This window comes from Perna viridis, chromosome 8, assembly GCF_037379345.1.
Source record: "Perna viridis isolate PV_CMFRI_1.1 ecotype Kerala chromosome 8, ASM3737934v1, whole genome shotgun sequence".
NCBI lineage: Eukaryota > Metazoa > Mollusca > Bivalvia > Mytilida > Mytilidae > Perna > Perna viridis.
In genome coordinates, this window is record NC_142452.1 from 18604819 (window position 1) to 18748997 (window position 144179).

The 144179-nt window shown below is 32.2% G+C and overlaps 7 protein-coding genes, 2 long non-coding RNA genes and 1 pseudogene across 34 annotated transcripts in view; 5 read left to right on the forward strand and 5 right to left on the reverse strand.

The window, feature by feature from the left end:
- Nucleotides 1-12268: 12268 nt before the first annotated feature.
- LOC148609631 (heat shock 70 kDa protein 12A-like) lies at nt 12269-21965 on the forward strand. Of its 2 annotated transcripts, XM_088540588.1 has the most exons (7): nt 12269-12410; nt 13091-13346; nt 17146-17247; nt 17515-17799; nt 19067-19318; nt 19836-19995; nt 20842-21965. In XM_088540588.1, the coding sequence occupies exons 2-7, from the start codon at nt 13110-13112 to the stop codon at nt 21888-21890; spliced, it is 2085 nt and encodes a 694-aa protein (XP_088396714.1). In that variant the 5' UTR covers nt 12269-12410; nt 13091-13109; the 3' UTR covers nt 21891-21965. The 2 variants fall into 2 exon arrangements, with proteins under 2 accessions (XP_088396714.1, XP_088396715.1); XM_088540589.1 differs by lacking the exon at nt 17515-17799.
- LOC148609632 (uncharacterized) lies at nt 21961-25589 on the reverse strand. Its single transcript, XR_015914445.1, has 3 exons — nt 25454-25589; nt 24122-24195; nt 21961-23720 (listed from the first exon to the last, which is right to left on the reverse strand). It is a non-coding gene; the product is annotated as an uncharacterized LOC148609632 (long non-coding RNA).
- On the forward strand, nt 25115-39350 carry LOC148609633 (heat shock 70 kDa protein 12A-like). 10 transcript variants are annotated; one of them, XM_088540578.1, is made up of 9 exons: nt 25115-25262; nt 32051-32091; nt 32609-32821; nt 33665-33757; nt 34816-34875; nt 36192-36479; nt 36918-37160; nt 37551-37710; nt 38235-39350. In XM_088540578.1, the coding sequence occupies exons 2-9, from the start codon at nt 32068-32070 to the stop codon at nt 39281-39283; spliced, it is 2130 nt and encodes a 709-aa protein (XP_088396704.1). In that variant the 5' UTR covers nt 25115-25262; nt 32051-32067; the 3' UTR covers nt 39284-39350. The 10 variants fall into 10 exon arrangements, with proteins under 10 accessions (XP_088396704.1, XP_088396709.1, XP_088396703.1 ...); XM_088540577.1 differs by lacking the exon at nt 25115-25262 and adding an exon at nt 25405-25557; XM_088540579.1 differs by lacking the exon at nt 25115-25262 and adding an exon at nt 25405-25557 and having other exon boundaries at nt 33665-33745.
- Nucleotides 39351-42209: 2859 nt separating this feature from the next.
- On the forward strand, nt 42210-55358 carry LOC148609634 (uncharacterized). Its single transcript, XR_015914486.1, has 3 exons — nt 42210-42254; nt 44884-45008; nt 53520-55358. It is a non-coding gene; the product is annotated as an uncharacterized LOC148609634 (long non-coding RNA).
- An 11-nt stretch (nt 55359-55369) lies between these two features.
- Nucleotides 55370-59453, reverse strand: LOC148609635 (17-beta-hydroxysteroid dehydrogenase type 6-like). Of its 2 annotated transcripts, XM_088540793.1 has the most exons (5): nt 59119-59453; nt 58370-58697; nt 57751-58009; nt 56768-56931; nt 55370-56344 (listed from the first exon to the last, which is right to left on the reverse strand). In XM_088540793.1, exons 2-5 carry the CDS (start codon nt 58683-58685, stop codon nt 56124-56126), a joined length of 960 nt encoding a protein of 319 aa, XP_088396919.1. In that variant the 5' UTR covers nt 58686-58697; nt 59119-59453; the 3' UTR covers nt 55370-56123. The 2 variants fall into 2 exon arrangements, with proteins under 2 accessions (XP_088396919.1, XP_088396920.1); XM_088540794.1 differs by having other exon boundaries at nt 58370-59216.
- Nucleotides 59454-64090: 4637 nt separating this feature from the next.
- On the reverse strand, nt 64091-81546 carry LOC148609636 (CCR4-NOT transcription complex subunit 4-like). 6 transcript variants are annotated; one of them, XM_088540597.1, is made up of 21 exons: nt 81495-81546; nt 80330-80377; nt 79985-80053; nt 78332-78397; nt 77739-77785; nt 77306-77395; nt 76834-76981; nt 76256-76420; nt 75773-75840; nt 75029-75133; nt 74391-74609; nt 73797-74065; nt 73140-73259; nt 72100-72240; nt 71504-71572; nt 70970-71058; nt 70284-70407; nt 67115-67207; nt 65907-66014; nt 65379-65471; nt 64091-64981 (listed from the first exon to the last, which is right to left on the reverse strand). In XM_088540597.1, exons 2-21 carry the CDS (start codon nt 80351-80353, stop codon nt 64971-64973), a joined length of 2118 nt encoding a protein of 705 aa, XP_088396723.1. In that variant the 5' UTR covers nt 80354-80377; nt 81495-81546; the 3' UTR covers nt 64091-64970. The 6 variants fall into 6 exon arrangements, with proteins under 6 accessions (XP_088396723.1, XP_088396722.1, XP_088396725.1 ...); XM_088540596.1 differs by having other exon boundaries at nt 73140-73262; XM_088540599.1 differs by lacking the exon at nt 71504-71572.
- Nucleotides 81547-85544: 3998 nt separating this feature from the next.
- On the forward strand, nt 85545-94508 carry LOC148609637 (uncharacterized). 8 transcript variants are annotated; one of them, XM_088540610.1, is made up of 7 exons: nt 85545-85679; nt 87311-87362; nt 89166-89279; nt 90551-90639; nt 92209-92309; nt 92759-93561; nt 94351-94508. In XM_088540610.1, exons 4-7 carry the CDS (start codon nt 90600-90602, stop codon nt 94439-94441), a joined length of 1035 nt encoding a protein of 344 aa, XP_088396736.1. In that variant the 5' UTR covers nt 85545-85679; nt 87311-87362; nt 89166-89279; nt 90551-90599; the 3' UTR covers nt 94442-94508. The 8 variants fall into 8 exon arrangements, with proteins under 8 accessions (XP_088396736.1, XP_088396733.1, XP_088396731.1 ...); XM_088540607.1 differs by having other exon boundaries at nt 89166-89236; XM_088540605.1 differs by lacking the exon at nt 87311-87362 and adding an exon at nt 87488-87571 and having other exon boundaries at nt 89166-89236.
- Nucleotides 94509-96309: 1801 nt separating this feature from the next.
- Nucleotides 96310-118847, reverse strand: LOC148609638 (uncharacterized). 2 transcript variants are annotated; one of them, XM_088540602.1, is made up of 16 exons: nt 118749-118847; nt 115015-115128; nt 113015-113229; nt 111693-111755; nt 111340-111399; nt 110804-110855; nt 110135-110249; nt 108839-108964; nt 107910-107967; nt 106717-106789; nt 105397-105445; nt 102247-102350; nt 101264-101712; nt 100357-100551; nt 99285-99362; nt 96310-98820 (listed from the first exon to the last, which is right to left on the reverse strand). In XM_088540602.1, exons 2-16 carry the CDS (start codon nt 115100-115102, stop codon nt 98620-98622), a joined length of 1926 nt encoding a protein of 641 aa, XP_088396728.1. In that variant the 5' UTR covers nt 115103-115128; nt 118749-118847; the 3' UTR covers nt 96310-98619. The 2 variants fall into 2 exon arrangements, with proteins under 2 accessions (XP_088396728.1, XP_088396730.1); XM_088540604.1 differs by having other exon boundaries at nt 118773-118824.
- Nucleotides 118848-119013: 166 nt separating this feature from the next.
- On the forward strand, nt 119014-127050 carry LOC148609639 (radial spoke head 14 homolog). The gene is made up of 10 exons (XM_088541353.1): nt 119014-119200; nt 121020-121125; nt 121598-121684; nt 122029-122163; nt 122405-122481; nt 123099-123247; nt 124699-124815; nt 125260-125374; nt 125867-125929; nt 126469-127050. The coding sequence occupies exons 1-10, from the start codon at nt 119108-119110 to the stop codon at nt 126550-126552; spliced, it is 1026 nt and encodes a 341-aa protein (XP_088397479.1). The 5' UTR covers nt 119014-119107; the 3' UTR covers nt 126553-127050.
- Nucleotides 127051-140493: 13443 nt separating this feature from the next.
- Nucleotides 140494-144179, reverse strand: part of LOC148609640 (glutamate receptor ionotropic, kainate 2-like) — a 12257-nt pseudogene continuing 8571 nt past the window's right edge. Inside the window, exons 6-10 of the transcript XR_015914435.1 lie at nt 144101-144179; nt 143474-143801; nt 142701-142918; nt 141441-141706; nt 140494-141015 (exon numbers count right to left, since the gene is read on the reverse strand). The exon at nt 144101-144179 is cut by the window's right edge and continues 18 nt beyond it. The product of XR_015914435.1 is annotated as a glutamate receptor ionotropic, kainate 2-like (transcript). The remainder of the gene's footprint in view (nt 141016-141440; nt 141707-142700; nt 142919-143473; nt 143802-144100) is intronic.

Below are 144179 nucleotides of genomic sequence, written 5' to 3' on the forward strand. Positions count from 1 at the left end.
ATATAAAGAAGCTAATTCACTACGCTGTACACTTTATTCAGTGCGAAACCTATCATCAGCAGCATTAAAGCTTGATATAAAGGAAGATCTAAAAAAGTGTTCAAGAAGTACTCAAACCCAAAAATATATCACACTATACTAATAGGGTCAGACATGTCTGCTTAATGACTAGTGAAATTAGTCGGGAACATTGTTGCTCCAGTAGTCGCATCGACCCAGTGGTTTCTTAATACAAAAATATCACTTATATAAACATCGAAAATTTTTGTATGCTTTATATGCGTCTCTTCAGCAGCTTATAAAAACCAAATTAATCCAAAGATAGAAAGCAATTACGCAATACTCAAAACCAGTCATATTGAAATAAGATGCCAAATCCAGCACCGAGAAGTTAAATCATATGCGATACAAAGAACGAAGTCTCAGCGTTTTGTTTGTTTGTTTGTTTTTTGTTTGTTTGTTTCTTGTTTGTTTTGTTTGGTTTTTGTTTGGGGAGGGCTTCTGTATTAAATCTAAATGACATTTGCCGAAACTTTCAAACGCGTTTTTCAACAAATGGTCGGCATCCCAACGGAAACAAATTGTGCTCCTAATTGCTGACCTATTCCTACACTCTTATGAGGCTGGTTTTATAGCTGATCTGATCCGAAAGAAAGAACATCGTTTTGCTAGATCCTTAAATCTCAGTTTCTGCTATATAGATGACGTACTATCGTTAGCCTCATATCTTGACCTACACTTAGAGGTCGATGGTACAGGAAACTATGGACCAAATTTCACGACAAACGTGATGACTTTTCATTCAGAATGCTCCCAGTTTTAAGTAGAATCCAAGTTGTTTATTTGCTTTTATTACTTTGTATGTATTATTTGTTGCGTATGTCTGTTTTCCATGTTTGGTCTTTGTCCCTGGATTGCGATCTTTTGATTACCGCTATAACTATGGTTTTCTTGATTACTCTTTCAGATTTTTATCTATGTGAGCTACCACAATCACTGGGCGTCCGTCGTCATCGGTCGTTGTAAACAATTTTTCAAAACTCATCTCCTCTGACACTACTTGACCAATTGGAAACAAACTTGATTTGAATAGCCCATGGTGTATCCTCCATAAAACTGATGTGGGGATTTTGATTTGTCAAAACGTGGCTGCCTTTACTTAAACAAACATAGGGTCCAGACAGTAATTAGTCCCATGAATCTCCAAAACCGTTAGGTTTAGCGAAAATCTGAAAATGGGTAAAAGTGATCGGCCTAATGAAATCTATCTGAGGTGAAATTCTCGTTTTTGTCTGCGAAGCCATGTTGGAGTTATTGCCCCTTTTCGATGCTTTTTTTCTAATTTTAATGTTATACTTAATCTTCTCTTCTGACACTATTTGCCCAAATTAAACCAAATTTGATATGAATGTTTTCCTTTTTTTGTAGTTTTCATAGAACTTTTGTAGAGAGTTTTGATCTGTGGGAAAACATGGCTGTTCTTACTGAAAATAGGGTCAGACAGTAGTTTGTCGCATATATATATATATATATCCGAAACCGTTCGGTTTAGCAAAATTCTTTGAAATTGCTGAAATGATCCTTACTATAAGGCCCACAAAAGTCTTCCAAAATAAATGTTGTCAGACAACTCCATGTAAGAGTAATTGCCCTTAAAGGATAAAAAATGATTTTTTTCTCTCAGTTTTCAGCCAATATCTAGAAATATATGATAGACAGAATGGAACGTTTAATTGCTGAAATGATCTTAATGATAAGGCCTACAAAGGTTTGTCGGGATCAAAGTTTTCGAACTACTTCTTGTTAGAGTTATTGCCCCTTAAAGGCAAATAATTATTTTTTTAAACAGTTTTCACCCAATATTTTGAAAGTATAAAGAGAATATTGATGTAACATGAACTTTTTATTAACTTGATTATTAAATACTTCAAATATCTTATTACGAATAAAAATCTGTGTTTATCAGAACTATATTGTATTATTTATCTTCGCAAAATGATACCTAGGATTTGATTGATAAATCTAATAAACTTTATCGAAGTGTGCAAACAAAAGGGGAAATATGACATTAAATAAAATAAAATGAAATAAAACATACTCCGGTCCATTTAAAGATAAATATATCAGAGTGTTATATATAACATTGTTATCCTTATATCATGACATGGAAAAGTAAGGCAAATTCTATATAGCTATGGTTGATCTTTGCACGATCAACAAATCTCGTACATGTAAAAATACCATCAAAGATTTAGGCTTTTAATTTACAATGGCATGAGTCATTTGTGTCATCGACGTATCTTAATACAAATTGACACAAATCTAAACTTCACAAGAATCCATACAAACAACGTTTCATAGCTGGATCTGCAAAATGTACCACCAAACCTCTTTCAAAACTTTTAACTTCTATACCCATAACTGTCAAAGAGGGTCTGCAGTCCTACCACAACACTTGTTACTCCCGTAGTGGTATCAATTCAATGTGGATCCTGAAAAATTCGAAAGATCTTTTGGAGACAATCAGTTCAAGACTATTATCTGAATATAATAGCATTAAAAACCTATGATTTTTTCAACACTGTATACTTCTATTCCCCATACTCAGTTAAAATCCCGACTTAAAAACATTAGACATCGTTGTTTTTCCAACCAAGATGGCACACCTAGATACAAATATATAGTTCTTGGTAGAGATTCCTCATACTTTGTAAGAAATAATTCCAAATCATCTTCCAAATATACAGAGGAAGATGTTTACAAAATGCTGGAATATTTAACCAACAACATATTTGTCCAGTGTGGTGGACGTGTTTTTCAACAAACGGTCGGCATTCCAATTGGAACAAATTGTGCTCCTTTACTTGCTGACCTATTTCTTCACTCTTATGAGGCTGACTATATAGCTGATTTGATCAGAAAGAAAGAATATCATTTGGCTAGATTCTTCAATCTCAGTTTCCGCTATATAAATGACGTATTATCTTTAAATAATCCTAATTTCGGGGATTTGATACATCGCATCTACCCAAAAGAACTTGAGATAAAAGATACTACAGACACTGTAAAATCAGCCTCATATCTTGACCTACACTTAGAAATCGATGGTAAAGGAAAACTATTGACCAAACTTTACGACAAACATGATGAGATTTCATTCAGAATTGTCAACTTTCCTTTCATCTGTGGCAACATCCCTTCGGCTCCTGCGTATGGAGTGTTCATATCACAACTCATACGTTATGCCAGAGCTTGCCGAAACTACGCAGACTTTTTGTATCGCGCTAGAACTCTAACAAGTAAGCTTCTGGAACAGGGTTATGTTGCTACAAGATTGAAGTCATCACTACAGAAGTTTTATGGTCGTCATCATGAACTCGTGGATCGTTATGGTGTATCCATCAGCATCATGAAAACTGATTTATTCAACGGGTCATAGTTTACCTTTCCTTGTTTGTCTACCCCGGACTTGACTTTTTATGAGCACCTCGGCGGGTGTTTCTAGAAAAACAGAGGACGCTTACCCTACCGGTGCACCTGGTCCATGCTCCCAGTTTTTAGTGGAGTCCGAGTTGCTCATTTACTTTTATTACTTTGTATGTATGAGTTTAGTTACTTTGTTGTGTGTGTCTGTTTTCCATGTCTGGTCTTTGTCCCTGGATTATATTCTTTTGATTACCGCTATAACCTTGGTTCCCTTGATTACTTCTTAATACAATTCAAACATGAGGTCAGATGTTAAATTGCAATAATCTATATTGTCTGCATTATTTTTGTGCTTCTTTTAATTTGTTTACAGCTTAAAAATGTCTCACTTCTCTTATGTATCTATATTTTTTTTAAAGTTCAACTCTTTAAGTGCAGAGTTTCTATTTTTTAGAACATTTACATAATAATTTTGTCATCTGCACAAAATTTAAATACAATGATCATAATATTAATCTATTTTCTAAATGTAATATGCAATGAGAAGGGTCAATCCTAAAGACTTACTTATCGTTAGGTACAAATTGATTTTGACAAATTCAATGTATTAAGCTTACATGCATGTTAACCACTGAAACACTAACACATTGCATTCTAAATGATTTCAGATGGGAAGTAAAATTTGTTCTTTTTACCTACAATTTTCTACATTTCATTCAGGAAATAACACATGGCACACAATGTCAATTTTCTAAACAGTGTTTTTTTTTCAAACATCACTAAGTTATTAGTATTTGGCCAATCGGGGAAACAGAATTGTGATCAGGTGACTTCCATTCTCATGGAAGAGGGCATTAAGTTCAAAGAGTAAAAAGCGAAGCTATACTGGCTGCGTCAGAACAACACCATGTTGATTTTTGTTCTATTGTGTTTATTTTCCCCTATGTCTCTGTTTTTATTTAATTTCTTATAATGTTTTATTTTAAATCCCAACTGAATAGACCAGAGACCGATATGTGAAATCTACAAAGATAGCGATTTGAATATGTAAATTTTCACATCGAGAGAAATAAATTTCATAGAAACGGAGAAATTTCATAATTGACGATCTAAAGATGTAGACTGTCTCTCTTAATTTTTCAAAACGTAATTGTTGGCGTCATTCGGCATCTCTGCCAAAACTAAAATTCTAACTTTCGTCTGTGTATGACGTCAATAATGTTTACAGGAGAACAATGTCAGAAAAATCACAACGTCGCCTTTGACTATTGTAATTAATAGTTAACCAATCACTCCTGTCTATTTCGGCCAATGAGCGCCTGATAACTGGAATGGCTCATACAATGTCACGTTCGGGGTAGGCGAAAGTGGAAAGGATAACTATGACAAGGTGAACTAATCGGTTCTCATGGTAAAAATGGTTACACCATAATGATCCGCGAATTCATGATGACAATCATGACAATTTTGTAGGGAAGACTTTGAAACATAATCCTGTTCCAGAAAGTCTAGCACGGTAAAAAAAAAAAAAAAGATTTGTTCCTGCAAGCTGTGGCATAAACTTGAATTTTATACGCAGGTGCTGAAATATTTTTTTTATATTTCACATCATACATTTGTTTATCGGTTATTGTTTAGATCTTTTAATTCATTTTATCATTAGAGTTGCATACCTCGTGGGGTTCAAAATATGTTTATACTGAAATATAGTTCAATGATATTCTTTGGCAATGAATTGAATAGTAACGGGAGGTAAAAAGGTACTTGAAAGCTCTCATGAAATTCATGTGCTTAGGTGGACGAACTATCTTCCAAGCCTATAAAGTACTAAATTTTTGTTCTGTTCATAACTACCTAAAAAACAAAGTTTTAAAATTGCCAGCAACAACAAAAATCAGGCATTGTAGTATTGTTCAAAGCACAACATAAGTGTAGATATCTACTTATTTGTTCATGGTATTGAATACCAAAGTTAGTTAAAATGTAAGACAACTCATTCAGAAATGAGAATTCATCCCACCGTTGAAATGCGCCTATCGGCACTGTTCAAGGTTGCACTAAATAGGTCAAAGCAGATAATAGATATTCTCCTACGTTTTCCCATGTAAATGTGTACCTATGGTAACTAATAAAATCCGTTGCTTTCTCCATAAACGTAAAATTCGTACCGTGTATGTTTATTTGTGCATTTCAGAAAAGAGAAGAAAGTCTGTCATTCTGGGACCTTTTATACTGATAACCAAAAATATTTCTTTTTTTTTACATAATTATTTCATCGTTTACTAAATTCGAACTTGGTTGATTTTGTGCAGCCATGACACAGAGCAGCGCAATTGCATATGTATAATGCTAAAATACTGAGTAGGAATGTTCTGAATTCGAAAATATTTTTGTATTTGCTTAAGATTCAGTGTATTAGAATTTCAAAAATAAAAAAAAATAAAAATTGTAGAAATGATGTTAACTCTAGAGGCAATTGAATTCTCTTTCACCTTCATCAGATTCAGGCAGTTTTACCTTACTTTAGCAATATAAGTTTTTTTTTAAGAAATTAAAGACTGTATTATTAACTAAATTGGTAGTGATTTCTCCAAACTTTTTGGCACCCCTTATTGTAGAATTTATTTCGTATTGCAAGCAAACAACAAATGTACCTAAAATACGAGAACGGATATGATGAATTTGTCAAAGAGACAACAATCCCATTGGGATGAAAAATGTCAGCACAAGACCACATGGGGGTCTTTGATGAATAATAAGGAACACCGTAACACCACAGGGCAGTCTGCAGCTAGCCAAAACCAATATTATACACAGTTGCCTCCATATTCTCCTACAACAACAAGTGAAAAATAACGCTTCATAGTTTATCAATATAGAATAGATTTGAGGTGGAATGATAACAGATTTCTTTATTTCTTAGTAAATGAATATTTTTGAATTGTGCATAAACGTTTTATGGTTGACTCAATCATGTTAACGAGTAATCAAGGGAACCAAGGTTATAACGGTAATCATAAGAATGTAATCCAGGGACAAAGACCAGACATGGAAAACAGACATACACAACAAAGAACATAAAGTAACTAAAATCATACATACAAAGTAACAAAGGCAAATGAGCAACTCGGACTCCACTAAAAACTGGGAGCATGGACCAGGTGCACCGGTAGGGTAAGCGTCCTCTGTTTTTCTAGAAACACCCGCCGAGTTGCTCATAAAAAGTCAAGTCCGGGGTAGACAAACGAGGAAAGGAAAACTATGACCCGTTGAATAAATCAATTTTTATGGTGCTGATGGATACACCATAACGATCCACGAGTTCATGTTGACGACCATAGAACTTTTGTAGTGATGACTTTAATCTTGTTGCAACATGACCCTGTTCCAGAAGCCTATTTGTTAGAGTTCTAGTGCGATACAAAAAGTCTGCGTAGTTTCGGCAAGCTCTGGCATAACGTATGAGTTGTGATATGAACACTCCATACGCAGGTGCGTATTGAAAGATCGGCGATCAGATGAGTGATTGGGTTGTATGTGGATTTCGAAACAAGGAACTTATAACTATGATAATTTAAAAAAACAATATATTTTAAGACTTAATAACACCATACCAAGGTGCGTCAGTGCTTTAATTTTACCAGTTTTTTTCTGTTGTTTCGATACATTTGGGTTTCAGTATGCAATTTCTTTTGAAGTTAGATCGTCCTATATTCGAACTCTAGTGCTGAGGGGATTATTCTTTGAAACACGTGTACGACATACAGTAATTTTAATTTCTAAACCATACAGAGCAGGAGAAAGTCTGGGACTCGTGTAGGCCCGGGTTAGCTTCCCTTGCGATAGCACAAGAAAGTCTGGGACTTGTGCAGGGAGGCAGCCCACGTCACAATCAATTATGCATAGCCAATCTAGAGTCTACTGCCCTTTAGCACCCCAAAATATATCAATTAGGCAAGAAGCAATCTTCATGTGAATTCATGATCGTATATTATATCTGATTAAAATTCTTGTACACTTATATTGAAAATAAAGGGTGACAGGAGACACCCTTGGCGTATTTCTTGTATGTTCATTGAAGGATGGTGAGAGCGTTAAATTGTGGATGACTTGGCATTTGGTGTTTTTGTAGAGTCCTTGGATAATCGTTATAATTTGACAGGGATTCCACAGTGTCAGTACCTTCCAAAGTGCATTTCTATGCTAAAGTCTTCTTGAAGTCCACGAAGTTTATGGCTGATTGCCATTCTATTTACTCCTCGATAATGACCCCTAATGTGGCAATTTGGTCAAAACATGATCGACCGCATCGGAATCTGGAGAGTAGCTGAATTCCTCTCCAGTTTTTGGCAGTTGCTCAGGTCGTCCTTCTTTGGAAGCATAATAATGATGAAGCTTAATCTCCACTCCACAGGGATTTTCACTGTTTCCAAGATGTTTTCATCTAACCTATTTATGAAATCTTGGAGTATTCCACATTTTAAAAACCGTAAAACACTGAGGCTTCATTCCTTGCATTGCATATGGTAGAACCTCTCGGTGATGGATTTGGCTTTCTCTTTCGATAGATTTGGTTATGAGTACTTCTTGTATACAACTAATATTTTGATTATGATCTTCCTACATATTTGATTTTAATGCTGCTGATGAGAGGTTGTTCCTTGAAACACGTGTACAGCATATCAAAATTTACAATATATAAAACTGTAATTTTTGTATTCAAACAGCTCTTCCAAGGTGCTGTAGGGCCCCCTGCAGGTCCGAGTGTCAAAGGAATAGGTGAAATATTGCTGCTCGGGCGTTTAACCCCAACAATCAATTCCAGATGTTGTGAGTGTCAACATCAAGGTCTTCTCCAGGAGGTAGATAGGAGCGTCTGATATATCTTCTCCATTTAAAAGTGGTCGGTCTAGGTTTGTTATCACATTACCATCTTTGTCTTTCACTGGTTTTGATGTGTTGGTCTTTCTATCTGCCAGTTAGCGTGTGATGTTATACGCAGTTTTCGCGTCATTTCTGCCCCTTGCATTCTTTGCTTTTGAAGCCAGTTTGTTGATGTAGGTTCTTTTATCCTGTCTATTCCTTTTTCTTTACTTCTTACCTAATGCTTATATGTTCGCTCGTCAACCATTCTTTCTGCAATCGTATCTTGACCTGGTCAAGTTATATCTTGACAGACCTACGCTTCTCAGTTGTCTCGAATGTATCGTCAGATAACCATGGCCTGTATTCCTTCTTTGAGAATCCAAATTCTTCTTGGCATGTGACGTTATATGTGGATTTTACTCTTTCCCATTGTTTGTCAACTGCGCCTCTTCCTTATGTTAAACTTTTGCTTTCTAATCTGATCCTGTCTAGTTGTCATGGCTATCTTGATCTTAAATTTAGCCACCACACGCTCTAATGGTGTCATGCTCTTTCTTCTTCTCCTGGCGACTGTAATGTGGTCTATCTGGTTTCTAGATTTCATCTTTGGAGATAGATTCCCGAGTTGTTTTGTATATATCTATGTGAGGGAGTTGGAATATCGTACCTCCTATGACCAGATCGTTCTGTGAGCAAAAATCTGTATTCTGAGTTCTCCATTTTCGTTGATATTACCCATTCATTCCTTCCTCGTGATGAGTTCTCTCCCTGTGTTATCTTTCCAAAGTTTGGCATTCATGTCACCCATTACAATCAAGATGTCCCAAGTGTTGTTAAATCTAGGGTTGCTTGGAGCTGGTTTTACAGCTCTTCTTTGTCTTCTTCCTCTGCTACATTGGTAGGAGCGTAGCATTGAATGAGTGTTACTTTTTGTATCTTTGACATAATTCTTGCCACGATAATTTTTTCACACTAAGGATTCCATTCTATGAATGATAATTTAGCCTTCATGTTGAGTGAGAGTTTTACTCCATATTGATGGTTGCCATCCTCGTTGTGTGGTCCAGAGTACAGTAGAATTTGCTCTAAAGTTAACATGACTGCTCCAGATGATGTCCATCTAACTTCGTCCCAAAATATCAAGGTTGTACCGCTCCATTTCTATTGCAGCCTGGGCAACTGTTTTGGTTTCGTATAATATCTCCAACGTTCCAACTTGCAATCATTGAGGCCGTCTTTAGGGAGAAAAGTTTCATCGGCGAATGAAAAATTATAGTTAAGTGAAATAGAATGTATTTTGTAATATATATACACATATCACAAGTATATTTCACGAATGATGCATTGGCTTCAGATCATATAGTGAAAATATTAATTAGTTTCGTAATAAAATGTATTATATAAAGGATGCATGTATAAAGAACGGTATATGCATGTGATGATTTTATCTTCCACAGATAAAAAAGTGCTATGGAGTAATATTTATAGTTTAATTGTTCATGAAAAACGTGCATTATAAAGGTTTGACCAGGGTCTGCTTTAGTGGTAGTTCTAATAATTGAGAGCATTCAGGATGGGTCATTAATTATACAAGACCAGTGTTTTCGTAACAAATACGAGTATTATTGGATGTATGTTGTTACAAATGTTAATAAATTTTTGTTATTTTTTTATTGACTTTAAGTCTGAGAGTACACGCTCTGCTATATTTTGCAGTCGAGTAACTTTTTAATGAATTAAAACTTTTGAGATTGTGCATTAAGCACATTGGACTACTATAAAGTCTCAAGTGGCGTAAGGTTTCACTTGGATTTAATTGCACATTCTCTAAGAAATTTACTGAGGACTTAGATAACGTGTAAGTAAATTTGAGTAGTTCAGGTTCTTATTAGCAATGTTAAATAACATTTGAAGTTTATCAAAAGACCCATTAAAGACTATTAAGCCATCATCTCGGAGCTAATTATGTTGTGTTTATTTGGGAACTTTTCAACCATAAAGTTAATAAGTTATTACGATTGTATGTCGCATATGTCAGGGCTGGAGACTGCCCTTATTGCACATCGCATTAAGAACTAATTCTAATATTAGATGTAAGTTCTCATTGGTTAAAAGTATAGCATAGACTAGTCATGGCATAAGTACATAGGCAATTTGTTGTCATTTAGAAACTGTAAAAGTTTCGAGCTGTCTCGTACACAAGTCCCTTGGTCTTTAACTATAGGTGGCTGTTTGTTTGTTTGTTGGGGTTTAATGTCCGAGCAGCAATATTTCAGCTATATTCAGACAATGAACATGAAGTGGATGATAAAATGAACATGAAATGAAAAAAAAAGATGGGTCACAAGGATAATAGGGTCGACAAATTTTGATTGCCACTGGAAAATAGGGAAATGGGTAAGATGTCAATTTAGCCTCCTGTGGCGGAGTGCAAAGGTTCGAATACCACAGCAGGGTTCTTTAACGTGCGAGGAACGTGGCATATTTCCCAACACGGTGCACGACTATGGTTTGCGGTCAGATTTTCCGTATTATAGCCTGACAACCCCAGCAAGTAACACGCCAGGGGTACCCCATTCCACCACTTGAGGCACACATCCCAGTTGCTCTGTGGGCAGAGCGCCTAGCCCCCGGCTAGGTTTCTGAGCACTATTTAGTCGCCTTATACGACAAGCTTAGCGCTGCTGCAGGCCCATTCTTTTGACACCCGGACCTGCACGGGTCAACTATAGGTAGCAAAAAATAGTCAAGAAGTCTACGCAATTTCAACAATGGGAAATAATCGGACGTCATAGTATTCTTATCTTCTATCTATTATGGAGATAAAATCTAAATTTGTTATATTAAATGTTTAGTGGTAGTTCGTGTATTTTTTGCATCTTACTAATAGTTTGTTTAACACACTGGATCAATATGTCACAAAATATCTCTGGATATTGATATCCATTTAGTTGCTCATTATAACATTATGAATTTTTCGACTATACACTGTAAAATATTAAAGACATTTGTTACATACTTCTTCATACATAATTTAACATGTTGATGCTTTATGATACATTCACCATATGTACATGAGATTCCTTTCCTTTCCTTTCTTTTTCTTTTTTTTTTTCTTTTTTTTTTTTTTTGTTTTTTGTTTTTTGTTTTTTGTTTTTTGTTTTTGTTTTTTGGAAAAACAGAATACAACATTATTTTTTATTCACCATTAGGAGACTTAATCTATTTTTTCTTCTTGCCACAGCAAAAATATTTTTTTTATTTTTCTTCAAAGTGAAATTAATATTTTTTTTTTTTTTTTAAATCCCACCCCACCCCCCTTAATATAAAAATGATCGTTGCCTTAGTAGTTATTCGACGCTCGTCTCTTGGACATTAAACTTCCCACCCACCCTATTATATGTTTTGAGAATAATTGATGTCAATAGAGTTACGTTATAAGTTGTATTCAGTCTATGTTTTTGTATCGTTTTGATTGTTGACTTGACGTTGATATTGGTTCATATTGTAATATGAATTTCTTTTGTAGAATGTGATTTAAGATTCCTGTAGCGGCTTGCGACATACTGATTTTTGTATGTAAAATAAATAAGCTCTACTCTACTGTGCAGGCGAGCTGTTATCCCTATACAAGTGTTTGTGTTTTAATTATAAATGATTTATGTTCGATTTGAGGTCATATTAGAATATAATAGAGTTTAGTTTTGAATATTACTATTTATTATGCATGTTTGTCTTCTTGGCACATTTATAATTTCCACTAGATCTGTTTACATTTTCATGGCGTCCTTCTTCGCTATAGATGTTATTTATAAAATAGCGTGATGATGTATAAACAAAAATTATTTTATGAAAATAGTTAAATTGTTATTATCAATAAATGTGTCATTGGCGATAAAAATGCGGCTAATAATAATAATTGTTTGGTTCTGGCTGTGTATTGTTTGTATTATATCTATATGTTATCAATTGGTAGTTATTTATCTGTCAATTTATCTATCTACGACTTGGTTAAGACACAACATGAATATAAGTAAATGTCAGGAAGTATTGTCATGCCCATGAGCTACTTTGAATAAAGTTTAGACAAGCTCGAAGAAACAGTACAACCTAATTTGGTAAGTTTGATCTATTCGAAAAGCTAGTCAATTTTAAGTTTTATCAAGATGTTTTTTTTATGTAACTGTTGTATTGTTTTCATGACGAAAGAGAGGTACTATTATAGGTCGCTATAAACATTTGATTAAAAATATAAAAAGCGTTCCTCTGAGGAGGTTAGTTAAAGTAATGCTTATAGTTCTAGTGCACTAAGACGATATATATAACACAATAACATAAACAACATATGAAAGACAGAGGCCAAATAACAGCATACAGAAAATGATAGATGAAAACGTGGCACAGACTGAAAATAAAACTATGTATTACTTGGGAGACCGATAGAAAATGTATCTTCTGTCTTTCTAAAACAATATCCAAAGAGTCCTATTTCGGCAGCTCAAAAGAATAACAATTACAAGTTTCTTGATATCATTGCCCTCCACATTTCACATATATGTTGTTGACTTAAATTCGGATATCTTATGTACATGTATACATATAATGTACGAGTGTAATTGAATTAAAACAAAGCTGATCTCCATTATTTTGTCGACACCTGGTTCCCCTGTTGTCCCTTAAAAAAAACTACAGTTTTATTTTTTTTAAATTCACTAATAATGACTGTGTGAACGTTGTGTTAAAAGGGTTTGTCACTCGAAACAACTGTAAATATTTTACACAGCTTCAAATATTTTAGATCAGTGGAGTTTAATAAAATGGGTAATTCGGAGAGTCAAAAAAGACAACAAGACAACCCAAAACTCGAAAATAGGCAAAACTTTGTGAGTAGAAAAGAAACGGTGCCAAATAGCAACTCAACTATTAAAAGTAATTTAAACTCACCCTCATCTATAGACGATTCACTACTGAAGAAAAAACCAGGACAGCAGATGAGCCCTATCCTTAAACGAAATGATCGAACTGCAAACATTTTCTGCGACAACAAAAATGAGGTAGTAATACATATTAATGACATTTACACATTTCGTCTCCTTTTGCTGAAATAATGCTGTTCTCAGGCAATAAAAAAATAAGGTCCAAGTGTTGTGTTCTCAAGTTTTTTTATCCTTAATTTTTGGAGGTGTAACAAATTAATTATTGCATTTGTAAATATTTTCCTAATTTCAGAAGTCATTGTACATTTAGTATAATGAAAGGAAACCGTTATTATTAATAAAAAGCAGACAACTGCAGCTAAATACTACGTTTCATAAACTTAAAATCTACCACACGAGAAAACGTGCATGGAGGAGGATGGAAAAGAAAAATAATGATATCGTTTTATTTTATTTTCCCGGAAGTCCTTACAAAAAAAAGTAATTTGTAAAAACAGCTGGATGAGAGAATCCAATACGTTAAAGAGTTCAAACATTCTTGATACGTTTATGCTTTAAAATAACAATTGTGTACCATAACTTGTCAAAAATAACAAAATATCCGTAATTCTAAGTCTTACAAAAACAAACGGATCTGTCTGTCTGTTTTGTGCGAGAAACTTTCCGTCCGAATGTAACTGTAGTGCACTCTGATTTTTGTTATGAAATCGACATCGTAAGATATAAAACTACGTAGGCTAAAGAATGAATACGCACAATATTGCTAAAGAGTAACTTTGCTTTTGAGAGACATTACAAACCATAGTTACATGTAAGTTCCAATGATAGGAACATACAAACTAAACCGATGTCGGTTAAAAAAGGACCGGACCGAGATATAAATGAATCGTTACGTCTATATGTAACATCTAAATGTATATACTATTTAAAAGCAAATTAAAGGGAAATTATTAACAATGATTAATTGTAGTTTGATAGAAACAATGATGATAGGATATATGTAAATCATATACATCAATTTTATGCACACTTTTGACTTGAATAACTACTAAATATTACGAGACAATGTTTTCAGATGATATTTACAGCTACATTTCCCTTGATTTCTAATTAAAGAGTAATCAAGGGAACCAAGGTTATAGCGGTAATCAAAAGAATGTAATCCAGGGAAAAAGACCAGACATGGAAAACAGACACACACAACAAAGAACATAAAGTAACTAAAATCATACATACAAAGTAACAAAAGTAAATGAGCAACTCGGACTCCACTAAAAACATGGGAGCATGGACCAGGTGCACCGGTAGGGTAAGCGTCCTCTGCTTTTCTAGAAACACCCGCCGAGTTGCTCATAAAAAGTCAAGTCCGGGGTAGACAAACGAGGAAAAGCAAACTATGACCCGTTGAATAAATCAGTTTTCATGGTGCTGATGGATACACCATAACGATCCACTAGTTCATGTTGACGACCATAGAACTTCTGTAGTGATGACTTCAATCTTATAGCAACATAACCATGTTCCAGAAGCCTATTTGTTAGACTTCTAGCGCAATACAAAAAGTCTGCGTAGTTTCGGCAAGCTCTGGCATCATAACGTATGAGTTGTGATATGAACACTCCATACGCAGGAACCGAAGGGATGTTGCTACAGATGAAAGGAAAGTTGACAATTTTGAATGAAAACTCATCACGTTTGTTCTAAAGTTTGGTCAATAGTTTTCCTTTACCATCGATTTCTAAGTGTAGGTCAAGATATGAGACTGACTTCACAGTGTCTGTAGTATCCTTTATCTCAAGATGCGATGTATCAAATCCCCGAAATTAGGATTATTTAAAGATAATACGTCATCTATATAGCGGAAACTGAGATTGAAGGATCTAGCCAAACGATATTCTTTCTTTCTGATCAAATCAGCTATAAAGTCAGCCTCATAAGAGTGAAAAAATAGGTCAGCAAATAAAGGAGCACAATTTGTTCCCATTGGAATGCCGACCGTTTTTAAAAAAAACACGTCCATCACACTGGACAAATATATTGTCGATTAAAAATTCCAGCATTTTGTAAACATCTTAGATAGCAGTGGAAAATTCCGCGTTAAAGTTTTTTTCACCATTTAAACCGTTTTCCTCAATAACCAGTTATGTATCTTATTTAAAAAAAAGTATTCCCAAGGAAACAAATCTTAGCGGGATATCGAAAAAATGGTTTTAAATAGTTCTAAACAGCTTCAGTTTAAATATTTAACAGGTAAGAAATTCCATTCTGCATGGTTCTGAGGCAGAATCATGCTTCAAAAATACAAAATATTTTTTTCTTTAATTTAATACAACAAATAATATGGAATAAACACAAGAAAAAAGAAAAAAATCAATTAAAGTAACATTAAACCATTAAAACATGAAAATTATGGTATTGTGATATGAAGTGACTTTTTGAATTTGGGTTTTAAGGTAAAACGCAGTGTTGTCGAGTTTCCATTATTTTTTCTTTAATTCTGACATTGGTTTAAATTTAAATACATGTAGTTTTATACAATTGTATATTAGGGAATGAGGTAGGTATAAATGTCATAGGACATTCTATTATTGCATGTCGGAAGCGAAAAAAATGTTTCTGAATTTTGAAAGAATAATATTGAATACCATATTGTAAAGGTATCTTAATGGATTTGAAATACACTTGTTTATCATCACATATCTGTCATTGTATAAATGTTTCACTTCATTTAACCAATATGTCTGCAAATGAACATTATGTGAAACTGTTACTTCAGCTTTAAGCCATTACATGTACAAGTCATGTATAAAAATTTAGTTTCCCCTTTATATGTTGAAAATATCTAATATTTAGTTTCGAGTTTGACGGGAGTATTCGATGGTTGGACGCCATTCGTTTTGTTAGAAAAAATATTTTTTTGTGCAACATTTTGGCAAAATAAAGCAACGATAGTCTGAATTACACCCTCGCTAACATTTAGAACATTTGGCGAGAACTATCTCCCTCTTTGAACCGGTCAGTGTGTGGCCACAATTATAGTTTTTTTGTTTTTATTTTTTTGTAGCTTTATCTGCGTACTTGATATAAAGCTCACCATTCAAAGGTTTTATTTATATTAACATTATACTAATTGATTCAACGGAACAGTTCTTTAGAATTAAAACAGCATTTTCTGCACATGTATCAAAAATAGTACTATATGTGCATTCTATGCCTGACATGAGAGAGAACAAAAACAAAAAACAAAAAAAAGAGACAAAACAAATATTGCTAAATTTTATTACAAATCAGTAAAGGGGCTAATCTAAAACTAACATCTAAATACTAAGTTTATATTTTTTAATACCAACATTGAGGAGTAAAACATAAAAATACCTTTTTTGATTCATTTTATTGCAATTTAAGTACATTTGCCTTAACATCGCACAAAAGAAGACACCATAGAAAATTCACCAGTGATGTTTACCGGAGAATTCAAAACTGCAAGGAACTCAAACCTAGATACCTTTATGCATTTATATTTCACTTACAAAAATGCTTTCCACAATCAGTCAGTATGTCCCCAACAAATATCATCCGTTAAATTTGTATTTAACAATAATCAGTTGCGTCAGTTTTATATTCGAAACATCGTGTCTAAATGTAGTACACAGGTACCCCGATGTTCAAACGTCGACATCAAGTAGTATGAAATTAAGAAGGTAAACTAATTCGAACCTACAGAAAACAATGTTGCTCAAATGCAGCTTTGTCTTTGGAAGAGTTTATCAAACCTTTTAAAAATGTTGTGAAAAGAGCAAACAAGCTAAATCGATGTCGGTTGGTGAAGACCTGTACGGAGGTATATATACCTCTATATCTAACAGCACCAGAACGTATAAATACATTTATCAATGATTTTAATGATTCATTACAGAATGTCAAAGACCATGAGGATAGATCCCAGTACAAAGATAGTCAGTTCAATGAAAATATCGACCAATTCAGGGCAAGTTACGAAGGCAAGACAGAAAGGAAGGTAAAGTCAATTCTACTGATGAAAGAGTAGTGGAAAATTTCCTAATAATATCTCATAAAATAGTACTTCAAAGATTACACAGCTTGGCGGGATAAAAAAATTCTAGACTACTTATTCCATTGATCCATTTTCAATAACTTTCTTAACAATACAATTTATCTTAAACATTTACTTTATATTCTACATATATATCTATATATTATAAGATAAAGGATCCTGGCACATCACACGATCTTTGAATAAACAGTACATTTACTGTGGTTTTAGATTTTCAAACACAATAAGTTGATCATCGCAGCAATAGACTTTGGTACGACATTTTCTGGACTTGCATATTGTACAAAGGACGATAAAACTAAAATATATTCAATTCTCAACTCGTATGGAAAACGTACTTACAAGATTCCTACATGTATGTTGTTGCAACCGGACAAGTCTTTGTATAGTTTTGGCTACGAAGCAGAGGAAGATTTTGCCAATAAGCAAAACGAAACAGATTTCCGTAGTTGGTATTTTTTCAAGAATTTTAAAATGCTGCTGTATGAATGTAGGGTAAGAACTTACAAATTGATAGCAAAAATGACGAAACTAGCGAATTAAACTGATACAATGTAAGAAAACAGATATGATAAAAAAAAAAGACCAATAAATGGATACACAAAAGTTACAAGTTGGAATTACTTTTATGGTTTTGATTATCATCATCATACTCAACAAAATGGGAGATGTATAGTGACTATGCCGTCCGTACACCTGTTCGTCCGTTCACATGTCCAAATTCTAATTCACAATTATTTTTTGAAAATTGTGAATTGATTTTTGTATGAGACTTCTCATCACATGCGAATTTTATGCACCTTATTATTTGTTTTTTCCATCCGAATGATTTTTAGCAGGGTTTCACAATGCAAAACATTTTCCTTGTCTTTATGGAGGAAAGAGGATATACCTGCACTGAATCTACTGAATGAAAATAAAGAAACGTTCACGAATTTTATATCACATAATACCAGTGTGCACCCCTCATTTTGTTTGTCAATTAAAATGACTTTTTGGGGTTTCTGGTGAAAAACGTGGACTTCGACTTTCGTTGACAAAAGGCAACCATCTTCTGATTTGCAACTCTTCCGAAACCGCTGAATGGTATTTTATGAAAATTTCACACTTTCAATCACACTTTTAATCAGATGATTTAATTTTAATTTTATTCTTCGTTTCTCATTTGAATTACTTTTTGAGTTTCCTCATGCGACTTTGTCATGCGTCGGTTAAAATGGGTCTATCTTCTTTTTAGCAAATTCTTTAAAACCACTGAATATATTACGACAAAACTTTCACAATTCCTTAACACTCGGTGTCATTGTGCACCGGCTGACTTGTTTTTCAATCAGAGAGTTTAATGTATTGTTTAAAAGGAGGGGAGCTTAAGACATTACACAATGGGCTTTTGTCTAGTATTTACAGATAAAATGATTATTTCCATTTAGGTACGCACAACTGCAATCTCTGGTAGTTACGTATTTAACAAATTAAGCTACACGAAATAAATATGTCTTCATTATTTAAATATCCAACTTTTTCATGAACAGGTTTCATAAAGGCCAGTAACTTTACTTTGATTTTGTTATTATTTTCCAGACACCAATTAGGAATTAGATTTTAAATATAGTGTCATTACGAGTTAATATATTTTTATTAGCATGGCACATTAAAGTGAAACATGATTTGGTCCCCTTTCTGACAAATTATAATGAAAAATAATAAATCTTTTTATTTTTATTTTTTATTTTATTTTTTTTTTTTTTTTTTTTTGGTGAAGGATATAATAAATTCAGAAACAGTATTAGAAGATGAAATGGCACAATCTGGGAAGGAAAAAATGAAAGCTGTAGACGTATTTGCCATCGGCATTGAATATTTTCAGAGGAAATTGCTACAAGAAGCTAATAAAGCATTCAGAGCAAATTCAGACAGTGCAAACTTATTGTGTATCGATGTTTTTTGGATATTGACAGTTCCCGGGATATGGAACATAAAAGCAAAGCAGTTTATGAGAGATGCAGCATTAAAGGTATATCGTAATTACCTTAGTCAAAACTAAAATTCAAAACATGATACATGTAAATTTTTGGTGTATTTTTTAATGAGGATATTTTTTATTGTATGAACAGTGTCGAGGGTTTCCAAGAAAAAATGCTTTCTATAAATTTAACTACGAATTTTGACCTACTGATCTTTAAAAATATATTTCTTGTCCTATAGGATTCTTTTAGATTCACCTAAGGTACATGTAATATAAGTTTTTTTTGCCACCACAAACTACGGACTGAAGAAAAGACGAAAAGCGCCGTTAATGCATAATAATGAAATAACAGAATAAAATTGTTAAGAAATACAAGGAAAAGCACATGATAACATTTCTGCATGAAAATTTAACGATATATCATAAAACATCAGAACTAAATTTTATCAGAAGGAAGTGTTAATTAATTCAAAACAGTGTCTATTTTATTAGATATTTGAATGAATTAAACACAATGAGAGAACCCAGAAAATTAAGTTGAATGATCTTGATTTTTATTTTCAAGGCAGGTATAGCCAACGATCAATTGTGTTTGGCTTTAGAACCTGAGGCAGCTTCGCTGTACTGTAGAAGTTTGCCTATGTTTATTGAAGAAACCCAAGGCAGAGAGAAAGTTATTTCTGAACTTCCAATAGGCGAAAAATATATAGTTTTAGATCAAGGTGGTATGTGTTTTTGAAAAAGTATGAAAGACTTTACTTTACATGAGATATCGGTTATGAGGTCCGCGGGGTAGTTTTCTCAAAACAAAGCTTTCCCCAAATTTTCCTTACTGAAATGATATTGACAGACGATCCTGATTTTGTCCATCACAAACTAAATATATTAAATTTCAACAGTTAAGCTTGTATTCTCTCTCTCTCTCTCACTCACTTCAGCCAGGCAAAAAACTTGAAATCTTAATAAACATTTGAGGCAAAATGTGTAAGAGAGTAATCAAGGACAAAGGTTATAGCGGTAATCATAAGAATGTAATCCAGAGACAAAGACAACACATGGAAAACAGACATACACAACAAAGAACATAAAGTAACTAAAATCATACATACAAAGTAATAAAAGGAAATGAGCAACTCGGACTCCACTAAAAACTGGGAGCATGGACCAGGTACACCGGTAAGGTAAGCGTCCTCTGTTTTTCTAGAAACACCCGCCGAGTTGCTCATAAAAAATCAAGTCAGGTGTAGACAAACGAGGAAAGGAAAACTATGACTCGTTGAATAAATCAGTTTTCATGGCGCAGATTGATACACCATAACAATCCACGAGTTCATGATGACGATCATAAAACTTCTGTAGTGATGACTTCAATCTTGTAGCAACATAACCCTGTTCCAGAAGCCTACTTGTTACAGTTCTTGTAAGTTATGTTAAACAAACTTGATTTTATTACAGTACTAGATTTTGGCCACTTTTTACAACTCACTTAACAATTTATTACGCGAAATTAACATATTTACAATTATATATAGTGAAAACATAATTAGTTGATACTTGATTTTTATTTTTAGGTGGGACAATCGATCTTACCGTACATGAAGTAGCTTCAGAAAACACATTAAAAGAAATTCACCAAGCTTGTGGTGGTGGATGGGGATCTAACATGATAAATAAAAAGTTTGAAGCACTTCTTGTGGACGTATTTGGTAGGAATGTAGTCGACCAAGCACGATTAGAAGATCCATCTGAGTATCAGGAATTCCTTAATTCTTTTGAAACAAAAAAGATAAGTTTTTCTTTGAAACCAGACTTGAAGACGGTTGTACTTAAAGTTCCGTTTACATTTTTTTCACAATACAAAAGCATTCACCATTGCGAGTTCCAAAATGGAGAATGGACAAACCGATATGGTGATAAAATTTCTGTTTCTAAGGACAAACTCGAAATTTCAAAGAAACTTTTTCAAGAATGGTACGAAGATGTTATTACCAGAATAGTTAATTTTATGACGGGAATACTCGAAAAGCAAAATTTTAAGGATATAACAACAGTTCTTGCAGTTGGTGGATTTTCCAAATCTAATGTATTGATGGAAAAGCTGAAGACAAAATTCCCTCATCTAAATATCATCATTCCATATGATGCTGAATGGTCTGTCTTAAAAGGTGCTGTTTTGTACGCATTTGATCCAAACTGCATTACTTGTCGCGTTGCGCAATGCACTTACGGCATTTCAATGCAAATGCCATATGACCCAATAAAATACCCTGACAGAAAAGGAATTATCGGTGCGTGCAAGAGGTCAATGATTGACGATGTCTTTGATATACATGTCGAAGTAGGTCAAGTTCTTTATCAAGAAGATGTTCCCGCAGAACATGAATACTTTCCAACTATCGAAAATCATACTTCAATTACTTTAGAATTTTTTGCTTCTTCAGATAAATCACCTAAGTATACTAATGAGGAATCTTGTTCTTTCCTTGGCGTACTTCACTTTGATTTAGAAACTAGAAGTAGAATATTTGTACGCATAAATGCAAGTGGAACAGAATTGGTTGCCATAGCAAGGGATGAAAAGACGAATAAAGAGTACAAAGGATATTTCAGTTTAATTTGAGTTTAATTAGTTTAACTTTTTTGTATATAATGGATATGGTGTATTCATTCCAGAAGTATTGTGAAATTATTTATAAAAAGGACTTTATTAACTAATATATGTTTCATTTCAAATTTGATCTACATAGGTGATTATATCTTGTAAATCATAGCAATTATTATATATTTAATTAATTATGATTGTGTTCGTATTATTAGTTGTTTCATTTAATATTAATATTAATTTGTTTTTGTTTTATTATTATTATTATTATTACTATTATTATTTTGTTTTAGTTTGTTGTTTGGTGTTTTTTTGGGTTTTTTTCTTAGTTTTTTGTTTTCTTTTGTTTTTTGGTTTTGTTTTTTGTTTTTTTTTTTGTTTGTGTGTGTGGTTGTTTTTTATTATTTTTGTTTTTGTTTTTTGTTTTGTTTTGTTTTTTTTGTTTTTTGTTTTTTGTTTCTTTCTGTTTTTTTTGTTTTGTTGTTTTGGTCATATGCTTATTGTATTTTCAATGATAATAGGTCAAATTTAAATGTGCATCGCATTGTTTTTATTATACTTATATTATCATTTGTATTTGTATACTTCGCACTTATTCACTTTGTGTGAATACATTGTGTTGATTATTTGTTGAAATCTTACATATGACACTACGATAAAAATATATCATTATTCATATTAATTAAAAAAACTTTAGATATACAAACAGTGTCGATCCGTTATCTTTAAATTTGGGACACTTTTATTTAAAATTCATTACCTTTTTGCTTTTGTTTGTTTTTGTGTGGTTGTTACTTCTATTTTATGGTTTATATTTTTGTCACGTACTTATTTTTAAATATGCATTGTAAATACGGAATAATTGAAGTTTTTTGCTTCTTCAATTCCAAGTTTTGCCTTAGGAATTCCTCTCGTTTTTAATCTTCATAATAGGTTCTTCGTATTCAAAAGAATAATAAAGGAAACCAGGATTCGGATGAAAATCAAAATAATATGCCCAAAGATAAAGACAAGACAGTGAAAACGATTTGATTTCCCAAACGCAGGGGAATCTTATCAAAAATACTTATAACTTCAAACTATCGACAAAACATTTATGATTAGTAATGTAAAATAAATGTGTAAAAAACAATGCGTTCGTTTTTCTTCCAATTTTTAGAAAAGGGAGCAGTTATTTTTTACGAGCCCAGGATAGTTTTTGAAAAAGACTAAGTACCAGTCAATATTAAATTCAGACACTGGCCATATTAAAATGATTTATGGTGAAGAAAATCCCACCAAACAAACAATGCTTTTACAATCTATATATGCTGTATTTTGACAAAACAATTGTCCTTTTTGCATCCAGATCAGTACATTTGAGAAAATCATAAATTTATCTCCCATAAAAATCAACAAAATCAAGAACATTAACTCTTGCAAAGAGCTAATTTCATATACAATCCATATAAATTTTATCTCAAAAGTGCAACACCCAAATAAAATAGTATGACTGGTTATGTGGTCTGTACCTAAATCTGAATAAGAAATAAAAGTAAAGTTGATGGGTTTTTGACATGCATGAATCACTTAATGTCTGATTTTATAAAGACTGCTAGTTAAGTACCAGTTCATACAAAATTCATACGCTGCCTATGATACAGGTGATGCATGGTCTACAAAATCCAACTGAATAAACAACTTGTTCGGTCTTAAGATGCTATATTTTTATGTTACAATAGTCTTTTCTGCATTCAAATCTGTACTTCTGAGAAAAAGTTATGTCACAACCTCTATTTCTAGGGTGTTGATAGAAGTAAACTCTAATCTCTAGGGTTCTATGCTTTATTGCCAATAAATGTTAATGCCCTATAAAATACAGTTATATTCAATACACAGCACAAGATAAATAATAGCATCTTGCACATAAAGATAACATAAAAATTAACCATGTGTGTGAATGTATATTTTAGTACATTTACATATCATAGGAAAAATGTAACATTTGAGTAAATTTAATTTACGGCTTCATCAATCTGCTTGTGAAGCATAAACCAACTAGCTAAATATGTAGTTTGACTCCATTTGACTCCATATTTAAATGTAGCAAATTATAAGAAAATGGTAAATTATCTAATCAAACATATTAAAGAGCAAAACAACAGCATTAGAGTATAAGCGATTTAGTGCATACAATAAGCGTAAAAAAACAGATCAAAGCAAATACATAAGCAAAGCAAAAACTCAAAAATACAAAACACTTAGCTTACCTCACATATCGTGCAAGAGGCACATTTGTAAATGGTCACAGGAATAGTAAGTCCCCAGTACTACTGTATTGTACCTGAAGTATCAAAAATCACTTATTGTATTTATAATTTAAAACAATTACTTCATGACCACAGTGTGTGATCGATTTAAAGACTTACACTTTTACTTTCGAACGGTCCACTCGAACTGTTAAATGAATCAATCATTAATCTTCATTATTTAATCATAGAAAAATAGCATTACAGATTTGTGTGTTTAGGTAAATTATTATGAAAGTTACACAATCAATCAATCATTCATACCGGACTTTCATACGAGGTAAAAATGTTAATTTCAAGAGCATTAACATGCACAATTAATCTAGGAATGTTAAAGAAACTAACCTTAGTAATAGTTCAGTTGAAATCAGATGCGTATATAAGTTGAGTTAATAAGAATATAGGTTGCTAGATTCGGATGAACATAAAAACCAACATGTCCGTTCAGATACTTAGGTAAGAGTGTTCAAATGAAAAAGGAATTAACCCGCGACAATTGCCAACCAATAGATGACGAGAAAAGAAGTGCGTACTAATCAAGCATGAACAAGAATATAGAAAATTACGACTAGATTGCAATACAATCACAAGTTTCCGAAAGCTCGTCTGTCAATCGGTCCAAGTCAAATAGGAAAACATAATACACATTCATACAAGTCAAATATTTTATTACACAATACATAAAATACTCATATAAAACAACATTGCAGACTATTACATATACATTCATCTCACGCTAAACTCCTGCAAAGTGCTAATTTCATGTAGAATCTTTATAAATTTTATCACAAAAGTACAGCATCTAAATAAAAGGTAAGACTGGTTATTTAATCAGGAACTGTTTCGAAACAACAAAAAATAGAATTTGACATGCATAAACCACATCCGGTCTGATTTTGATCAAGACTCCTATTGAAGTAGATACTACCCTTTAACTTCCGGTTACCACTTTCCGGTATTACTTCTCCTTTAGATAAATTGAAAACTATTAAGAAGTTAGAATTTTCAAACGACAGGAAACTTTGCGCAAAAGAAGAATGGTACAACCAGAAACTCTGCACAAAATGAAAGTTACACAGATGAAAACAATCAAGTCTTAAATGTATCTAGATTAATTGACTGACTGACATTTGTTCATTGAATGAAAATGTAACATTCATAAAATAGAAACCAAAACCATTTTTTTGCTCAATTAACATAGACCAATGTAAAATTAAATAAAAGAGGCTATTTGAAATTGATATATCACTGAACCTAGATGCGCAATTCAATATACGGAAGTTAAATACTCACAGGGAAAATACCTCATTTTCACTTGTTGTGTGTTCACCTGTTTATCTTTACGACAATAAGAGCAATGGGATTGACACAAGATAGAATACATTAACGCACAATAGGTATCGTACAGTTTTACTTTCTGTAGTTATTTAGAATATTGAAACGAAAAGAAACTATATCATCTATTTATATCTGGATAAATTTAGTCATTTCATTAAACATGTTTAAATGCTCCTGTATTACTAAATGGAAAGATATGGTGAAACATTTCAATTATGGTTGGGCGTGGCTTTGTCACCAAATCTAGTAACTAATTTAGTACAATTTAGACTTCTACTTGATTTGAAAGACGTTAAAGTTTGATAAAAATTCAAGTACAATACAAGTACGTAGAATGATATGAAATTGAACGTCTTAATTCTTTTAATGGCTTTCAACTATATCATTGTCTCATCTTGTTCTCGTGTAGTATTTGTCTTGGAGTTTTAAATATTTACAAGTCATTCAATTTTCTACTTTTGAATAAGTTGTAAATCACCTCTTATCTGTGATTTTGCACTATCAATGCAATAGACATTAATACTATTTTCCAATTTTACCTTATTTCATGCATTTGACATCGTTCTCTTGTTAAGTGTAACAGAGATATGTTCAAAGATAGCTAGATGTACTAGTTAATGGGCTGCATTACATTTCATAAAAATATTTTTATTTGTCATGCTTCTGTGTTAATTTTGCTATAATTTTTATTGTTTTGTTTTGTTTGTTTTCAAATTTATAAAAACGATTTTGTTCTGGGGAAGTGCATTTAAAGAGATGTCAATTATAAAAAAGGGCGCTATCAAGTCGCACAAAAATGCATACATGCACATAAACTCTGAAAAAAAAACGAAACTACAAGTAAACCACATGTTCGTGCGTCCTTTTCACAAAATATCGTAAGTGTAAAATTAGTCGTAAAATATGATGTCATAATAGAGTTAAGTATTGTGACGTCACAACTTACGACTAATTTTACTCTTACGATTTTTTGTGAAAAGGGCTGCTGATTTTTATGTTATAAATGATGAACACTATATCAACAGTTATAAATACAATAATTATCTGTCATCGAAACATGTTTCAATTCTATATTAATGTCTTTGTCTATACAACTCAAAACAACATATCTTGAAGATATTTGATATGTTTTATAACTCCGCAAAAGAGATACCAAGGCAATAGTTTGGTGTCCATTATACCAAATTTAATAAGGAAAACGTTAGTACACAACATTCAATGGATCAATCTACATTGACAATTTTGTGATCTAGACTGTTTGGCAATAATAAAAGTGTTCCTGTGTATTAAGTTCTAGTCCAAATCAATTGCGTCTAAAACTCGCCTCCATTTTTCTTATACTTTTAGAGGACTTTCCTTTCGACTGTCTGCGTACAGTTAGTACACGTATTTGCATGGTTTCTTCTGGCTTTATGCAATAGCTTCCTCTATAATTTGTTTTATTCCATTCAATAGACGAGTTCAGCCATATGGGTTGTTTCAAGATAAATTCTAAATTACATGTATGTCCGTTATCATAGATTCTTGGTCGTGTTGAAAAAAGTTAGCAAGACATCTCTCCAAAATGAGTTGAGCCCTGCAACAAGTACTCCAAGGGTCTCTATTAAGATATAATATCTTGTTCCTGCCGTATTTCTCAATAGAGTTGATAAGTAGTGCTTTCCTGGGGAAATATTCAGGGTTCTATCAGTTTTCGGAGTTTCGACATCTCGAAAGATTTACAAAAGAAGGAAATATGCAGAAAATTTAATCCACCCTCCCCTAGTGTATAAATAATAATATCTCTTTTAACTTTTTTTCTCATCCCAGGGTAACTTATGAAAGGTGTTCTAAATCTCTATCAGAATATCTAAAGGGGATTGAGTAAAACAGGAAGTGTTTATATTAGGATAGGGAAAGCTAATGCTTTATAACAGATGTCTTTCAAATCAGTGTAAAGACATGTTTAACCTTCTTCAGCTTATTACTATAACTACTTGCCGTTTTATCAACAGCAAAGATATCAAAATATATTCCTAAGATATTAAATGTTTCTGATGTACTCCATGAAAGTTTCTCAGGAAGTAATCTTTTACTACTTCCTTTTCATGATCCAACCATTATTGCCTCAGTCTTGTCTAAATCAACCCTCAGCACAAACAGAGAATGAATCAAAAATAAACAGAGTCTGTGTCGAAGAATAAGCATTGTCACGCATTGTTAGCGTGGAGTCATCAACATATTGGCTGAATAAGTACTAAGTTTAATCTATCTTTTCTTCAGTGACATTTGGATTATTTTAGTGATGCCCCCAGGCTCTGTAGCACAAGAATGAATTTGTAGAGTAATAAAGGGTCTCCCTGCCTGCCTCTTTCTAAATACAAAAAATCAGACATATGGCCATTGTTTGTTACAGCACTTCTAATTTCAGGATAAAAAAGCATTGTCTCAATTACATAATGAATGGCAAAAACCATACAATTTGAGATTATTTTTTACAAAAGATCATTCAACCACATCAAAAGCTTTCTCAAAATCAATTAGAAGCAAAGCCTGGTGTATCATCTTCTTCTAGCTTCTCAAATTGATCAGAGACTAGTCAGTCATATTTACCAACATACTTACCTTATTGAAATCCTTATTGTGTTTGACTCATTATATTTTGTAATGCTGGCTTCATTCTATTTGCTATACATGTGGAGCTATACTGTAGTCAATATATAGTAAAGTAATGTGTTGGGGGTTTCTTATGAGATGTTTTTCTTTTCCATCCTTCGGTAGGCAGGTAAATATACCATGTCTTTAACTAACTGAAAACTTACCTGTTACCAGACCTCTACTCAGACTCCTAAAGAGTAATTACTTAATATCCGTCCAGAAAAACGTATAGAATTCTAATGTAAAGCCATTTATACCGAGTGACTTGATAATTGTAATATTTTTTAATGAAGTCAAACATTCTTGCAGACAAAGCTACTCTTCCCAAGATTCAATTTCGTGAGGGGTTGGTTTTATGCCATAGGGGTTGTCGTCATTAAAAAGTTGCTTGTAAATATAATTAAATTCAGTGTAAGAACTGTTGTATAATTGTTTTTAGAAATGTTTTTGCTGATCCAAAATTAGCTCAGGGCCTTGAATAACCTGATCATTGTCAGTGACCAATTTGGAGATACTCTGCTGGGAAACTTTTTCTTTTCCAAGTTACAAAAGTATCTTATTTTTTCTCCTTCTAACTGCCGTTTGGCTTTTACACTAGTAATAATTCTCGAACGAAGATCCAAAAGTTCTATCTACAGCTATTCTATTTATAACTGACACTGTCTGACTCCTTAGTTTCTAGAAATTCATCTAGATTTTTTAACTTCAACACTTTCTATTTTATCAGATTCTCTCTTAACATAAGATGGGAAGCATTGTATCTCTAATTTTCATTTTCAGCATTTCCCATGAAAGCTGGTCATCAATGGTAAACTTCAGGGTTTTCAACCTCTTCATATGAGTCATACTCATACTCAATTATAACATCTTTTATTACTTGTTTCGCCATCTTAATTTAAGAACATCTTTTGATTAACCTATTAAATTTCCATGTTACTCCCAAAGTTTTTCGATTTATAAAATTAAATTCAATAAGGGCATTGAAATGGTTTTAAGGGTAAGAGATGCCAATGTTTGATGTCAAAGCAAATAGTTTCAAGTCTGAAGAAACATTAAAATAATCAAGACGACTCTGTATTTTTGTCATGGCCTCTCCATATATACCTCCTAACTATTGTGTGTTGCAACCTCCAAATATCTAACAAATCCAATTCATTCATCAACTATTGTATGTATGTTTTATTATTATTGGTTATTTACAGTCTGGTAGTTTATAGTATAAATCTTACTATTGTTTACGGTAGTTTTGGACCACAGTCCAGTCCCCAAATATTATATACATTATCTGTTATCATAAAATTGAAAATTATTATGCATTTTCTTAAAAACATCAGGGTGATCCTCATTTGGTCCATAAAGAGCATCTAATGTAAGCTTACAATCCTTGATAGAAACATCTAAAATGAAAAAGTTACTTTTGCAGTCGATGAAAAGAATTGCAACTCCCCAGCTCCTGCTTGACTGGTTGTTAAATTTACTGATTTATCCCCATTCACTGTACCAGTGCTTCTAATTTTCATTACAAACATGGATATCAGTCATAATTGTAACATAATATTATTCTGTGCAGAATAGAGAATAGTGAGAATATATCGTTTTTTAAATACTACGCAGACTTTTTGTATCGCGCTAGAACTCTAACAAATAGGCTTCTGGAACAGGGTTATGTTGCTATAAGATTGAAGTCATCACTACAGAAGTTTTATGGTCGTCAAAATGAACTCGGGGATCGTTATGGTGTATCCATCAGCACCATGAAAACTGATTTATTCAACGGGTCATAGTTTTCCTTTCCTCGTTTGTCTACCCCGCACTTGACTTTTTTATGAGCAACTCGGCGGGTGTTTCAAGAAAAGCCGAGGACGCTTACCCTACCGGTGCACCTGGTCCTTGCTCCCAGTTTTTTAGTGGAGTCCGAGTTGCTCATTTACTTTTGTTACTTTGTATGTATAATTTTAGTTACTTTATGTTCTTTGTTGTGTATGTCTGTTTTCCATGTCTGGTCTTTGTCCCTGGATTACATTCTTTTGATTACCACTATAACCTTGCTTCCCTTGATTACTCTTTAATCTTATTCACACTCTCTTTAAAATTAAAAAAAAAGTAAACAGCAACAGTAAGGTCAGTCTTGGATATTATTTTATATGAAATTGATGTAACGTTCTCATCTCTAGCGCATGCTATGCCGTACGAATTTTCTAGATACACAGGTTTGTCTGTAGTCAGAGTCAGTATTTCGGTAAAATGGAGGCCATATTTGTCGAAAAGTTATGATGAACCTTAAAAGTAAAAAAGAAAGATTGAAATCAGTCTTGAAAATGAAATTTCAAAAGTTAAAACCTGAGTGCTAAAGATATAACGGAATTTATCTGCACTGCTCTAAAAACTTCTGTGTTTATAAAAATTGTTTTATTCGCATGACTTTAATTTTTGTTCAGGTTTAAAACTAACAATTACAAAGTACAGATAATCACTTATTGTGAATCAAAAATGACTTTGGTGACACATGACTTTTGCTATAATTCTAGCGGACATAAAAAACTGTACAAAGACCAGACATGGAAATCAGACATACTCAACCAAGAACATAACAAAAACCAAAAAAAACTACAAACAAAGTAACAAAAGTAAATGAAAACCTGAACCGGTAGGATAGGCGTCCTCTGCCTTTCTAGAAACACCCGCGAGTTCCTCATAAAAAGTCAAGTCCAGGGTAGACGAAAGATGAAAGGAAAACTATGATACGTCGAACTTATCAATTTTCATTGCGCACATTGACACACAACCCATCAACGAGTTCATTTTGACGACCATAAAACTTCTGTAGTGATGACTTCAATCTTGTGGCAACATAGCCCTGTTCCAGAAGCCTGTTTGTTAGAGTTCTACTGCGATACAAAGTCTGCATAGTTACGGCAAGCTCTAGCATAACACATGAGTTGTGATATGAAAACTCCAAACGCCGAAGGGACGTTGCCACAGATGAAAGGAAGGTTTACAATACGAAAGGAATCGAATTCATTGTATAGTTAGGTCAATTGTGTTCCTTCACTAACGATCTCAAAGTATAGGTCAAGATGATATGAGGCTGACTTCACAGTGTATGTAGTGTCCTTTATATTTAGTTCTTTGCGGTAAATGCGATATATCAAATCTCCAAAACTAGGATTGTTTTACGATAATACATCATATATATAGCGGAAACTGAGATTAAATAATTTAGCTAAACGCCGTTCCTTCTTTTGGATCAGATGAGCTATAAAGTCAGCCTTATAAGAGTGAAGGAAAAGTTCAACAATTAGATAAGCACAATTTGTTCCCACTGGAATAATGACCGTTTGTTGAACACTGGACAAATATATTGTCCACAAAATTTCGAGCACACGAAAATATATTCTTCTATATAATTAGAAGATGATTTGGAATTGTTTTTTACAAAGTATGAGGAATATTTACCAAGAATTACATATTTGTATCTAGGTCTTTTTTTTTCGTAACAATGATGTATAATGTTTTTCAAATCGGGATTTTAACAGAATATGGGGTATAAAAGTAAAAAGTGTTGAAAAATCAAAGGTTTTAATGTTATATGAATTCTGATAATAATCTTGAATTGGGAGTTTCGCGAATATCTTTTAAATGATTCTACTATACAGAGTATGTGCTCAAGTTATTATTTGAGCGAGAATTCCTATCAAAATATCCACAATTATGTTGATTATTATGGTATTCATACGTGTGGAAGTCAATGAAATAATACGTAAATGACATTCTAACCTTTGCTGATGTACATAATGGTTCTAAATTGAATGTTTTTATTCCTGACAATAGTAATATAAAAAAACAAACGCTTGAACCGTCTCTCTTGAACCTTGACCTTAACATTGACCATAACATGTTTATAATTTATTTCAGTTAAGAAAGTTTAGAAGATGGGTAACTCCGGGAGTAGAAAGGTACTTAAGGAAAAAAATATATATATTTGTCTTAAAATTGATTACCTTTATAATGCAACCGTTCTATTTGAGTAGTCCAAATGCATTGACCATATATTAACAAGTAATATATGGTCAGTGACTGAATATAACTTTCTGCTGTGACGTCGCAAACGTTACACTGTTTTGAAGTTGCCAGGATGTCGTCTGCTTCTCTTGTTTAAAATTATGTTACAGTATAAAGACAACATCAGTGTACTGACTTGTCAAAATATTTGATAAAGGAATTTCCTCGCTGTTTTCAGTGTTCTTACACTGTTATATTCTATTTATTTAATTGTTCATTCCTCATTCCGTCAGAAAACTTTTCAATAAGTAAGAACTAAGTACCAATGATGTCAAACAACTTGCAAAAAGACAAGAACTACGACTTTTTGGCGTAGTGAAGTCCGAAATCGAGATAATAATGAAATGTGAAATTATTTTGTCTATTTTGTTTATCAATCTTATATCTGAATATATATTTTATCTTGTTAAGAAAAACAAAGATAAGAAGAGAAAAACAAAGAAAAGTTCAAGGAATGAAGTAGATATAGTAAACATACAGTCTCAAAATATAGATAACACGAGAAGAGAGATAAATGATGATAAATTAAACACTAGTATGATGGGTGATGATTCGATTACTGCGGGTAGAAGAATTAATGATCTGATAACCAGTAGTAATCAAAAAGGAAATGCTTCACCGGAGGTAAAAAGTTGAATTTTTAATTTTATTTCTCGAATACTGAGTATGTTTATTCGCGGTTTTTTTTTTTTTTTTTTTGCTTGTTATTTGTATGGTTTGATTCACCAAATAAATTACGAATATAGACACCGCGCAAAAAGATCCCGTTCACTTTAATACTTCGCAATTCATCTTTTATGGCCTGCTGCATCTTCAGCAAACTAACTCAAGTTCACGATGATACGCTCCTACAACTCATATCACTGCATTGAGATATGATTTTACCGATTATTTATTTGAATGTTTTTACATGCTTAATAGTTCAATGTTATTGGGTAAAATTGTCCATTTTGCATTTGAGCCAAACCCCTTAGTAAAAAACTACTTTTAATGGTATCCAATACACAAAAGCATGTATGTAAATTACAAATGGCGTTAATAATCAATTGATGACGTCGGGTGTATGGCAGTATTGATCCGTGTTAATGAAACATCGATTAAATATTATTAATTATAAGAAAAAAACATCATTAGTACGAGGGGAACAATAACTAATATAACTTTTACAGAGACAGAAGTATGTAAACTCGTAGAAACATTTAAAACAAATTATTCAGCTTATATTAATTATATGCAACGGAAAACTTAAAAGATAAGAGCATAGACCATGACCCCTGAGATATCTGACGTTCTCTTTTTTACAGAAAATCCAATAGAGTTGAACATGTCTTTGATTTAACCATAATTGCCAAAATTAATCTGTATTTCAGTTTGAGTCAAACATGACATCTGTCATTAACTTCTTGAAAGAAAAACTGTTTTTTTTATGTTAAACTTAGCGTTCAAATTTTCTTACCTTATTTTCAGGATATCACACTAGAAGTAAGATGTGAATCAGATGGAAATTCGATTGTCAATTCATTGGAAGGATCTGGCAATGCACCTCCTGTATGTTCAAAAGTAGGCTATATGATATGGCAATGCAAAAAGCTGCACTGCTGCTTATAAAGTAATACATTACAACGTCAAGCAAAACAACCATTTTCATGTGAACACTAAAAATCGTTTTTTGAATAGTTATTTAAAACAATATTTATGTAGCACTCCACATAAGAATCATGAAAAATTGGAAAACCTACATATTTTAAGTTTTGATATTTTGTTTAAAAGTAGCATGGGGTTTTTCATATAACCATTGTTCATAGGAGATGAAAATTATATGGTGTGTACTGTAGAATTCAAAATTAAGGAAGTTATCTCTGTAAATGACACTATAATACAAAAGACACTATTGGATTTTCCATGTGGATTATCTCCTAAGACCGGACAGATTTGAATGAATAATTTCATATTGCATCATATAGACATAATCAAGCAACTTAATGACAAAAATAAAGACATGAAGCCTTTTTTCAGGTGTATCATATTTTACAGAATTCTGCTACTTAATACTCGATTTCTTAGTTCTGCCAAACGGTTTAAATCAATGCCAACTATAATAACATTATATCTTTCGGTATACTGTTGACATGTTTCTATAAGTAACATTTCATCACCTGAATAATAACCATGTACATAGGAATATCTCAACAATAAATATCGAAAAGGAACCCAAATCCAGCTGCCGAGATGTTTTACTGTGTACAATACACGGATTAAAGCTTCATTGTTTGAGGGGTTTTGAATTTTATTATGTTGCTAAATTCGGTAAATAAGATATAATTTAGGTCGAGACAATGAGACCATGATGAAGGTAAAAACTTCGTCAACTTTAATTCTATGTATAGCTAAATCATGGTTTTGAGATCCTTTGAAAAATTTTGATATAAAGTTAAACAATTCAAAAATGGTTATTATTTGTTCAATTAAAGATTTTTCAAAATAGGGATGCGTAAGATGTTTGGTGATTGTTTTTGATCTAGGTTGACAGTATTGATTTTTCATGGCTCTTATCGGCAACGGTTGACAATTATAATAATATGAAGTTGATACATCATTATGTTTGCTTTTTCTGAAAGGCGGAAATACCTGCTTGTTCTGGATCTAATATTGCAGACCACAAAAGTCCAGTAGTCATGGTAATCTTGATTTTGTTTCAAAGATTTTTCTAATTAAGTACCAGTCCATATAAAATTCAGACACAGCCAATGGAAAAGTGATTCGTGGTGTAGAAAAACCCACCAAACAAACGATGCTTTTTCAGTCTACATGTGCTATACTTTCACATAACGATAATCTTTTCTGCATTTAAATCTGCATTTTTTAGAAAATCATACATTAATCTACCATTAACCTCAGCCAAATGAAGCCAAATCAAGAACAATAACTCTTGCCAAGTGGAAATTTCATATACAATCTATATAATTTTTATCTCAAAAGTGCAACAACCAAATGAAAAACTAAGACTGATTATGTGATCAGTAACTGTCTCTGAACAAGAAATAAAACTGAATTCAGTGGGTTTTTGACATGCATGAATCACGTTCTGTCTGATTTTTCGAAAGACTGCTACTTAATATAACCACATACTTGAACAAAAGATAACAAAATATACGATTATGTATGTATGCTGTCAAGTGTTCCAATATATCAAATGAGAAACAAAACGCCATGAAAAATATTTCACTTCCATATAAATTTGTACATAAATCTTTAAAATATTGAGCAAAATCAGAAAGTGATGTAATACAAACATTTATATAAAACTTGAAATCGTCATCATGGGCTGATGCATCTTCAGCAAACTAACTTAAGTCCATGATGATACTAAACCCAACTCATATGACTGCAATAAGATATGATTTTGTCGATTATTTATTTGAATTGCTTTTATATGCTAAATAGTTCAGTGTAATTTGGCAACAATGTCCATTTTGTATTAAAGCCAAATCCCTTAGTAAAAAACTACTTTTAATGGTATTCAATACACAAAAACATGCACGTAAAATACAAATGGTGTTACCAATCGATTGATGACGTTGAGAGTATGGTATGACAATAATGATCCGCTTTAATAAAACCTTCATTTCATATTATTAATAATATTAGTCTAAAAAACCCTTGTGTTTCTGTGAAAACGCTTTTATTCGCGGGTACCAATTTTCGTGGTTTGGGGGGGGGGGGATTTTGTAGTTTCTTGAATTCTTGGATTTAAAAACTATATCATACAAATAAATCAGTAATTTTCTTTTCGTTGGGAACTACATTTCGTGGTTTACCGAACCACGAAAATCACGAAAAGTGGTACCCCACGAACAATGATACTTTCACAGTATTTATTCATTTTTGTTTCGCGGTTTATTAAGCGTTCATTAATAAACAATATTCTGACCAACAATTGAAAACAATCTTCAGATGAACTATTTAAAATCACTAAAAATCCTTTGCTTTGTAGACAGTCAAACATGATAAGATATTTGTTGCTGCCATAGACTTTGGAACGACATATTCCGGATATGCTTATTGTTCTAGGGACAATCAAAGTAAAATATTTTGTCCTGGCTGGTACTCATCAGGACATCGAACTTACAAAGCTCCCACTAGTGTGCTGCTAATGCCAGATAGGTCGTTCTATAGCTTTGGTTATGATGCAGAGAATGATTTCCATGACATGCAAAACGAGGATAATTTTCAAAATTGGTATTTTTTCAAGAATTTTAAGATGCTATTGTACACGAACAAGGTAATAAAAAGTAATGATAACACCAACGTTTAGATGTAACAATTTGGCGACAAGAAATTGCATATAACATTACAATAGTTTTTCAAGGGTGAGTCCATACGTTAAATAGAAAGCATTTAGATTCATTGAAAAAGGAGAGATAAATTTTAATATGAGCAAAACTTGGTTGCATTGTTAGTGAATATTAAGTTTCATTTCTGAGCCATCCATTGTCGATATAAAACAAACTTTTTACTATTTGACATATATTTTATTGGAACAAAAAAGTCAGTGGGACAAAATTTACATTGTGCCACCTATATCATAGGATTTTTACAAGGACAGCCTCATAATATCTAAACAACTTACTCATTTTAAAATGTTTATCACTTTAATTGTGACCAAATTGTATAGTGTAAATATAAAAATAGACATGACATGTTTTCTGTATGATTATAGGATGAATTAAATGCGGGAACAGAAATAGAAGACGCAATGACATCATCAAACAAAACTAAAATGAAAGCTATCGACGTCTTTGCTATCGTTATCAGTTATATCCGAAACGAATTTTTACAAAAGGTGAAACAATCATATGGTGCAAGTTCTATCATAAAGGAAAGAGATATCCATTGGGTATTGACAGTTCCAGGAATCTGGGACATAAAGGCAAAACAGTTTATGAGAGATGCAGCGTTAAAGGTAAATCGTTATTAATGTGATCAGAGGTCTTTGAAATATAAAAGCATCTCACCGTTCGTTTTCCTGAGGAAAAATGTTTTACAACACATTTGGCCACTAATTTCCTGTATGCATTCGAAACTATCATTCCACGACGACACCACCGCAGCTATGGTTATAATACGTGGAACATGAAACGTTTGGAATATGATAATATAAAACCGTAATCATCATCATTCGATACTTTCCACGGATACATTATAAGTTGTTTATTTGTTGATTGCAATTAATGTTTACTTTCTTATTCGATTAGTTTACAGAGGTTTGTAGCAAACTACAATTCATTCTTGCAATAACAGTTTCATAAGGGTAATTTCAATTTTTAAGATGATTAGAAAGGTATTTTTATAGGCAGGCATTGACAACGAACAGTTGAGTTTGGCTTTAGAACCAGAAGCCGCCTCGTTGTACTGCAGAAATTTGCCAATGTTTGTTGAGGAAAGCCAAGACAAAGTGAAAGTTATTTCTCAATTGAGAATCGGTGAAAAGTATATAGTTCTTGACCAAGGTGGTAAGTCTGGCGATAGTTATAGGGTAAAATATGCATAAAAATCACTCAACTGGTACGAGCTAGATTTTCACTAGGAATATAAAAGACATATAAATTTGACCAACTCATGACAATTGTCTAACCTGATCCTCTTCTGAACTGAGGGGTTTATTTTGTTAAGGCAAGTGATCGGTTCACACAGCTTAAAAATTTCAAACCGAGATAAATGGACAAAAGTTTGGTTTGCACAGGTTCCTTTTTTCTTTTTTGTTTTTTGTTGTAATGTAAAAAAGAAATTATTCAAAAGACTAAATTTCAAGTTATTTACCAAGCTTCATCATAACAACTGGATAAAAAACAGGCCTATATTGTAAAATAACAGCGCATTATTAAACTGTACAATTCATGAATATACTACTTTTTCAAATGCAGTAAAAAGTAACATCCTCGTAGCCACTAAAGTGAGTGAGTGTCAAACGGTATCATAACTTAAGGTATTTTGTATTACTTATTTTGAATCTAATATCGCAGTGTCATGTTTGCAGGGGGTACTATTGACTTGACCGTACATGAAGTAGCATCAGAAACCACACTTAAGGAAATTCATCAAGCAAGTGGGGGTAGCTGGGGTTCTAACATGATAAACGAAAAGTTCGAGTCCTTTTTGGTAGACATATTTGGAAGTGATGTGATCGGTCAAGTGAGAAAAGATGATCCAACAGATTACCATGAGCTTCTTTGTACATTTGAATTAAAAAAAGTTAGTTTCATGCCGAAAAGTGTTAGCACTGATGTTATATTCAAAATTCCATATAGCTTTCTCCAGTGTTATGAAACAATTAACAATGTCAAGTTTCAGCATGGAGAGTGGACAAGAAAATATGCTAACAACGTTACATTCTCCAAAGACAAACTGACAATCAAAAGTACATTATTTGTATCTTGGATGAACGAGGCAGTTTCAAATATTGTCGTTTTTATGCAGGATATATTTGCAAAAGAACACTTGAGAGATATCCATACAGTCCTTGCTGTTGGTGGGTTTTCTAAATCTAAAGTGTTAATGGACAAATTGAGAGAAGAACACCCCGATGTTACTTTCATTATTCCAGAGGATACTGACCTCGCTGTTTTAAAAGGTGCTATTTTATACGCATTTGATCCACGATGCATTACCTGTCGTGTTGCGCAGTGTACGTACGGTTGCCCAATACAAATGCCGTATGATCCAATAAAATATGCAGGGAGGAAAAAGATTATTGGAGTGAATAACCGGTACATGGTTGATCATATATTTCATAAACATGTTGAAATAGGACAAGTTCTATATCAAGATGATATTCCTATAGAACACGAATACTTTCCTACTATTGAAGATCACACTTCAATTTCTTTGGAGTTTTATGCTTCATCCGATGAAAACCCTAAGTATACGGATGATGCTTCCTGTTCATTCCTAGGGGTTCTCCATTTTGAATTAGTACAGAGGGGAAGAGTATTTGTGCGCATAAATGCAAGTGGAACAGAACTGGTTGCTATAGTAAGGGAAGAAAAGACTAATGATGAATTCAAAGGTTACTTCAGTCTTATCTAATTTCATATGGATTAATGATGATGTCAAATAATATTTGCATTACAATAAACAGCTAACAAGTTCAGAAGTTTACTGTCCTTGATCAGTCTGCATTTTTGTATTGCACTAAAATTCTAACAAATAGGCTTCTGGAACAGGGTTTTGTTTGCTACAAGATTGAAGTCATCACTACAAAAGTTTTATGGTCGTCATCATGAACTCGTGGATCGTTATGGTGTATCCATCTGCGCCATGAAAACTGATTTGTTCAACGTGTCATAGTTTTCCTTTCCTCTTCCGTCTACCCCGGACTTGACTTTTTATGAGCAACTCGGAAGGTGTTACTAGAAAAACAAAGGACGCTAACCCTACCGGTGCACCGAGTCCATGCTCCCAGTTTTTAGTGGAGTCCGAGTTGCTCATTTGCTTGTGTTACTTTGTATGTATGGTTTTAGTTACTGTATGTTCGTTGTTGTATATGTCTGTTTTCCATGTCTGGTCTTTGTCCCTGGATTACATTCTTTTGATTGCATCTATAACCTTGGTTCCCTTGATTACTCTTTAAATGAACAATAATTCCGTTGCGTTATTATATAAAAAGATTGGTATGCGTCGATTTGATTAAATTGAAATACGAAGTTTCAAACAAAGTAAACGTTCGTTAAGAAAACATTTTAATAAGGTAAATCAAAAATACAAATACAAGACAAAGTATCTAAAATTGTACACAGAAACAAACAGTGCCAATTATACGAAAAAAAACATGTGATCAGTTACTCCAAAACGTGCAGTTTCTGTTATTGGAAAGACACCCGTCAGACTTTCCATTTGGGCCTCATACTTTACTGAGAATGGTCTTATGATCAATGCTTATTTTAAATACATTTTTATATTTTATGTATTTATTTATTTAAATACATTTCACTTCTATTATGAAAACTGTTAGTACATATTGCATTATCCTAAGGGTGTAAGCTTAGGTTATGTAAGCAGAAACCGACAACCGTATTAATATGCCTTTCGAATATATTCGATGCCATGTTGGGAATTTTGAATATTTTTTATATTGAAGTACACAATAAAATAAGCATTTTTCTTCTTTTTGTCTATTTCCAAATGGCTTCCACAAATCTGTGTACATTTACGATAAGGAAATGACGAAAAAAATAAATATTTTCCATTATCGGGTTATTTGCTTATATATCGGTACCAGTTCTTAAATGGTAAATGGTCCTTGAGTTCGTACAATGTTCGTATTAAATATTCCTAATTTTTTTCCAAAAATGCTTAGATTTATACGTTAGATATTAAAACGACTATAATGCACGTATGAAGATTGGGTGTATGTTCGAAAGAAAACCAGATTAGCGATAGCTCTTACTATTCTAAATGCTTATCTGTATTGTATCCTTCATAGGGGTTATTAATACATAGAAAAATAACTATTTATGTGTTATAACAAAAACAAATTATCAAGTTACTTTTTCAAAATGTTTGTTTGACTATTTGATTCAACTATAGGCCTGAACTTTATTTTTTTTATGTTATCGAAGAGTAATCAAGGGAACCAAAGTTAACATTGATAATAAGAGCACATACAGAAACCAAAAAAAAAAAAAAACAAAGAAAAATACTTTTAACAGTTTTCTGTGTATCATCAATGAATCTGCGTACATTTGTTTTCTTAAACAGTATTTAAAATGCCGTTGTTGTCATCTCTTCATGCATTATCAAATTATCTGATTTTTCAAAATATCATCGGAATCATATTGTTAATTTTATACTTTCTTTACACGTATTGACTTTGATTTTATTTTATCAATGTTGTCGAGTTGAGAAGGTAAGGAACGAAAAAAGGTGTATGCATGCAAGGTGATATTAATGAACAAAACAATATGAGATCTAAATACAATAATACAGAGATATGGAAAGCAAAGAGGAATACAATGATATACGTTTAAGTAGATAGATCTAGCCTATGGGACCTAACCCTTGAAATCAGCGATATTCATTTTTCTTAAACTCTGACAAGCACTAATTTGATATTGAATGTAAAACGTAACTTTGACGCTTATATCATATTTTTATTACGTTTATTTTCAATGATTTTACACAAACACAGCATAATTTGTAAGTGTTATTGCATATGTACATATGTACAGCATTACCAAGTTTCTAATTTTGATACGAGTTTAATAACTGTCTTATTCAAACTGTTTTCCTTGATAATCCAAATTAACAGAAAATAATGAACAGAACATAAACTAAGCGTTTAGATTTACATGGCATAGGAAAGCAGTTTTATATTCCTAAAACATTCTGACCAAGAAAAGTTCTAGCACATTTTAAAATCATATCTGTTAAACTAACTCAACTAAGTAGAGATTTCTTAAGAAAGAAACTACCGTGGCATAAACATGAGTTCAAGGCCCTAATTTATTTTTTTCTTTATTTTTGTTTGCCATTTTCTCACCGGTATGCATCCGAATCGCATTCAAAAATAAAATGTACGAAGAAAAGATTTCATCATTAAAGAAAGTTCGGATGATATATTATAAAATATCAATGTTGATTGAGTGTCAAACATACACAACCACACGCAACTTAATTTTTGGCAATAAATATGCACATTTTAAAATCAAACCATTATCTGTATTTAATAGAGGAAGTCCATGGTTATGCATGTGTCAATACCATGATATAAACATTCACTTTTTCGTTTTGTCATACACACAATATCATCGGTCTGTGACATTTATTGATTTTGTTGAAGATGCCTTAACACCACGTTTATGTCATGTTTGTGTATGTACATTTATAAATGTTTTATAATTGCAATGAACACATCCAACCCCCTTTTACAGAATACTGTCTACTTAATCGATTACACACTAATAAACTTCATTTTGTTTAAACTGTTTTTTATTTATCGAGCTTTTATAAACTACGCGTACTACGCATATAACGAAAATAATGGGTGAATAAAAACAAGGTAAGGATTTCTTTGTTATATTTTCCTGTTCTATATATTTACTACGCCCGTGTAACAGACATTACATGACAACCACTCATTATATCGTATCGAATATTGTTTGTCTTTTGGTTTCCGAACTTTTCTCAAAGGAGATGTTAGACTATCATGCTTAAGTATTTTAGGAAACATCTCACAGCTGTTTCACCATTCACTTCAATATTCACCATTTCTGTTCGAATAGAAGTGGGAAAGGTCGTGATCGACTCGAGAGGGGTCAGAGGTCATATTTCAACATTTTTGTTTTGTATTTGTTTGTTTGTTTTGTTTTGTTTTGTTTTTCAAATCGTTATTCTAGGTTGCTCGGTGTATTGAACAGTTTCTATCGACTCTGGAGGTGTCTTGTCGCCTCAATTTCAAGATGACCAACGTTTCTATAGCAAAATTGTAAAAGGAGAAAAAGAACAAATTACAGTTATACCTGCTTATTTCCACAGAAGTGGTCCGAAATGCATCTCTTAAGGGTTCTAAAAAGAGTTACAATGAATTTATTTCGACTTTACTCACTTCTTTACCAGTTTTAAGACTTACTTTCTGACCGACCATTCAATACGTTTATTTATGTTCAATCTGAACTTTGACTCAACCGACAATGGCATGCTTGTTTCTGTTTTTCAAGTGCTTTATAAACAAACGAGCGCAAAAGACGAGGTGCTAATTTTGTAATGATTTCAAACTGATAAACTTTAATTGTAATATGAAACCATTTATTAACCCCAAACCAGAAAAACAAATAAAAACCAAAGTGTTAAATTATCGAGTAAAGGAATACTGACTTCATAAATGAAATTCTAAATTAAGCTTTATGGATCCTTTGATTTGAAAAAAAATTCATAACTCACAAAAACATAACGATTTCAGTTACTGAAACAATCATTTAATTATTTTAAGTATGTTTAAAATTAAAGGGAAATAGGCTAAATTCATAGTAATTTGTTTTCCTTTTACCGGGTATATGCTGCGCTGATTTTTTTTTATTTATAACCTAGCACCAAAACCGGGATTTAAACCTGCAGAGGAGTTTAAAAGAAATAATATCTTATTAGAGCGAGGCTCAACAAATTATAGATAAATTAAGATTTCATGCAAAACATTTCCTTTTTAAATAGGATGGGCAGACCTCAAACTTGTTGCAACTGGACCGTCGAAGCGATTAAGCTTCGTATAAAGTAAACAAAAAATGTACCTAAGTCTAGCAAGCAATGACAACATTAGGATTATTTTAAGTGTCAATAATACTGCTATAACGCGATTGACTATGTAAATGCTTTAGATCATAACAGATTTTGACAAGATTTCAAACTCTAGACTCATTACCTTGTGCAGCTTTAAACAACTTCATAAATATCGGTATTTAGTGTAAACTTGTAATTAAGGATTTTTAGTGACAGAGAAATGTATAATGCTGTGCGAAATGAATAGAGTGGAATTTATTTGTAGAAAAAGTAGATAGTTCCAGTTCCTGACGGAAGGGGCGAGAAATATTCATTGTAACTGATATTTTCGTATACAGGACAGAAAACAATGGTTATGTAAAGAATTGAAGAGTTGTGTATAGGGTCTTGAGTAAACCCTGTCCCAGAAGCCATACCCCTAAGCAACACATTGCAAAAGGATGTCAAAGTGGCTTCCCTCTCCGAACTTTTCACATACATAGGCTTTTTTGTGGTTAATGACTAATATTGAATAGTATGTTTAAAAAGGGAATATATATCTAAACATGAGATCTGTAGCCCCTCCTATCGCGTCCACTCTAAATCATATGCGTCATAAAATGGCATTTATTGAAATGAATGTTGAAAATGGAAAGAAATGTTTAAATGAGACCATTGATTCCTCCCAAGTCGTTTGCAACCATTCCTAACTCTGTGTGACCTAAAATGGCAATTGTTGAAATGAACGTTGACATGAGACCGCTGACTTCTCCCGAGGAATCAATTGTGACTACCCTCAACTCTGCGCGACATAATATAGCTAAATATGGAATGAATGGTTGGAATTGTATCCTGGTCCCTTCTGCTCTTCTCTCATTTGATTCTTCCCTCAAAAGATTTTTCTGGGTTTGTTAGAACGAATTTTTTTTTTTTTTTTTGTTTTTTTTTTTTTTTTGGTAAAAAAACATCTTTAAGATTCTCTCTCTAAAGTTTTCGATTTTTTATTCGAACATTTAGAAATTCAAGCTTGTAAGGATATCTGAAATATTGCATTTATTTTCGTGAATCGCTCGCAGATTATGATATAACAGTCGAAAGCTTGTGCAATATATAATATCTACTCGGGACGATATTCACCAATATCCTCATACAATAAGGTTATTTGTAAGTACATATTTCTCATGAATTTGTTAGTTGACCGAAAATGATTCTCACTGTATCGGTAATAGCTATGATCTACACCAGATTTATTTTGGATTTGACTTGATTATGAATCGGACTAGTGTTCGGTAATTTCGTTGTTACCCTCATCAGGTAGTATAACAATTAAAAAACCGTGATTGAAGGTAATGAAATATATGTAATGATTTCAAATATGTGCATTAATTCAAGAGTACGTAGATAAGACTGACTTTGATCCATTACAATCTATGAAGGAAAATAAAGATTCCTTACAACATGAGACAACCAAGGAAATCCAACTCCTCAGGGATATCGTCAACTAGAGACGAACCAACCTGTATCACAGGGCAATACCCAGTATCAAACTAATGATAAGCACGTACGTTTATTTTAATCGAAATTACATGAGGCATGTTGAGACCAAATGTTTGACGGTCTAATAATGTTATTTAGATGCTAAAGTATCTTAGATAAATATTGTACATTTCGATATACTATATGCTTGTTTCAAGCAGTAGCTTTGTCAATGAGTGCCAAGGCTACATCAGTTTTCAAAGACCCCGATGTAGCAAAAACATTGTCTACTATACATGACAAATATGTTGTCGTACCAGCAGACAAAGCCCAAAACAACATTGTTTTTGTCTGCCAAACGTTTTATATCCAATGTTTATTATCAGAGGTAGACGTAGAAAATAATAGCAGTGATAAGACCTACACTGCTACCACTCTCTCCAAAGAAGAGATTGTGGAAAACCATAAATCTCTTTTGGTCTCTGTGTGGATCCTGAAGAATTCAAAAGATCTTTTGGAGACAATCAGTTCAAGACTATTATCTGAATATAATAGCATTAAAACCTATGATTTTTCAACACTGTATACTTCTATTCCCCATACTCAGTTAAAATCCCGACTTAAAAACATTATACATCGTTGTTTTTCCAAAAAAGATGGTACACCTAGATACAAATATATAGTTCATGGTAGAGATTCCTCATACTTTGTAAGAAATAATTCCAAATCATCTTCCAAATATACAGAGGAAGATGTTTACAAAATGCTGGAATTTTTAATGGACAACATATTTGTCCAGTGTGGTGGACGTGTTTTTCAACAAACGGTCGGCATTCCAATGGGAACAAATTGTGCTCCTTTAGTAGCTGACCTATTCCTCCACTCTTATGAGGCTGACTTTATAGCTGATCTGATCAGAAAGTAAGAATATTGTTTGGCTAGATCCTTCAATCTCTGTTTCTGCTATATAGATGACGTGTTATCTTCAAACAATCCTAATTTCGGGGATTTGATACATCGCATCTACCCAAAAGAACTTGAGATAAAAGATACTACAGACACTGTGAAGCCAGCCTCATATCTTGACCTACACTTAGAAATCGATGGTAAAGGAAAACTATTGACCAAACTTTACGACAAACGTGATGACTTTTCATTCAGAATTGTCAACTTTCCTTTTATCTGTGACAACATCCCTTCGGCTCCTGCGTATGGAGTGTTCATATCACAACTCATACGTTATGCCAGAGCTTGCCGAAACTACGCAGACTTTTTGTATCGCGCTAGAACTCTAACAAATAGGCTTCTGGAACAGGGTTATGTTGCTACAAGATTGAAGTCATCACTACAGAAGTTTTATGGTCGTCATCATGAACTCGGGGATCGTTATGGTGTATCCATCAGCACCATGAAAACTGATTTATTCAACGGGTCATAGTTTTCCTTTCCTCGTTTGTCTACCCCGGACTTGACTTTTTATGAGCAACTCGGCGGGTGTTTCTAGAAAAGCAGAGGACGCTTACCCTACCGGTGCACCTGGTCCATGCTCCCAGTTTTTAGTGGAGTCCGAGTTGCTCATTTACTTTTGTTACTTTGTATGTATGATTTTAGTTACTTTATGTTCTTTGTTGTGAATGTCTGTTTTCCATGTCTGGTCTTTGTCCCTGGATTACATTCTTTTGATTACCGCTATAACCTTAGTTCCCTTGATTACTCTTTAAAATTAGATATCTTTAATGGTCAAGATCCAAAAATTGCTTGTATAAAAAAGTACTCAAAACCAAAAAACGATATCGAAATATGAGCTTATTAGTTTCACAACGAATAAATAAGATGTTCAGAAGATAGAGTTTGTCTTTCTTTAAAGAATATTATCTAATAAATTGTCTTAAGTATAAACAAAACGATTGACAAAGAGATTCAAACTTTCTGCTATATATTCAAAAGAGTTTGTGAGCCGAGTTAGATTGTCTTGTTTATTGTTAACTTACAGGTAAAGAATCAACCAACATTAATGGAGGTAATGACATCAGGACCTCGAAGACCACCTTATCAAAATGATACATACATTTTGTTCTTCCTCTGTTGCCTTCTGTGTTTCCCAGCAATGAACATTGTTTTGTTCACGGATTTCTCCTCATTTGTAACCTAGATATTGCTACTTCTAATACTATAAACGTATTATTTTTTGTGGCGTATTAGTTTTGCTATTTTGTGGTGAACGGAAAACCACGAAAACATTACCAGTCAAATTGGTTTTTATCACCATATAACGTTATCAGTTTTTGAAACCGCGACGATTGATCCAAATAAATATATCTGCGAAAAATGTGATCATCTCAAATATGAGTAATTACATCATCAGTTTAAGGCATAAGATTCTTCAGGTTTATGTTTGGGGTCGTACAATGGTAAGGCCTTATCGTCGTCTCTTGCATACTAGTTGATTGATCTTAAGTTAATGATATTTACAAAAAAATCAAGGGTTTGTTATGATTTAGAGGATTATGGCCAAGTGACTAAAATGGATTTATAAAATTAAACTATATGAAGTAAGAGTAACAATAAAATTACCAAACACTTATCAGATAGTGGTTACTATTACAGTACATGTATATGAAGACAAACCCTTAAAATTGAGAACCAAAACTACCATAGCAAACAAAAGATCTTGTCAATTGTGCAAAATATTTTTAATACCTCGAAAAGGAAAGTTTTGATCGACTTTAAGGTCGATAGCCCATATTGTTTAGGTTACGACTTAGAGTCAAAATAGACTTTTGCAATTTATACAAGACTTATAATTAAGTTTTTTGTGTTCATACATAAAGGAATTTTTTGTGTATGAACCAGACTAAGTCAGTTGTAACCTACGTGGCATAAACAAACATAAATCAAAGAATAAAAAGGTATTTTCGTAAACACTCTAGTAATTGCTTATTTATTATGTCTAATTGAAAAAAATAAAAATTGTGTGACTTTTTTCCCATTTCATGCAGAAACACATGATATGTGAAACATTTAGTAACATTTAATTGCAATCAAAATCGTAGTTTCTTTTTCATGCTAAAATGTTGAGTGAGCAATCTCCCAGTACGCTCTATGCCAGATCTCTGTGTACGTACCTGTGTCCTGTAAAGCATCGTGTTTTGTTGTTTTTTCTTCTTCTTTTTTTAGATATGTACATATAGTCCATGGGCCACATTGGAAAACACTGGAACCCACCCCCTTTTCTCGATGGAAGTTATGGGACTATGATTTTCAGCTACTAAAATGTGTCTACTTATATAATTTAAGTGTTTGCAATCTGGTAACTACTGCTAAGTATAAAAATGTACAACAAAAAAATAGAGTACTTTAATTTTAGTATTTTAGTTTTGAAAGGTACAGTAACACGTCTAACTGTAATTATTTCAATTCGGCATTGAACTCATTCATTGTTTACATCGAATTCTTTCTAACAACTATTAGGTAGTATGAATTGTATTATTTTTTTGTTTTGTTTTTGTAAAGAAAAATGCTACCTGTACCCAAATATAGCATTCTTTTTTAAATCATTCCCAGCTGCTACTGTGATCTTAATGATTGCTAAATCATAACTTTTTGTTATCCTGAAAAGCTTAAAAACAATTTATTGATCCATTACATGGCAAGTGTTCATTGATTTCCGACAGAGAAGGAAAAATGGGTAGTTTCAGATTTTTCTCGATTTTACCCTTTTTGTAATGTATTAATACATCATTTCTGGTCAATCTAGGACTGATATCTTCATAATTAAGGTAGAAATGTATGTATTTGTTCTTTCCAAGTCATAATGAATAGTTATTACTAATTTTATATGGAATTTGACCATCTGTTCAAAATCAAGTTTGAATGACCAACCACATGCTTCGAATGTTGTCCTTAGTAGTCCAAGTTTAAGATGGTTCACCGATTGTAAACTCTCCATGAAAAATTGTATGGTGATTTTAAGGTACCTCTTATTTATGAATCAAATTGTTGAAATATAATCGTTTTGGGTTTATTTTACTGTATAAATCAATGTTTTTATACCGAAAATAAGAACAATATTTTGTAATTAAAATTACTAAACGTTAAAGCCCAAAAAAATGATAATCCGTGGAACATAGGAAGCTCGATTCTTCCCCGCGATATATATGGATAACTATTTTAGATACTCAAATAAAAAACATCTATATTTTTAGACATTGTTTGCTACGGTGGAACGCTTTCTGTGTATTTATATTATTACAAAATACAAAATGCAAATTATATAGATAATACAAATTTCGGTTAGCTGCACACGTGTGTCAATGAGTAACGTCTTATCGGTAGCATAAGAACCGCGTACTAAGAAAGTTTACAATTCAAAATAAGGTTGTATTTAGAAATAATCAAAACCAAACACATCGAGATACAAAGCCAAAAACATGCACCGATAAGTTCTACCAAAGAATGTCAAAACATGCACCGATAAGTTCTACCAGAGAATGCCAAAAACATGCACCGATAAGTTCTACCAGAGAATGTCAAAACATGCTCCGACAAGTTCTACCAGAGTATATCAAAACATGCACCAACAAGTTCTACCAGAGAATGTCAAAACATGCACCGATAACTTTTACCAGAGTATGTCAAAACATGCACCGATAAGTTCTACCAGAGAATGTCAAAACATGCACCGATAAGTTCTACCAGAGAATGTCAAAACAAGTCTGACTACTTGGTTCGTGAATACCGTCAGCATCGACAATGATGACGGAATTATAAAAATGGGAAGTTTCAGAGTGTCTTTTTTATTTGATTAAAATCATCTTTCTTCATCAAGTGTTTGTTTGATCACACATTTTATAAGACAACATCTGATAAAATAGTAAGCACAAGTAAAGAACGATTTCCATAATAGTCGGCCATGTGTCTTCTTAAATGTAATTCTACCCTTAAAATATATTTATTATTGTAAATGAGTAAATTAAAACGTTCATTTAATTTGATATAATAAAATCTCTTTTTAACATTAAAAGAATATTCATTTTGAAATTGATTTTAATATTTTTCTTTTGTTTAATGAAATCAAAATATTTTTAGATGCATTTATAACAATTTCAAATGTTTTAAAGGTGTACAAACTATATTGCAAAGAGATGTATACTTTAAATTAAGAAGTCTGACATTATTTTGGATTATAAATTATTAAAGTGTCAATATAGTACTTTGTAGGACTTTGTGTTGTTCTTTTCATCATACAAAATCTGGTATGCTGCTCGCGTGTTTTCAAGAGAATTCTCTTATCAAAAGAATAAGAGCTGCATATACAGGAAGATCTTAATCGAAAAAAATATAAAATTTGTGTATGCAAAAATAGCTCATAGCCAGAAATATCGAAATAGGAAGCCAAAACCTAGCACCAAAAGGTTCTGCAGTCTGAAATATAAAGAATGAAGCCTCAGTGTTTAGGGCGTTTTGAATTTCGTTATACATATTAGAAATTGTTCAAATAATTCCAACCATTGTGCCAGTGAATACCCTCCGGGACATTTGAACCACCAGCAGAATTTGATTTTCAAATAGACATAAAAAGAAACACATGTATATGTAAATTTGAATCTATAAGATGATCAATTTCAATTCTATGATGATTGTTCTTATATTGTTAACAAGGAAGGAACATTTAAAACATGTCATTTCGAGTTCCTTAACGAAATATTATAAATCATTTTGAAACATATGTTGATATTGAAGCAAATGAAGGCTAGTAATTGATTTAATAGCTTTGTTGGAAATGATGGAAACCTAATAATAACCTAAAATAATAACCTAAAATAATAACCTAATAATAACCTAAAATAATAACCTAAAATAATAACCTAATAATAACCTAAAATAATAACCTAAAATAATAACCTAATAATAATCTAAAATAATAACCTAAAATAATAACCTAAAATAATAACCTAATAATAACCTAAAATAATAACCTAAAATAATAACCTAATAATAACCTAAAATAATAACCTAATAATAACCTAAAATAATAACCTAAAATAATAACCTAATAATAATCTAAAATAATAAACTAATAATAACCTAAAATAATAACCTAAAATAATAACCTAATAATAACCTAAAATAATAACCTAAAATAATAACCTAATAATAACCTAAAATAATAACCTTAAATAATAACCTAATAATAACCTAAAATAATAACCTAATAATAACCTAAAATAATAACCTAAAATAATAACCTAATAATAACCTAAAATAATAACCTGAAATAATAACCTAATAATAACCTAAAATAATAACCTTAAATAATAACCTAATAATAACCTAAAATAATAACCTAAAATAATAACCTAATAATAACCTAAAATAATAACCTAAAATAATAACCTAAAATAATAACCTAATAATAACCTAAAATAATAACCTAAAATAATAACCTAATAATAACCTAAAATAATAACCTAAAATAATAACCTAATAATAACCTAAAATAATAACCTAAAATAATAACCTAATAATAACCTAAAATAATAACCTAAAATAATAACCTAATAATAACCTAAAATAATAACCTAATAATAACCTAAAATAATAACCTAAAATAATAACCTAATAATAATCTAAAATAATAACCTAATAATAACCTAAAATAATAACCTAAAATAATAACCTAAAATAATAACCTAATAATAATCTAAAATAATAACCTAATAATAACCTAAAATAATAACCTAAAATAATAACCTAATAATAACCTAAAATAATAACCTAATAATAACCTAAAATAATAACCTAAAATAATAACCGAATAATAACCTAAAATAATAACCTAAAATAATAACCTTATAATAACCTAAAATAATAACCTAATAATAACCTAAAATAATAACCTAAAATAATAACCTAATAATAACCTAAAATAATAACCTAACCTAAAATAATAACCTAAAATAATAACCTAATAATAATCTAAAATAATAACCTAATAATAACCTAAAATAATAACCTAAAATAATAACCTAATAATAACCTAAAATAATAACCTAACCTAAAATAATAACCTAAAATAATAACCTAATAATAACCTTAAATAATAATCTAACCCAAAATAATAACCTAAAATAATAACCTAATAATAACCTAAAATAATAACCTAAAATAATAACCTAATAATAACCTAAAATAATAACCAAACCTAAAATAATAACCTAAAGTAATAACCTAACCTAAATTAATAACCTAATAATAACCTAAAATTATAACCTAAAATAATAACCTAATAATTACCTAAAATAATAACCTAATAATAACCTAAAATAATAACCTAAAATAACCTAAATAATAACCTAAAATAATAACCTAATAATAACCTAATAATGACCTAAAATAATAACCTAATAATAACCTAAATAATAACCAAACCTAAAATAATAACCTAAAATAATAACCTAAAATAACTACCTAAAATAATAACCTAACCTAAAATAATGATGTATGTGTAAGTATTTTATTAGCTCCCTGATTTGAGTTTATATACACATATGATAAGACTTGAATAAATTCTTTACACTTGAAATGTGTCGTTTCTGGAAATTCACATGGCAAACATCAGAGATATAAACGAAACTGTAATTTCAATGATTAGTATATCCAATATTGTTATTTAAAGATAATAAAAAATTAAAAAGAATCCTAAATTCACGCCAGAGATATATTCTGAATTAAATTTTTCATCTTTGCAGTAATTGTTTGTTGACAAACAAGTCAATTCTCGTTCTATAGATATTTTGAATTTAAAACAAATTGTGATCTCGAAAATTCCACAGGGTGGGGGTCATCTAGGGTATATGTAGCCCATGGACAAAACAAGACCTTCTGTAATCGTTTGGGAAATTTATGAGATTTTGACGAAAATGTAGCATTGAAAACGATGGTTATATATACATCTGGATGCCTATCTTTTCGGGTAATCTCTTCTTCTTCGTGTATCAGATATGTTACTACAAATAATGAGTATTTAGGGATTTGTGTTATATGAGAAATTTATTGATTATGCAAACTTTATAGCAACAAAAAGCAAATATTAGTGTTTTGCCTAGAAGAATTTTCTTTTAAACTGTCCTAAGTAGTCGAAACAAATAAGGAATGAAACATTCTCTAAATGCAAACATTTTTTTTTCGAAATAAAAGTAATACCTTAAATTGTCAGCAGATTATGTCACAATTTTATCTTTATGTTTGAAATGTTTGTTTTGGTTTATTTTGTTTTGTGATGGTGTTTTTTTTATTTTTTTATTTTTTGTTTGTTTTTTTGCTTTTGCTTTTTTCATGTTTTTTATGATGTTGGTTTGTTTGTTGTTTTATTTGTTTTCTGTTATTTTTTTTGGTTTGTTTTATTATTTGTTTGTTTGCGTTTTCGTGGGCTTTTTTGTTTGTTTGTATGTTTGTTAGTTTGTTTGTGTTTTTGTTTTTGTCTTCTATTTTATGATTATTATTTTTTTATTTTCGTTTTGATTCTTTAACTTCTCGATTTACCCTTGTACGAGAGAAAAGATTAACTTTAAAGTCACTCTTCATTTTTTTCTAGGCCGATTCAGCGGCGGACTATGCAACAACCCGTGATAATTGGAAAGATGTTTAACCATTGTTACTGTCGTTTTAGGAGTTGTCTGCTTTGGAGCCTTGATAATAAGTATTTCTTCATAAAGTATCGCACAAGACAATCTGATATTGACTCAGTCTATAAGAGGAACCTACCAGTCATCGCATTAATTCACATAATAACAAATGTGTTTGTATGGCTTGTAATATAGCAGACTATGAATTTAATATAATGTCATTCTTTGTAACCGTTTCTACTTAAAATTAATATTGTAGTGGTTTTGGCAATAAAAAAAAACTACTTGGAACTGCAGCTAGGGCAGTATGATTCAGAGTGCAATGGACAAAATTTTAATATTCAAAACTATGTTGTTTGCCCTCAGTTCTAATCCACAACTCAAGCTGAAACCGCGGAATAGATTTCGATAAAACTTACACATTGTTTATTACATGATGATATTATGCACCTCCTATGTTGGATTTTCGTTTGGGTTTCCTATATGATTTCTGAGCGGAGATATGACATAGTTCTCATAATGTATATTTCCAAACGTGAAGCTAACAGTGACAGATTCAGGGAAAGGTTTCGGGGTAGTACTCCCAAACCTTTTTGTTAATTGTGGGTTAAATGTGCACATAATTTTGTAAAAAAGAATAGTAAATAATAGTCTGAAACTGCTCTTTTCACAATTTCTTAACCCACCCTAGATGATCAGTAGTTCCATTTAAAAGATATATTCCTTGATATCCATGTCTAATATTATGTTACCATAAATGTAACAGCGGTACGAGTTCGAGTCTCGAGTCCCGCGGAGGGAACGACCAAAAATTTGCATCGCAAATTTGACAGTTCTAACATCATTGGGAATTGTTCAGACCCTTCTATAAGTTTACTTTATCTTCCCTGTATCAATTTGATCCGATGGAGCAGTGTAGCGAATAGAGTCGTCACATTCTGAGACGTTAAGGTTTGTCAAGTTAAACTTAAATGTTTTGAGAATATTTTATCTAAGTACTCATTGAGCATTCTACATCCACAGAATACGGACTCTTGGGTATATTTTGTATATAAAGTTGTCTTCTATCCTTAGTCTATAGAGTTAAGAAATTTTAAAATCTCACCCGATGCGATTGAATACAGAAAGTTTTGGTTAATTTGAAATGCTCAGGTGGCTCTCAAGTAGATACAGCTTTAAGTTGCCATTAAAACTGGTTGGGTAAACACACTGGTTGACATTTTCAAAAGATTTGTTTTCTATTCTTCCTCATACAGGTTAATTCCCGGTAAGCGGTTTTGGGTTCTTAAGATCCCCTAACTCCCCTGATCGCCCAATTTTTATTCAAATTTATGCAGTCCAACCAAAGTATAGAATGTTATATAATGTACTTTTCAATCAATGTTTTTAAATTATTAACGAGTAGGAATGGTTAACAACCATGGCGAATTAAAAGGGAGTCCCCGCGCACCCTTATGCTAGAAAAGTTTGGTTTACTACAAAAAATTTAAAATGCCCCGTTTTTTTCCGAATTTCTGGATCAACCACTAGCTGACAGCAGTCATATAGAGGTAATAACCATCTGGGAATCGGGTCTAGAGATAATTGTGAACACATCAGGATGCTTATTTGTAAAATATCTAAAATTTCTCCTTCTGCTTCATTGTATGTTTCTTTCGGGGAACTATCAGAGAACATCAACAAAGTTTCAATGTTTAATGTTCCTTTTGCTTTTCTTTTTCCCTGAATATCATCCGGAGTATTATCAATCTTGGCTTCATTTTTTAGAAATGTTTTATACATGTAGAATATAAAACAACTTATTCCAAATAAACAATAATTTACTTTTTTGTCTTGTTTATTTGCAGTTTAAGCAAGAATTATGGTTATAGATTAACATGGAAACGAGTCAATGAAATTTCGTCGGCAGTTAAGTGGACATTCTCAAGTATTTTAATCAGTCATAATCTCTGTCAATTGTATATTACTGGCTGAAAATCAGCGTCGAAATCATCTTTTAAACGCTTGTCTGTCTATTCAAAGACGCCTCATTAAATCTTTTAACTGTCGATTACATACTTCTTGGAGACAAGTAAGAGGCTAGGCAGGGGTGCGGGTCCGGGTTTGAACGCTCCTCCCGTTGGTAAATGTTATAAATATTATTGCATATGCACATTTCTAGCAAAAAAACAAGCAAATAACAGCCTGGAAACCACTTTTTCGCCCATGCCTAAGTTACATATATTCCAGAATTTTGTACTTATACACAAATAAGCTTGAAATCATGTACTCAACTAAAACAGGATTCCATAGGAAAGCGACTAGGTATTGCCTACCTTAATCTTTTCGATTCCCACTTTATGTTATTTAAAAAGCTTTGTTCCTTACCAATTACCTACAGTTGATGTTTTTGATCTAATTATGAATATACAAATTTTAAATATATAATTATTATAGCTCAAACCAGATAATATAACATTCCTGTACAATGTTTTTGATATAGTATCGTATATAATCGCAATCCTGAATTTCTTTTATATGTTATCTCCAGGAGTCATGACATGTGACCAAACATTCCTTCAGGTCATGATCTCTCATCGTTCAGCGACTGGTATGGGTCGTGATTTACTCAACAGGTAATCACTGAGCCACTCGGGTAAATTCCACAATAAACGTAGCGAATACTTAGCATCATTGCCCGCCAGATATCGGTATTTTGGATATTTAGCAGTAAGTGCGTGTACATAGGCATCCACTACTAGCTCAACTTTAGGAGAGGAGAACTTCGTCAAACCATTTCTTAAAATTGTCTTTGCTGTAATGAAATAAGTTATTGATATATAATCGGTTAACCATCTAAAAATAGAGGCAAAGAATGAACATGACGCCTTAACCAACAGCATTTCATAACTACGAAAGTTGAACTTGTATGAAACATATTAATTGACCTGATTTAGTTTCAGTGATTTGGTATTTTGTTTCTTATGTATCAGAAAATCTAAAAAAAAAACGTTAGCTAGATATAATACTCCCGTCAGTATTCTGTTTTATAGGTGGACCCAATAGCCCAACTAGAGGAGATGACACAAGAACAATATAGTTTTTGTGTGATTTTTTTACTTGTTTAACATTAAAACAAAACCTGTGTAAGCTGTTTATTTTTTGTTGACATCTGTTCCGTATATTTTTCATAAGCATTTAATAATACTTGATTGAATAAAGCATATAACTAACTTACATTCTTCTACAAACTCTTCACCATAATATTTCTGGAGATCTGCAGGTATTTTGTTGTACTGAGCCATGTAGGTGCTACAGATTCTATCTGGATCAGAAATGCTGGTGATGAAATACCCTGGTTCAATAATGTGGACGGTCACTCCACGTCTATACAGTTCAAGTCTGTAAAAAATACAAGCGCCCGTTAATATAACGTTTAAAGAAAACAAATATAGACATAGAACATGACTCGTATGGCACGCCGTATTTATATTTATTCCATATCTCTTGTACTTTGTAAGAAATGTTATATATTATATGTGATATCTCATAAACATTATAAGCTATCTTATATACTGTATCAGAAAATCTCATATATTTAATCGTATATCTTGTTAAGTGTACATTATATGAGATGATCTTATAAAATGTGTAAATCATTTCATAAATTATATAAGATATCTTTAAAGTGGAATAAAATATATACGGCTATATGAACTCAGTGATTCTCAAAAGATCCCCCTTCCTAAACAGTAATTATACAATATCAAATGTCAACAAAGTACGAAGTATAAAGTAACAGTTACCGAATAAATTGTGTAACTATCAATGTAGCTACCAGTGTTTATTCAAACTGAGGGTTTATATAGCTCTGGTCACTGGAGCCACCACATACTACTACACTACGGGACTAGTTCCCAATCAAAAATATGAAATGGGCTACAACAAGATTTATTGTACAGACTGTTATACTGTATTTGAACATCATACCTTGTACTTCGACCTGCACCATGGTAAGAATAGAGTTTTTAATCACCACAAAACTTTCTCTTTTATAAATGGCAACTACTACAGTATTTCATTGACATGATTTTTCTGTCCTAAAAAGACTAAAATAAGCAGACCAAGAACTTAATACATGCATACGTGTTTGAATAAATAATCTAAAATAATTTATGTCACTGCTTGATAATAAATAAAATCAAATTAATTAATAACTACCTCAGTACATCTGAATAAGCCTCCACGGCATACTTAGAAACAGCATACGGTGCCGTCCCCATGGCGTACCTCCCAACAACGCTCGACATGTTAACGATCCGACCTTTAGATTTAAGTACTAATGGCAAAAAGATTCGGTTCAGCTCAATCATACCAAAGGTGTTTATGGCAAGGGTTTTCTCATAATCTTCCTTAAAGCACCATTCAATGGGGCATGGTGGACCAGAGATGCCCGCATTGTTTACAATACCCCAAAGTCCTGAAATCAAGGTAAAAAGACATGATACAGAATGGGATATTGAAAGGCAGCACAATACTGTAACTAAAGGTTTCAAATAGAATCAGATACTTGTGAATTGTCTGAGCATGATAGAACACAACATTTTAAATATTTATAATAAGTGGGAAAATACAAAAATGATAAAAGAAAATTGTCTTAAGTTAACAAAATTCAACTGATTCTACAAAATGTACAATAAATGTCGTGTACCCTATTTTTCCGCTTACCAGTGTGTACAGTCTTAGTTTGGATACCCACTGGCATTAAACGTATTTCCTAGTAATAAAAGTACAATGCACACTGCAACTAAATATTGCTGAATTTATTTAACTTAAATACCTTTCCCATTGGGCAAAGAGGATTTCACAACTGACAAAGCCGACCGGATGCTTTCTTCACTACAAACATTAAGAAGCACTGGTGTGACATTCTTTGATGTTTCATCACCCAATTCTTTTGATCCCTTGTCAGTCAGGCAACCTGCAAAGACGTTAAAACCAAGCTTGTCCAACTCCTTGGCTAATAGATTTCCAAACCCAGTATCGCATCCAGTAATAAGCACGTATCGATCACCATAGTTTCCAAGTTTCTGTTGTTCCCTGAACCAGCGGTAGGTTATCAATATAATCACAACGGCTGCAATGTACACCCACATTCCTCAGGTTAGCTGTAATTTATGAACATTGGCACCTTTGGAAATCTTGACTGACAGATGCACCTGGACAGGTGTTTAAATGCGTGCAAATGGTTCTTTAACAGAAGCGAGTTCTGTCCCCAAGAAGTAGCGTAAATGCTCCTACTAATGAACATTTCTACAAGTCACTGATCTACTCTAATGTACCATGCAAAATCATTTGCTTCTGATCCGGGCGTTACCTTAATTGGGTGCATGGCCAGTATTGACTAAAGTTACAAAAATTTTAGGTCATCTATCCATGACGATCAAAACCTTTATCTATAGAACATGTACGTAAACACTAATAATTTATAGAGTAGTGAGAATGCTATCAAAATATACAGTAGAGGAAAGTTGAGAGTTCACATGCATAAATAAATAAAACAAAATAAAATCACATAAACGTATTTACCTATTCGGCTGGATTGAGTGTGTAGACAACACAAAATGGCGTGACCAGGCCGAATTTAAAATGTCCACAGCTGGCTATTAACCTCATGTTTATTTATATGTGAAAATAAACCAACCATGAACTTTGAAGCCTTGATCTAAAAATAACGACTTCGCTGTTGTGATCATGGGCGGATCCAGGATTTGAGCTTATTGGGGGGCGTTAATTGAATTAAATGCCGTGGAAACAAGGCAAAAAAAATATTATGGGGTGAAACTTATGGTGAAAAAAAAATTCTTACCGATTTAGGGGGGGCGTACGCCCGGCACGCTAGTCCTTGGATCCGCGCCTGGTGATATATATCTCTGGCAATCACTTAATATTTTTTTAGGTTGATCGTAAAAAAAAAAAAACATTTTAACAAACATAATTGCAATTTGTGAGTGTGTACTTTTTTGTTTTGTTTTTTGTTTTTTGTTTTTTGTTTTTTGTTTTTTTGCGTTTGCTTTGTTTTGATTTCGTTTTCAAATTACTATTGAATGCAATTCTTGAAAATCATTAATGAGAAGGGAATATTTGTGGGGTTCCAATTTTCGTGATCTTTATTACAGAGCAAAATGATAAATTAAAAGTACATTGAAACCTAACGGTGCATATCAGTTTCATGAGAATCCAAGGAGATCGGATCACCGAATGTCGTAAAGAATAGAAAAAAATGCACATTGTATGCATGTGTATGTGATTTCGATGATCTACAACCAGAAGCTGCAGCATTTGACATTCCCATGAAACGAAAAATATACCAATTCAGCGAATGGACTACACCAAAAAAAAAAAAAAAATACAAAAACCAACAAACAAACAAATCACACACGAATACAAGTTTTCGACTTGAACAGACGCAAAAGGTGTGGCAATATATACAGTAAACGTATTAATTTTCGCTATTTTTGCGATGGACAGAAACCCGCGAAAAATAGTATCCGGGAAATTGATTTGAAACACACATTAAGTAAAAAATAAACAACGCATGATTCGAAAGAGGTCAAAGTCCAAATATTGAAGATTTTTACGCGTAATAATAAGTTCCCCGCCCCCGCAAAAAAAATTGAAACACAATTTTAAAACTCCTGAAAAATTCATGTCATTCCTATTTTTGTCCCCATCGCAACGCGGAAGGGGTGTTCATGTGACCAGAACACGCAACTCATCAGAAATTGTTCAGTTGTGCGGTATCTGGTGAGTTGTATAAAAATTCGTTAATTTGTTACTTCCAAATTATTTTTAAATTGTATGCATGCAAGTTACAAAATTGATATTTTACTAAAAAGTCGTTGATGACTTGAGCAGAGCTAAATTTAATTGAACTTATCAAAGAACAATAAGGTGATATAGTCCATATACATTAGTACCCCGAGAATTGGCCCCCGTGACCGACTTCTGTGTAAGTAATCCCGTCCAAACTTCCATTATTGCTGTTCAGCAAAGATTTCTTCTTTTGTATAGGCTGATGGTGCTCAATTGACAATAAAGTATTACCCTTTGTTTTGGATAATTTATTTCGTACATGTAATCAGTAATACATATACAGTCTGGTAATATTAAGCAAGTTTTAGGTAGAACGAAATATTGTTGTTTACTCTTTTCTTATATATAAGATAATTAATATAATATGTATAATTTTCCGTATTTATTCAAAAAAGTAGAAATTCTTAAAGAACAACTGGCTGATTCACATGAGGATCTAAGATGTTTTGTTAATGTTTACCTCCTGTGTAAAACTTTTTCGAAAATGCTTCACATGCTGCAGCTGGAAACTACCGCAGAGGTCAAACGATGAACAGAAAGTACAGCTTGATACAGTTCAGAAATTGATTGCAATTAAATATCTTACACATGATAAAAAGTTTACCAGACTTTTTTTTACCCTTAATTTTGCAGAAGGAAGTGGTCAAATAACTTAAAATACTTACAATAACTTATACAGACTCGCAAATAGTTTCTTTAGGGTATCCGGGATAAAAATTGGGTTTCTTCTGAATTTTTCCTAAACTATAGAAGAATAATGAAGATGAAAACTACTCATAAGATAAACATATATTCTGAGTTGACTGGCAATATTGATTTTTAGCTCATCTGTCCGTAGGCCATATAAGCTATTGCCATCACTTGGCGTCCGTCGTCGTCGTTAACAATTCTTCAAACATCTTCTCCTCTGAAACTGTTGAATGGATTTGTATGAAACTAAATATGGTTGTTCCTTAGAGTATCTGGCACAAAATGACCGTTTGGATTTGTGATCTGTTAAAAACATGGCCGTTGTTGCTAAAAATAGAACATAGCGGTCAGGCAGCAGATTTTTCCTTATATCTCCAAAACTGTTATGTTTAACCAAATTCAGACGACGTAAAAGTGTTCGCCATGATGAGATCCATCTATGGTCAAATTTGGTTGAAAATCTGTTGACCATGTTGGAGTTATTGCCCTTTTTTTATTTTTATTTTGCTGTTTTTGATGTTGATACTTTCAAAAATCTTCTCCTTAGAATCGACTGTACAGATTTAATGAAAGTAAATACAATTATTTCTCATGGTATCTTTCACAAAATCACCGTTTGGACTTTTGATCCACCAAAAAATACATGGCCACTGTTACTAACAATAGAACATATGGGTCGAAATACAATTTCGCAAATAACTAAAACAAAACGTTGAATTTAGCAAAATTCTGATGAAGTGTAATTTATTGTTCACCTTTGGAAGACGGACCTTCGTCGATGTTTCCAAAAATATGTGTTGCCTGTTGTAGGAGTTAAGGCCTATGAAACAGATTTTTGTCTTTTTTCACCTGTACAACTTGCTGAATCCTATTGCTTTATTTTGGCTATTTATTCCTCAAAGGAAAGCTTATCATAAGATAAACATGATATTCTGAATTGATAGACTGGCAGTATTGAAATTGTTTTTAGGCGGCAATTAAGCGACTATTTTCACCAGTTGCTCATATTCCAATTATTTGTGGTTTCTCTAAGAAACTGTGGGTGTTTTAAGTTGAATGGTGATGACCAAATATTGCTCTGGGCGGCCATTGTCCCACTATTTACCCGACGCAGTCGGTATAGTTTCGCTTTTGACTCTTTGACCTTAAAGACCTTCCATGGAAACGCAAGTCACCTGATCGCGATTCTGTTTCTCAATTAACCAAATACTGATAACTTAGTGGCGTAAAAAAATTGTATCGAAAATTGAAATTGCGTGCCATGAGTTACTGTAGAAAATTATGAGTAAAAAGAAAACAAATTTTACTGCGTCGGCTATCTTTTTGAAATATAGTACTTGTTAATACATGCTTTGATTTCAGCGATAAATATATCTCTTTTTCAGCAATTTTTGTCAAACATAGCAATGAAGTATGATACCGTTACTTACTTAGTTAATTGGGTATGGTTTGCAAGGTGTGCGATTCAGGCTCTTCGAGAGCCTCGTGTTTTTAGGCGGACATTTTACGACCATTTTCACCAGTTGCTCGATTCCATTGATTTTTGGTTTCTCTAGGAAATATTTTTTTTAAGTTGAATGGTGATGACGAAAGTTTATTCTGGATGGCCATTTTCCCACTATTTTTAATACTTGCTTTGATTTCAACGATAGATGGTTTATATTGTCAACTCTCCTGGATTGAATTGTGATGATAAAAATGTCGTAGTCATGGTTTAACTTCGTTTTATATCCTTTTCAAGCAAATGTATACTGGGCTGTGCCCCTCCGATTCAGTTGAATAACAGCATAGGGGTACCCCTCCCAATATTTTTTCAAGAGCTTCTAAAAACACTTTGAAGGCATTTCCAACATTTTACATTGCCTTAGGTACTCGGTTAACTTGCAGCATTACATGCTCTTTTTAAGCAATTTTTGGCCAAACATGTTAACAAAGCATGATACCTTTACTTAGTTAATAGGGCATGATTTGCCAGGTTAGAGTGATTCATGCTAATCATGATACCTTTACTTAGTTATAGGGCATGGTTTGCCAAGTTAGAGTGATTCATGCTAAGCATGATACCTTTACTTATAGGGCATGGTTTGCCAGGTTAGAGTGATTCATGCTAAGCATGATACCTTTACTTAGTTATAGGGCATGGTTTGCCAGGTTAGAGTGATTCATGCTAAGCATGATACCTTTACTTAGTTATAGGCATGGTTTGCAAGGTTAGAGTGATTCATGCTCTTTGGGAGCCTCTTGTTTACTAAGTCCTTTAAGTTGAAAACCAAGAAACTGTAATTTTTAAGAAATGGGGCTTACATAAATATTTTTCAAAGTTTCAAGAGAATGTGTGCGAGTACTTCTGTTTTAGTTCAAAAACAGTGGAATTTCATTTTTTATGAATAAGTTCCACGGCTCTTAATGTTAAAATAAGAAAATTACAAAAATGGAAAAGGAGCTTTCTGCTCACATAAATATAAATATCCAATTCACCAAGAATTCATTGACATTGCTGCAAGCATTTTCCTGTTATAGACCAAAAATGAAAAATCACTCCTGTTAAAATTGAAACAGAGCTTACATGGTTGAAATAAAACAATTCACTAGAATTTCATAAAAATTGGTGGTAGCTTTTCGAGTTCTTGTGTAAAGTATGAACCATAGAGGCACATATATTACATAAAATACAACTCGTCTAAAAGATTGATTGATTGATTAATTTTTTAATGCTGTTTAGACTAGCATAAATAATACATTTTGAATACCCGCATGTTTTGTCTAATTTGACTGAAACAGTAACACTATTAGTCACTCTTTTCTTGATCACTATATTATTACTGTCATTATGACACAATATTTTGATCAGCTTTAAGTTGTAAGTTGTTGCTTCATATTTATACTTTTAACGATACCTTGTTCCAAGAATTAAACTCAATATACAGTACTTAATAATTTACATTGTGTAGTGTATAAATGCATGAAAAATAAAAAAGAAATAAAAAGACAGAAGTAATAATTGATCTGTTTATTTTCATCACCTTTGTAACCATCAACAATAGTTTTTTTTTTTTGCTATTGGAATCAAGTACACAACAGATACATGGTTATACACCCATCACTAGTAAAATTCATTTTTAAAACCACCAGCATTTCATTATGACTTTTCATATGAATAAAATATGAGTAGGTTCTAAATTATCCTTCCCTAAATAAAACGGTAGTCCTATCTTTAGATTTAAAATCTCTACACAATCTATCACTGAAGGTTCTCGAGAGTTTTCTCTAACCAGCTATTTCTAACTTCCAGGATCAAGCAAGAATTGATTTCTTGAAGGAGTGGAAAGATCAGTGAATTGTAAGAAAAAGGCAAAAGCAATTGAATATCCTATTCCATGAAACAAAATGAGAAGTTGACTGATCAAAATTAATCAACATTAATGAAAAAAAACTTAACATAACAAAAAATAAAATTTTAAATGATACAAAGTTCCAAATCTTTAACATGCTAGTACAAATTAATTAGTCTAACTATTAAAATAGTTATAAGTTCAATCATTTCAATTCAAATGATTGTTAATGTAAATCATAAGATGGTAAACAATAGTTGTGATAAAAGCATGCAATTTACAAAATCGTTCATCAGAAATACACAGTAGTACATGAATGAACAAAGCAGAGAGTGTCGACTGAAAAACTGAAAAAGAAACATTACCAATGTAGCATTACTTCAGTATTACCCTGGCTATGTGCCATTTCATTTCAGACTAAATATTCTACCACAGGTATTTCATGACAAGATGTGTGAATGTTTTTTTTTATAATTTCATGACTGATGTTGATATAATGCTGGCTAGAAACTTCAACCACAGGGAATTGTCTATTAGCTTCTGTTACTGCAAACCTGTAAAAAAATCAAAGAAATATTTTAACAGGATGAATAATAAGTCTATTTCTGATGAACACAAGTAGCAATGCATTTTGTGCTAAACATGGTCGGATAAAAAAAAATAGTCCATTTAATATGATATTAAATCATTTCTAATATAAGGGCAATCATGATTGCCCATCAAATTCCTGTTTTGGTTTTAATGTACATGGATTACAAAAAGCATTGAAGATGTTACTTTCTACCTAACATAAAACTGGAATTCATTAGTTTACATTGTTATTCCATACAAAATTGGTAGGGGATGGGGCTTAATGAATTAGCACAGAAAATTGCCTTTTTATGACTTCTTCAACATTTGATAGAATTTTTATTAAATGTGAAAGGTACAATAAAAGATTGCTGTACATACCTTCAGAGATTTTGTGTGGTTCTGGATGTTGTGTGGGAGGTCTTGTCTGGAAACCTGGAGGAGGATTCTGTGTCTGTGTGGGCCAACCAGAATCTAAAATAAGTAATCAAAGTAGAATGTAGCTGATATCTAATGACTAATTATACAAATACATGTCAAATCAGTCAAACTCTTAAATAATACAGCAGGTACACTTCATGTAGGAATAGTTTATCTCAAACTTGTATAACTCTCAACAAAAGAATAAGATGATATGAAAGAACAGAATTAATTGAACAAGGGCAATGTGGATTTTTCCTATCTAGCTTTGAAAATAAATAGGGTTTTACCTAAGTTTTTATTACATGTATCTTTAATGTCCACTATTTCTTCCGCAGATATCAAAAGTAACTCTTCACTAAAGAGCTCTTAACATAGTAATCTTTATTTGAATTCAAAATAAAATCAAAATTACTTTTTGTGGTATATTTGCCTTTGATTTATATGTTTTTATCCAGGTAAATTGACTTGATATATCAGTATACTTACTTCTGACTGGAAACTGTTGTACAAATGGCAATCTGTGATTTTGGCTCTGTCCTTCTAATTCTGTTAATTGTGTGATAGACTTTAACCAATGTGGAGGACAATCTGAACCTGAGTAGAAAAAAGGAACTCATTAACATATATCAATTCAACTTTAACTTCAAAGAGAAAAATAAAACAAAAAGAAAAAAAAACATGATAAAACTGGACTTGGACCTAAAAATGCCAGAAGCAACACACACAATACTAACAAAATGATACATACAATGTACATGTTTTATGTTGTGGTACCTCAAGGGGAGATATTTTAAGTCATGAAATTCTAAAGAACACTACAATCTCTGAACAATTACAAAACAATATCAAAAACAAATTGAACAATTCTTTGAAAATTTAACAGTATTTCATTAGTAAATTTTAGTAATAGGCTTGTAAAACAACTTTATATTGTCAAACTCAAAAATAAATTTGACCAGTAATGTTTTCTTTCTCTACAAACCTTTAATGTATGTAAACACTTGTAACTTCCTTTTCGTTATGAAATGGATACTAAAAATGACCAGTGGTATTGAAATCTTTATTCATTTGTCAGCAACTTGTAATATTTTCTGAGTCCAAATTAATGACTATGTCATACAACAACTGTGTCAGGTAAATAAACAAATAACTTTTCTCTGGATTACAACAGTGAAAAGAATGTATCTAAATAAGGGTTAGCTAGCAAAAGCAGGCTAATCAGAAAACAGGAATGCCCCTCCCAAAAAAAAAAAACAACAAAAAAAAAAAAAAAAAATGGAACAATGGAAGTTATTTTTTTTGTGATTTATAAAGTGATTATAATGGAAAGGAGCTAAACTAGCTATTCTGCAAAAAAATTATTAACAAACAAGATTAAGTTCACCTGAAAGAAAGCATTTCAATATGAGACAGCTTTTATCCCATAACATTACAGAAGTAAATACAGCTAATTACGTGAAGCCAAAGGGAGGGAGGAAAATATTAAAATTGTGGGTTTTGTTAGTTTAAAAACAAATATTTCAGCACAGATTTTAAATCATTTAACCATCAAAAATAATTAAAAGAGATAAGAATCTTCAAGGGTAAAAACCCAAAACGAAACCATCAAACTTTACACGGGAAGGACTACATATTCAATCACAAATTACTTCCTTAGGTTCAGATAAATTTAATATACTCAGAAGAATACCAACCATCTGAGAATGTTCCTGAAGATAAAATGGCTGGATCAAACAACATCCTCGACCCATCTAACTTGTTTGTCATACACTGTCTTGATTTGTGGTCTGCAAAATTTATGAACAGTCAACTCCAGGAAAATTTATTCTGATCGCAAATATCAGTTAAAATATTGAACCATTGAAAAAAAATAATAAACAAATCTATGAAAAAAGAACTATGATATTTCAAATGAAATGATTTACAAGTACATTGATAATATGAAAGTCTTAATAAATGAATTTGAAAACCAATGATCATTTAAATAATGAATTGATAATGCATGGATAGTATGGTTTCATGCCTTTAAGAAGCAATAGGGTATATAAATATTATAGGCAAAAGCTTTGGAGCTGACTGCAACATAAAAATCACTCACAAATGTAAAAACATACATACAAAACAATCAACATCATACAGCGCTAAACACATATTTAGGGTAGTTAAATCTGTTATGTTTAATATCATTCATTCAAAGCTTTTTTTTTTGGTACATTTACAATAACTACATGAAAATACTTGGCATAATGGACAGCTATTCAAACTAGAAAGACTGTTCAAAGATAGGTGATCAGAGTTATATCAGTCGGATATGTTAGTATAACATAGGACAACATTCTACCTCAACAGGTTTTAAATGACTCTGAAACTCAGCAAGATTAATATTGAAAGCAGTATCAATCCAATGCAAATAGATTTAAGATCTTTTTTCCTCCCATACCAAATTACATGTATGCATCAAGATAATTTTTTGTGCTTTCAGATAATGAACTTATTAACCATTGCACCAACTACAGCACAATAAATGAGCAAGATTGACAGTAGAATACGGATGATAGCCTGTTTATTGTGGCTTCCTATGTAGTAGATGCCATAATGGAAGAGATATTTTGAAAAGTCTCATGTGACACATGACAACTGTGTATTCAGCAAGTGTTGTTTATAGTGCAATCTACAATCTCATCATCAACAAAGACTTCTCTTGTGTAAACACGCTGCTATTGTATGTACAAGGTTTAAGACAATGTTTCAAGCTTACAAATTTTGTTAATAAGGGTAACAACAAAATTACCAAACACTTATCTGATTCAGATATAGAGGAATAGTTTATTTTATTGTAGTTTCCTTGTTTTTTGCCTTTCTAAAATCATTTTCTTTTACAATAGCTCAAGACGGCCTTTAAACCACAATTTGACATGTGTATTGTAAGTAGAATTTGTTAAGCAAAGAACTATCATATATATCCAGTGTTCTAGGATTCCTATTTCCCATTACCTGGGGCAAGTGAATTTGGGTCAGGGAAAGTTAGGTACTTGGTAACACTTTCCTGTGGCAAGTTGATTTTATGTGGATTTTTCCCCAGGAAACCTCAATTTCTGAAAAATCCTAGAACACAGATATTAAGAGGCGACGCATCAATGTTTCTTAATATATGGTATGAAATCCATAAATGTTAGTGTCACTTATTTTCTTTAGACATGAAACTAAAATATCAGTTTATAACTGCTACATACTGATATATTAGTGAGATATGAATTCAATGAACAGAAAAAGAAAAAAAACTTTATGAGAGTAAAATCTTGATCAGTAAATGCAGATGAAAATCAGCTGTCGGTTTCCCAAAAAATTGCAAGTTTAAAATTTGTTGTAGACTATGGTGTTATTAAAGGGAAAGACCATGTTGTTGTGAACGTCATAAATATCGAAAGTAATCTGTTCAATATTCATAAAAATGAAATTGAAACAAATTAATTCCTTTTCTTAATTAATAAATCGAGATTTATAATTAGGAAATTTGAATTTCCCATGCCTATGGGCGCCACCATGACCGGTTGAACTGTGACGTCACCGAGTCGGTTTGTAAAGTGAAAGTAAAAAGTAATTGATTACGATGTCAGAAGAAATTGCCAATTTTGGACTTTTCCCCTATAATTTCAACCCAAAATAAATAGAAGAGATTGAGGCACAACATGTATAAGCAAATGTCAGACATCATCGAAGAACAACGGGATTTGCAGACAGATGACTAGTATTTGTAACGAAAATCGTATGGCTACTTCCGAAGAATGTTCATGTTGCCTGTAAAAAAAACCTTTTAGAACATTTCTCTTTTATCATTTGTGCAACTGTAAGCTTGACAAGTCATCGTGTTTTGGTGATTAGATAAACATGATCGTAGAAATATTTACGGAATATTCTTTGTTTACATATTATTTGCAGTATTTGTATCAGAACCAAACCGACTTAGTGACGTCACAAGCCAATCGGAACCTATCGGGGAAAATCAATAAAAATCTGGCTATGATCTTCCTTCAGATAGGAGAGCTCTGCAAGATGGCTATCCCCTTATATTTCAAGGATTTCGAACTTTGCATAGCCTCGAGCATTTTATAAAAGCGCATTTTGCATTAAAGGTTACTTATTTTTGTTTAAGTGGGTATGACTTATCATAAGAGCTCAACTTAATGCAAAGGTGGTCTTTCCCTTTCAAGAAAAGTGTATTGTGACCTAATAACTTACAACCAATTTAACACATGATTTTTTCTGAAATCAACCCAGAGGACTGTAGACATTTATTTCTTTAATATTTACAACCACTTAGAAATCCAGAAGAAATTTTAAATATCTGTGCTGGCTAAAAGTACGTCCTGATATGTTTTTGTATTAATATTGTATGAAGACTTGTATGGCAACATCTTGAATAATCTAATCCCCATCATTTTGACAAATTAAGTGAATAATAAAAGAGTAGTTATGTACAAATAACCATCAGCTAATCATAACTCTAAACTTCCTTAGCTGACAATAAATATGCAGAGTGACCCTCATTATTAAACACATTCCATATCATACCTATCAAAGTACTTTATTGAAATGGCATAAATAACAGCTGGCATTTAACTGACTTCCAAAACCATTTTTCTTCTACAAATGAAGTCATTTAAGACTGGAAATGACCTATCACTATCAAACCCATTTTAATCTCTTATGATTCAAAAACAGAATGCTCTTGTATATATTTAGTTGCAACATTCATGCATCTCCATCATGCTTTCTTCAATTGCTACATATCATATATACTTTAATGGCAGGTGTTTATGATGAAAAGGAAATATTGTAGCTCTTGACATGCACCAAACTTACTGTTTTGTGTTGACTTTTGTTGTGTATTACCATTTGACTGTGGGGGACCACCGAAGCTTATGTTTATATTTGGTAATAATGCCCTAAGACCATCCTGCCAGTCTTTGTTATATGTTTCAGGATGCTGAAATTAAATAAAATATTCTATGCAGAGCTGGAATTAAAGGGTAAATACTTACTAAATGTAAGTTAAAGTTCTACTTTGCTAGAAGAAATTACTTCCACTTGCTAAAATTTGCTCGTGTAATTCTATATGCATTATAAGTACAGTCCAGAACTAACCCAGATCAAATTTATTTTGGCAGTGAATCAAACAATAAAATATAACTGGAAACAATGGAAAAGTGGATAATCCTTACACAACTGTTTTTAAGGTTATGTTTCTCTCCAATGCCAAGTTAAATGTAAAAAAAACCCCTAACAACCTGAACCCTTGAAAGTTCACAACCAATATTATTGGCTTTGTCATTTTACCATCACCATCTAACTTCTTAAAGATTGTGGTCAATTTGGCATACCTAATAAAATGTTGAAGACTATTTTCATACACATCTACATATGACATCCTAACCTCCATATATAGTATTATCAGTTCAGGAGTAGTTGACATCACAAGGATGTTCCTATATGCCTGGAAAACTTTGCTAGAAGTGGTGTAATAAATAATGCTACTAGATATATTTTACCTGTGAGCTGGTCTGTGTTTGTTCTCTTCTGTTTGACATCATTGAAGGGTTGGGTTGTAAAAAGCCCATCATCCTACTGCCGACTAGATCTGAAAACAAATACACAAAATTTCAAAGAAACTAGAGACAAAATTATGATTGCAGTAATACAATTTGTATTGGTGTATTTGAGAATTTCAAGAAGGCTTATCAACATGCAACTTGATCATCAATTAAAATTAATACCTATTGACATGCCAGTGGAGAGAAGAAAACAAACTGACCAAGTGCATGTAAAGTCTGCCTTATATTTTAAATACATTAAAATTTGTCATTTATATGACTTTGTTTAACATTTATGCCAAAATAATTGTCCTCCCAAAATCAGAGTATTTAACTATAAAGCTAAACAATGTCACACCCCACCACACAGGACATTTTCACTTTCAGATCCCCACTGTTCTCATCAGATACACCAATTTCAGCAACGTACACATATTAAACAGATTTAAAACAAATTTTAAATGTTATTTTACAGCAAAAAACATGTCATACCATTCTGTAGGAAGGCTGGATGCTGTACCGGTCTTTGATGTTGCTGTTGTATGTGACTTAACGTAAAACCTGAAACATTTCCCAATACAGTCTTAAGACCTATGCGTGTATGCTTTCTACTTTTTGTCTGTATTTATCCTGAAGTTTATTGAGATGATATAATCTTAATCAATTTACTGTAATACATAACGTTAACTTTGTGGAAAACATTTACACTGGTTAATAAATACAATGACTGAAATAAAGGAAATACATCAATATACATAATTATAAGGTCCAAGTTTTGTTGTCAAGAACATAGGATTCTGTAAATGTTCATCAATTTTTGTTTTCACTAACCTATGGGATATTGAAAAATAAAACTTTTTGGATAGTCAGTTTTATCATAATTAAGCTGGAGTTTAAAAATAAAAGTAACCAATTAAGTCAGCAATTTGTTTGAAGTGAAATTTGGATAGCGATTGTAAAATTTTGACCATTTTCATTAAGGGTAACTTGGAATGCTTTTATTGTAAATTCCAACAGAAATCTACCTTATGGACAAGCATAGGTAGTTAGTGATGGGTTATTGATAGACCAATATAATATGTATTTACCTGGAGGAAGATTCTGTGGTGCGTGTGACTGTCTCTGATCAAATCTCTGAGTATTGTTCTGGTGATTTACATTTGTTGTAATGTTTTCTTTTTCAAGTAAATCTGCCAGACCTTTAGATGACTCATCCCATGGATCAAAACCTTTAACAGACAAACATACATTGTACAAAAAGTAAAGATATTTGGCCACTAATTACCAAATTTAAGGGGTTCAAATTAGCATAAGTCTGAGGTCCAGGACCCCAAATTTCTGAAGCAGATCACTGATATTTCATTAACATAGGTACTGGATCTACTATACAGAACATTAACTCTTTATTGTGGACCTTTATTTCCATCTAGTCCACTTTTTATTTAGGATGCAAAAAAGTCCTGAAACTTCAACACTTAAAAGAGAATCTGAAACCCCTGAATCTGTACGCATTTATCTTTAAACCCACCCTGATTAATTGAAATTATCTAAAAACAGGGATAATTTTAAGAGGTCATCAAACAAAGCAGTAGTTGGTAAAATCGGAAATAAATAAACAGTAAAAAAAGAAACCTAACAGTAAAATCTGGATTTCAATTAACAGAATTCCGCTAAAAAGCAAAAAAGATCATCCCTGTTAATAGCAATAATTATAGCTTGTAAAAATAAACCATTTAAAGATACCCTTTTTTGTAATTCTCCTGAGTATGCTCATTCAATACTCCTGCAAGGTAAACAGTAGTCAACGACAATTTTATGGGAAAGTGTCAAGGAAGTACAATTGAAAGTAACATGTATATGTAAGATTATCTATCAACACGGACTACTGTCATACTGCTTACTACAATATAACTATGTCTACTTTCCATGTAGAGGAGGGCATTATAAAACATGGACATTACTACATGGTCCTCAATTCTCTGGAGATACCGAAAACTAGGACTGTTTACAAACCTGAGTGGATTTTCGTCCTAAACTCAGAAAATAGTACTGTATAGACAGTCATAAAGCTACTTTAAGATTTTTTTTATTGAGAATACACCGAGTACAAAAAGGCAATATTTTTTACCTAAATCATCATCCTGTGATTCACGAGATTTTGATGTAAAACCAAACGCGGCTTGCCAGTCTGTACAACTAGATACCTGTAGTGACTCAGAAATTTCTGTAGTAGGTGGTATCTCAGGAACTTCTGTCAAAAAAATAATCAAACAAATGCTACTTCAACAAAACTGCATGGGCAAATCAGGGATAAAAATTAATTGTCGCTCAGAAGTCCATGGCTACAAGATTTTGAGCTCGGCTACCAATTTTTTTGGTAAAATTTAGTTGAACATATAGAAAATATTAAATAAAAATATGGTCTGGGCTACCAGCTTGTATGTCCTAATTTTTACCTCTGTAAATATACTTAAAGCAGCTATCTGGAGTCACAAAATGTATTTACCCTGACCTTAATTCACAGGTAGTGAATTTCATACAAGTGCTCATTCAGATATGTAAATCTACCTTAATTGCGCATTTTGCTACTTAATTTCTTTTCGTACAAGTGCATGTATATAAAAACGTATTATATAATTTCAGTTATGCAACATTTAATAGGTGATTGAAAAATCTGCACAAATGATTTGACAAGAAAACTTAGGATGTAAGTATATGTACATTATGTTCAGTAAAAATGAGATGAAGAAGTTAATAGATTTATACCAATCAGCCATTCACATACCTGTTTGTGTAGGAACTGGAACTTTCTGATTTCTGTTGCCATAGAAGACATTTCCACTAAATAATGAAAGACTCTGGGCAGGATTATCAAAAACAACTGTTTTTACCCCAGGAACCCCCGAATTGACAATGCGTGGTTGCCCAAGTGGTTTTGTAGTTTGTTGAGGAGGTGATGTATGCTGAGGGTCTGTTGTTCTGTGTGTGCCGTTCAATCTGTCTGTTAACTGTGAACTGTTTCCACTACTGTTAAATCGGTCTGTTAATGGCGGACTAAAATAATAAAAATTATATCAATTATTATATGGATGGCCGTTAATTATCCAATGTTTCCTCTGTAATGCATTGTCATAGTGTAAACCCAGTAATATGCACATCAAATGAAAGAAGACAATTTAGTATAACTTAAATATGTGCATGTATATCTCTTAATTTTTATTACTTAAACATGTAACTTTTTGTCTATCAATACAATAACAGCAAATAAACAATAAATAATAAATTAGTAAGGTTTCATTTGATAAAATAACATGTACAAGTTCATCTCATATTTTAAAACAAATGTTTCAGAATGGAAGATGGAAAAAAACCTTTTTACCTGTTTTCTGACTCTTCTTCGGACTTTGTTCTAACTTTACCATTAGGTCTGTTGTCTATCTGTTTGGTTTTATTATTTGATTTGGTCTGTAATGATGGCCATGCATCTTTATTACCAGGAGGAGTACCAGGACTATGATTGGACATAATTGTAGGAGGCGTTCCCTGCGATTCAGGAGATGATGACGTTGTCACTGTCAGTGGTGATGTATCTTTCTTTCTGAGAAATTAAAAAGGGCAAATGAAATATTTAGGTTGCAAAAAATAGGTATTTCACATATGTTTCAGCAAAAAGTTTTGAAGAGATGTCAGTTGAATTTGATATCCAATATAGCATTTTTTACAACAGTTATTGCTTTACAATTAAGAAAACCTGGGTACTGTTCAAATAGTGATTGAAGATACTACTCACTCAAAATAAAAAAAAATGAATTAATTCTTATTCACAATTAAGACACAAAATTATTGTATGACCTGTATTTTTTGGTACAAAGTACAGTGATTTATGGAGCATTTTACATGTCTCAAGCGTACCTTGGAAACCATGTATTTTGAACTGACATAAGGATAACTATATACCCCTTGAGCTTTGAAAGTCTTTACAAAAATTAGGAGGGACATAATTCGTACAGTACATACCTTGTAGGAATGGGTTTACTGCTGGTTTGAATTACATGATTGTTCACAGAATTCTGCATGTTCATGTAATTCTCTAGTAACTTTTGTTCATATTCTTGATGCTTCCTGAAGTAAAAATTCATACATTCAATAAATAAATCATTTGAATAACTACAAGGTAACAATAAGAGAATCCATTATTAGGCGCCAAATGAAATATTCTGATCACATTTTCCTATTAGTAAATTTAAACTGTTCAATGAAGTCCCATATACCTCATACAATGGTTAGCATCATGGACAGTTGATCGATTACTATTGCTTATGATATGAAAAAAATAAATACACAAGAAAATTTGAATTGTACTTGCTAATAGCATGTTTTGTTAACATGTGATGTTTGAATAGAAATATACTGACCATCTATAAATAAGAATTGCCTAAAAATTTTACATTTTATAGTTCTGTATATCTATTGATATTCAATAGTTTCACAAGTAGGTGGCAGGTAGCTATTTTGAAGTCCTACAATTATATTGTAACTGTTGCAGCATATTTAACCAAATTTAGCATTGAAGTATATGGATAGGTATCCACCTACTCTTAAGATTTATAGCTGGGTACTCCTGATATTTTTGAAAGCCCTGGATATTTCACACCTTGCTACTGCTCAGTGTTATTATCAACAAACAAGTCTTTCACACTTGAAATGGAATACATATCAGCAAAAAACCTGGTATCAATTTTAATTGAAATCTATAATTACCCTAACTGCATCTCTTCTTTGGTAAAACTAGCAGCTTCTTCACCGAGTTCATGTAAATACATACAATCCTGTAAGTTTAAAATGATTCACTTGTAATTGGTAACAAAATTTAATAGCCAAACATAAGGGCACAAACACTGACAATATTACAAACAGAATGGCAATTCAATACATTTCTTTTATTAATTGCTGTATTAGACTCTTGATATGACCTTCAAAAGCTTACTACCATAAACCATAAAAGGAGAACAATGTTGAATATTTAATTTTGAAAATAAACAGCATGTATAATGTAGGGTCAGATAGTCAAATTAGAGATTTGTAAGACCTCATGTAAGTTCTCATTATATGGGTTTACAATCTGCCTTTAAATCAAATGCATCACAACTTGTGAATTATAAACCTGCAAATTGTGTATGATAAATTTAATTTCTTAATATGAAAGTTAGTCATCAACCTACTTCAATGTTCAACTATACTCACTTGTTTCTGACACTGGGAACCTTTCAAAAAATGACTACAATATTTTGTAGTACCTAGTGATGCCTTCAGCGTTCGACCATCTATGTGTATATTGTTCACAGCTAAAATCGCTTTTAATGCATCTTCTGATTTATTGTAAGTGACATAAGCACTAGCACTAGGACCCTAAAAAGAAAATATTGACTCATTACACAGAAACAGACTAAATTAATAAGTCAGATGTTTACATCAAATCTATTAGATGGGACTACAGTGCTTTCAAAGGAATAATTATATCACTGCAGCATTGAAGGCTATTTAAACCTTACATACTGGTAATATGTATTTTAATTTCTATTCAATAAATACTCAAAATTTGCCATCTATTTTGCATAAACATGTATCAAATCTGTGACCTCTATATAAGTATTTACTGATTCAAATTAACTACCATAACTCAAATAAAAAACAACAGTATGATTTTTTTTTAAATAGGGACTAACCATCATTTTTTTTCTCTTCTAGTTTTTTACAACAAACATCCATCAAAATAAATAAACAGACAATAAGTATTTTTTTAGACTAACAAATAAACAAACCTGGGCACCAGCATAAGATGTACTCTGATTTATCACAACTTTATGAATTTTCCCAAATTTTCCAAAATATTCATGTTTCTTCAATGTTTCTGGGTCAGCTAACTTTTTAGACAACCCAACAACAAACACCAAATTTCTTTGTACAACTCTGCAAACCAAAAAAATCAATGTCAAGTCATTGCCATCTTCAATATAGTATTCAATATATTAGACCCAAGTTACAATGAGGTAACATTAGAGAGGAAGTAAATATACAATACAAAAAAGAAGCCTAATTATAAAATCTGGACCTAAAGAAATGTAACTTTTTATGACAGAAAATTTAAATTACAAAAACTGTGCCTGCACCTTAATTTCTTATATATCATTACACATACATGAAAATTTACTTGATCATAACATGTTTGAAGTTATTGAACATCTCAATTCCCTAATAAACTAAAAATGACATCTTTTTATGTTAAAACCTCACCTGACATTTGCCAAATGTTTTCTGTTTTCTGCAGCCTTCTGTTTTCTTTGAAGATCTTTCTGCTTTCTTTCCTTTTTTATTCTTTGGAGTCTAATAAATAAATTTAAAGTAACTATGCATCCAAGTAGTCAAAATATCATTACATGTTTTGGATAGAATTTCCTCTTCAGTGAAATTGACTTCTGGTAAATGATTTAGAAACTTTGATAATAAATGTTAGTATAAATATCAACTGAAACAATTCTACACCTTTTCTAAGTAATTAAGGATTGTTTGGACATGAATCAAGGCTGGATAAAAAAAGCACTTCCGATTTATGCAAATCTATTGTAACATTTCATGGAAATTTTAATTGAAAAGTTAATATTGTCATATATGTTTCATATAGACCCTAGAAGTATAGCATATATCTTCAACATTAACCACTACTTACTCATCCTCTGTCAATGGTTTGAACTCCGCAGGATCTTCTGGATATTGCTACAAAAAAGCCCCAAAAAAATTACTTATAATATTAGTAGTCTTAAGAGATCATTTCTCATTTTAGAGATCAATGTTCAAAAGTCTTGTCAAATGCACATTGGAGAGAGCAGTTCCAATAAAACATTTAAGATGCTGGGGAAGCAATTTTAAGCCAATTATACATTTCATTAAATTTATCAAGAGCTTTGACATTATGGAATGCAGAAAAAGAAAAGTTAATTGACAGAAAATTTTAACTAGCTGCAATGTTACCAAAATTCAAGAAAATAATGACTTAAATGAAAGTAATCTGATCTTAAAAATTTGTGCAAATTTGTCAGAATAATTAATGACAAGTTTCCCTCTGATATGTTTAATATTAAAGTGTCATAAGTAACACAACCATTCATGTATAAATTAAAAAAAAAGTGTCTTCCCATTTCCTTATGTGTTTTGATGGGACTGCCATAAATATGTCAGATTGTTTCAATAAAAGCATGAAAACAACCGTTACATTAAAAGAAATTAGTTTGTGATCGTATGGCATTAATTATTTATCTGTACCTTTCTGCAGGCTGGGCAAAGACCATTTTCATCTGTTCTGATTCTATGCCAACAAAATCTGCAAATCTGTAAATGAACAATTTACACTTGATTTTGTAACTTAATTTCTAACATGCATAAAAATAATATGTATTTGCTTACTGTTCTGGGATGTAATAACCACAGTTACTACACAATTAGTTGAAATTTCTCAGCCACTAAAAACTGTCACATTTTATCAAAAGTCCCTTAGTTACTACAAGAACTCATTACCATATTACCAGTGCTGAAGATATTGTGCAAATTAGCATTGACCATTGGACAATGTCAGTGAATAAATCTTTAATTTTGATGTTAATTCGACTTATATGACACTGTTCTCATATTTACTTTTTCAGATCAGGCCCTCCAGGAAAGTGAATAAAACAATGCATTTTTCCAAATTTAATTCTAGGTCTTTTTCCCCAGTATTTAATCATAAAAAATTTCTAAATGTCACTACCCATAAAAAAGTGCTATGTATGATGTTTGAATTTTTCCTTAGCATATAAACACTTGCCAAATATGGTTGTAGACTATAAAAAAAACCATCTGTTCGTGTATGCTGGCTCGAAAGTGCACACTTCAGAAAAAAAAAAAACGAAACCCAAAACAATACAACATGTATAACAAACGAACAACCAAAAAGATACAAATTATATCAGAAAATAATGTAGACCTCACTTGCTTAACTTCCAAAACAACGTAAAATATTTGAAGTTACTTAGACAATCAAAGAAAACCAGCTGACTTGGATTAAAAAATCATGTATCAAAAAAAAGAAAAAGATGTTAAATTGCTTTTACTTTGTGTTAATGCATTATTATTATTAAATTTTTCAGTCTCTTCTCTTTTGCTTTTGAACATGTCAAAACAGGGGTGTACTGTAATATGTCTATCACAAGACATGGAAATAGAAAGAGCAATCAAGGGAACCAAGGTTATAGTGGTATATGTAAAGAATGTAAACCTGGGACAAAGACCAGACATGGAAAACAGTTTGTTTGTTGTTTGTTGGGGTTTAATGTCCGAGCAGCAATATTTCAGCTATATTCAGACCATGAACATGAAATTGATGATAAAATGAACATGAAATGATGATGAAATGAAAAAGAGATGGGACACAAGGACAATGGGGTCAACAAATTTTGATTGCCACTGGAAATAGGGAGAGGTGGGTTGGGTCGGGCAATTTAGCCTCCTGTGGCGGAGCCCTATGGTTCCTACGCCAGAAAAATACCACAGTAGGGTTCTTTAACGTGCAAGGAACGTGGCATCTTTCCCAACACAGTGCACCACTATGGTTTGTGGTCAGGTTTTCTGTATTATAGACTGACAACCCCAGCATGTAACATGCCACGAGTACCCCATTCCACCACCTGGGGCACACATCCCAGTTGCTCTGTGGGCAGAGCGCCCTAGCCCCCAGCTAAGGTTCTGAGCACTATTTAGTTGCCTTTTACGACAAGCTTAGGGCTGTTGCAGGCCTATTCTTTTAACACCCGGACCTGCACGGGGCGACATGGAAAACAGACATACACAACAAATAACATACAGTAACTAAAATCATACATACAAAGTAACAAATAAGTTTTTAGACTTGCATGTAGTTACTATGGTACAATGGTTACTTACCTGATACCCACAGGTACATGGAAAGAAATTAACATCATCAATTTCTAATGGTTCCATACACAGTGGACACTGAAAAAGATATTGTTCATGTATTACTCTTATCATGCTTATTATATAATAAAAATTTCAGAAGTGTAAATACTGAACATGATAATAAATGAGAGATACAATGAGAATACACATCCATTCAAATTCAATCAGATAATTGCCATGAAACCACAGAAAATATCATTTTTGCCATGAAGCCACAGAAAATATCATTTTTGTGACCAAATGTCATACCAACCTGTCTAGAGAACCAAGCCACTCAGGTGATCAAATTTTAAATATGAGAAGTGTACATACCTCTACTTGTTCCTCTCCAGCCATTTTATCTTCTCTTTAAATTAAAACCTATTAATAAAAAATCCCAGTTCATTAGGTTCAGAAGTGAGTTAAATATTAAGGTTCAATACACTGAGAAAAACATGCATGATATACAGTGTTCTACTCCCACAATTTCCCCATTTTTCACGATATCACATTAAGTCACAAGGGCCAATGTGAAATATTCAACTATGATTTGATTTAACCAGTCAGCCACTACACAAATAAGGGATATGGACATATGTTTTTTTTTTCAAAACAGTTTCAGGTTTCACTGGTCTCATTATATGTTTAAAATGGGAGTTAGATCTCCCGATTGAGATGATGGGAGACAACCTCTGTAGACAGATTTTACCATCCCTCCTTGAAGATCACATAAACGTATGTGTATATAGAAAGAAAAGTCATATGATTTTGTAAAAATTCTAGATGTTTATGAAGTTCTCTGTATTTGTAAATCATTCAGCAAACATGTTATTTTTGTGTAAAACCCCAGGGGGCTTACAGGTTAACATTGTAAACCACCTAAAATCTGAAGTCCTTTGCTGCCAAATAATGGCAAATCACTAATTCTTTCATTACCAAGAATATGTCAATGCAAGTCTTCATAATTTACATAATTATAAAAAATTGACGTTTGAAGTATGTGACCTTGTGAATTTAATGATTTGCATGTGAATAAATGTGTAAAAATATATTGTATTCTCTTCAAATCTACCTGTTAGATTAAGTACATGCATTTTTTGGCTAAATAGAGGAGGGAATGTGGAAGATGCTCCTACAAAAATATTTGGCATTTATCCCATTAGACACATATCAACAGACTGCAGTAATTACCACCAAATATTAGTCGAAATAGGAGAACACAATAAACGTATAATATTTTGACAATGCAACCATCTGACATGAGACCATTTTGTGGTTCAAATCAGAGGATATTAATCAAAATGAAAGCTGGAAAGTGGGGAAACCAGTCTTCACTATAACAGTCATCGAACGGGCGTATCGTCGATTCGGGCCATTTATGAAGATTAGTCCACGAATGATCCACATAAAAATATGACAATCTCTAAATAAATAACCTTATGAACTGCTTCACATAAAAATAAAGTTTAAATAATTTTGTATTATGTCTTAATCTTACAAATTTCCCCTTCAGAAATATACTGATGACAGAAATATTGCTCTTGCGCATTAATTTAACGCAATCAGGTGCCCGGATGTTAAAAAAATCTCACCGAAATCTCGCTTTCAAAATCAAAGACTTAAGTGCGTTTCTATATATTTTAGACGCTTGTCATAGATATTAACCTTGGTCGTACTAACTAACAACCGGAGAAGATAGGAAAAGAGCTGAGTTGAGCAGAGAAGCCTGAAAGCAAATGGAGTGCCAGATTTATATTTGCCTTACTTAGTATGGTAGATTTTATGATTGCTAAGATATGTACAAAGTTTCATTGCGAAAAAAAAATTGCTGTGAAAATTACATCTATACATTTTTTCCTACATGAAGTCAGCACGTTAATCACCAAACAAAATTCGGTTGTGATAGGATTGAACCACGGAGACAGATGACAATATAAGACCATGTTCATTTAAGGATTTAAAAATTATATAACTGAATAATAATATATAAGATTATGGTAATTTCAGAACAAATATTTCAAAATAATTGCTGTATGGTTTTTCCTTATATTTTCCAATTCTCTTTTCCTGAAATCCGGGCACTTCGAGTTCTAGGAGATGTAGCGAAGTGGCGCTATATAATTGCCTTTGGTTAACAAAGATATTTCAAAATCAGTAGCACCTATCTTCTTTATTAATAAAAAGTCTTCTTTCAAACGATTTGAACAGATAATCCAGAGCATTTTAAATGACAAATGTCAAGCATGGGCTATGATGTATGTATCAATAATGCTTAGACTTTGAAACAATACAAAGTTACAATTAGTCTGCATAAAACCAATAGAAAGATAAAAATATAATAAAATACATATCTTTTAATCAAGTTTAAGCCGATACCTCTGCAATCTAAACAAAATCTGCACGTAGGATATAATAACACTCCATTCTACTTTCTGTTCAGATGACCTTTTCAGAATCCTCAGGGTTTTCTTTTTAATAATGCTTTCAAAATCATGAAAGATGAAATGTGATTGGCTGATGAGAAAGGTCAGCAGAATAGAAAATAGAATGGAGTGTTGTTAGATCCTATACGTGCAGTGATTGAATGAAACAATTGATAGGTCTAACTTTAATTAGATTGGATACCTCTGTAAAATGAAATTTTGAAAAAAAAAATGGAATTAGCTAGCTTTCAACGTGTATTCCTAATCTTCCGCGATATATAGGTATACATTAAAGGAAATAAAATGTTATAAGCAGTGTTGGGAATATTCCGAGGAAAAATCAAGGGACGTGGCACACTGCCTTAATTAAAATGGGGATGTATTCTCAATTGAATGTTTTCATACAGTACAAAGAGGGAGATCGTCTAGAACATGTTGACTATGGTGAGGACTTCTTCGCGACTCTATTGTACTTTTTTTTCATAGCGATATCCATTTTAGCCCTGTCCCAACATATGAATTTCTGACCTCTGTATTAATCCCTTTTAGGATTAGCCTCTGTATGTCTTGTTTCGCTTTCACCTTTAACTTATTTTTTATGTTACTTGAGTATATAGCGGCAACTCTTTCGCTGTACCTGTGTATAATGGCATTTTGGGGTCAGTTGTGCTCCTACAACGCAAGAGGTTGGAATTCCGTTCCTTCATCTTGCCAGACAACCTCTAGCATTGCTTGAGTAGGGCCAGCTGCAGCCTGCCCTGTGGTATGAGGATTTCCTCGTCTTTCATTAAAGACCAATGGGTGGCCTTGGACTGGGATTTTCACCCCGTTATGGTTTTTGTCTTTGACCTATACACCATACCTGTTCTCGTTATATATTTTTTTTAATTCCAGATATTCCAAACAGATTAGAGAAGTTCAGGTATAACCAGAATAGGTATGGTGTATATATGTCACAAAGACATACATATTCATTTATTATCACAACCCACTGAATTTTCCGACGGCGTAATAAACAGAAACCTGAGAATCATTTACCAAGATGTATATTGCACAATGAATTCACCCGTATTTAGACATATATTCAGTGATTTTAATCGATGTGGACGGAGTGTAATAAAATGTCATTAAAATAAGCGAGAAGTGTCAGTTGAATTTGCTTATGTTTCCCCGAATTTATATTTCATCATTATACGTAATGATTTTTTCAACGATTCTTCAAGTATTTACTTGTTCCTTATAATCCTATAAGTTTTGATACCTTATAGTTTGTTTACATTCAGTGTATAGTTATGTGAAAGAAATGTAACCTGGTTAAATTTGATTTATATAAAGATATATCTCTACTAATTAAGACATATCACAGCATTTGGTAGTAGTGAAGAGCAAGGATTTATAAATAGCATATATACATTTAACTCCTGAGATAACCCCCCCCCTTTGCACCCCCTCCACTCATCAACTAAAATATAATTTTCAGGTACCCTTATAACTCCTATTTACGAATCATTTTGTCGCCAAAAAATAAACTGAAGCATTTTCGTATTCTTTGGCTACTTTTTATACATCGTTGAGGCACAAATCGATTTTTAAAATTTTTGATTCTACGAACTTCTTCTTTCTACAAAACGAAGTAAACTGATATATGTATATATCATCATATAGCCCAATGTCTCCGCTTTACAATGGTACCAAGAAATTTGCAGTAACACTTAGGATTTTGCGATAAAATGAACAAAATATACCCCTACCCTGCCGAAAAATCGCTTAAATTGACATATTTCAATGTCAAAACCCGTAGAGTATTTAAGCTTCAGTAAAAATGTTTTATTTGGTATTTTCTGTTTAGTATTATCACAATTTATACGTCGGGAGTTCTTTTGATGAATTTTGGCGATTTTCGTAGTCAGAGTTTATAAAAAAATTTGAAAAATGGGATTTTCGATTTTTCGGTCAAAAGTCACATAAATTCAACTCTACAAGTTATTACTCAAATAAAACGTCTCAAGTTTGGTATCATTCGATAGATGATTTAATGTCCTACATAAACAAATCAGAAAAACTAATTTTAAAAAATGAATTTAATTTTTTTTTTTTTAAATACTACCCCTACCCCTAGAAAACTGGTCTCGGTTTCAAACAGAATATTCTCATTCACAGCATACCAACACCGAAGAACTCATATTTTAGACATTCATAATTAAGTTAATGATGTACCCAACATATCTTTTAAATTCAGATGCTTAGAGTTTCTTTTTGGGGTGACAATTACTGTAAATTTTGAAAAAGGTGAATTTTCATAATTTCAAAATTTCTTCTATACCAACCGTTGTTTCCCTTTTTTTCAGAATACCGTTGTTCAGTCAAGCTTTGTGTGATACAGTACATTCAAATAGTGTCTTAGCTTCAAAATGAGCCCAAGTAATAAATATTTGAACTTTTCTAAGTCAGGTTAGGTGAAAAATTGCCACCCCTACCCATGGAAAAAAATGCCTCAGCATGAACATAAATGTTAATGATTAATACTTAAACGGTGTACAATAGACATGTTGGGTACTATTGTTTAATTATCGATGTATCCAACTTATCATATCATTTCAGGGGAGTATTTTTCAGTTCCAGTGTGACAATAATGAGTTTTTCATTAAAAGAGGAATTTTCAGAATTTCATATTTCCTTCCATTTCACCTATGATTGGCATTTCATTTTCAAATACCGTACTTCAAATAAGCTTTTGTATATTCAAATACAATTATATAGTATCTTAGCTTTTTACGATGCACATGTCAGTAAAACAGTCTCATTTATAAATCTTTATTTTCATTTCTTTATTGATTATAAGAAAGGAAGCAAAATGGTATTAAATAGAAAGCAAAATAGTCATGAGACATTTGTTCTCTCCGAAATAAAATCATTCCCCGACGGGAATGACTTCACTTAATTAAAATATTGTAAATGTTTAATTCACTGAAATTATTTTTTTAATATAAAAACTATGCAAATCCTTGGCTACTCAATCAATTTATCATACAAAACAAAGAAAATGGAAATTTGACGTTCTGTTTACCTCCGGACTCCCCCTATAATCGCATGTCTTTCCCGGTCTTCTCGAGTCTTTAATTGGACCCACTGACCCCAACCCGTGTAGTTGAAACTAGCGAAACTCATATTGTCACACCATTATACGTAATTTGCCGTTTAAAGCAAGTAAAATCACGACTGTTACATGAATTACGTTTGCCAGTGTTTTTCTGTATTCTGTAAGTTTCTCACTTGACGCTGGTTGTCTCTCCTGTAGTTGAAACCCCCCAAAACAAGGAAAATCACCACTAAAATTTTCAATAAGCTAGCTAGAATCTTTCCCTGTTTATTTCCCTTTTGACAATTTATCAGAAAAAAATTATTTGAAGTGATTGGCTGTTTTTCACTTGTTTTAGGAATTTTAGTTCGGAATTTCCTTCGAAGTATACTCAGTAATTCTATCCACCTGACTGCTGTTCTAGTAATCCCTTTACGGATTCAGCCGGAGACATTTGAAAAAAATATTCCCAGCGCCAAATCCTAAAAGGGATTACTGTACTAGTACTAGTTCTCACAGGAAAGTAATTCTCAAACAAGTTCATGCTCAAAATTAAGGACAGTTTTCAAGAGTATTCAAGCAAACCAATGTTATAGCTGTAATCAAAAGAATGTTATCCTGGTACAAAGACCAGATATGGAAAACAGACATACACAACAAAGAACATAAAGTAACTAAAATCATACATACAAAATAACAAAAGCAAATGAGGAACTCGGACTCCACTAAAAACTGGGAGCATGGACCAGGTGCACCGGTAGGGTAAGTGTCCTCTGCTTTTCTAGAAACACCTGCTGAGTTGCTCTTAAAACAGTCAAGTTCGTGGTAGACAAAAGAGGAAAGGAAAGCTATGACGTTGAACAAATCAGTTTTCGTGGTGCAGATGGATACACTGTAACGATCCATGAGTTCATGATGACGACCATAAAACTTCTGTAGTGAGGGCTTCAATCTTGTAGCAACATAACCCAGTTCCAGAAGCCTATTTGTTAGAATTCTAGAGCGATACAAAAAGTCTCGGCATAGTTTCGGCAAGCTCTGGCATAACGTATGAGGTATGATATGAACACTCCATACACAGGTGCTTAGAAGGGATGTTGCCACAGATGAAAGGAAAATTGACAATTCTGAATGAAAAGTCATTACATTTGTCGTAAAGTTTGGTCAAGTTTTCCTTTACTATCGATTTCTAAGTGTAGGTCAATATATGAGGCTGTCTTCACAGTGTCTGTAATATCCTTTATCTCAAGTTCTATAGGGTAGATATCAAATCCCCGAAGTTAGGATTGTTTAAAGATGATGTGTCATCTATATAGCCGAAACTGAGATTAAAGGATCTAGCTAAAGTTGAGTTCATTGATCAACTTTTGTTTTTCTCACATCCTCACAATATCAGGGCTCATGTGTCCAGTGATGTGTTTCTTGTTGACAGAAATTTACTAATTCTGGAATTTTAAAATGGACAGGTTAAACCTGAAATTAAAGCATATTCAAGTTACCACCTTTTGCCTGATCTAATCTAGGTCAAACTGTTCACTCATTCTACAGACAACTTTCACATTAAATTCTTTTCTGGAAAAGTTCTTCATTTACATCCACGCCAACTGGGGTCAACTGGTGTAAGATCATAGATATTGCTATGGGAGCCAGGGAACTTCAATTGATTACAACAAAGAATTATTAAATGATTCAGTATTTATAGAAGCATTTAAAATACGTATATGTTTGGATGTGTTTTTCTACACAACTATTTCAGGTCTTGTTTCCTTCAAATCTAAAATCCTTTTATTGTCTAATTCTTGACTATTACAGGGAACTTGGTCAAGAACGAAGAAAAAAATGCTTTTGTCAAACTGATATTTAAGTAAAAGTATCTTTCTAATTTGTTCATTCTATGTGATTTTCTGTTTTAATTGGTGAAAAAATGTGATGTGAAGATGCCATTACAAAGATTATAAAGCTGAAAACTGATTATTCTTTTTATATTAGCTTTTATCCAGCTACTGCAAGTTGATTTAAAGCATGTCGTTTAAGCGAGATGGGGATGATAAAAGTTTACTAGGGACTTTAAGGGTTTGTATTTGCTTAACTGTTGAATTTTGATAGAAAGGTTTTGTTTTTAGCTCACCTGGTCTAAAGGCCATGTGAGCTAATGTCATCACTTTGCCTCCGTCTTATGTTGTTGTCACCCGTGAACTTTTGCAAACATCTTCTCCTCTGAAACTACTGTAGATTGTAACCAAAATTTGCTTTAATGTTCCTTGTTGTATCTTTAACAATCCTTGTATGGGGATTTTTTATTTTGCGAAATACATGGCTGTGGTTACTAAAAGTAGACAAATAGACCATAAGGGTCAAATGGCAGAATTATGCAAATAACTAAAAAACTGTGGGTTTAGCCCAAATCTGGCAGGGTGTCAAATTTGTTATTTTCTGACAGGCTTGTAGACGGATGATTGAGTTATGGGTCCTGAAATGGATTTTATTCCCAAATTTACATTTCAAACTGAAAATCTTCTGCTCTGAGATTACTAGTAAAATGGATTGTAACCAAACATTGAATGAATATTTGTTAGGATATCCTTTACAATCTGTGTTGAGAATTTTGATCTGTCAAAAAACATGGCTGCGGTTGCAAAATAATTGAGGATTTGTTGAAATAACTCGAAAACCAAAATGGTTAAGCTTAATATTTACGAGTTAAGTTGACCAGGATGGTGAGACAGACCTATGCCAAAATTTTCTAAGATCTGTTGATCTATGTTGGAGTTATTGTCCTTGAGTCAAAAAATTGCTATGAGAGATTTATTTTGTAATATGAAAACCAGGTGAATAATTAAGATGCTCTCTATTGATTAAATGATTCTTGTGACAACAGTACAGTAGGGTCAAGAGTCCAGCTTTGAAAAGCTAAGGAGACTATTTTGACCAGGTGAGTGATTCAGTCTCTCAAGAGCCTCTAGTTTATTGAGGAAACATTAATATTTCCAATATGTAGAAACTACATGTTTACAATGTAAATTCTGTGCAATAATACTGAAACAATCTGTAGATATCATTAAATAAGGATTTTACTTTTGCTGCAAAATAGCTTGCAATGTGAATTGTTTTACCGGTAATAATATTCTTCAACTTCAGAGGTGTACCACACTGAACTTGACTGATATAGCAGGAATGAAACCTTGCTATGTTTGTATTTGTTGAATGTTTTAATTAGTTTCAGAGTAAAATATCTTAGTTTAAAAAAAAAATTGATTAGAATTTTAGGTATGGCATGCCATACCAACAAAAGTCATTGGTATGGTGAAAGCTGTCCCCATTGTACCTGCTTCTATGCCCCTAAACTAAGTCAGATAAATACTGTTAACTATCAAGCCAACCCGTCCCTGCCATACCTGCTGCTATGCCCCTGAACTAAGTCAGATAAATACCGTTAACTGTCAAGCCATCCTGTCCCCCGCCGTACCTGCTGCTATGCCCCTGAACTAAGTCAGATAAATACCGTTAACTGTCAAGCCAACTCTTGTACCAAAGTATAGATAATAATGCTGACAGAAATTTGATCAAAGTTACTTTGTATTTCTAGATGACTCGTGCACTAACTGTGGTAGGACTTGTACACAAATTGAATAAATTTGATTTTAACAAATATTTTTGTGTCTATTAGCAAAGAAGAATTAGAGATCTTTTAGCAGTTGACATTCCAGAAGATGAAGCGTTGCTGACCAGCAATGGAAGGTATTTTGTAAAACTCAACATGTCTCGATCTTCTCATTACTGGGTATATAAACAATTTAGATTTTAAAAATATTATAGTATAATAGCACATGAATTTATTAAATTGTGAAATACTTGTGTTTTGTTGTATTTCAAATATTGGCAATTTTCACTTGTTTATTTCCTTGGGAAACCAAATGCAAACAATATATTACTTTTTTTACCATATTTTCTTCAGACCTTCTTCTGTTTTCAATAAAAAGAACAAACATTAGGTGCTAAGGTTATGGCCTTAATATATGAGCATTTATATTTTCATGTACTTCCTGTAGAATTTCTAGAAACTTAATAAATCATATGATAGTTTTTAATTCTGTGTTTAAGAATATTTCCATATACATGTAGTACTGTATTTATCACAATATCATATAGATGATTTTTTAATATATTTTTCAACACATTATTATTCAAGAAATTTGAAGTACATTTCATTAATCATACAGTTATAGTGTTGTCTTGGTTGGCTCTTCCATTTATATTTTATCCTTGATACTTTTTATACCCCACCACATGAAGAGGCTAGATATTATGTGATACCCTCTGAAAAGTTACATGTCTGTTTGTCCATCCATCTGTCTTTTAGTCTTTGACAACTTTGAGGTGATGACTTGAGAACTGATCAATGAACATTTTTGAAACTTTTTACAGTTGTTTAGTACATGTACTATAAAATACAGGTTGAGTTCAATTTTCAGCCAAATCCAAAATATTGTTTTAGAGTTCAACCATTTTGAACATTTTGCCCAACCCCTTTTTTTCACCATCACTTTATGTTCCATTAATGCCCTGTTTACTTATTTATATGTGTCAAATCAATGCAAATTGGGCATGGTTGTCTGTGTTTTATTTGTGAACTTAATCGTATGTATGCATAATGTTTGTGACTTTCTATGACTGAAAAAGCCCTGTGATTAGGTTCGTATTTTAGTAACTTGGGACAGTTTCTGTACTTTTTCTGAATCTTTGCTCAGAAGTTAAGTAAACAATAATGAATCCTGAAAAGATTTCAGCCTTATTTCTTATGACTGAAGTACATATGCTATCACAAGGCTACCTTCAGCACCATTAAGGTCTTATTTTAAAATAGATGTACTGTCCTATTCTGAAAGGAATACAACTCCACTATATTAAAAAAATTAGTCTACTCATTTTACCATAGTATTTTTTAGAATATGGCCTCACTCCCATTGAATACCTTACCAAGGGTTTGTACATTAGAATAACATACACAGTATGTTACCATGCCTTAAAGAGTTTTACCATATTGCATTTTAGATTAGCCTGCACAGTATGTTACCACAGACCTATTTTTGATACTGTTGAGATGTTATTGGTTCATCGACAAGGAAAAAAGCATGCTGCAGGTAAGATTTGTTCATCAGCAAGGAAAAAAAGCATGCTGCAGGTAAGATTTGTTCATCAGCAAGGAAAAAAGCATGCCACAGTTAAGATTTGTTCATCAGCAAGGAAAAAAAGCATGCTGCAGATAAGGTTTGTTCATCGGCAAGGAAAAAAACATGCTGCAGGTAAGATTTGTTCATCTGTAGGGAAAAAGCATGCTGCAGGTAAGATTTGTTCATCAGCAAGGAAAAAAAGCATGCTGCAAGTAAGATTTGTTCAACTGTAGGGAAAAAGAGCATGCTGCAGGCAAGATTTGTTCATCGGCGAGGAAAAAAAGCATGCTGCAAGTAAGATTTGTTCAACTGAAGGGAAAAAGAGCATGCTGCAGGTAAGATTTGTTCATCGGCAAGGAAAAAAGCATGCTGCTGGTAAGATTTGTTCATTCGTAAGGAAAAATGCATGCTGCAGGTAAGATTTGTTTATCTGTAGGGAAAAAAGCATACTGCAGGTAAGATTTGTTCATCAGCACTGAAAAAGGCATGCTGCAGGTAAGATTTGTTCATCTGTAGGGAAAAAAACATGCTGCAGATAAGATTTGTTCTTCGGCATGGAAAAAAAGCATGCTGCAGGTAGGATTTGTTCAGTGGTAAGGAAAAAAATTGGCATCTTATTGGAAATGATACCCCTTCACATTGTGTTGTATTTGATACAGATGGGCCTATGCTAAATTGCAAATCATCATATGGGAACAACAGATCAAACACAAATTAAAATATTCTAAGAAATATATTCTTATTCATAAAAAAAAAAAAACAGAAACAAAAGAAACAGAAACAAAAAATGAAATTTAAACTTTATCTAGACTCCATAATACCCCAAAAGAATCTCTGATATTCCAAGAAAAATCTGAGGAGAGGTGGAGACAACTTTAAATGGCAGTAACTTTTGTGTAGATTATCTGAAATTCAAACTTTATGTGTATTTAATGATACCTATAACTGTTTTAAGAGGATATCACATAATACCTCCTTGTGTGTGGCTGGGTATAAAAAATTATTTAATATAAGGGTATTACAGATTTTTACACACCTGTCTTTTGCCATGGTTAAATGGTGATAATATATGACACTAATTTCCAATAGTCGAATTTTGCTCCACAATGGTCACCCTTTCGTGCAACACAATTGCATTATTTTAATTTCATTTTCTCAGGGTAAAATAAGGTCACATAGATTACCAGCCTATGGTGAAACAGTGATAAAATGGATTCCTTTATTTCTTAAATTAATATAATTTACAACAATCAGTTCATCTCTATCAACTCAATTGTCATTTGAAAACTGGAGCTAAATTCTAAGAGAGAAGTAATTTTTGGAACAATCTTGGTAACAAGCCCTTTATCATTTTATCCTTGACTTTTACTTTTTTTTAAGGAATAACCGGTATACATTTGTATGTGATTTTAAGCACTAAAAAAGGGAAAGGGTTTAATGTATGCTTTGGAAGATTTATTACATGCTATAGGAAAAATTTGTCTTACATGAATGTGTTACAAAGGTGTATGGATGGTTGATATTCCTTTTTGTTACCAGGTGTTGAGTGGAAGAATAGAGAAAAGAAAGAATTACAGGAGTTAATCTTAAAAAGGAAACATGAGCAGTTCTTCAAAGATGGGCTTATAGATATCAAGCAAGTATGAGAATATTACACGTTAAAACATGGAATTTGATTGACGGATGGAAGTACCAGTACAAAGTATATGTATATGATGTTTTAGGGCCAGCTACAACCTGCCCCGAGCTACAAGGATTTCCTCATCGTTTACTAAAGACCATTGGGTGGCTTAGGGCTGACATTTTCATCCTGGTGGGGTTGTTGTCTCTTTGACATATACACCATACCTATTCTCGTTATATTGATATGTTTTGTATTGTTATCAAATTTATTTTTAGCATTTACACGAAGCAAGTACACTTCAGTGTACAAGCAGCGTCATGGGGCTACTAAACCCCCATTCACCATTTGTGACAAATGTAAAATTACTAATAAGGTAGTGAAGAAGGAACTTGAAACCACTTGATTACTACTAAAAATTAATCAGGAATTTAATACATATACAGGTATTAGTGTTTTATTTTGCAGGTAGCTGGACTACCAAACAACAAAAAACTTTGTCTTAGATCAGCATATGATCCAAGATGTCAGAAAACAAAAGCTAAACAACCAAAGATAAAGTTAGATTTGAAAAAAACTGAGCTGACATCTGTCCCTATGGCAACAACTTCCTGCCAACTTCCTGGTAACCGTCTTGGATGGAATAATATTGTCACAGCAACAAATAAAACTGCTCCAACATATACTAAAAATAATGTTTCTTCAGAAACTGTATCAAGTGCTGGTAACAATTCTATATGTTCATCTAGAAGTGACTTGAAGGGATTAAAGAAAGAATCTGATGAAAAACAAGACAACTGGACTGCTTACAATATGATTCTAGAAAAACAAATGGAAGGTCCTGTTTTACACTCTCATCAATTGAAACATTTATTTACTAAATCAAATGAAGGGCCAATACATATTACCCCTTATCAGAGCAAGAAACCTAGAATTGCTTCTCAGAAGGATTCAAGTACTCTAGCTTTTCAGGGAAGTTTATATAATAGAAAGAGTTTCCAAAACAGTAAGGTTCAGAGTTTAGCGTATTTACCTTCAAAGGAGTCGCACTCATTTCCAACCAGTGACATCAACCATTTTTACTCAAATACAGTCAAAGATTCTTCTGAACAATGTCAGATGAATGTTAATGAAAGAAATCAAAGAAATGTGAAGACAACATGTGACCAGGCCAATGCAGTGTCAAAAGAGAGTACATCCTGTTCAAATATGTCTCCAGTTGATGTACAGTTGAAGAAAGAAAAAGCTGAGAAATACTTACACTACAGAGGGTAATCATTGATAGATTTTACTTGATATTGTCATGGAGAGCTATTTATGGCTATTATCACAATCTGAAGATAGTTTTAACTACAATCATTTCACGTGGGTTTCATTGTATTTTACAAATTTTTAACAAATACTAATCCATTTTAAGATTAGACTGGTGATTTTTGCTCAGGTAAAACCTTGACATTTTTTCATAAAAGAAAAATTCAGAGGAGACCCTGTGTAAAGAAATATTTTTAAAATGGTGTAATCACAATTTAATCAAATAATCATTCAATATTTTCTTTGGCTTTCAGTCAAAATTCTTGAAAAGAAGTAACAGACAATAGATATGACAATATGTATCTGTCAAGTTCTTTTTACAAGTTTATTTATTCTACAGTGAACCACGTCCTTACAGGAAACCTGACATAACTAGATATATTTTGTGATTGCATCCTAGTAGTTTCAGTACACTAGGAATACATAGCTCTGAAGGTCGGTCTTTTTAGATTTGATTGGTTGCAAAAACAAATCCAAATATAAAAAGTGTGACCTTCAGAGCTACATGTTGATATCTGAACTGGATACCTGCATATACGGAACAGATTGTTCAGTTCAAAAGGGGATTGGTTGAAAAAAGTTTAACTATTTACATATTTGAACATAAAATAAGCATATCAGTTGATATGCTTTATATATTTGTATCAAACCCATATGCATTTGTGTATAAATTTTACATGTTCTTACTGTTAACTTAGATAGCAAATCTTTAAACCAGTTGCCGAATTATGCTCTTTTTCTTGTTACAGTGCTGGGTGGAAGAAAGACTTATTTGGAAACTGGGTTAAAGATGAAGAAGCAGAGTTTGACTCAGATGAGGAACCACCTGATCTTCCATGAAATAAACTCAATTAGTACAATTTATCAATGCATTCATGAATATAAAATAACATAAACTTCAGACGAATTTCACATTTTGTTTTTAACTGCCTGTATTTTAAATTATCAAAATGTTCTAATAACTGTGCAGTCTAGTTGAATTAGAATATTTATCAATTGCAGATAATATCTACAGAATGCAGTTATAATTTAGTTTTGAAATGCAAATTTTTGCAACCTTTAAAACATCTGTATATAAATGTTTAACTATGGGTGGTGTACAAACAAATGGAAGAAATAAAAACTAGAGGCTCATAAGAGCCTGACTTGATCACCTTGCTAATAGCTACATTCTTTTTTTGTTGTAAGAGTGGCAATATTTCCTAATGCTCATGCCTAACTTCACTAACAGTTATATCAACTTTCATTGAATTATATCCAGTATAGTTTCACAGGAGAAGATATTCAATAATAAAAAAAAACGTCAAAAAACGGGGCAATAACTCCCAACATGGCTTAACAGGTTTACAAGAAAATTTAATCACATATTGATCTCGGCATGCTGAACATTTTTATTCCATGATGCCTTGAGGAACATTCATACTAAGTTTGGTTCTAATTAGTCTTAGTCTAGTAGTGTCAGAGAAGATTTTTGAAAGTTATAATCAAAAATAGCATAAAAATGTCCAAAAAGGGCAATAACTCCTAACATGGCTTAACAGATTAACAAGCAAGTTTAACCACAAACCTTTATAGAACTTGGCATTCTGAACAGAATTTGGCAAAACCATTTAATTTTTTAGATAAAAAGATGATAGGAAAAATTAGTCTGACGCCGGTGTTCTATTTTAAGTAACAATGGCAATGTTTTTCAGCAGATAAAAAATCCCTTCATTTAGTTCCAAGCAGATACCCCAAGGAACATTTATACCAAGTTTAGTTCTCTTGGTGTCAGAGAAAAAAATTGATAACAACCAAGTGATGGCAAAAGTTTGGGCCAGGTGAGCTAAAATGTTTGGAAAATAGATGTAAAATGCTAACTATAACATGGCATCTACATATGTTACTGGTACCTTAAATTTTGATATATGACCATGAACATTAATAGTCATTGTTCTTTCACAGACCATTTTAAGGCAGACATCTGGTATGGGAAATTTCTCTCTATTCGTTGAAGCCAATTCTATGCCTTTGAATGATTTCTTTTCATTTTTTGGTTGGGTTGGTGCATCTTTGATTCACTTTCTTTTCTCTTGTAGTTTATCAAAGGGAGTAAGTGGGCACTCAAGTTGTCTAAGAACACTTTAAAGGATGTTTAGAGTGGTGACATTTGTTATTCCTTCTGTGACGTTGACCTTTATCTTGGAAAATTTTCCTAACAACTATAAATGTGACCCAAGTTTGTATAGAATTCATCAGAAATTTGATTCTTAAGCACTACAATATGTCATTGCAACATTTGGAAGGGGATGATAGCCACAACAATAATTATGAATATTTATATGTGAGGTTGTCAATTGTTTGTTGATTTGTGGCTTGGAACATTATTGATTGATAATTACTTGGTCATTCAAAGGTCATTGTTTGGTCTAACATACAAACCCTGGTAAGTGATGGTTTAATACAGGAATATAGTTACATCAGTATATTTCATAGTTCAGATAAAGACACCAAAAAACCTGTGTCTATACAACAGACCTCTACATGCTCTACCCACCAAGTATCGTGCTTAACCCTCTACCCACCAAGTCTCATGCTTGACCCCCAACCCACCAAGTCTCATGCCTAACCCCTAACCCATAAAGTATCATGCTTGACCCCCAACCCACTAAGTCTCGTGCTTGACCCCCTACCCACCAAGTCTCATGCTTCGAACATAAAATACAAAAACTTACAACAATTTTATTCATTAACATAATTGTAAAACTGAAATTATCATAGCTTTAACAAAACCGGACTACTAACAAAACATCATTCATGTGTTTTAACTGGTAACATCAAATATGAAAATACAAATGTATTACACATACAACTACACACCATTACATACATTATTCACCCTCACTTCAAATGGTTTTGTCATATGAATATTAAAATAGTTGGCATACAGAAGACGACAAAAGAATTAAAAACAGTCAGAACAATACTGTGAAAGTATTTTTATTCATGGGTATCAATTTCACCGTAGGGAAAAAAATGTTAAGTCTATAGGATTAGACAACTTCGTCTTATAAATGAATCCAATATTTCCCTTATGTTTGGAACCAAATTTCTTGGTTTACCAAATCCACAAAAACCAAGAAAATTGATACCCCACTAACAATAATATTTACACAATATTATTTTCCATGACTTATTACAGATTATAACATGTTTTTTTTTACATTGTGTTAGTTTTTTATATTTTAACAACTGATAAAAAGTGTGAAAAATTGTTTCAAGTGGGAGTGTTGTAAAAAAGAAATCAGAGAGCTTATTAACCAAAATTCTAAGATCTTGAAATAACCACAAGAAACTGATAGATAAGACAGTCAGGAAGAACACAACAAGGAAACAGACAGAATAATCCACATCTTCACCAAAAAGGAGGAGAAATAATCAACATTGTTAAAAACATAAACAAGGCAAAAAAAAAACAAGCATAGTTAATAAGTCAACTAGAAGTTTCTATCACAGATATAATCACATGATATCACAACTTACAACATTTATAACAATGTCAAAATTTTGGGTTTCTGATGAATTCTATTTACTTCCAAAAATTGTTTTTTTAACTGATAAGTAAACAGTAATTTTGGCCCTATGTCAGTAACTAAATACATTGCAATGATGGAGGTCATTTTAAGCACACAAGAACAATTGATTTGTAAGAAAGAAACCTTGTCAATATTATTCTTATATTTTTATTAACAGGAAAATCATAAACAAAGCAATAACTGCTGTCCACATTAGAAACATGTAGGGGGAACTTACAGGACACATGTATTTATGTGAATCAGTTGCACAATAGTAAAACAAAGATGTGAGGAAATGCTAAAAAGAATAACAAAGACCAAAATAGCCAATTTGTGATAAAAACCGATTGTATCTAAAACACATATACATAATATTGAACACATTATAAAATTACAATATTTTTTTCAGATTGAAAATTCATAACCTATTGAAATGTTTTCAACCACCTTATATAGATTAGTGTTTTAATCGAAAATAAGTGAAAATTGTTATCATCTGGAACATTTATTATGTATATGGTAAAAAAATAATGAAAAAAAAAAATGAAATAAAATATTGACATTAGCCAAATGAAAGATGATATGTTACTAAAGCATTGATATGGGAGATAGTTCATAATTATAAATTATGAATGAAAAATAATGCACAACTTTGTAGTGGTATGTAAAGTTGTCCACATTAAAAGTAAAGCCAAGGATGAAAAGATTACTGTGAAAGTACTATAATTCATGGAGAACCGATTTTTGTGGTGTTCTTGGGTAGACCAAAAGACTTAATTTGGTTCCCAACGAAAAGAAGATTCCAATATTGATGTGTATCCTGAAAACATAAAAAAAACAAAATCAACAATTCAAGAACTTGTCTTTCTTTCGAAATCCACAAGAAATTGGTATCCACAAATAAAATTACCTTCACAGTAATATTTAAATCCAAGCAAAATTTTTCATATGTTTTGCATTGATTGAAATGAGAATAGACTCTTGGATTTAATAGCATGTTTTAATCTCAAGTTTTACATCACAAGGCTTTGAAATATTAAAGGGAGATAACCAGAAAACATGTTAACAATATGCCAGATAGAAAAAATTATGAACAATCATAAAAACACTTAAGGAGTGATACTATTAATAAAACAATACCTTTTGAAACAGCCAAATGACTTCTTCAACTGTTATTCTAATACTTTATTTTAAAGAGGGATAATTTGTAAATACAGTTGCAAAAAATAAACATGTTATGCTCCATGAAAAGGCCTAGAATCTCAAAAGCAAATTTTTTAACAGTTTTCCAATAATACCTTTAAAATGCTTTCTTAGGTTTAAAAAATATTGCAATATTCAAAAAGCACGTGAATCTAAATTTATCTTTGAAAACTTTACTATACACACACCTTTATAACATAACTGCAATATAAATACATAGCAAAAGACTTCATTCATGTTATCTAAGTTTTAATAGAAATATCAATGCATGAATCTTGGTCTCAATTTCTCTGGACTTGGTGACTCAAATGTTGGTTTCTGAGGTAGTACCAATACATGAACATTTGATGGAAACCACATTTGAATGTTGTCTTTATCTGCAGTGAGCTGTGTCATCACAGGATTTTTTGTTCGTCCTTCCGATGGGCGAGGTTCATCAATGTAGTCTAAAATATCCATACTCTAGAAGTATATTTAACAAAGTGTTAACAAATAATACAGAGTTTACTACCATTAACCATTTAAAGCAAGGTACATGTATAATAAACATGATTAAAGAAGAAGCTCAGAGTTCTAGGATTATCATTCCTCATCACAAAAGGAAAATGATAATTTGGTGAGGGAAAGTTGTATATTATATTCCACATTGGTCAGTAGATAACTTGAGTTCAAGAAAGAGATTTGTTCAGTTTAGACAGCAGACACTGATTCTAGGAAAGTCAAGCAATTTAAAGCAAACATCCTATTGTTTTTCATGTCACAGGTGATTCCAAGCAACAGTGTCGTCGTAAAGTGCTGACAATTTTTGAAATCACTGCATTAGCCTCAGATAGAGAATTTAAGGTAGTAAGAACAATGGAAAAAACAATAAAATTGCCAATCAGATGTGAATCTCTGACCTTCAGTCAATCCACAATGAGACTTACCTCGCATACATTTTCTTTATTGTGGGGTTGATACTGTGGTACATTATTAACTGGAATTCCCCTGGGTTTACTCTGCCACTAAAAAATACAACAACAAGAACTGGACATGCTAAAAACAATCTGTATTTTAATAACTGTGTGCTTAATTTTGGAAACAATCACCAATTAATATCACTCCAGTAAACATCGGTATTTTTCACCAATACTACAGCTATGAGATTGGAAGGATTTAACAATTATTCACATACAGGATTTTCACATTTAAAGAAAGTGGGCTATTCTTTCAGCTAGTTTGTAGATTCACAAAACAATTTCTTTTTAGTCTCGTCCATTATTTCTTAAGGACATCATGTAATACATGTTTTAAATTTAAAATGCAAAGCTCTAATTTCTCAAGGATATTTTAAGAAATATGTGAGCAAATTCCCCATGACCAATGTCTAGCTGAATCACATTACCAATAAGTCTTTTTCACCACAATTACAAACAAATCAAAAACAAAAGCAGGAATATAGCTGTAAAACTAGAAAAACTGTGAGCAATGCTTGATAGCCCCACTACCTCATTTCATAACATGACCATTTGACTTCCATATGGACTTAAATAGGAGGTGCACAATGGGAATATGTAATAAAGACTCTGTGAAAGTTTCATTCAAATCCTTTCAATGGTATAGGAGTACGGGATAACAGATGGGTACATACAGGCACCCTTACCACTATATACCCCACTTTGCAAGTGGGAGTATAATAAAATATAGTGAGATGACATATGTAATGTTTGTAAAACTAATAATTTTGAAGACAAAAAAAAAAGAATATTTGGTGTAATTTCTACCATTCACTATAATAAAATATGCATGTGAATTATTAACTGTAAAAGGTTTACTATGGGGAGGAGAATCTTTATTAATCACTTCATTGTACCATGTATGTATATTTACTTAATACAAACATGTTAATCCTGCAGGCAAGTGATGATGTAACTCGTTATGAAATGACCAACAGACAAGGTGATTCCAACATACCACCCACTCATTGAGTGAGGATATAAAGAAAAAAATCATTCTTACTTGATCAACAATCATCCTAGATGACAGCTTTTCTTCCCGACTATGACGACTGTTTTGGCTGCCTTGGTAACCAGAAGACTGTGAACTTTGGGCAAGGTCAATATCATTGGGAAGAATGCTTAAAATGTCTTGTTGAATTTGTCTAATATTATCACCATGTATTTTGTACCTTCTACTCCTATTCTCATCATTTTGCTGAAAAATAATATATAAATGCTTCCACAATACCAATTTAGCAGAAAAAAATAATCATATAACAAGTGACACACATCATTACAAAAGAAAGCCACATTTAAAAGCTCATAAAAGCTGATTAAATGTACTACTATTTTGCAATTTAAATTTGACTTTGTATTCTCAAAGAATTTATTAGTTAAAGCTTACCACTCAGGTCTCACTAACCACTTCTAACGATTCCATTACTTTATATGTTAAAAAAGTAATTTTCAAAGTTTCACTGTGAATTCCCAGGACAAATGACATCTTAAAGTTGCATACCGTTGCAAAGCTTGGAAAATAAGGCTTCCAAAATCATTATGCTAATGGTACGATGATTGTAGAAATTCTTCACAAAATTTACTTGAATAAATAATACTGAAAATCCACATTTTTACCTGTTCTGTTAACTGACAGCATGGAGGCAAATTACCAAAAAATGTAAACAATATTCATACACTTTTGTAGTTAATTACATATACGATTTTAAAGTACACATTCTCAGCTTCATTTTGACTACTTTTAACAATAATACACACAAATAATGCACTTACAATGCATATGTCTAGGTTCTGTGTGTTTTTTGTACTACATAGGGGGGTGGCCATTTGATCCGGAAGTGGTTAGTGAGACCTCATCTTGGGGTGACAGAAGGGCAAAATGATTTTGTTCCAAACTTTAGAAACCATACCTCAAGAAGTTTTAATGCATTATCAGAGCACCTATCTGTTTCCATAGGCTGTGGTTTGGAGGTCAGTTGTTCCATCTGATGACAGGCTTCAGCAATCATCTGATCGTTACATTCCAACAATGTTTTACCATCAACCAGTTCTGCATTGTGGTACCTTTGTACACGCTGTGAGACAGCAGTTAAATAGTCATTCCTCAGAGTTGGATTCCTATCATTAACTGAAGGGCTATTACATTTGAGTAGTTGTTTAGCATCCATATAAGTCTCCTGTGATGACGACATTGATGTCATTTCATAATTCATATCTGTCTGTTGAGAGTGTTGATTCTCACAATGATGAAGTCTAGATCTATTCACTTGGTTATCACATGACCTTTTATAGTTCTGTGGACGTTTGTGACTTATTGGTTTTGTAGCTCTTGGTGGTCTTGATTGATTTTGGCTGTTTTCTGAAGAAAAAAAAAAAAAAAAAATTAAAAACTATGAACAGTCTCATTAAAGATTACCCCAATTTCACATGGAACCTAGAACATGCAAAACTTCTATTAAGTTGTAATACTTACCCTTACAAGCACCATCATTACATTGTTTCAAGCACATCTACATGCAATGTTCAATGTTCTCTCACATTAATAATGGAAATAGTAATTAAGGAGAGGTTGCACTTTAAAGATTTGTATACATACAATAGATGGCTAGACTAAGTCAAATTAATCATTATATACCCCTTGTAGCATTGTTTGCAATGGTTATGAAAATAAAATGACTATAACATGTACAAAAGAAAAAATCATGATAGGAAAAAGCATCCATTTTGAAAAAAAAATTCAAAATGAACATACTTAGTACTACAACTAGTTCCTAAATTTACAGCAGTGTCATCTTACCTTTTGATTTTTATCAGGAGAGTGCCTATCCTACAGAAGAGAAACTTACTTTTGATTTTATCAGGAGAGTACCTATCCTACAGAAGAGAAACTTACCTTTACTTTTATCAGGAGAGTATCTATCCAGCAGAAGAGACCTTTTCACTGAATCTGTTTTCTTGGAGTGGACTTTCTGTGACATTGGGGTGGTGCTAAAGGAGCTGAAATAATTTAATTGTTCTTTTTACACAAGAAATCTGATTAAAAACTATTCAAATGCTTGTTTTTTTCTAGCACAATAATCATGTCAGGATTCATTAACAGGGCTTAAGCTACTTGAGAAAAACAGGGAAAAGTGACTCTTTCAGAGACACTAGGGAGAAGTGAATGCGTACGTGCATCATTTACTAACACTCTTTTTTAATTATATGTGTTACAGTATATGCTACTTACAAGCACACAATATAAGCAGGCATTTTTGCATGTTTATTTTCTTTTACTGAGATAAATATTACTTTTTATATAAGGTACATGTGTAAGTAACTAAATATTTTGAACAAAATGAAATCAGGCTGCTAACTGAATGATTGACTGTATTATATATTCATGAAATAGAATTTCTAATCTATACCTCTAGCCCTTGCCAAATTTATTACAGCAAAATCAATATTGAGTAAAGCAACATTCTTACAATGCATTGTCCTATTGATTTTGTCTTTTTTGGCAGCACTGGAATACAAAATTTCCATCAGTGACATTCTGTTTGAATTTTCATTTTGTTGTTTTTTTCCTGGTTCCACTTAATCCATGATTTCTTGTTCAAAATATTCAGTCTCTTGATGTAAATTGAACAGGAGTATCAATAATCATGTTCGACATTTATTAGTGACAAATCTAGACTGAAATTTTATTGACTCATAGTCAGTAAGAACTAATCCTTTTTGGGGTTAGGTATGAACCTGTCTCAAGCTTGCAATATATTCTGTTGAAATGGAGAAATCATTGTTCAGTTATAAAGCAAGAATATCAAAAGAAACCATTTGGGTTTTCTACCGAATTATTAATTGAGATAAATTTAACCAAAGTCCCAAGAAACCGCAAGACAAAATTGGAAGTTTCATAGCGAAAAATGAATGATAAAACATGAATTATTGTAAGCTGGAGTGAAGAACATTCATTCCGTATCCTGTCTTATACGTCTGAAACAAAAAACTGTTTCAAATACTTGCTTGTAACCGAATATTTGAAGGATTTTGAAGATTTTTTTTCTGGAATGGGTGCCATTTTTGTTTGAATTGTTATTGTTATTGGAAAAGAGATAACTCTGGTCAAAATACCACTAGAAGACATAGTACAGTCCCGATGATGGGCAATGTCTGGTGTCCTCTGAGGACAGAGTGAGTGACCCCAGGGCGACTATTTTGCCCAAATCGCCCAATAGCATGAGCCCTGCATTACACATATACATGTAATCCTGCCAGATTTTATCAGTTTCAAAACAGTAGGTGGAGGGATTAAGAATCTAACACCAATGAAAGTGAAAGAATCTCTGACAACAAAGGGTAAGATTTCAAGTTCTCTAAATAGGCTCCACTAAGTAAGAGTGTCAATATATATATTTGTCCCTTATACCAGAAGTTCTGATGGGACATTATATATTATTTAATATGAAAATTTCTTCAGGAACATTTGTTATATTAGGAACATATATTTCATTCAAATTTCCAGAGGAACTTATATTCTGTAATACATGTACTTCTTTTGGAACTTACTTGTAATGGATCAACTTGAGTTCAGTGACAGAGAACATTATCTGAGATTTCCTAGTCCTATATTTTCTAATGGTGTTTGATTCTTTTACAAAAGTTTGTGCTAAGTATACTTCTTCAGAACCCCCTCTAGTCATTGTTCCTCTTTATTGACTACCGTTCAAATATTAGCCTAAATATGATAAAAACTGCCAATACAATACAAAATACTAAAGTACACCAATAGAGGATTTAGCCAATGCAGGATTTAACTACTTAAAATCCATATTGGCCTAGCGTATTGGACTAGTTAGTCAATAAATGTATAATTGCATAAGGTTAAGCCTCATCAAATATGGCTGACCTCAGACCAATAACTAAGCCATAATGGAAAACCTTATGCAATAATACTATAGTATTACAAAGATCTCATAAGAAAGGAAGTTAAAAATATGGTGACATCAAAATATTTTAAAACTAAGATGATGTCACAAATATCACATCATCTTGTCTCAACAGTAAGAAATAAATATACAGTGGATTCCGCTTAATTGCATAGCCTATTTGCCAGTAAAAATTATGCAAATAACCGGGCTATTCTTATAACTGAAATTACGATTTTACCGGAAGTGTGAGTTCAGGTAAGACGATGATACTGTGGATCAACCAGGGATATCACCGTTCAACATTTCTGATCTGGTATTTAATTGTTATAGACCTTCTCATTGTATTGTTCTTTTATCAATAAATAATAATATATATTGTGTTTGTCTTGTTTATTGACCTTCTTTATGTTGTGTGTATTTATAAGTAAAACCACGTGTTTCTCATCTATAAATAGTCAAGTAATTTCCTGACCTTTCTACGAAAGCAAATCCCATATTTCATATTTCAGCCAGGATTCAGTGTAATATTCATCAATGTTTGCAGTTTGTGGGCTTTTGAAATGGTCTGTGTGTTTTATTCCTCTGTTCATTGTACACTGACAGCTCATTAAAGAAAATTAAATTTACATTGATAATCATTTGTAGTCGGAAGAATTTAAATAGGGACAAAAAATACCCCAAGCCGAACCTCAAGCCGCATCATAAGGTGATGTTCGGCATGTCGTCAGAAGTCACTGTTCACCTAGGTGCTTGTTTATTTTAATGTACTTAGAAATCATTTATATTGTCTTTTATGTCCATGATTTTTTTAATCCATTATTAACACCTCGTGATTGATGATAATCTAGTTTTTACAACAATAAATATGACTGACATATTTATGACCCAAAGGCTTAAAATAGAATTTGGGAAAACCTGTCTTTACCTGGACAAGGCAAAATTCTCTATGCAATAAACCAAAATGCACCTCCAAGGCCTATGCAAATAAGCGATTTTTTCCCTAATAGAATAATAGGAAATGGTTTTGTGCAGGAGAAAATTATGCTAATAACCGAAATATGCAATAAAGCGATATGCGATTAAGTGGAGTCGACTGTATAACAATTAAAATATATTTCAAATCAAAGTCTTACTTTTGTTTCATTATTTTCCTTAGTTCTTCAACTGTTTCTTCAAATAAATCTGCAATAAGTAAATTGAACTACAATCACTAGGATATAGTTCACTGCTGTGAGCAAAACTTTGAATTAAATATACAAGAATCACATTAAGGTTAGACAATGAATGTATTTCTACTTGCAGAATTTTCAGTCTTTAGTATTCATGTTCCACGGAAAATAGTCCATTATAGTGTTTTTACATGTACATATTTATTTACAATAAATTGTAGATAAGCTACATCACAAGCTATTAATGACAAAATGATGTTACAATGTACCAGTGGAAGACTAATTATCCCACACAAAATGGACATGAATTTATAAAAACAAAGGAAGTTGATCTACCGGTCAGATATCCCCTTCTTCGAAATGTTTAAAGAGAAAAAGATTATAACTGGTTAACAACTAATCAAACCTTCCCAAATATTTATATGCATATTGATGATGTGTATAAATACTATGTTAAGTTTGAATAATATTGATTGAGAAAATTTGGAGTAACACCAAGAAGGTACTGTCCACAACATAAAGTGGTAATAATAATAGCTAAGTGCAACATGCTAAAAATGAATGTAAATGTTGATCAAATTCCTCCATAAAAACAGGTGATTACCTTTAACATGAAATTACATGTATTGTTGTGTTAGGCATACCCCTACTCATACAGGAAGTTGATATTGTAAAGCAACCAAAATCACTCACAATGAATGCCACATCTATAAGAAGCCACACAAATTTACAATTAATCTATTAACTGGGAGCTGAGACGTTTGTGACAAATATTTTCTCTATCATTCTATATAGTGAAAAAAAAGAAAAGTCCCATAAATCAAGAAGTTGATATTGGAAAGGACCAAAATTCACTTACAACTTATACTCCATCTATATGAAACCACACACTAAATTTGAAATCAATCCATTGAGTGGGAGTCGAGATAAGACTGACAGACAAGGTGATTCCCATTGAGTGGGGTATAATATGTTTTTAAATACTGAGCAAATTTTAAATATTATTATTTCAATACTCTTTGAGTTACAGATTACATAAATTAGGTACCACCAATGGGCAGACAGATGGATGTAGGTCTTAAAAACTTGAAAAGATTTGGTTGTGCAGTTCATTAAATATCATCTGGAAATGAAAAGTGTCACAGGCTGTACAAGCAGATGTAAAGATAACTTTATACCTTTAACTCTGTAAGAGGGGAGATACAAAAAATGAAACATGAATTTAGGTATGCTTCAATATCCTTATCAATTTGTTCAAGAGTAGAATTAACAAGTTAAGCATACTTCTCCCAGGGAAAAACTGTTTCTTATCCAAGTTTCTAATGAGTACTTGAGATATATCTTCCATTGGAGGTTCCTGTAATTAACAAAATCTAAACCTTAATTACCAAAGTAAATTTGTTTTTAAATACAGTTATTTAAAAAACTCCATTTGCATAAATAAATTTGCTCCAAGCTCTTTCAAATAATGAAATATGAATGAACAACCAATAAGTGAGAGTGCATACCCAAGTTATAATTAAAAAAAAATGTGTAGCTAAGAGCAAAGTCCAAACCCTGCCTCAAGGACAAGTTTAATTAACTTACAGTCTTGGTACATCTGGTTACGATTTTAAGTTTTACAGTATAATTTAATGTCGATGCAACACATTTTCTGATTGGTCAGATATCATCTCTTAGACATTTTGCTTTACAGTGATATAGCAATGCCTGTGGTGCACACTTTAAATAGACAGCTTGCAAGTTTATAATATTCAGTGTGCACCATATGAATGAAGTTTATATTTCTTCACAAATAGAAAAAAGATTACACTTTTTCCTAAAATATATTTTACTTATTATTTTAAACTGGTAGTTATTTTTAATAGAGAGAAACAAGATTATGATTTTTTGCACTAATTGCAAGGATATTCATTTACAATTATCAGAAAGTATTTATATTGTTATAGCAGGTTATCATGAGGTTTTCACATAAAAAGGACCAAATGCAAGAACAAAACAAACAAAAAAGAATACAAACAATCAAAATAAGTACACTCGTACTAAGAAATCACTTCCATCAATGTATAATATGATCCCAATTACAACAAAGAAATAGTGCTCTCACCAAATAGGAAATAGTGTTACAGGTAAATATTAAAATTACAAAAAAACCCTCAATTTCACTTGCTACATGTACTATGGCTTAATTCACTGAACATATGACGTGATATTGGTATACATTCAATCCAACAACCTATTACCAGCAGTTTACATATACTGGTACATTTTTCCAAAAACCCAATCCAGAAACTGAATAATTGGAAAGAAAGGTGTCCCCTTCATTTTTCTTCAAATTTTGATTTTTTTTATTGCAAGCAGAGTCATAATGCTTCAATAAGCTAATGAAAAAGGTGATGTATCATAATGTTTTCATGAAATAGGGAACAAGTCTAAAGATTAAGTAAATTCCTAGTTAAATCTGACTTTTGACCAACCTGTGGCATCAGTTGTACAATATCTTCTGAGCTGGGTACACTGAGGCCTCCAGTAGTACTGAAATATACATCAATGGTTTCTGTGTTCTGTGACATAAACAGAATTGCCATATGAGCAGCACGTGTCTTATTGGCGTGGCTTGTGTGTGTGTGTGTGTAAATTACTGTCCACCTTAATCATGTAAACAAACACACGTAACATTCCAATGTGTATGAGCTGTTTTCATTCATTCCAGTAGAGTAAATGGACATCAAATTCGTATTTAATAAAGATATTAAACTTTATGTATTAGAAGTTATCTTATGCTCCGAAAAAATCACTGACATACTCAGTAGCATTTGCCACGTGCACAATTATGTATGAAACCAAACAATAACAACTGTCAATGAATGAAACTGTGTACCTGTTCATGTGTGAACACTGTGACCTTATGATACAAACGACTATTGCCATATCTAACATCGATCTACTTAATTTGCCCTTTCCTTCATTATAAAAAAAAAAGCAAAAGTTTCACAAGCGACCATTTCAACTGACATAGCTAGTGTAAAGTGTACAGCCAAATATGGACAAAAATGGCAGGTCTAAGGTTGCTGTAATAGGTCATGAAAAAGTACAAAAATACCATCATCGTTCTATTAGAATTGAAATAAATCACGAAAACTCCATTTTAGGATTTATTTCTTAAATATCTGTGTTGTTGTATAGAAACAATAATGGTGCACAGATCTGATAAACAATTCCAACATAGGCTTGAACAGGTGATAGTGTGCATGATTGGCAGAGCCTAGCATTTTATGACAGATCTAAATACCTTAAGTCCTTTATTCATATTGGTTTTGGGTCAAGTTAGTAAACAAAAATGAATAGATAGAAAAAATCTCTGCAATAACTTAAAAAGACAAAGAAATATCAAAGCCATACTAACACAGGATTATGGACCTTAGCTGATGCAGGTGTACAGTTACTGCTTGCACTCTTATAACCCAAATCAGACTTCCTGTTATTAGTAGCAGACACAGTGCCTGATCTAGACTTTGGTAAAACTAGAGGACTGAAAAAAAATAACATCATGTAAAAATTATTATAACATTTGTAACAAGCTAGACTAATTTAAGTCTGGACCTGTGTGACACTGCAGTTGTGATTTAACGTTGCTGAGGAAAATGCGACAAAAAAGTGTTATGGACAGATATACAGAACTACAGAGCATAATTTCCATAAAAAATAGACAATCAAAATTTCCTTATAATATATACAATAACATATTTAGGTCTTGCTTCATACTGTTTGAGTAATTTTTGGCATCTTGAAATATTGGTGAATTTTGATGGTTTTAAAAGTTGGCGATTTTAATATTGGTGGATTTTCAATTTCAACCACAAAAATAAGAATATTGATGTTGTAAAGTTGAATGTAAAAGGTTTATTTTATCATGTCAACATTATCTGTTTATATTCTTTGTATGTTTTTTTTTGTGTACATGTTCACTCAATGTGTATACTTGATTATCTATATTTCAGTATGCCAGACTAAGTATAATATATCATGTTTATGTTCATATACATTTTACATATGTTGCCCTCAGCATGATTCTATATTCAACTTATTTTTTAAACCCTATGAATTATCTCACATGCAGTTAAACATGAGATTGGTCTTCCAGGAATGGTCAAATTTCAATGCTTCACTTAGCAAATAACATCTGCAACAAATGGCACGGAATTGAAAATCAAATAGGAAAATTGGCCATTGTTATTTTGACAATTTTTTTCATGTACCCCAATATAGCCAAAATTACCACCATCCCAAAAACACCTGATATATGATATTAAGTTTCATAAATTCTATTCGGTAGGTCTAAAGGAGTTGTAATGACAAGATGATACATGATGATTTTTTGTAAATATCGAAGTTCGAAGGATATAACTCCTATAAAAATTAGAGAATCAAAATTTTTTGATAATATGCACAACTACATATGGTGTTCTTGCTAAAAACTAAGGACTACAAGCATTTAATTGTCATGCCAGCTCCAGCCCAGTTTAAACCTATAAAAAGTTATGTGCCCATTGTACATATTCTTGAATCTTTCACCAATAAAATTTATCAAAAAAACAATTTGATAGTGAGTTTCATTTGAATAACAAGACCTGGAATCATTTTAATGTGTTCAACATATCAAAATTTGCAATATATATGATTGGTATTTTTGTATTTCAACCTGTTGGTAATGTTAAGTTCATTAGCACGATCAGCATCGCTCTCGTCACTATGGCGTAAAATCCTCTTTAGATCCTCCTGGGTCTTCTTCCTAACTGCTTCTGGGATATGAATCTCTGAAAATTTGAAATTCTTAGATAAATATTTACAAATTTACAAGATACAGTATTCTGATTGTGTAACCTTCCCACCTATATAATGTACAATACACCATATACCATGAAAGATACACCATATGTGATATGTGATACATGATATACGATACAGGAGTCCTCATATAAAAACTATGATATATGGTAGCTCTACCTTTCAACAAAGTTAATTACCCATAATGTATAGTTTTTTTACAAAAGAAAACAGAAAATATGAAAAATAGAATTTTTATTATAACGATTTAGTAAAATCAAATATTCACCTCTTCGGTAGTTGTCCTTTCTGTATTTAATATCTTTTTTAAATATCATTTTGTCATTCCAGCAATGACACATTAATCAAATATAAATATATTTTATGCATTTCAAATGTAAATTACTTCTTGTAGTAGTGAGACAATAGCTTTTATCCAAATATACACAAGTTTTGAATTATCATAATGCAAAAAAAACCTCATAAGTCAATATATGATGAATAGGACAAGTTTGTATTGTAGTTAAATACAAAATCAATGTACCTCTAGATATTGTTGATGACTTCTTCCCTTTATTAAATAGTCCCATATTTCTCTATAATTAAAAATTAGAACTTTCTTGCTCTGACGATAAACGAAAACAATTGAAAAAAAAAAAATGTCATTTATAGTTACTTTTTCTTATCTTAATGTAACCTTCTAACTTAAAGCTTCAAGAAAAAGCAAATTTTCAATAAAATCTGTGGGGAGCCAAAGACACATCTATGTTTAAGTCATTGTTTCAAAGTTAAAGTACAATGTATTAAAACAATGTGAAAAATATGGAAGTCTTATAACATAGCATCTACGATGATTTGTAGATCTATACAGAAGTTTGGTAGACTAAAAACATTACATTGGCCAAAGGTGCCTTGAAAGTATTTACTGTTTTGGAGTAAGGTAATACGCTGGTGCAATTGTTGCATTTCACTATATCCATAATTTTGTTTCCATTATATTTTTTGCCTTATTTTTCCTTTCAATAAAACCTGAAATATGGACATTTATACTGTAGTATAATACATATCACTAAAGCTTACAGTAATTCTGTTCTGTGTAATCATACTGACTCTAGAGCTATCAGTCAACGGTTTCACTGCCTGTATATAGTCAATGATACAAAATGACATTAATGAAATATGTTATCAAAGCTTTTTCTATATAAAATGTTCAGGATGATGGTGCTTACAGTTAGTCATTTTTTAAGGTTGAATGAACATAATTTGATATTCCTATTATTTTCTTCACGTGCATTTTTAAATAAGACTGAGTACTTTAAACAAATTTTTGATAAAATACCAATAAAATGATTTTACTACAAATCTGACACATGTTCTGCTTAAAATATACCAGAGAAGAAGCTGTTCTATTCTAAATGTAATCATGTACATACTCGTCTAAGTTCATTAGCTACTTTCAAATGCTTAGCAACATCCAATCTATCAGCATTCTCTGTCTATATTAAAAGATAAATAATTATCATATAAAAAAATGGAACATCAAATTTATACATACAGAAGGATATAGTCAGTATATATAAAACCTGTGAGCAAATGCCCACTAGTGATACCCTCACATCAAAAATTGAGTATTTGCATTAAAACTGCATGGTATAAATTCAAACAGGAATTTGTAAACATCTCAATCTGAAATCAAATCCAAAAATATGACATAATTTAATAATGCTTAAATCTTAAAATATCATGTGGCTGCCACTGTGACAAGTTCAATGAAAATGTTAATCATATAAATTCAAAAATGCTTAAAAACCCACTAAGTTGGAAAGCAGGAAGTAAGTTTCTGCAGTCAAAATATGGTAGGCCCTGTATGAAATTCCTAGCTGAGGCTGTATAACAAATGAATAAGACAAAAAGTTGCGGAAGAAGTAAGATGAAAAATATATCTTGGTGAATGGATGGATGAACAGAGGTAAAACAGTATACCCCTCACCTTTGAAGCTTGGGTAATATAAAAAATCAAAATAATCTGAATTTTTTGCATTTTTTTCTTCGAATGTGTGTCATACATGGCAGAGAACACAACCTGGCAAAATTTGTACACTTCAGGCAAAATTGATAAATAAAAGAAAAACAAAACAATAACAGTTTGGAACATCTTTGCATGCTGAATGTATAGATCATATACATGCACAAATGACTCATATAACATTATTATTCCAACCATTTAACATGTTGTACCATAACAATTTCTGTTAAAGATTTTGCTAGTATTCTTCTTATTTTTGTAAGAATTCTTTGAAACTGTATTCAAATGTAATTTTTGACACACTAATGATGTTACTGCTTGTAAGTTACTGTCTAGATTCATAGTCAGTGAGTCATCAAATGAACTTTGAAATGTGAAAATAAATTAATTGAAATATTCACAAAATAACAGTATAACCCTAACTGATAACTGAAATATTGTAAATTAATACAGACTGTCTCCCTTGTAATTACTTAATTGTGAAATATATCTTTTTGAAAATGTATGAGAAACTGGTGTCAGCTTTTCTAGCTCTTTCCTTCAAACTTCTTTATCACTATTGTTGCAGTACAGTATTGTTCACCATTGCTTGCTGAAGAATATCAATTTTTAATAATAAATCATTCAGGATTCAATAGCTGATAAATCAATGAATGTACTTATTCAATTGCTACCTTGAAAGAATGCACATGAAATTAAACATTCATATTAAGACTCATTGAGTATAACCTTTTTAATTTTTCTTTGAGTCCTCTGTCTTTTCTTTCTCCTTCTTTTTTTCTGTGTTTTCTTGTCTGAATTAGATGAGACTTCAGAATCTGTCATATTTGAAGTAGATTCATGAGTTAAGTCTAAGACAGAAGGCTGACTGGAAGACTGTTCTGTAGACTTCCCAACAACAATGGCTCCACTTCCACCTGGAGATGAATACCTTTGTCTAAAAACTAACAAAAGATCAATCTAAATTATGTTTAATACCAATCAATGAATACTGCTTTGGTTTTAAAACTGAAATTTTATTTGTATCAATTTTTTAGGCAGCCCATTTGTGTTGAAATATACTGGAAATAATGAGCCATAATTTAAGTGGGAGGTTCAGTGTGCTATAAAGCCTGATTTAACCCGCCTTTTCAATTTGAAATGCCTGGACTGTAAGGACCATTGCAGAGGATTTCCAACTCCGGTTTTACCCTGATATTGCCATTTCTTATATAGACTTTCCTTTTAGACTATTTCTTTTGACTTCTGCTAGATTTTAAACAGCTCCATAATTATTTTGTTATTACCCTTCATGCTTTGTTAAGAGTCTTTGTACTCTACAACTTATGACATGTTCAAGTTGTTGATAAATATGTAAAAATTAAAATCCTGATAAATTCTACACAACCAACTGTGTTCATAAGTGTTTCTCTGTCTAAGCTATGAAGTGAAGTAGACCAAAGTTGTTAATACCCACTTTTTGCTGGACAGACAATCCCCTATCATATAAATCTACAACACATGGCCCAATACCTCTAATGAAAGACTAATAAAGTAGTACTAGACACACACTAAATTCCAATCAATACTTTAATGTCATGCAAAAATATCAAAGAGTGAAGTGTATTAGAGACTTAAAAATCATTGGAATGCTCGACAAAAAGATGGATAAAATAAAATATATATACTCAAAAGAATTAATTTAAATGTAAACCAAGGGCCAGTTTCAAGGATTATTTTGATGTTCTGGAGGATATTTAGGCATTACTTCTGGGGTTTGGAGATTACCATAAAAATGAATCGCACTTCGTCACCCAGTATGGCAATATTTCAAGACGAGTGTCCCAGGTGTATTCCAGTCGATTTCAGTGGTCCCTCATATCTAAACGAATAATATGGTCCAAGCTACAACCAAAAATGTCAGTAAAAATGTATGGAGCCCTATGGAATCAATAATTGAAGGTCTGTTTTCACATGAAATATGAATTCCTTTTAAAATATTTTATGATAGGAATAACAATATATTTCAAAAATTGAACCATTTTTTTCTATTTGCTACAGTTCTTGAAACATAAGCTGAAAACTATTGTAATGGGTTATTTATTTTTATCTTTCAAGGGCAATAAATCCTAAAAAGGGTCAATTCTTAACACAACTTAGTTAAATCTTTTGTAAGGCTGATATTAAGGATCATCATATCAAAGAGTAGTTTCTTTCCATCCCTATTTTATGAGATTTATGCATAAAGCAGTAAAATTTGTAGACAAAAGTATGACACAATGAACAAATTGGTTCTCATGGTGCAGATGGATACAACATAACATTTCACAGTTTATGATAACAACCAATAAACTTACATATGTATGTAGTGATGACTTTAACCTTGTCCTTACATAACTTATTGTACTGTAACAATTCCAATAAAAATAGTAGATATATGTTGGGAAAGTAATTAAGCTATTCAATTTAATTTTATCAAGTTTATCTGAATTCTACAGGAAATGTTTCCCTAAAGTTAAGAAAATAGATCAATTTTCCTTCTTTGCATTTAGTGTATATAATGAACAGTGGTTTCAAGCTCAGAAATATGAAGGGATTGAAAGCGTTTATACAAGTATGTGTGTCAATCTAAAAAAGCTTATGACAAAACCATATATTATAAACAATCACAGTTAATTTATTATGTCTACAATCAGTTTGCTTTACATGTACATGTATGTATAAACAATAATAATACATGAAAATTATACCTCTTAAAACTGATTCTTTTATCTTCTCTCTTTCCTCTAATTCTGATAACACTGGATTTTTGTACTGTCTTCTCACATTCTTTCCCATTAGATATTACATGCTCAATTAACTGCCTTAATTAAAAGTATAAATTAAAGTGAACCCACATGTTACAGTAAAGCACGAATTTTAAGTGCACATTTATTGCTTACAAAATAAACTACAGTACAGAAAGAGATACACCATGACTGATCACCAACATAGTGGTGTACTACTCTGCAGAAAATACCTTTTGTCTTTTAAGATATTTTCATATCTTTTCGATATTGAAAGAGGCAGGGCTCACCACTCTTCATACAAAAGAAAGTAATAAAAAATTTCCAACTGATTAAAAGTTCTTTAGTACCACTGTAAGACAACCCAAAGGTACACCACTATACTGGTAATCAATCAAGGTACTGTAGGATTTTGTTATGTTTAGATGTTAACTATAGTTGAAAAAATCACTATACTTGGCCATAAGTTACTGAACTAAAGTCAGACTCAGAAGATTAAGTCTTTGTGGACAAAATTGTCAATTAATAGTTTTCAATAATCAGACATTTAGAAAACATTGAAAGAGTAATCAAGGGAACCAAGGTTATAGCGGTAATCAAAAGAATGTAATCCAGGGACAAAGACCAGACATGGAAAACAGACAGACACAACAAAGAACATAAAGTAACTAAAATCATACATACAAAGTAACAAAAGTAAATGAGCAACTCGGACTCCACTAAAAACACGGAGCATGGGATAGGTGACAATAAATCTCATCTGCAATACAGTATATATTATTCTACCAATATTTTTATCATCCAAAAATAAAAGTGGAAAAGTCTAATTGGAGTTTCTTACAAACATGAAATATTCATAATGTATGTACATGTATTACAAGTATACAATGTACATGTAATCAAGATTCCATATACATTGTACAATAACTCTGATCAAATTAAAGACAAAATAATGGATAGGCTTCAGTTAGGATAACTGGGTCTACTATCAAAATTTTAACCCTGATACAAATATGTACAACTTTATTCTGACATAGAAATGTCAAACTTCCCTTTCAAAAAACTGTGATCTCCATTTAAGCAAGCCCCGTGCAGGTCCGGGTGTTAAAAGAATAGGCCTGCAGCAGCGCTAAGCTTGTCGTAAAAGGCGACTAAATAGTGCTCAGAAACCTAGCCAGAGGCTAGGCGCTCTGCCCACAAAGCAACTGGGATGTGTGCCCCAGGTGGTGGAATGGGGTACCCCTGGCGTGTTACATGCTGGGGTTGTCAGGCTATAATACGGAAAACCTGACCGCAAACCAGAGTGGTGCACCGTGTTGGGAAAGATGCCACGTTCCTCACACGTTAAAGAACCCTGCTGTGGTATTCGATAGGAGTAGGAACCTTTGTGCTCCACCACAGGAGGCTAAATTGCCCGACCTTACCCATCCCCCTTTTTCCAGTGGCAATCAAAATTTGTCGACCCTATTATGCTTGTGACTCATCCCCCTTTTTTTTTTTCATTTCATTTTCATTTTATCATCCATTTCATGTTCATTGTCCGAATATAGCTGAAATATTGCTGCTCGGATGTTAAACCCCAACAAACAAACAAACCATTAAGCATTATTCATTATGTCTTACTATTAATCAAACCTGATACAAAAAAAGAAGAAAAAATGACATGAGACAGGTGGTCTTTGAATACAGGTTAATTTTACATAGAAAAAAGTTTAATCATAGCCTTTTAAGACAGGTCATTGCTGAATAAATGGTTGCTGTGACATGTTGGACCATACATGTATTTATGATTGGTCTCCTTAGTTTTTTTCTTTTAAATGATTTTTTATGCAGGTCTAAAAGACTTTAAATTTTGAAAGTCAAATTATTCATCCTAAAGTCATGTTCTAGAAATTAAAAGAAAATTAAGTGGTAGATCCAGACACTTTGAAAAACGGGGGTACCAGACGGGGTTCATCAGAAAAAGGGGGGCTGCTATGACATTATTTGCCATTTTTGTCAATTTTATATAATTCAATTCAATATTTATTTGCTCAAACACATTTGCAATAAATGGTCATGGCATAACATAATACAAAGACATCCAGTAAGAATAAACATTAAAAAACTACTACTATGTATGTATGGTGGGAGTGTCACAGCTGAAAACAGTTATATTAGTATTACCTTTAGTCTTTTGTCTCATTAGGGAGACACTCATTTGTAAAGCTTGATGAAAGTTCTAATAATACAGCAGATTTGCTTTTAATAGTTTATATATAAAGTTAGCAGATGAATGATTTATCTGCGTTATGAGGGAGTTTTATTGAGTTAGTTTAAAAAATTATTCCTTAATTCTAACACTTTACATTTAACAAGGAAATGGTTTGTTGTCTATCTCTCCACTTTTACAACAAAGACAAATTCTGATTTGTTTAGATATATTATATTATTGTATTCAATGGATAATACATGTGCACTTATTCTACTTTTAGTAAGTGTAGATCTATCAGATCTGAATTTGCAAAGATCTACATAACAAGGTCTGCAATTATCAGGTGCACACTGTTGAAGAACTTTCATCTGTTGTTAGATTGATATCACACTTTTATTTTTGAAGTGATACATTTCTTAGTGAGGATGGATTATTATAGATAAATGAAAACTTAATATTATTTAGAGCATTTTTGAGTTGATTTACCTAAGCATTGGTATCTTTTGTTGCATTATGTATGCCACTGACCAGGGTCTCATCAGACACCAGAATGTGGGATCAATATTTAATGGCTTGGACAGTAATTTTGGTATTTTATGGTAATTCATTTAATTCAGCTAAGCCTGTTGCACTGGATACATTTAACCCCAAGTATCTCTTTGTTGAATTTTATATGAAGTTGCTCATATGGTTCAGACACCATATTTCACTACCATATAAGCAGGTATAGGAACCACTAAAGTGTTAAGTAGTTTTTCTAATAGGTTACATGGGTTGTTTAGACCTATTAGTTTTTAAAATTTGAAAACACTTTTCTGACTTTTTCCATTAGAGGTGCTCCAGATAATTTTATGTTGCCTGTATATTTTATTGTCAAGCCAAGACAGCAATATGATGTATGTCACAGTTTCTAAGAAGTTATCATCATGCATATTTAAAACAAGTATTTGTGGCTTTTGCTATTAGAATTAAATACAATGACTTAGATTTATTAGAATTTATTTCACTAAGTTTCCAAAAAGTACAAAATTCTTGTAAAACTTAACATGCTTTTTGAAGTCCCTTTTCCAAATTGGATAAAAGGACTATGTCGTTGGCAAATAATAATTAATTTATTGTTGATTCCCCAATTATAATTGTGTTTACTTCCTTTTGTTCAAGAGTTAGAACAAGGTCATAAAAATCCAATAAAAAAACGGGAGCTAACCCCCAGGATCAGCCACTGAAATCAAAGAAAAGTTTTAAGTGTTTGTGCACAGAACTCTCTGCTTTCTACTATTTATGGTTGTCAATATTGCACAATAATTTTCTTGCTGATTATACTTTTCTTCAAATTATAAAATTACTCTAGATCTCTATTGTTTACCCGCGTTTTGCAAATGAAAATTAATTATAGAATTTTGTACGAAATATGTTAGTTATAATTTAGTTTATTCAACAAAAAGACCTCGTCGATGTTTTTGTACATGAAGAAAATATGTATATGTAGATCTATTCTAATTACAATACTAAACAAGAGTTCTCAAACATTTGTGAACTGGAAACTTCATCCTTGCTAGATTCGTTTTCCTCTTTGAAAAGACCCGCTGCAGACAGTCATGTAGGTTTACGAAACTAAAGCATTAAATTTGTTTAAATGGCTTAAATTTCAATCGATTTAATTAAAAATAAGTTTTTCAAATACTTCTGAAACGTCGATGATGATTACCGGAATTCATCTAATTAAATGCTAGAATTAATTGCTAGCTCATTACAAACAAGCAGGGACATGCGCCATACCATAGTTACGATCAAGCGGAAGTTGGATAGTATAAACATTTTGTTATTCACAGTTTGGTTGTTTGACTGAAAACACCAATAAACATGGCACATACTGTCATATCGGCAAAATATCCACCACATATCGACCCAACACGGACACCATTAGCGTTTGGGGACAGAGCTGTACCAAGATTGGTAAGCAAATTTTCAACTGACTGAAATTTCTGGCATGCCCTCTTGAAGTCTACACACATGCTGTATTTTTTTTTATTATCTTTTTAACTTTTTATTTATATTGTTATATCTTTTTAGCTTTGCTGTCACAATATGGGGTAGTTTAAACCTGAAGTACAAATTAGTCCCGAAGCTATTTAATTGGTCCGATCAAACACTGAAACAATCAAATCTTTTTATAATTTGGATGTCAATTATCAATTATTGCCAACTCTCATATGTAAATCACTGGTCTCATTAGACCTTCTTGCCTTTTGCTGAGCCCTTCTGCCCTTTTCATCTTTCAATATCAGTTCATTGATTAAATGAGTCATAAATCTACAAAAGTTGTTAATTTGCTGTATAAACAAGTAAGGAAAAGTTAGGGAAATAATCTTCTAGGATGATGATTGACAAGTAGAAAACAGATCTTGATTGGATCTATCACAATTTTATGGTCAGCCAATCATTTGTTAATGATTAATTTTTACTGGCTAACTGCACAATTAATGAGACGAGTATAGTCAATTAAACTGCTCTTGATTTGCATAGAACCATGTGCATTTTTTTTTAAATGTCAGTTACCTCCCATAAAATTTCCATTTTTAAATATTTTCAACAGTGCAGTTTATATCTCCAAAAGTTTTGCTTGCAATAGCTGTAGGAAATACTATTTCTTAAAATAAAAAATGATTTTGGAAATTTTGTAGCAGGTATTTTGATTATTTGCTACATTTCCTAAACTTCTTTATTGCATGGTATGCAATAATACAATTCTAATCATGAGATTCTTCATGCTTATATCCGTTTTTGATTGGTCGAGAATGTCGTTGCCAGAACTTCGCCAGATCGTTCATACATTCATGAACACCAGTCAACTTGAAACCAATATGGCGGCCGTGTAGTTTGAAAAAGTGTGGCAACGAACTGAATGGCATAATATAGCTGTAAGAATAGTTTATTACATGCACATTGATTTTACCGGTCAAGTTTCTTTCCCCCAGTTTCTGCTTGGGGAAAGAAACTTATAACTGAGTCTGACTGAACCCTTGAAAACAACTCATTGTAATTTTCCTTCTTCCTTGTTTTAATTCCTTGATAATTTTATTTCTGTTGAATTGTTTTCATCTCGTATTTTCAATGCCAACTATCACTTCGTCCGTACCGCCTTCACTGTTGTTGTGTAGCCGATTGTGTGTAAATATTCCTCTGCACTCCAATATATGTGTGGAAAGGAATGTGTGTATTGGAGTGTAAACATAAACACAGTATATCAGTATAACCGACTGAGGCTCTCAGAGGGTAACTTTGACTGTCAGATAGAATTATAAGGATTGAACAGCTATTTTTGGTCGTTCATGCATGTATGAATGGATATCGGAGCTCCCAAACTCAATGAATGGCCTTTGGCAGTTCATGTAATGTTTTGGGAGTGGAGAGATCCATTCATACATGCATGAACAACCAAAAATAGCTGTTCAATCCTATAGTAAATGTAAAGAAACATACACACAAGTCAATAACATTTTTTTGTCTGTGAAGATGTTTATAAAACATTACAATTCATGAAGTTGAGTTACACACAAATAGTAAATAATGCATGGACTACAAAATAAATTGAGTGAAAATGCTATAGAAAAACCCTCTAGCACTCATTGCCTAAAAAATGACTAACAACAGGAAAAAATACAATTCATGTACAATACAAGATAAAAGTGCCTTTCTTAAACCTAAAAAGTGCTTTTCCTCCATTGCCACCCTGCCCTTTTCAATTTCTAGCTGGAACTGAATATTTTTTCAGAACCGAGAACTGAATGACTCAACATTGTTAACAAGACAGAGGGCTGTTATGTCATTATGTGATTATTTGCATGACCCTGAACATATAGCTGAAGCTCTAGATGTTGGTATGTACTTACTTTTTTTCTTATATCCTTAAAATATGACTCTTTTTTATTTCCTACAGACCATAGATGTCTGAAATATGTTAAGTCTTTTAAAAAGATGTTCAAATTTCCAATTGTATTCTGTAGTTTCAATAAGTACAGTAAAATCTGAAAAGAAATCCTCTTAAAATGCCAGAATTCAGGTTTTAACCTCTTTAAAACGACATTGTTTATACACTTTGTACAATGGAATTCATTTTGATCATCACAAGAATAGCAGGTGTCCTTGAAAAAACATTTATTTATATGTATTCTTATCATTTAGTAAGACTTGACTGTACTAAGATTGTTTAGAAATTGATGATTTAATAATTACTGGCATTAAGTTGCCAATTTCATCATGGATGTTTTAAACAACTTGACTTGTTGTTTTATTCATTAGACTATTTTTTTGTGTGAAACTTATGCAGTTTGTCCATTGATAATTTTGTAGGTATTGCTGAGAGTCTACGAAAGTTATTATCCGATCCAGATCTTACAGTTAGACAGAAAGCTACAGAATGCTTATTTGTTATTGGAGGTGAGGTGTTGTTCATATTGCATGACAAGAAGAAATACTGGTATATGAAAGATGACAAAGTTTCTTCAGATTTGTAAAGGAAATAGTTAACATAATGTCTTGAATGTATTTAGACTGATGAATGGCTTCTTAAAAAAACACTAAAAAGAATAGTGCTGTATATTTTTTTTTATATCATCTCGTGTTATCAAATGATAAACAAACCTTTGAACATTAAAAGAGAAATCAGTACCACCAAAAATTAAGATGATTTTAGTGACATAACAGTATTTTTTAGCACTTATTTGTAGCTTAATTATAATAGCATGTGACTATCAAAGAATTGTTTTATTTTCTTGACACAGGGCATGCAGTTGGAAGAGATGCTTTTCTCGCCCAAGGTATTATTGAACCTGTTGCCAAATTATTTGATGATAAAGAAGATATAGCCAGAAAAAATGCTCACCAAGCAATTGAAATGGTTTCAGAAACTCCACTAGGTAATTTCATATATTATGATGTGTTAAGTTGTAATTACTACCTCATATACACAATGTAGTAAAGGATGTTTTTTTTTGTAAATTATCTTAAGAGCTGTTTTGCAAGCAGGGACATAGTTGTTACTTTTACTTTAGAGTTTTAATCCACTTTCACCTCAAGCCTATTAGACTAAGGTATTTAATTTTGATCTTGACAAGGACAATAATTTCATCTCTTATCATTATATTTTCTGTATTACAGGTGCACAAAGAATTGTAAATGCCAAATTAGTACCAATTTTAGTAAAGAAATTGTCATTAGAAACAGAGGAAATCAAGGTATAGTATATAAACAACTTCATATTGTCCTAAGTTTAATTGTATACACTTTTATTCTTTTCATATTGTATAAAAGTTTATTTCAGAATGCTTATAACTATCAAAAACCTTTTGTACATTGATTCTTTTTATACCCAGCCTCACAAAGAGGCGAGGTATTATGTGATACCCTCTGAAAAATTGTGTGTCTGTCTGTCTGTCTAAGACAGTTTCCAGATGATTATTTCAGAAGATATTTAATGATGTTTTTCAAACTTTGTAAAGTTATTGAGTATCATAAAATACAGATTAAGTTTGAGCAAATTATGTACACGAAAGTTCTGGCCATTTTAATTTGTTTTCACCCCCAAATTTCTTTTGCAACATAGCGGGTATCAATCAATGTCCAATTAGATACATGTACTCTATTGTTTATATTAAATTATGTCAAGGATGGGATCATGTCATTTAATAGTACCAAAGTAAATATGAGCCAGGTGGATAAAAGCAAAAGAGTTTTATGAGAAAGAATTTTTTATTTATTCAGCTTAACACTTGCATTGCACATTTATGATTTCTAGACTTAATGATAAAAATAAATTAACAAATGTTTTGAGGTGTTCTTTTTTTAATTACAGGTATTGATATTAGATACATTACATTTTTGTATGGCTGTCGATACAGAACAGGCATTGAAGGCTGGAGCTATGGAAATGTTTACTAAATTGTTAGAGCACAATTCTCCAGTGATCCGTGCTAAGGCTGCTAGAGACATTATGAATTTAAGGTAATTGTTGCTATGTTAACTTCCAGATCTTAAATATTAAAGTCCAGTTAGCAAAGCTGTAAGCTTGGGCTTATACATATTGATAATTTACAGATTTAATTAAAATGCCTTCATAAAACCTTTACTAAACTTTATACGTGATCACATTCGTTAAGATTATCTTACTTTACCTTATACATGACCATTTCTTTAAGATTATCTTAGCTAATTTAAGTGCTAGAACACATGGAATGAAACAGTATTGATTTCATTAGTGTTTAATATCATGTTTGCTTTTTAAATACCTCTAGCCCTTAATTGAAAATTAAATCTGGCTTTGAATACCCCTAGTTGTGTATTTTTAATTGCAATGTTTTGAATAGTTGCTAGGGACTCCATGGATCAAAATGAACACATGGCTCACTGCCTGGTTGGACAAATTTTCATTGTGGCGCATATGCTTTTGCGCAGAAAATGACTTGCCAAAAAAGTATGATAAAGTTGAATGTGACATATTTAATAGCACAGGCAACAAAATAAAAATCAATAATGTTTTTTTTCTGTCTGTATTGTCTATTTCAATTATAGCAAGGTTTGGTTTCCCCTTTCCTAGGCTTGACCATAAGTCCACAGCTCTAGAGAAATTAAAACCACTGGTAGATGTGGTTATTTTGTTGATACCATTAAACCACATGCATTCAACAAGTTCCTTATAATTAAACCACAAGAACTTAGATAGTAAAACATTGTTTTCGTCCGAATTGTGTCATTAAACAATTCTTTAGAACTTTTGGGAGTCGATCCATGGCATTTTCATAAAAGTTCGGCAAATTGAACTGCTTTTATCTGTCAGATAATTGCAGAGATTGTTAAGGCATTGTTGTATATTAAATTAAGATCGTCTTCCTCCTCTCCAATCACATCGATCTTTATCAAATTGAATTAAACTTTTGATACTTTCTATATTTTATTGAATGAAAAGTTTTTAAATTTTGTTCATTGAAAAAGACAGTAAAAACCATTCAGCTTTTTTTATTCTTATTGATTTGCCAACTGTGATAATCGTAAATTTGATAGATCTGAGATGTGTTTACACACGCATTTCACTATCTGACACATTAAACCCCCGTAAATTACCTATCAAAACATTGCAATTACTGTTAGAATAAACACATGTGCCAATTATATAGATTTATGACAGGTATAGGTGATAAATAAACAAGAGTAATTGGGAAATACAGTGCCGGTTTGCAATGCAGGATGCAAATTTGAGAACGGTGCACCTCCAATGAACACGTTGCGCTCGTTTTGAATTCATGGCGCAAGGAAAATAACATATGGCACAGCGCCATGCAAAAAGAGGCCATGGAGAACCCTGAGTTGTTATCGTAGATTGTATTTATTTTAAGTGTTCTGTTCTTTGATATGTCTACTTTCTGTTTTCTAAATTAGATATCACTATTTCTTTGCAGTGTTCCTCTTGATGGTAAGAATAAAGCAGTAGATGTTAAGTCAGTACCAGAATTAGTCAAACTCCTAAAAGATCCTAGTGCAGATGTCCGGGCCAATGCTGCTGGTGCACTTATGATGTAAGTATAGAACATTTTTTTATTACTAATAGTTCAGTGGATAGTGTCCCCTTATATATATTTATAAATTGACAACAAATATTTTTAGTGTATTTAAAATGTATTCTAAATTCAGAAGCTATTGCAATGAGTTTATCAAAAAATATGACCAACTAAAACTCACAATAATTAAAATTCCCATTATATATGAAACTTATAATAATGAGGATGTGGAATATTTTCTCAACATCTCAAGAATTTAAATGGCTTTTTTCCACTAAAATGACGAAATTACAATAATTGATGCATGTGCTAAATTCTAAATCTAAAGTATTGAAAGGTAAAAGTTTGACCTTACCTAAATTTCTGTCTATGAGATTTTCTTAAAATGTTTCCTTTCTATGAAATCTAAGTCCTTAGTATATTGTGAATATTGCCATAAATTTTATTTTAAAAATGTTTCAGGATCACAATCACAACTAAAGGAAAATACACTGCAATAAACGAAGGAAAAGCAATAGAACCCCTAGTAGGTCTGGTAGATGACAGTACAAGTGAAGTCAGACTAAATGCTTTGAAGGTAAGGAAATTTTAATTGATTTCCAAGGTCCATCTGATTTAATGCAATGCATGTCCAGTAAATTTGGTTAGTGCAGTTATGACTGTCATTTTTGATGGAGATAACACTTGCAAAAAATGTTAAGTTTAAAAGAGGTGATTAGAGACAACATTTTGTTTTACAGTGAAACCTGTCTATACTGAACCCAGAATAATTTAAAAACCTTTCTTAACTACACACTTTTAATATCTTTTTATATCAGTTGGCCAGTTCTGCTTACCAAAAGTGACCCACTTGGCACCTTGCATTCGAATGCACGGCTCCAGTCAAGCAAGTCAAAATATATTTTGAACCTGCATTGTATGTACACAAACACCTGTCTAAACCAAATACCTTTCTTAACCAAACACCTGTCTTAACCAAACCAGTTTTAAAGTCCGAAAGAGGTTTAGTTTAGGCAGTGATATAAATGTAGATATAATTTGGTTTGTAAAAATCAGTGTTGTTTTGTAGGCTTTGACATGTTTATCAGAAGCTCCAGAGGGAAGAAAGGTGTTATTGGAACATGTAGATAAGGTGAGTTTGGTTAAACTGTATCTTAAAAATGTGTCCATTGGGTATGGAAGAGAATTTATGAATTGATTAAAACATGACTATTTTTTAAAGCTTTTGTAGTTAATTCCACAATAGATTGAAGGTGATTTAGTTTTGTCATCACAATCTCTTTCTATGAAATCCACCTCAGGAGTTCAATCATACTCTTTATGGTAGAAGTCTGCATTATGCATTTTACCTTGAATACTCAAGGACTAATACAAATATAACAAGGATACATGTTCAAACATATATATGGTATACAGTGTATAATGTTGTATAATAGGTTTGGTTATTTGGTTTTCTATTTACTCTTTAAGAATTACCAACAGTCATTGTAGATGTTATTAAAAAGATCTAAAAAGTCATGTTCATTTGTAGTCTAATTTTTCAAGCAAAGGTTTTATCTACTAAACTAAACAAATGATATTCCACAAAGGCATTTTATTTCAATGTAAATGATGTAATTTAATAACCTAAGATGCAGATTAATAAAACAACTGATTTTATGTTTATTTCAGATCAAAAGCAGAACAACTGACTCAATACCTGCTGTTGTTAAAGCAGCTAATATTGCTGTTAAAGTAATTACATGGAAACCATGAACAGCTGATTAGGGTTGTAATATGGGTCACAAAGTTCTCTGAATCAGGGATATAGGGATGGGGTCAGTTTGTAAGAGATTATATTGAAAAAGGAATACAAGTTTTAAGCTACAAACAATCATGAGAAAATTTGACTTTTTTCTGCTTTTAAATTACATTCACATACTTCCAAATCAGTTTTAACTTTTTGTTACTGGATTACTTGTTTCTTGTTAAACACATTTTAAGTAAGAAAATCATTAGAACTGCTGAATAATCAAGTTATAAAGCTATACTGCCAATTAACCGTGTAGCTTCTGATTTTCATGTACAGTCTAATTTTTTTAATTGTGTTATTGCAAATAATAGTTCTTTATCTATGTTTATTTATGGTTGAGTTGTTGAGAACATCTTTTTATATCATTACTTTGTTATTTGTTCGTTTTATCATTCATTTAATCATTTGTAATTTGTCATATGTCTGTGATAGAACTATTTTATAAAACATGTTACACAAGATGAGTTGTTATTAGTAATATATTATATTAGATTACCCACATTTTACTGGTAGGAGTATGCTTATAGCTTCCGTTGTGCTTTTTGTTCTGTGGGAAGAGATTAAAATCTCTTATTTCACTACTTTACTTGTCAAAATCAGACTACACTGCCAATTTGTTTCATATTTTCCCTGAATGAGTGTGTATTATGGTTTTATATAAATATACCTGTAAGGTTTGAATCCTAAGTAAGTGCTGAAGTTTCCAGTTTAATGGAAAATTTTGTGTAACTGTCTCACCTTTACATTAAAACTTCTTAGTGATTTATTGAAGTATTTATTATATTGTTGAAAGATTGCCCTTTTTATATTTTGGACAGGATTTTCTTTGAGGTGATCTGGTTATTTACTCTAGTTAACAAAATACATGATATTAGACGATATTTTTGTTTTTATAGACTGCAAATAGGATTTGTAGGATCCATTCCCGATTCCGACATTTAATATCTATTATACACAAAGTGTCAAATGAATTAAAACCCATGTATAACAAAAATGAACTATGAAACATAAAAGACATTATATGAAGAACAAGTTATACATGTATGATAAAAAGAAACTAAAGATACAGACGACAATGACTAGTTTGAACCCCAATAAATGCCAAATCACTTTCCAATTATGTCCAAACAAATTCCTACATTGTAAACTATTTTTCCTATATTCTGAAACATTTTCATGTACAGTACATGTGTACGTCCATAGAATTCTCATTTAAGAACAGTTTCAGTATACAAATGATTGACAATAAATCCTATCACTCACAATGAATAGATGCACATTAATAATTGATCTGTTTTATCAAGCGAAATATTGGAGCGGCAATTAATTAAAAGTTTTATGATTTTTTGGTACTTAAAATATTTTTCATTATAAAAATGAAAGTAGAATTTTATACCCGGATAGGCAATGCCATCTTTAGAGCAAACTCACCGAGAATTATGATAATTATTCTTTACAAAACTGAAGGTGATATAACATTACTTAAATACTAATTTCTCAAAATGAAAATATTAATCGATTTGAATAAAAGCTTATTTCCAGTAGGCCTTGTTTTCATAACGGGTGCCAATGAATATAAATTGGCTCATAGTCTGCATGCTAAGTCAACAAATTTCTAGAAAGGACAGAGCAGCAATAAAATTCATAAAACGACCATGAGCAAAAACGGTTTTTAATTGTCAAAATGTTCATTACCGTTCAAAATCCCTTAGTTTCCAATGTCACCATACTACAATTTGCACGATTTTGTTCTTACCAACAGTAGCTACACAATGGAACATGTTTTAAAGACAGCGATACGCCAGAAATGGTGGGTAACAACGAATGCACCAGAGTTTAACCTTAATACAAGAAAGTAAATACTTTCAGAACGTTTAAAATTTTATTTGACAGGAGAATGCTTGTTTATATGTTATCATGTTTAACAGTCAATATAACGAGAATAGATATTGTGTAAATGTAAAAGAGACAACAACTCCTTCGGGATGAAAAATGTCAGCTCAAGGCCACCCATAGGTCTTCAATGAACGCCAGGGAAACCCTCACACCGCAGGGCAAGCTGCAGCTGTTTCATTTTCCCGAACTTTCCCTGCAGATCTGTAGTCTAAATAACCTAAATTATCAACACGATAAGTATCTTACCAAAATGATGTTCGTTTGATTGGGAGTTCAACTTTGGCGCGAATTTTTATAATTTTTTTTCTTCTTCAGTCATTGATTTGAACTTAACTTTCAATTAAATTCATTTCATTTTATTTGAGGGTCATGGTGAAATAAATATTGGCAAGACGCTTTCCTATCACAGGTTTACACGGTAACCAAAAAGATACGTTGTACTGCATCTCAAGTAAAAATTAAGTATTGATCAATGATTGATAGAAAAAAGAACGGATATGATGAAATGCAAGAAATGCACCAGCATATAAAAACAAAATAGTAAATTAAGCACTTATTTAATTTGATTTCAAAGAAGTTATTATTCTACAGAGAATTTATACACATTGTTATGTTAATCTGTCAAGTAAAGCACATTCTAACACTTTTCCATTTCTTACTTATGTTATTACTTCATTAGGAAATCAAGAACAACATAAATAACAAGATTTAAACTTAACACACTAAATATGCACATAGATTTTCTGGATATATTTAGTTTACTTTGTTGGCTTTAGCGTAATTCTCCAAGAGGGTAGTAAAGTGTTATTGGAATATGGAGAGGTTAACTAAACATCAAAATAAACCTTCCATGTCTATAATCAAAACATGGAATTAAACTTTTAAGACAATGACAGTTAACAAATTACTAGTTTAATATTCTTAAAAGAATCCCATAACCTATATATCAGCTGATAATGTTGCAACTTTCCTTATGTATCATGTTAACGCATTTTCTTTGTCTGTGGTTTTGAAAATGTGTTGTTTATTGAAATAGTTGTGTCTAGTCGTTAGAGGTGGGTAAGGGATAAGGTAGCATTTGTAAGTAAAGAGAAGCGATGCGCTCTCTGGTTAAAATATACACCATGGATTGTGTCATATAGTTCATTTTGATTAAAATTGATAAAGTCAATTTTGATGTTGAAATTTCATTTTTAAGTTCTAAAGTTCCAAATTTAGAACATTTAGAATTTAATTATGAAATTTCAACATTAAAATTGACTTTATCAATTTTTAATCAAAATGAACTATATGACAATTGTATAAGGTTTACTTAAATTTTTAATTATGAATTTTGTTATATTTTTTATTTCAATTGTTACACTGGGTCGATACCTCTGCTAGTGGATTTTGTTCCCGAGGGTATCATAAACCCAGTAATACATTTTAAAATTAATGGTTTTAACAAGAGGAATGACAGAAAAACTGGCTCAGACATCGCCCAGTATAAAAAGGTCCGAACCTGACAGCAGATCGGACACTCTGTTGTCTTGTAAGTATGTGGTGTCCCCAGATGGGAATCTTAGTACACTCACATCTGGTATGGAAAGTGCCCCGATCAATTCAACTAAAAGTACCCAATCACACGTTCAGTCTGCAGACCATCTATTCCAGTACAAAAATTCTGACTATTTCAAAATGATCAAACCATATTCCATCACTTTAAATGATATATTTGACTACAACGATGACGAACCACATTGTACCATATCAAAATGTGGTATTAAAAATTGCAAAACATGCAACATTCTTATAACCGACCCTTACTTCTCCAGTTCCCTTACAAACAAAACCTTCCATACAAGAAGTCACGATGACTTAAGTTGCAAATCAACAAACTTCATATATGGATTAGAATGCAACTTATTTGGTTTAGTATATGTCGGAGAAACGCAAAAACGATTAAACAAAAGAATGTGCGGTCATCGTTCGGGAATTAACACCACCAAATTCCCGACAGTTTATCAACACTTTAATCAACAAGATCATTCAATCCTCTCCATGAAAGTTTGCATTTTAGAAAAAAATTACCATCCTACGAACAGTCCCGTTCTAAGTAAAAACTATCGTAGGGAAAGAGAGGAGTGCTGGATACGCAGACTAGGTACAGCAATACCTTACGGATGCAATGAAAACATCAAAAGTATAGGAAACCTTTCAAGCCAATATAACAATAGCATAAATATGATGAATTTATTTGACAAAATCCAAGACGGGAAAGGAGTCATGGCCATCGCCACTATACGTCACCTAAGTTACATGATGTCTCCATAGATGGTCTCCTTCCTTTCATACAAAAACATCTTGGACTTCATCACATTAGAACCAAACTTTATTCTATACCTCTCATTCTAATACACTCCCTTTACAAAACAAGTCTTGACACTCCTGTTTCTGACCCCACCTCATCATTATACAGATTTGTTTCCATCATTTTGGATATTGGTTTCCACAGACTCTTTAAACCAGTTTGTGTGAAAAGTCAAGATGAAATAAAAAACGATCATTTCTTCCACTACCGTTTGTCAACAAAGGTATAGATGCAATTAATTTGGCTAACATCCTCCATCACAAAAACGTTACCAACAAAATTCCCCCATATTTCAAAGACAAATCCATACCAATTATTTCATATTCCTATACTTCACTCATTGCATCAAAATTCTCAACTATAAAAGGCTATTGCAGAACCTCGAGATTGAGGACTTCAAGGCTAAACCACCTGACTGTTCTTGCAAAACCTCTCCATTCGAATACGGTCCTTCTGGTCACGTCGTTGCCGGAGATTTAACCATCATCGAAAATGAATCTCTGCGTAATATCCTTTCTAAAGGTCCCAAGTACCGTGAACCACGCTCCATAAATTGGAATTATAACTTAAAAGTTTTTATGGATGTCGTCGAGGACTATTCAAGAAAATGGATAAAACGAGAACAAGAATACATTGATTCTCTGTCAGAGTAGCTAAAGGCCGTGAGGTCTTTAATTTTGAAACGAATGAAAGTTTTAAGTAGGTCAATGAGTGCTACATCACTGTTTTTGAAGACCCTGATGTAGCAAAAAGATTGTCTACTATACATGACAAATATGTTGTCGTACCAGCAGACAAAGCCCAAAACAACATTGTTTTTGCTGCAAAACGTTTTACATCCAATGTTTATTACCAGAGATAGACGTAGAAAATAAAAGCAGTGATAAGACCTATACTGCTACCACACTCTCCAAAGAAGAGATTGTGGAAAACCATAAATCTGTGTTATCCTCTTTTGGTCTCTCTACCAAGGACGATGATTGTGATTTACCATCTATGTACTGGATTCCTAAACTCCACAAGAATCCATACAAACAACGTGTCATAGCTGGATCTGCAAAATGTACCACCAAACCTCTTTCAAAACTTTTTTACTTTTATACTCACAACTGTCAAAGAGGGTCTGCAGTCCTACCACAACACTTGTTACTCCCGTAGTGGTATTAATTCAATGTGAATCCTGAAAAATTCGAAAGATCTTTTGGAAACAATTACTTCAAGATTATTATCTGAATATAATAACATTAAAACCTATGGTTTTTCAACACTGTATACTTCTATTCCCCATACTCAGTTAAAATCCCGACTTAAAAACATTATACATCGTTGTTTTTCCAAACTAGATGGTACACCTAGATACAAATATATAGTTCTTAGTAGAGATTCCTCATACTTTGTAAGAAGTAATTCCAAATCATCTTCCAAATATACAGAGGAAGATGTTTACAAAATGCTGGAATTTTTAATCGACAACATATTTGTCCAGTGTGGAGGACGTGTTTTTCAACAAACGGTCGGCATTCCAATGGAAACAAATTGTGCTCCTTTACTTGCTAACCTTTTCCTTCACTCTTATGAGGCTGACTTTATAGCTGATCTGATCAGAAAGAAAGAATATCGTTTGGCTAGATCATTCAATCTCAGTTTCCGCTATATAGATGACGTATTATCTTTAAACAATCCTAACTTCGGGGATTTGATACATCGCATCTACCCAAAAGAACTTGAGATAAAGGATACTACAGACACTGTGAAGTCAGCCTCATATCCTGACCTACACTGAGAAATCGATGGTAAAGGAAAACTATTGACCAAACTTTACGACAAACGTGATGACTTTTCATTCAGAATTGTCAACTTTCCTTTCATCTGTGGCAACATCCCTTCAGCACCTGCGTATGGAGTGTTCATATCACAACTCATACGTTATGCCAGAGCTTGCCGAAACTACGCAGACTTTTTGTATCGCATTAGAACTCTAACAAATAGGATTCTGGAACAGTGTTATGTTGCTACAAGATTGAAGTCATCATTACAGAAGTTTTATTGTCGTCATCGTGAACTCGTGGATCGTTATGGTGTATCCATCTGCACTATGAAAACTGATTTATTCAACGGGTCATAGTTTTCCTTTCCTCGTTTGTCTACCATGGACTTGACTTTTTATGAGCAACTCGGCGGGTGTTTCTAGAAAAGCAGAAGACGCGTACCCTACCGGTGCACTTGGTCCATGCTCCCAGTTTTTAGTGGAGTCCGAGTTGCTCATTTGCTTTTGTTACTATGTATGTATGATTTTAGTTATTTTATGTTCTTTGTTGTGTATGTCTGTTTTCCATGTCGGGTCTTTGTCCCTGGATTACATTCTTTTGATTACCGCTATAACTTTGGTTACTTTGATTACTCTTACAGAGTTTCCCAGTATAAGCTACCTTCAATTTTGTTCAGTCATTCTTGTAAGAGACTTTCACTTACTAATTGACAATTAAATACATGTAAGTAGGTCTCTCAATGAGAACACATATTTTCCTTCCTTCCTGATAACTTGCTTCCTTATTTTTGTCAGGGGTTATATTCAACTTACATGTGAGTGACATTAACGGGAACAAACTATTTACACATCTTCTGTAATGTTAAACAATAATATGCACTATCTTTAAAAAAAGATGGCCGATGCAGTAAAATTTTGTTCTTTGTACTTCAGAGTTTCTTCATTTCTTTCAAGAAATAACACATGGCACGCAATTTCAAATTGTCTATACATTCTATACATATATATTATCGATCGCCGCTACGTTTTCAGAATTTGTCCAATCGGAAAACAGAATTGCAATCAGGTGACTTGTATTTTAATAGAAGAGCGTCCTGAAGGTGAAAGCGCAAAAAAGCGAAACTATACCGACTGCGTGGGCAAAATAGTGGAATTTTTCTTGCTTTACAAAGCTACATCAAAGATACCCGAAGGTTTTGTAAGTTATCAAATAACAATTCTTTCTCGTTTTTTTCCTTTTTACTTAAATACCATCGTTCTCTCCGCTGTATGTAATTTGCCTTTTTTGACAATAATATTTGTTTAATCTAAACAAAAAATGTTTGTATGTCGTTAGATTACAGCAAATATATAACACAAAAGTGCTCCAGAATAATTCACCATTACTATTTTTTATACATCCACTGCATCTGTAACTCTTCGCTACAAAAAGGTGTAACATAGACCATTAGTTGTATTACATATGATTTGTTATGTTTTGTTTTCTATTTTATTGAGTTGTGTTTTGTTTTGTTTTTTATTTTTTCGCTGTTTGTTGTGTCTGTATCTATATGTATTGTTAATACTTTTTGATATAGCGTTGATGTTAGCAACCCTTGATATCATTCAATAAATTATCCCGCGACACAATTTAATTTTAGAAATATGTTAACATATAATAAATCTGCAAGTTGTGAATATTGAAAATTAAACGTTAGTTTGAAAAGTTCATATACACATATCGGTAGCGCTGTGAATGGAATATTTAAATGATTACGAATCTTGTACTATAGTTAGCATTTTTTTGTTCTATGGGGATTTAAAGTTGCTTGCATTTAGATTATTAATTTTATCTTAATCGGCATATGTCATATAAAAATGAAACAACGTTTCAATCAGATATACTCCATCATCTAAGGAATGCATACATTACAATAACGTATTGCGGAGGAGCTAGATCCAAGTTGTAATTAATGTTATATAATTCATTAAACTCATCTTTCCTATTTCGTTAATTGCAGACATTGGGACTTAGGACGACTAGTATACTTTCAAATAGGTGTTCATACAGCCATATCAATTAAAACTATAAAACCACGCTTGCTGTGGAGATTTTTGTATAATTGTGGTTGCCTCACCTTGTTAAAACTTGTTAGTGATTTGTTGAACTATATATTGAAATATTGAAATATAGCCTTTTTTCTATATCTTGGACTGGGTTTTCTTAGAGGAGATTGGTCATTAAATCCAGTAAGCAAGATACTTGATATTAGAAGAGATAGATTTGTATGGACTGCAAATAGGATCCAGTCACGATTCTGACACTTAATATCCATTATGCACTAAGTGTTGAAATAATACCCATGTATTACAAAGATGCAGGAAACAAAAAGAACACAATATAGAAGTTATTGTCCGATATTGAACATTTAAATAATTACGAATCTCGTACTAAAGTTAGCATGTTTTGTTCTATGGGAATTTAAAATTGCTTGCATTTTAATTTATTCATTTTAATGTGATCGGTATCTGTCATAAAAAATGGAATGTTTCAAGGATATATACGCCATCATCTACGGAACGCATGTATTATTCAAACAATAGCTTATTGGGATGGAGCTAGATTCATGTTGTAATTAATGTGATATACTTTATCAAACTCATATTTCCTGTTTCGTTAACAAAATGTAGAATGTGGGAGTTAGAACGACTAGTATATTTCCAAACTAGGAGTTCGGGTTTTAATTACCAGATGTTAATAAATCTGTAACAACAAATGATACAATTTAGTGAATTATGATCTTACTTTAAATTACAAAGATGCGAACTTAATATAAAATATTATCACAATCTACGCATACATGCTATTTATACAATGAAATATAATATGGATTGAAATACATATGACACCAGTTTTATGGTATTCTCTTTAATACCCTAAAAACCAAATACAATTATAAGTACACATTCTACATGAAGCTTTGTGTGTATAACTGACACAATAACAAATAATGTATGGGCCATCATAACCATTATCTGAAAATGTTTGTTTGTTTGTTTGTTGGGGTTTAACGTCCGAGCAGCAATATTTCAGCTATATGAACATGAAATGATGATGAAATGAAAAAGGGATGGGACACAAGGACAATTGGGTCGACAAATTTTGATTGCCACTGGAAATAGGGAGAGGTGGGTAGGGTCGGGCAATTTAGCCTCCTGTGGCTATTCTTTTAACACCCGGACCTGCACGGGGCATCTGAAAATGTCGTACGAAACTTAATACAATACTTTTTTAAAGTATTTACACGCCAAACAGCGCGATTACAGAATATCGAATATCATTTACTGGCAATTATAAAATAATAATTAACCTTAATCATGGCTTGGATTGTCTCCATCGGTCAAACAGGCGTTAACATGCCGGAATGCAATCAAGCGTAGATGTTTGCCCAAGAAAATGTACTTGTTAATTGTGCCTGTTAATTACTTCATTAATTGTGAAAATGGAATAGAAAAGAATAGTGCAATTTACGTCTTCTGTCGAAGGTCAGCGTTTAATTAGAATCCATGAACAAGGCTGTGGAACTGAAGCAATGCACAGCTGAACTAAATTTAAGAGCGTCTCTCCATCTCGAAACCCAAAGACAAAATTACCTAACCTCATGAATACAACCACAAAAAGTATGACCTCAATCAAAAACCAACCAAAAAACTACTAAAACTCTGTGACCATAGCACATATGCAAATTGACAAGTACATATACAAGAATAATGGAAGGAATATTTACCTTGGTTCCCTAGATTACTCTTTTTAACCAAATTTACACCTCAAGGGTATGTTTATATTTTAATTTTATTTCACAAGTATGTCAGTACATATTTATTTCAAATACCAACACAAGTTTATTTTACAATAACAAATAAAACTCTTCTACATTACAAAAGAAAATTAGTTTTCTTAATGACAAATCTGATTTCGCCATTTCTAAACATAACTTTACTCTTATAAATCTAATGATATAGATAACATAAACAAATACAATACAAGGTAATAAAAATAGATACTTTCAAACACGCAATACAAACACATGCAATAAAACTTTAAATAAAATAAAAAAAATATAACACACATTATTTACATAAAAATGACACGAACATGAATAGAAAGTGGTATATGTTTAACCTGTAGTACCAACGCGGGAACTAATTTCTTCTATCAAATTATAAAGTTTAAGAAGTATTTTTAGTTGACCTCAGAACAGAAAACTTAAATGAATTTGCAATGATTTAGAAAATGTTTCGGTAAAATGTATTCGCGTTTCTCTGAAAAAAAAGAACATTCGAGAGTATAATGATACTCATTGGTATATCTAGTATCTGATTATATAGTAGTCAAAGGAACCAAGATTTTACTTTGCCTTTTCTGACTTGCTCATAAAAAATCATAAAAGTCCGGGGTAGACGAAAGGCGATAGGAAATAATACGCATTATATGTTTTCTATTTCTAAATCTCACTATTGACTGTCTGTTTTCTTTTTCTAAATCTCACTATAGACAGTCTGTTTTCTATTTTTACAGCTCACTATTGACTGTCTGTTTTCTTTTTCTAAATCTCGTTATTTACCAGTTATGATAGGTGATCTGTAATTCTATATCGTCTTAACTGCGGAGAGTAAAATTAATCTTCGAATTGATTTTTTTTAAAACTTCTACAGTTCTTCTTCATGGTAAATAATGCACTCCATTTTTTTTAACAAATTGATCAACCAATCACAAATCCCAAATACACCCGTCGTTGTACAACCATTTAAACTTATATATAACCACATTTATTTAAGATGTTCTGATAAAAAAGAGCTAAATTTAGGTACTTATGCTTTGATCAACCAAACTTCTCGCACGTTTCTCTGATACAAAGTAAACATGAAGTTTTCGAATGCTTTCCAGTCACAAACCTGTGCCAATGTAATATGAGTCGTTAATATCAGTTGGGTATCCAGCAAGCTCACATTATATCATGCAATTTGGAGTGGACGTTTTTAAAATTAAGATTACACAATTTTAGAAATTATCGGTTTTTCCAAAACTTTCAAACTCACAACCATGTATTAAAATTGGTTTCACCATTTTATCAAATAAATCTATCTGTAGTTTAATATCTATATATTTACTTTCGTAATTTTTAAGTACTTCATATATTGCTTATGTAGGTTTGTCGGCTAGACATTTTTTTAATATCATCAAAATTGTAAGTTTTGGAAACAATTGAATTATTTCACTACTTTAATTACACTGTCATTATTTCTGAAAACGTTGACGATGAAATAACTAATATACTATTTCCAGAGCCAGGGAGAGTAGGTACAGGAAAGGGATGATCGATAACTGATTAATGGACTTAATAACTTTAACAACTGAAATAATATCCTTAATTTTATACAATCATTGAATAGAAGAAAACAAATAAATACCCACGCACACACGGATAAAACCAGAAAAAAATGTAAAGGTCACCTTATTCCGGAAAAAAAATATAAAACCACCTTTTAATATCTAACATGATGTTTCAAAAGCTGTGGATTTGAGTACAAATAAAAGATATATTCGGGCCTGGCCTGTTCCCTTTTACTTAAACTGGTGTTCACTGAGCAAAATTTGTGCAATGAAAAAGAGTTTTACCTTCACTAGGTTTCGCAGTTCTTCAAGTTGTACATGATGACACTGTTTAAGAGTAATCAAGGGAACTAAGGTTATAGCGGTAATCAAAAGAATGTACCCCACTACAATTGGGAGCATGGACCAGGTACACCGGTTTAAGATAAATAAACAAAGTGCATGGTGACGAATTAGTCTAGATACGATATATATAATTCAAGTAATAACTTGCCCCATATCTTATTGATTAATTATTATGCTATATTATGTGATATGCGAGCCGAAACCATAAACGTACACGAGTTTATCCTTTGTTATTTTTCCTCAGCTTCGAAAGAAATCAAATACTACGTGATTATGTAGCTTTATGGAAGCAAAATAGACAACGGAAAATTACATTTATTAAAAAGTTAAAATAAGATCAGAGACCGACGATTTGCAATAATTTTAAAATTTTCTCTTGTGATTCATTTTTGAAAGCGAAGCCAATCAATACAAATGATTCCTATTACATGTTAATGACTGTTATAAACTTTTTATGACATCAAAATAGAACTTTAATAGGTTTCTTGAAGTTGATGTCTATGCACAACGATATGATGGTAAAATGAAGATTGTACATGGCAATAAAGTCGGTATATGGGGAAATTACTTGCATGGTACTATATTAATTTAAAATAATTATCCCATTCGATTTCTTTTATATAATGAGTTTATTATAAGCGATTAAACATTTTGGACAGTGCGTTACAATGCATTCATGAACATTTTGGTATGTGATGTGATATATTCCCAAAAATGATTACAATTACAAGAAGAATATTCAGTATGTATCATTTGTGCTTTTTTATTCTAAAAAACACCCCAAACATTTCCAGAGTAATTTTCCTCATCAATTAATTTGGAATAATTTGTGGTGTCGCCTGTATAAGTAGAACTTCGTGGTGTCAGTAATAGATATTTAATTTGAACAGTCGCCCTTTTGCAATATAAACTGTCCAGAATTATTTTGTCATGAAAAAAAATCAAGCAGCGACATAAAATGACATTCCAAAAGATAAAAAAAAAGCGTAGATCAAGGCTGTGTTTGAAATGCGTTGTCATTGTTGTTTTGTTAACTTGTAAACGTTTGATATTCAACGATATTCATGTTTTTATGCAAGTTTTGAGCCATCAGTTCCACTGACAAAGCAAAGACAACACCAGAAAGCGGACATCTCTGCCTAATTCCTAGAAATTTAAATAAAAGATTAGAAACCTATTCTTTATTGAAAGTACATGTATGTACATACATGTACTTTGACAAAGAAGAAAACGATGTTTTTTAAATTAACAATGCTTAACTAAATCAAGCGTAGTAATCCTTTTATGTGATTTTAAAGTTTTTATCAAATGTACCTGTAGTAAAATTGAATGTTGTATATTATTTTAAAAAATGTTTTTTTTAATTAAAAACGTTTAAATTAAATGGACAGGTGCTTAATCTTTCATGTAATGCCATTATCAAAATTAAGTGAAAAAAGTTCTTCTGTTAAAAGTTACTAACTTTACATTCAAAAACCAACCGAGGGCAGGTTAGTTATTTCCTAGCATTCTACTAGGAAATTTGTGAGTAGCCAAGTTTGTTCATATTATATATCCGAGGGTTGGTGGAAGGACGCATGGGATAGCTATGCTGTTTTGCTAAAATCATGATGCACATAGTAAGGAAAGATCCATTGACACAAGCAAAGTCAGAGATTGTGAAGTTAATTTGTTTTATATATACCCTAGACAAACGGTTTCTTACGGTTTTGATGTTAGTGAGTTGGGTTTCTTAATTCGATGCTCCCACTTGAGGCCACGAAAACCAAAAAAATAACCATGACAATTTATGAATAATTGATTAATTATTCAATCATTATGAATAATGAAAAAGAAAGTGTTTTTTTTTTCATCGGAAACCAATTTTCACTGCAGAGACTTTTTGGAAATCATACACAAACATTTTTTTCGATCAGATTTTGACAACTGCAGTAGTAACATAGTCTAAGTATTGAATTGTAATACCTTACTTATGACTATGCTAAATGCTACAATTATCAAGTTTCCGATCGATCGACCATCAGAAGTACATACAATAACGCAGTATCTCTTTTTATGGTCTCTTAATAATATAAGAATAATTACTTTTCTTCACAACCATATTGTTGCTTTTATTATTATTATTATTATTATTATTATTATTATTATTATTATTATTATATATGCGTGTGTATTACCTTGCTTTTACATTTAAAAACCAGAATGTTCACGTAAAACCACCATAATCAAAAATATTTTCGATATTACAATGTTCGGTTTCTTTTAAACCATCAAAATCACCCTCGTGACAAACTCGTCTTTGGCTAGGTCTTTCTATATCGTTCCACGAAAACGCATTGCATATCTGTCGCTGAATTGCATTGTTAACTGGTGTACCGTTTCCGCTACGAGGTGAAATAGAATAGAAATCGTCAGAGGTGGAGTCGGTCCTTCTTAAAACTACCGATTTTCTTAGTTCCCGTTGCCCACGACGTCGGCGCTGCCATTCTTTTATTCTGTACTTAGAATGTTCATACAAAAGAGACATTAAAGCCAAAAATACGCCTATTCCTATCAAAAAGAAGGCGATTTCGATGTCGAGGAGTGAAATAGTTTTTGCCTCCGTGACCGACACTTCTCGACACTTTCCATTTTGTGGCCACATCTGGGTCTTCCACATTTGAATAAGTCCACTTTCTAGTATGGCAATAATTCTGCACATATGCAATATGTATAAATGAATTAATGCAGCATATTTCATTTCATATACAGTATATCGATTAAAATTATAACTTTTAAATGTTTAATTTTCATGAGTAGTACTAGTGAACAACACCACATAAGTTTGTGTTAATTTTAGCGTATATATTTCGTAAATGAGATTCTTAGATAGAGATTGAAATGAATGACCGCGAAATTACCATACTCCATCTGGTAATGGTTAAATATTTCCCCACTTCAGGGGAACTGCTGTTTGTTACAACAAATCAAGTACAATGATTATTGTTCACAAAACTAAGAACAAAATATCTAATTAAAGTTCTATATCAAACACATCGCGATAATAAGTACATATTTTGCTAAAACAAAATTGATAATGATCCATTTATTGATAATTTTTTTATAGATAATAACATACTCATCTGAAAAAAGTTGAACAAGCGGTGAATGATTTGGCAGCCCTACTGCATATTGGACAGGCAAGATATCAGCTGTTGCCATTGCAAGCTCACAGTTACTTGTCATGGTCAACTCAATATTTGTTTTGTCGCCGACATAAGCATAGTCTCCTTCAATCACTTTTGCAATATGGACATTCGGGTAACTGCTTAGGACAGATGGATCACTTTTGTTGAATTTTACAATGCCATTCCAAAGTTGTTTCCTTTCTGGCAAGTCTGAATTCTAAGAAATAGACAACAAAGAAAGACAATTGTCTAGTTGTTCATGATTCTGTTTAATGCATTTGTACGTTGATACAGATAAAGAAGCAGATTAAATACGAACTAGTTATTGGAATGGATATTATATGATTTCTTTGTTAAATGGTTATTTTATAATAAAAAAGGAAGATGTCCCGATAGCGGTAATCTATGCGAATTTAATCAATGAAAGCCTTATTTTAGTTTGATAGGAGGTTACCACATATATGGAAATATGCATAAGACTGATAACCGCGATAGCTGTCCCGATTCCTGAGATTCACAGCATAGATACCGGTACTTCAGTTGTAAAATTTATTTCACCTCTCACTAAATTTAAAACATCACACTTAAATTGTTTCATTTTTATTCTGTAACTTTAATTTTGTTTCCGGACTGCTATCGGATTTAGCCTTTCTGGCTAAAACCTAAACTTTAGCCAAGAGTACGAACAACACGACGCGGCAATACTTCCAATAAAATGATTGTTACAGTTTATTTTGCATGTAGACAGTTAAAAGCTGGGAAGTATGAATAATGGGAAACTCACGGAACAGCCGCGACATTACCTTCTTGTTCAATCAGCGATGTTTCCAACGTACTATAATTTATTAGCTTTCTTCACGAGAAGATGAAACGATGTACACACACGCAAAGGCCTGAATGAAATTAGTTTCAAATTAAGTAAAACAACGGTGAATGTTCTATCATATGAGAAAAAAAAGATTTCTGAAGTTGTGTCTTCACAAACACAACAAGATTCCATTGAAATAATTGTAAGACTATTCTATCATTTTTCATAACTTGCACAATTCGTTTGTTTTAATATTATAAACACATAGTTGAGTATATTAGAATAGGGTTCGTATTACTCGGATTGGTGTACCACTATGTGGTTTTTCACACAAATGGTGGCATTAACATATTGATTACAACACATCTCACAATCCTTTGTAAAACAAGTTATTAAGTCTTACCTTAAATATTGTTTCATATATTGTTGCTCCAGGAGTGCCCCATTTATACTCGGTCTGAGTGACCATCTGTTCTATATTACTAAAGGGAAGTTTCTCTTTACTGACAGTGAGGAAAGCAACGAAGTTTCCACTGTATGTTGCAACCATTACAATACAGAATATCCATCAGCAACTTAAAATTGTCCTCCCTGAAGATGACTCTGCAATATGTGCTCCACCTGTTCAATGTGAAGAAAATATACAACAATTGGTACGTGTATCTGCCATTTATTTTGCAAGATTATTTTCATTATCAATATTAAAAAAAATAAAATTTCGGAATGCTTAATCAGATTGGGATCTGCTGTAAAGATATTAATTTTCGCGGTTGCCAATTTTCGCGGATTCTATTAAATCCAAATCTATCTCAAATACATCTGTATGTGTTAGCAGCAAAAATAATTATTATGTTTTAAGTGCTAGGTCATTGGCAACAGCCTGATCAATAAGATAAACCTTATACCTTTAGTGCGTTCAAAAGTGAACACATTCGCGGGTATTAATTTTCGCAGTTTCAAAAAAGTGTTAAGCATTATATTATATAGTTTTAAAATAGATTTCGAAGGTATTATTTTTCGCGATTTTCTCTTTCAAATAGCGAAAATAGAACACCGCAAAAAATAGATGCTTCACAGTATATGAAGCTTACACTTTCTAAATTGTTTCTAGTTATAAAACGTTAATGAAATTAGTCATTGTTTCTAGTTATAAAACGTTAATGAAATTAGTCATACCCTGAGTAAGTAAAGCACCATACATGTACCAGAAGGAATCAGAGAAATGGTGCAGTCCTCGGATCTGTTCCCTTTTATGGATCTGTCGATAAAATGGATTGTACTTTTCAAATGCAAATAGAAATATTGACACTACCGGTAGAGCTATCCCGATGAACATTAACACTTTAGGGCTGAAAGGATCAAGCAATGTCGTCCATCGGGTGTCGTTGGGGTTTGGCTTCTTCAACAATATGGCAGAAAACTCGTAAAAGTAAGGATGAGTAAAGTCCATGACAGATTCCCGAAGAGAATTGATGGCCAGTGGAGCAACGATTAAGTCTATGTCCTGTAATATGAAACAAACAAATTAGATGAACTAAGTTTTAGAAATACGACTGATGCACAATCATATTTTTTGATATTTAGTGCTAAATTCTGAAATCTACTGAAAATTGAATAAGATCAATCGTTGAAACTATTGATATACTAGTATAACGTATATAATCAACCTGTTACTTGTGGTATCCGTAGCATACTATGTTAATGTAGCAAATCGGATTTTTTTTAAAACAGTTGTATTTAAACTTTCATCTAGTTTTCCGAGCAAAACTTAATTTTGGTACAGATTTTTTATGAAATACTTACGCGTCTTTGCAGCTGACCAATCATTCCTGTCCATGTGTTATTTTCCACGATAACGCGTGCACCCCACTTCCCATCAGGC

Excerpts from the sequence above, each read along its gene's own strand:
- LOC148609631 (XM_088540588.1), top strand. The coding sequence starts at position 13,110 with ATGGGTAATTCGGAGAGTCAAAAAAGACAACAAGACAACCCAAAACTC. Across the intron at positions 17,248-17,514 it reads AAGGCAAGACAGAAAGGAAG|ATTTTCAAACACAATAAGTT; the intron begins GTAAAGTCAATT and ends CTGTGGTTTTAG. Across the intron at positions 19,319-19,835 it reads TGAGAGATGCAGCATTAAAG|GCAGGTATAGCCAACGATCA; the intron begins GTATATCGTAAT and ends TTTATTTTCAAG.
- LOC148609633 (XM_088540578.1), top strand. The coding sequence starts at position 32,068 with ATGGGTAACTCCGGGAGTAGAAAG. Across the intron at positions 33,758-34,815 it reads CACCTCCTGTATGTTCAAAA|GCGGAAATACCTGCTTGTTC; the intron begins GTAGGCTATATG and ends TTTTTCTGAAAG. Across the intron at positions 34,876-36,191 it reads ACAAAAGTCCAGTAGTCATG|ACAGTCAAACATGATAAGAT; the intron begins GTAATCTTGATT and ends TTTGCTTTGTAG.
- LOC148609635 (XM_088540793.1), bottom strand. The coding sequence starts at position 58,685 with ATGTGGGTGTACATTGCAGCCGTTGTGATTATATTGATAACCTACCGC. Across the intron at positions 58,010-58,369 it reads CTCTTTGCCCAATGGGAAAG|GACTTTGGGGTATTGTAAAC; the intron begins GTATTTAAGTTA and ends CCTTGATTTCAG. Across the intron at positions 56,932-57,750 it reads GCTTATTCAGATGTACTGAG|ACTTGAACTGTATAGACGTG; the intron begins GTAGTTATTAAT and ends TATTTTTTACAG.
- LOC148609636 (XM_088540596.1), bottom strand. The coding sequence starts at position 80,353 with ATGGCTGGAGAGGAACAAGTAGAG. Across the intron at positions 77,786-78,331 it reads TTTGCCCAGCCTGCAGAAAG|CAATATCCAGAAGATCCTGC; the intron begins GTACAGATAAAT and ends GCTTTTTTGTAG. Across the intron at positions 75,134-75,772 it reads AAAGAAGAGATGCAGTTAGG|GAAGCATCAAGAATATGAAC; the intron begins GTAATTATAGAT and ends TTTTTACTTCAG.
- LOC148609637 (XM_088540605.1), top strand. The coding sequence starts at position 87,521 with ATGTCGTTTAAGCGAGATGGGGATGATAAAAGTTTACTAGGGACTTTA. Across the intron at positions 89,237-90,550 it reads TTGCTGACCAGCAATGGAAG|ATTAGCCTGCACAGTATGTT; the intron begins GTATTTTGTAAA and ends ATTGCATTTTAG. Across the intron at positions 90,640-92,208 it reads AGGAAAAAAGCATGCTGCAG|GTGTTGAGTGGAAGAATAGA; the intron begins GTAAGATTTGTT and ends TTTTGTTACCAG.
- LOC148609638 (XM_088540602.1), bottom strand. The coding sequence starts at position 115,102 with ATGGGAAAGAATGTGAGAAGACAGTACAAAAATCCAGTGTTATCAGAA. Across the intron at positions 111,756-113,014 it reads CTCAAAGAAAAATTAAAAAG|ACAGAGAATGCTGATAGATT; the intron begins GTTATACTCAAT and ends CTTTTAATATAG. Across the intron at positions 100,552-101,263 it reads ATGCATTAAAACTTCTTGAG|CAAAATGATGAGAATAGGAG; the intron begins GTATGGTTTCTA and ends ATTATTTTTCAG.
- LOC148609639 (XM_088541353.1), top strand. The coding sequence starts at position 119,108 with ATGGCACATACTGTCATATCGGCAAAATATCCACCACATATCGACCCA. Across the intron at positions 122,164-122,404 it reads GGTTTCAGAAACTCCACTAG|GTGCACAAAGAATTGTAAAT; the intron begins GTAATTTCATAT and ends TCTGTATTACAG. Across the intron at positions 124,816-125,259 it reads GCTGCTGGTGCACTTATGAT|GATCACAATCACAACTAAAG; the intron begins GTAAGTATAGAA and ends AAAATGTTTCAG.